The 119924-nt window shown below is 61.3% G+C and overlaps 10 protein-coding genes across 19 annotated transcripts; 3 read left to right on the top strand and 7 right to left on the bottom strand.

Annotated features, from left to right (window-relative positions):
• Window positions 1-2686: 2686 nt before the first annotated feature.
• UBE2S (ubiquitin conjugating enzyme E2 S) lies at window positions 2687-6647 on the bottom strand. The gene is made up of 4 exons (XM_036306722.1): window positions 6437-6647; window positions 5685-5832; window positions 4205-4395; window positions 2687-3144 (listed from the first exon to the last, which is right to left on the bottom strand). The coding sequence occupies exons 1-4, from the start codon at window positions 6437-6439 to the stop codon at window positions 2815-2817; spliced, it is 672 nt and encodes a 223-aa protein (XP_036162615.1). The 5' UTR covers window positions 6440-6647; the 3' UTR covers window positions 2687-2814.
• A 7734-nt stretch (window positions 6648-14381) lies between these two features.
• Window positions 14382-28407, bottom strand: SHISA7 (shisa family member 7). 2 transcript variants are annotated; one of them, XM_036306635.1, is made up of 6 exons: window positions 28055-28407; window positions 23529-24250; window positions 21744-21898; window positions 20459-20524; window positions 19717-19866; window positions 14382-17462 (listed from the first exon to the last, which is right to left on the bottom strand). In XM_036306635.1, exons 1-6 carry the CDS (start codon window positions 28388-28390, stop codon window positions 16831-16833), a joined length of 2061 nt encoding a protein of 686 aa, XP_036162528.1. In that variant the 5' UTR covers window positions 28391-28407; the 3' UTR covers window positions 14382-16830. The 2 variants fall into 2 exon arrangements, with proteins under 2 accessions (XP_036162528.1, XP_036162527.1); XM_036306634.1 differs by having other exon boundaries at window positions 23505-24250.
• A 46-nt stretch (window positions 28408-28453) lies between these two features.
• ISOC2 (isochorismatase domain containing 2) lies at window positions 28454-35656 on the bottom strand. Of its 4 annotated transcripts, none has more exons than XM_036306693.1 (7): window positions 35449-35563; window positions 33817-33947; window positions 32389-32526; window positions 31552-31761; window positions 31151-31221; window positions 30945-31029; window positions 28454-28782 (listed from the first exon to the last, which is right to left on the bottom strand). In XM_036306693.1, the coding sequence occupies exons 3-7, from the start codon at window positions 32521-32523 to the stop codon at window positions 28702-28704; spliced, it is 582 nt and encodes a 193-aa protein (XP_036162586.1). In that variant the 5' UTR covers window positions 32524-32526; window positions 33817-33947; window positions 35449-35563; the 3' UTR covers window positions 28454-28701. The 4 variants fall into 4 exon arrangements, with proteins under 4 accessions (XP_036162586.1, XP_036162589.1, XP_036162588.1 ...); XM_036306696.1 differs by having other exon boundaries at window positions 28459-28782; window positions 30912-31029; window positions 35558-35601; XM_036306695.1 differs by lacking the exon at window positions 33817-33947 and having other exon boundaries at window positions 28459-28782; window positions 30912-31029; window positions 35449-35587.
• A 2057-nt stretch (window positions 35657-37713) lies between these two features.
• On the bottom strand, window positions 37714-41248 carry LOC118655110 (uncharacterized protein C19orf85-like). The gene is made up of 3 exons (XM_036306550.1): window positions 41076-41248; window positions 37857-38293; window positions 37714-37823 (listed from the first exon to the last, which is right to left on the bottom strand). The coding sequence occupies exons 1-3, from the start codon at window positions 41246-41248 to the stop codon at window positions 37714-37716; spliced, it is 720 nt and encodes a 239-aa protein (XP_036162443.1).
• A 5564-nt stretch (window positions 41249-46812) lies between these two features.
• On the top strand, window positions 46813-53582 carry ZNF628 (zinc finger protein 628; the record flags this gene model as incomplete). The annotated part of the gene is made up of 2 exons (XM_036306552.1): window positions 46813-47020; window positions 50262-53582. Coding segments are annotated over 2 exons (3414 nt in total), but the record flags the coding sequence as incomplete, so codon positions are not given.
• NAT14 (N-acetyltransferase 14 (putative)) lies at window positions 46925-56350 on the top strand. 3 transcript variants are annotated; one of them, XM_036306727.1, is made up of 3 exons: window positions 46925-47020; window positions 54596-54700; window positions 55308-56350. In XM_036306727.1, exons 2-3 carry the CDS (start codon window positions 54629-54631, stop codon window positions 55854-55856), a joined length of 621 nt encoding a protein of 206 aa, XP_036162620.1. In that variant the 5' UTR covers window positions 46925-47020; window positions 54596-54628; the 3' UTR covers window positions 55857-56350. The 3 variants fall into 3 exon arrangements, with proteins under 3 accessions (XP_036162620.1, XP_036162618.1, XP_036162619.1); XM_036306725.1 differs by lacking the exon at window positions 46925-47020 and adding an exon at window positions 53873-54019; XM_036306726.1 differs by lacking the exon at window positions 46925-47020 and adding an exon at window positions 54249-54305.
• A 917-nt stretch (window positions 56351-57267) lies between these two features.
• Window positions 57268-74961, top strand: SSC5D (scavenger receptor cysteine rich family member with 5 domains). Of its 2 annotated transcripts, XM_036306621.1 has the most exons (14): window positions 57268-57450; window positions 57945-57971; window positions 58298-58606; window positions 58725-58844; window positions 59019-59132; window positions 59586-59894; window positions 60954-61271; window positions 61850-62026; window positions 62883-63200; window positions 63790-64323; window positions 64397-64711; window positions 64797-64964; window positions 69336-69500; window positions 73259-74961. In XM_036306621.1, the coding sequence occupies exons 1-14, from the start codon at window positions 57426-57428 to the stop codon at window positions 74836-74838; spliced, it is 4479 nt and encodes a 1492-aa protein (XP_036162514.1). In that variant the 5' UTR covers window positions 57268-57425; the 3' UTR covers window positions 74839-74961. The 2 variants fall into 2 exon arrangements, with proteins under 2 accessions (XP_036162514.1, XP_036162515.1); XM_036306622.1 differs by lacking the exon at window positions 64397-64711.
• A 7780-nt stretch (window positions 74962-82741) lies between these two features.
• Window positions 82742-88690, bottom strand: SBK2 (SH3 domain binding kinase family member 2). 3 transcript variants are annotated; one of them, XM_036306683.1, is made up of 4 exons: window positions 88540-88690; window positions 87259-87519; window positions 84933-85135; window positions 82742-84039 (listed from the first exon to the last, which is right to left on the bottom strand). In XM_036306683.1, the coding sequence occupies exons 2-4, from the start codon at window positions 87515-87517 to the stop codon at window positions 83443-83445; spliced, it is 1059 nt and encodes a 352-aa protein (XP_036162576.1). In that variant the 5' UTR covers window positions 87518-87519; window positions 88540-88690; the 3' UTR covers window positions 82742-83442. The 3 variants fall into 3 exon arrangements, with proteins under 3 accessions (XP_036162576.1, XP_036162578.1, XP_036162577.1); XM_036306685.1 differs by having other exon boundaries at window positions 83443-84039; window positions 88596-88685; XM_036306684.1 differs by having other exon boundaries at window positions 83443-84039; window positions 88561-88675.
• A 2218-nt stretch (window positions 88691-90908) lies between these two features.
• On the bottom strand, window positions 90909-96140 carry SBK3 (SH3 domain binding kinase family member 3). The gene is made up of 4 exons (XM_036306678.1): window positions 95697-96140; window positions 94952-95102; window positions 94505-94707; window positions 90909-91855 (listed from the first exon to the last, which is right to left on the bottom strand). The coding sequence occupies exons 1-4, from the start codon at window positions 95760-95762 to the stop codon at window positions 91157-91159; spliced, it is 1119 nt and encodes a 372-aa protein (XP_036162571.1). The 5' UTR covers window positions 95763-96140; the 3' UTR covers window positions 90909-91156.
• A 20238-nt stretch (window positions 96141-116378) lies between these two features.
• ZNF579 (zinc finger protein 579) lies at window positions 116379-119554 on the bottom strand. The gene is made up of 2 exons (XM_036306647.1): window positions 119454-119554; window positions 116379-118496 (listed from the first exon to the last, which is right to left on the bottom strand). Exon 2 carries the CDS (start codon window positions 118492-118494, stop codon window positions 116785-116787), a length of 1710 nt encoding a protein of 569 aa, XP_036162540.1. The 5' UTR covers window positions 118495-118496; window positions 119454-119554; the 3' UTR covers window positions 116379-116784.
• Between the last annotated feature and the right edge of the window lie 370 nt (window positions 119555-119924).

A 119924-nucleotide genomic window follows, 5' to 3' on the forward strand; every position in this document is an offset into this window, starting at 1 on the left:
AATCGAACCTGGGACCCTTCAGTCTGCAGGCTGAAGCTCTTTATCTATTGAACCAAACTGGTTAGGGCAGAACTACCTTTTTTTGTTTGTTTCGTTCATCCTCACCCGAGAATATTTTTCCATTGATTTTTAGGGAGAGTGGAAGAGAGGGAAAGACAGAGAGAAACACATCGACTGGTTGCCTCCTGCACGCACCCGACCAGGGAGGAGCCTGCAACCAAGGTACGTGCCCTTGACCGGAATTGAACCTGGGATCCGTTGAACCGCAGGCTGACACTCTATCCATGAGCCAACCCGGTTAGGGCTGGTTGATTCTTGTATGTCCCTCAACTGGAGATTACCCCAACCCTGGGGTATTGGGACGATGCTCTAACCAACTGAGCCTGGGCTAGAAGAACATATATTTAAATTTGCTGCCCGTCCAGTGTAGCTCAGTGGTTGAGTGTCGACTTATGAACCAGGTCATAGTTCAATTCCCCGTCATTGCACATGCCTAGGTTGCAGGAGGCAGCTGATTAATGATTCTCTCTCACTGATGTTTCTATGTCCCTCTCCCTTCCTTTCTGAAGTAAAAATATATTTTTAAAAATATAATCAAAATATATTTAAAAGAAGTTTGCTCACATTAGCTTGAGTTTATCCAGAAAAATATACAAGCAGGTTATAACATTGGTTGTCCTGATTAAGAGTACTGGGTGTTGGGAAGAAAGGACTGGAGAGAGAGCCTTTTAAAAAAAAAATATGTATTTTTAAAAAATATTTTATTGATTTTTTTACAGAGAGGAAGGGAGAGGGATAGAGAGTTAGAAACATTGATGAGAAACATCGATCAGCTGCCTCATGCACACACCCCACTGGGGATGTGCCCGCAACCAACGTACATGCCCTTGACCGGAATCGAACACGGGACCCTTGAGTCCGCAGGCCGATGCTCTATCCACTGAGCCAAACCGGTTAGGGCTAAATATGTATTTTTATTTATTTCAGAGAGGAAGGGAGAGGGAGAGAGCGAAATATCAATGATGAGAATCATAGATCGTCTGCCTCCTGCACGCCCCCTACTGGGGATCTAGCCCGCAACCCTGGGCATATGCTCTTTACCAGAATCGTAAAATCCACAGGCCCATGCTCTATATCCACCAAGCCAAACTGGCTAGGGCAAGGGAGCCATTTCTTAGTAGAAACCTTGCCCTTAGAATTAAAAATTCTTTGCTTTTTTTATTTTAGGGAGGGAGGGAGGGAGGAGAGAAACATCGATGTGAGAAACATCGATTGGTTACCTCCTGTATGTGCCCCCACCAAGGGTCAAGCCCACAACCTATCTATGTGCCCTTACCCACAGCCTTCCACTGCTGGGAGCCATGCTCCAAGCAAGGGAACCATACTGGCCAGGGCTATCTTTGCCTTAAGAAAAGACATCCCTATGTATATACTGGGAATCGAACCCTGACCTCCTGGTTCATAAGTTGACACTCAACCACTGGACCATACTGGGACAGGCTATAGTTGAGTTTTGACAAATTTGTGCATCCATGGGACCATCATAACAAGACTTGGAATAGTGCTGGCTGGTTTCGCTCAGTGGATAGAGTGGTGGCCTGGGGACTGAAGGGTCCCAGGTTTGAGTGATGTTTCTATCTCTCCCCTCTTCTCTGAAATTAAAAAAATATATATTTTTAAAGAAGACTTGCAATATGCTCACCAACCCCCCAAAAACTTTCCCATGCCCCTGATTTGAACCTCCCTGATCCCAGACTGCCAGTAATCTGCTTTCAGCCATAAGTGATTAGTTTGGCCTGTTCTAGAATTTCATACGAATAGGATTGAATGTTTTACACTTTTCAGCCCGTTAATAGTTTTTTTTTTAATATATATTTTATTGATTTTTTACAGAGAGGAAGGGAGAGGGACAGAGAGTTAGAAACATCAATGAGAGAAACACCGATCAGCTGCCTCCTGCACATCCCCCACTGGGGATGTGCCCACAACCGAGGTACATGCCCTTGACTGGAATCTAACCTGGGACTCTTCAGTCCGCAGGCCGACGCTCTATCCACTGAGCCAAACCGGTTTCGGCCCGTTAATAGTTTTGAGACTCATCCATGTTTTCTGTATCAATACTTTGCTGAGTGAGATTGCATTGTATGAATTCACAATTCCTTCTCTCATTCAACTATTGAACATTTGGGTCATTTCCAGTTTTTTCATTTTATGAGTTTTTTTAAAATCCTCACCCAAGGGTGTTTTTAAAATTGATTTTAGAGAAAGGGAAGAGGAAAACTCAGATCAGCCGTCTCCTGTATGCCCTGACTGGGGATGGAACCTGCAACTTTCAGTGCATGGGATGGTGTTCATATCAACTGAGCCACCTGGCCAGGGATTATGATAATTTTTGACCCTGTGCCAACCAAACGATGGATAATGGACAAGGAACTGAGGCAGGGCCGGCAGAAAGCTCCCATGCCCTCCCCTCCCCTGGAGAGGGGCAGAACCTTAAATATTGGGTTCCTGCAGTCACGTCATCGCCTGGTTAATTCAGAGCAGGCCTCATCAGCCGAGACCAGAGGTGGCCCCAGAGCTCCATGAGGGGCCCCGTGCGGTGGGACTGCGTGTGGACCTGAGGGGGGGAGGCCAGCTGCTCTGAGCCCCGGCAGAGGCTGGTCTGGGCACTAAGAGGCACCATAGCTGCTTGCTTTTCCAACTTTATTTAGAAAAACAAATCCGGGTCCCAGTGCCCCCCTCCCCCACCCCAGCCATAACTTAAATAACTTAGAGACAGAGTTGAGGGTCGGGCAGGTGTGGAGGAAGCACCCACTACAGCCGCCGCAGAGCCCGCTTCTTGTCCGTCTTCTTCTTGGCCGCCAGCTTCTTGTCCCGCTCGCCTGCGTGCTTCTTGGCCATGGGCCCCTCAGCCCCGCCCGGGCCCCCAGGGGCCGCGGGGTCGGTGGAGGAGGCCGAGGCTGCACTGGCCGGGGAGCGGCTGGCCTCGGGCCTCCCGCCGCTGGGCCCACCGGCTCCCCCGTGGATCTCCGTGAGCAGGCGGGCGCGGGCCGCGTACTCCTCGTAGTTCTCCAAGAGCAGGCGGCCCGCCTCCTCGTTGAGGGCGGACTCGGGGTTGGGGTGGATCAGCAGGCACTTGATGGTCTGTGGGGAGAGAGCCCAGGGTCAGGGGGGCCAGACGCCAAAACGCCGGTGATTGAGGAAGGGGCTTCCCCAACCTGAGTGATGGGGACAGTTCAGGACCCACACCTGGACCTGTTGGACTCAAGCTTTTACAAAATCATAGAAAGGTGGCTGAACCAGAGCTGTCACTGGGTGAGCAGGAACCCCAAGTGCAGTGAGACTCGGGCTGGGCAGCACCACACCCGACAGGCACCAGGATGTACGGGGCCCCTCCACCTCCTCTAAAAGGGAGCAGATGCCCTGTCCTGTCTGGCCTGCCACGGGGCCAGCACCTGGCCCAGCAGTCATCAGTGCCACAAGCAGGCCCCCAGGCCTGACCCTCATCTGACCACTGCGCCCCAAGCCTGAGGCCCTGGTGGCTGCCTCCAGCCAAGCCTGACCCTGCAGGCACCACGCCCTGGGGTCACCAGTGTCCCCTGGCAGCCAGCACTGACACCAGGGAGGAGGGAAGGGCTGGAGGTCTGTTTACCTTGGAGCTCACTCCTCCCCCAAGCCCTGCAGGAACCCAACTCCCTGTCCTCCCAACCACCTGCCCCAGGGGCTCATTAAATTCATTTTCAAATTCTTAGGCTTGAGGGGTAGGGAGGCAGCAGGCCTGCGAGGCCCTGGGAGCAGGGTGCAGTCCAGGGCGCCTCCATCTTGGCCTGCCTCTCGCTGCCCGCCCCCCCACACTCCATGATTACACATGTCCCCAGAGGGGCACCCCTGGCTGAGAAAGGATGTTCGGTGAGAACATTCTGGAATGACAGGTGACTGCACAAACTTTGTGGCTACTGAACAGCCAGCCAACTGTGCCCTGCAGAACAGTCACATCTCGTCCCTCACCACCACCGTTCGCCGCGGAGTGCCCGGGGCCTGAACACCCTGTACCGCGTCCGCAGTGTCCTGGGCCCACCAGGCAGGGCCACCGCCTCACTTTTCCAGAAAAGCTGGAACCTGGGTTTCCCCCGTGGGCCCCCACTACCAGAGCTGACTTCAGAGGAGAAGCCACGCTCGGCCATCACGGGCGCCCGCGACTCACCAGCAGCACGTGCCGGATGCCCAGCTCAGCCGTCCAGTCCCTCTTGAGCACGTTGACGCAGATCTCGCCGTTGGCGCCCACGTTCGGGTGGAAGATCTTGGTCAGGAAGTAGCCCTTGGGCGGGGAGGCAGGAAAGTCCTTCCCCAGCAGGAGTTTCATTCGGAACAGGCCTCCGGCGTACGGGGTCCCCTCTGTGTGTGGGGAGGGGGCCGGGTCAGGGGGCACAGGACTCCCAGCACCCGCAAACCCCCAAAGCCCTGTCTCCACCTTCTGGCTGTAATGCAAGTCCCCTGCCGCCTCCTCCAGACTGGGGAGCTGGACGGGCTAGGCTTCCCAGGGTCCGCAGGCACCCTTGTGCGTTAGCCCCTGACCGTGGCCCCACTGGCATCACCCCAAGTGCTGGTCTGCACCCTGGACACCTCTCCTCTCCCAGGTGAAGCCCCAGCCCCACTCCCTTCCCAAGAGGCAGCGACACACCCACTTATGCTCCTAGGAAAACATCTACCTGGAAGCCCTGAGGGCAAGTGACAGACAAGGCTCTCGGCCTCGCACTTGACCAGCCAAAAAGCCGTGGGTGTTGGAGACCCAGGGCCTTCCTGTGCCCAGTCCCAACATCTGACCCCTCCACACCGGGCAGCTCGCCTCCAGGGCCACCCACTGTCCCCACCACCGGGTGCCCGCAGTGGTCGCCCGCCTCCAGCTTCTACCCCCCCCCCCCCCTGGGCTGGTCACAGTGAGCTCTGCAGGGACCGTCACACCTGCTTCACACCCACCAACAGCTTCCTCTCCGAAGAATCCCTACAGAAGCCCTAAAAGGTCTGCTCCCTAAACGCTTCGCGGGTTCTTCTTTGCTTCTAGGAAGTGCCCACTGCCCCCCACTCATGAAGCACAGCAGGGACCACCTCCACTGTGGCCCCCGTCCCCCACCCCCATCCCCGGTCCCCACTCCCGACTGGGCGCTTCACCACCTTCTTGCAGTGCCTCAGCTTCCCCTGTGGAAGTTAGTAACAGAAAGGCAGTGCACCCGAAACACCGAGGCAGGTCTGCACGATGGACCATTACATGCACCACCCGATACTACTGTGATCTCCCCACGCCTGTCCCTGACCTGGACAGCAGCACGGAATCAGGCCCCAGCCAAGCCCACCCTCCAGACTGTGCTGCTGGCTCACCCCCGGGGTAGCCTCTTGCCACCCCCTGAAGGTCCCAGGGAGCCTTGCCTGCCAGCCTTGCCCCTCCCCAGGTAAGGCCCCCCTTGAATGCGCCCGTGGCCACCAGGCCGTCCCCCCGGCTTACAGAAGAGCACACGGTTACCTGTCACCTGTGATGCTCTGCCCTGCAGAGGAAGAGGCCTGCCTGTCCGTCTGCCCTTAGGGTCCCAGCAGCTGGCAGAGTCCAGTGCATATTGGGAGCTTCCTACCCTTGTCCCACAGGAGAAAAGTCTGCAAGCGCGCCCCTCCCTGCTCCATCCCACACTCACCAGGGCCCTCGATGGTGACCTGCAGGTCCGTGAGGTCCTCTTCGTTGGGAAAGACCTTGATGCCATCGGGAGGGTCCGTGGTCAGCGTCGTCACCTCCTTGTACACCAGGCGGATGATGTGGGGGGGCAGGTTCTCCACGTTGGAGTTCTGGGCGCAGAGAGGAGGAGGTGAGAGTCCGGCAGAACCGGGCCGTGCAGGATGCTGTCCCAGGCTGTCAACCACCCCGGGCTCGCAGGCCCCCTCCTGGGGTGCTGCACCCGGCCGCCCCAGACGAGCGCCCTCCGCAGACGAGGCCGGTTCTCCGAGGGGGGTGGCGGGTGGCTCCATGCCCCCCAGGAGCCCCCGAAGCCCGTCCGTTGCCCCGCACGGGCCGCCAATGATTCCGGATTAAGCCGAGGCCTATCCTGTCCCCCTTCCCCCCCTAATCTTGGTAAAATAGCCCTGCAAACTCAGGATCGGGCCTGGAGACGGCAGCGGAGCGTCCTTGCTCCCAGAATACCCACGGACGGGCCACAAAGCCCGGACAGATGCCCCCCATCGCCCCACGGCTCAGCCGGGCCTTCCATCCAAGGAACCTGCGGGCCGCCCCGGCTCCTGCCCCACCTACAGGGAGGCCTGTGGGCACATCCCCGGCCCAGGACCCCCAGGCAGGCCCTCCTACCCCCAGGCCGCCCGCGAAGGGCTCCCGAGACCCCGCCTCCTCCTCCAGGGGGCCTCCCACCGCCCCTCCGGGCCTGGCCGCGGAGCTCACCATGACTGCGACCGGCCGGGGGCGGGTCCCCCCGGCCCCCTTCCTGCGTTCTCTGGGCCGCCGGCCGGGGCGGGGGGCCCAACTGCTGCCGCTGCGGCCCTAGCGAGGCCCCGGCGGCTCCTCTCCGCTCCCCGCCGCCTCCGACGCCGCCGCGCACTTCGCCCGCAGGTACGCTCGCCCCAGGTGCCGGCCGCACTGAACCGGCCGCGCGCGCAGCCGCCCTTTTATAGCAGCCCGAGGCGACGCCCCCTCGCGGCCCCGGTGGGCGGGGACTCGGCCCGTGACGTCAGCACGCACGGTCCTCGGCGTTAGGCGCGCTCGCCCCCTTTCCGTAAGTTTAGAGCGGAAGCGGGAGACGTTGGGGAGAGGGCCCGGAGCGGACCGGCCAACTGGGATGCGGGGGGTCGGAATGGGGACCCCCAGGATATAGAGGAAACGAAAAGGGGTAGAAGAGGGGAAAAGAACGCGAGAGGTGACGCGACCGCTGATTGGCCCGTTTGAATGCGACGCCGCCAGGGCCGGCGTACGCACGCACGCCCTTACGCTCCGGAGATTGCGCACGCGACTAACGGTCGGCCGGGGTTTCCGGGCAGGGCGAGGGCAGGCGGTTCTCCGGGGGTTTTAAACAGATGATGGACAGTGCTCTGGCCAATAGGAACGAGCAATCCTGGGATGGCGTCACGAGGCTCACACCGGCCAATTCTCGTAGGGAAAGGCGGTGCCAGGGGGGCGGGGAGGTTGGAGAGCGACCAATGAGGCCCTGCCTAGCACGGACCAAGCCGTTTTTTTTTTATATATGCAAATGAGATGCGCGCAGGGGCCGCCTGCGCCGCCGCCGCCTCAGCCCGCGGAGGGGGTGGGCGCTGGGATCGATCTACATCCTTCCCGGAGGCGCCATTTTGTGCTGGGGATGACCTGTGACCTGTGTCGCGTGTTGTGGAGACCAGTCAGGGCGGCCTCAAAGCCTTGGAAGCCTGTCCTTCCGGTGTGTGACCCCTGACCCTGGCCAGGCCTCAGTCACGCACAACGCCAGGGCTCAGTTACCCCACGTGGGAAACGTGCCGAAACGTGATGCTGAAGGAAGCGGCAGCGTTCCCCGGCCTCGGAGGGCACGGCCGCCCGCCTCCGGGTCTGCACCAGGACTCGCCTTCCCTGCCCCGGAAGTGGACGCGCAGTTGCCGGGACCGGGGAGCACCTCCAGGCCTCAGCGGTGGAAAAGGGGGACCTGTGCTGACGCGGGGAGACGAGGCCCAAGTGGCTTCACTGGTTCATCAGAACATGGCGGCCGGGTGCCCACGCCAGGGCCTCTCAGCGCAGCAAAGCCCGGCTGAAGAGACCAATGGCGACCAGATTCCGGACAAGGAGGCAGGAAGGCCCAGAGCCACCCCGCGAGGTGCAGTCAGAAGCTGGCGGCTCGGCAGGGCCCACGTCCCCCACCTGCGGGGCCCAGGCCCCTCGGGCCCATGGAACAGACACGGACACTGAGGAGCTGCCAGTGACCAGCCCACCCACCCCGCCCCAGTCAGGCCTGGGCAGAGGCGGTAGCTCGCAAATGCCACCACGGTCACAGGATGGGGATGAGGACAGTGGCTGCGGCCTTGGCTGGCATTGCTCAGTGGTTAGAGAGGCCGCCCATGCATGGAAGGGCCGTGGGTGCCATTCCCGCCAAGGGCAGGCATCTAGGTTGCAGGTCAGACCTGTGTGAGGAGGATGTGTCTCACATCAATGTTTCTATCTCAACCCCCCTCTCTGACAAGCAATGGGAAAAATATCCTCAGGTGAAGATTACAACAAAAATAATCTATAATAATAAAAGCATAATATGCAAATCGGCCGAATGACTGAACAGCAGAACAACCGTCCAGACGACCTTACGGGGGACCACGCTATGACACGCACTGGCACCAGCCCAGCCAAGGCAGGTGCTATGCAATTGGTCGGGGGCCCTGCCATCGCCCCAGGATGGTCCTGCAGGGGGAGGCTCAGGGCAGCCCCGATAGGCCCTGATGGCCGGCCAGGCCTAGGGACCCTACCCGAGGGGTCCGAGATTGTGAGAGGGCGCAGGCCGAGCTGAAGGACCCTCCCACCCCCGTGCACGTATTTCGTGCACCAGGCCTCTAGTAATAATAATAATAGACTGTATGCTTGCCATGTGCCAAGTCTCTTCTAATTCCCTGGCGTGCTTGATCTGTAGCATCCTGTCAGGCACGTTTTTTATGATTCCCCTCTGGACATCTGCATTCATTCAAAAAAAGTTTTCTTTTTTTAATATATTAATTTTAAAAATATATTTTTTTAATTTATTTTTTTATTGATTTCAGAGAAGAAGGGAGAGGGAGAGATAGGAACATCAATGAGAGAACTGGTCGACTGCCTTCTGCACGCCCCGCACCAGGGATGGAGCCTGCAGCACGGGCATGTGCCCTGACCGGGAATCGAGCCGCAACCTCCTGGTTCCTAGAACGATGCTCACCGACTGAGCCACGCTGGCAGGGCGATACACTTTTTGTGAGCACCTGTCGGATGCTGTGGGGATATGGCAGAGAGTCAGTGAAGCTGCATCATGGCGAGGGAGCCAGGCAGTGAGCGAGTAGGAACATACCGTCATGTGGGCGAGTGGTAAGGACTGAAGGATGATAGGGTCGGGGGATGGGGAGGGGGGGCAGGGGGGCGCCATTTGAGCTTGGCCAGGCAGAGAAGGCCTCTCTGAGAAAGGCCTTGTGGGCTACAGGAAGGTCTATGGGGAGAGCATTTTGACGAGAGGGCCCAGCAGGTGCAACAGCCCCGGGAGGGGATCCTGCCTGGTGTGTTTGGGGGCAACACCGCGAAGCCAGCGAGGCAGGGTCAGAGGGAGCTGGGCGGGTGCAGGGCCCCGAGGCCTGAGAGGGGAGGGGCAGCAGCAGTGAAGGTCACGTGCCTGGGCTGCGGTGAGCAGTATGTCCTTCTCTTCCAAGCGCTGGGGAGCCATGACGGTGTGACGCCACCTGACTTTCAGGCGGGAACAGAAGCCAGTGATGTGAGAGAGCAATTTGGTGAGGGACCTGGCCAGTGTGGCTCAGTAGTTCAGCATCGACCTAGGAACCAGGAACTCATAGTTTGACCGGGAGGTCAGGGCACATGTCTGGGTTTCCAGCTCAATCCCCACTGGGGTGTGTGCAGAAGGCAGCCAATGAATGATTCTCTTTCATCATTGATGTTTCTCTCTCTCCCTTCCTCTATGAAATCAATTTTAAAGTATTTTAAAAAAACAACACAGTAAGGCCCTGGCTGGTAGCTCGGTTGATTAGAGTGCTGTCTGGATGCACCAAGGTTTCGGGTTTGATCCCCGGTCAGGGCACATGCAAGAATCAACCAAAGAATGCATTTATAAGTGGAACAACAAATTGAGCTCTCTTTAAAAAATAAAAGGTAAGTGTTGGGAGAGCTGGAACCCGCACACACAGCTGGAACCCGCACACACAGCTGGTTTGAAAAGAGCCTGCGGGTTCCTCAAATGGCTAACAGAGTCACCGCCTGGTCCGGCAGTCCCGCCGGCAGGGGTGCGTCCTGGAGAGATGAGCTAAGGGGGGTGGGCACGCAGGGCCAGGCTCTGCAGGCCAAGGGGGAGCTCACCGGAGCCCCAGGGAGCCAGGGCGGGGTTCTGACCCGGAGGCGTGAGTGGCTGTGCTGCTCACAGTGAGACCCCAGCCCTGGCTGCCGGGCCCAGCCTGGACCGGGGGCCCAGGGGAGGCAGTTGGTTGAGGCTTAGGCTGTGCTGGTGGCCATGGTGGCTGGAGAGGAGGGGGGGCGTCTGGGAGCTGCTCCGTGGTGGGCCTTCTGAGTGCGTTTGGGGGACTGGAATTGACCGGGGTGGGGCGAGATGGGGAGGGGAAGGGGGCGGAATATCAGCGACTCACAGTCTTACTTTTGTGCAATGAAACCCAATTAATTGCCCCAGCGGCTGGAATGCTAGCTTCAGAAATTAATCTTCACTTCTGTTCATCTGTGTGAAATTACAAAGGGGAAGGCCCGCCCCCGTCACTGAAGAGCCAGAAGGGAGAGGGGGAGTTTGGGCTCCAGTCCTCCTCGGCCCTCAGCCCGCGCCCCTCAGGTGCCCGCCCCCCGGAGCATCTGGACAGTTGCACAGGCTCCTTGGCCCGCATCCCCACATGCTGCCTCCGTGCGTGCCGATGAGCAGCTGAGCTGCTCCCAGGACTGCGCCCAGCTTTCCAGCATCCGCTCCCCGCCTTCCCGCCAGCCCGGGTGCGGCTGGAGGCTGGCAGCACGGAGAGCGTTGGTCTCCTGCACAGCTGTGAGCTTTCCCAGAGGAGAGATTCCTAGAAGTGGAATCGGGATCAGAGAGTCTGTGGTTCTGTGAGCAGCCCTTGGCAGGGTTCTGCCGATTTGCATAGCCTGCCACGGGCGCCCACGGCCTCAGAGGGTCAGTGTAAGCCTGGGACCGTCCCAGGGAGAGAAGGGATGACGTCAAAAGATGTTCATTATGATCAGAATTGAAGCAGGGTCGGGGGGCTGGGGACGCTGGGGGAGAGGATTGTAGCTGGGCGGCCAGGGTGGGCCGTCATCAGGTAGGAGGCATGAATCAAGATATAAAGGAAGCCAGTGGTTGAGCGTCAGCCTGTGACCAGGAGGTCAAAGTTCAGTTCCCGGTCAGGCCACATGCCAGGGTTGTGGGCTGGATCCCCAGTAGGGGGCGTGCAGGAGGCAGCCGAACAATGATTCTCTCTCATCATTGATGCTTCTCTTTCTCCCTTCCTCTCTGAAATCAATAAAATATATATATGTTTTAAAGTGGAATAACAAATTGATGTTTTTTTTCTTTCTCCCTCTCTCTAAAAAAACCAAAAACTGATGTTATAAAAAATATATATAATGTTTAAAAAGAAGTGGAGCCCTGTCCGGCTGGTGTGGCTCAGTGGTTGAGCATCGACCTATGAACCAGGCGATCACAGTTTGAGTCTAGGTCTGGGCACATGCCTGGGTTTGGGGCTGGATCCTCAGTAGTGGGAGTGCAGAAGGCAGCTGATTGGTGTTTGTCTCATTGATGTTTCTGTCTATCCCTCTCCCTTCCTCCCTCTCTAAAAATCAACAAAAACATTTTTGAAAAGGTAAAGCAAAAATTCAGAACTGCAAAATATTTTTAAAATAAAATGAATCCTCCCCTCCCCTCCCCTCCCCTCCCCTCCCCTCCCCTCCCCTCCCTTCCCTTCCCCTCCCCTCCCCTCCCCTCCCCTCCCCTCCCCTCCCCTCCCCTCCCCTCCCCTCCCCTCCCCTCCCCTCCCCTCCCCTCTCCCCGTTTCTGGCTCTCTGGAGAACCCTGAATGATACACAGTAAAATCGACTATTTGGGAAGCAAACATTTGCTAGAGAGGAAGGTTTTTGTTTGATTGCTTTTGTTAATCCCCACCTGAGTATATCTTTTCCATTGATTTTTTTTTATTATTGATTTCAGAGAGGAATGGAGAGGTAGAGATAGAAACATCAATGATGAGAGAGAATCATTGCTCAGCTGCCTCCTGCACGCCTCCCACTGGGGATCAAGTCCACAGTTCAGGCCTGTGCCCTTGACCGGAATCGAACCTGGGACCCTTCAGTCTGCAGGCTGACACTATCCACTGAGCCAGACGGGCTAGGGCTCCGTTAATTTTTTTTAGAGAGAGTGGAAGGGAGGGAGAAACATAAATGCAAGACACACACATTGATTGGTTGCCTCCCGTGTGAGCCCCAGATCCCCATCCAGGTCAGGGTGGAACCCACAACCCAGGTACTCGCCCTGCCCTTGACCTGGAATGGAACCTGAGCCCCTTCAGTGCGGGGCCGGCGCTCTAACCACTGACCCACCGGCCAGGGTGCCGAAATGCACTGCACACACAAGCCACACGCGGCAGGCTCTGATGCAAGGCGGCAGGCTGCAGGTTACACACACACACTCGGATGCCCACCCCCCACCTGGGCCGCACAGGGGATCCCCGGGAACCTTAAACACGCAGGTGGAAACCCAAACCTTCCCAACAGACACTGTGAGCCTGGGAATCAGGAAAACATCTGTTTATTCCAAAAATACCAACTTGCAGCGCAGCCGGCTGTCCTCACCAAGGAACTGGGCGGGGGAGGCCGGTGCCGGTTGGGGGGGGGGGTCGAGGGGGCGGGGAGGCAGAGCTGGGGAGGGTCTTCTGGTCCAGGGCTGTGTATCTTCCTGTCTCTGCACCGCCCCCCACCGCCCACGGTCGGGAGGGCGGGGTGCGTGTGCGTGTGGGTGCGCGTGTGTGCATGGGAGCGTGGGAAGACTCAGACGGTGAGGCCCCGGCTCCAGAGGCTTGGGGGGATTTGGCGGGACTCGCCCACTTCCTCGCCTCCTCGGACCTCTCCTCACTATGGCTTATTTGAGATAAGAGGCCAAAGCCCCATTGTTGGGGCGAAATAACTGGAGTCCAGAAGAGAGCAAGTCGAGGGGGGCATACAAAAGCTGGAGGGCCGAGACCCCCAGTGAGGGGGCTGGCGAAAGCCGAGGGCTCGGTGGGGGTGGTGAGCAGAGGGGCAGCTCCGGGAGGGGCAAGGGCTCAAGCTGGCTCTTTTGGGGGGAAGTCACAGTCTGCTCAGGGCCCTGGGCATGGGCGGGCCCTGGAGGGACAGGGGGGTCCGCGGGAGCAGCTGTAAGCATGGCGTTGAAAACTGGCGCTGGGCCTAGGGAGGTGGGGTACCGCTCCCCGTGTTCCCTCAGTGTTTGTGGGAGCCAAAAACTGAGTAGGTGCCAGTATTGGGGGCAAGGGGAGACAGAAGGAGGGAACGACCCAGAGGAGGGAAAATAGCCCCTCCCAGCTTGCCCTGGGGGCTGGGGAGGGGACGTGTAGCCCTTTAAGAGTAGGGGAATGGCTGCTCCCCCACAGCATGGCTATGTACAAAGAAAATTGGGGGCAAATTGTGCATTGGGTGTTGGTAAGTCCCCGAAAGCCCTGGGGGCTGTCCGGGGTGCGTGGGGGAGATGAAGGAGAGGACGCCGCTTCTCCAATTGGGATGATGAGCGCGCCCCCCACAGATGGCCTTGGTGTGGGCAACGGCATGGCATGGCCGTCCAGCTGGGCCTGCCCAGGCTCAGGCCGGCAGAGGACGTCACTGAAGGCCCCGGGGAAGTTAGCAGCTGTCGCCCAGCCCACAGGAGTCTCTGAGGGGGGTGTGGCCCACGCCAGCGGAGTGCTGCTTCCGGTGGAGGACAGGTAAGGGGCTGGGCAAGGGGCAGTGATGTTACCCAAGGGCCGGGAAGCTCACCCCCTCTGGTGAGAAGAGGCCTCCGTGTTGACCCTGACAATGAGTTACCAGGAGGGGCCTGGATGTCCTCACCAGAAGGGTAATGGGGCACGGGGGGGGGGGGGCAGTCAAGGCCAAGTCTGGAGTGAGGCAGTGACATCAAGAAGGGCCAGAGTGGGGACGGTGTCATCGGAGGGGGTCCCTACCCTATTCTTGAGGCAATGGCAGAATGGCAGAATTGTGCCTGATTCCCTATAGGAACAGCGGTAGGTGCCACGTGACCCAGAAAACAATTGAAATACAGCTGTTGCAGTTCTCGACTCCCAAGATGAGGGATCCTGGAAGACGATCCAAGGGTGAAGTGCATCCTGGTAAATGATGACACCAGTGGGGGTCCTGGGTCCTGGGAGATGATGTCACGGTTGTGGTGGATCCTGGGAGATGATGTCAGGGTTGTGGTGGATCCTGGGAGATGATGTCACGGTTGTGGTGGATCCTGGGAGATGATGTCAGGGTTGTGGTGGATCCTGGGAGATGATGTCAGGGTTGTGGTGGATCCTGGGAGATGATGCCATGGCTGTGGTGGATCCTGGGAGATGATGGTATGGCTGTGGTGGATCCTGGGAGATGATGGTATGGCTGTGGTGGATCCTGGGAGATGATGCCATGGCTGTGGTGGATCCTGGAGATGATGCATGCTGTGGTGGATCCTGGGAGATGATGCCATGGCTGTGGTGGATCCTGGGAGATGATGGCATGGCTGTGGTGGATCCTGGGAGATGATGGTATGGCTGTGGTGGATCCTGGGAGATGATGTCATGGCTGTGGTGGATCCTGGGAGATGATGGGATGGCTGTGGTGGATCCTGGGAGATGATGCCATGGCTGTGGTGGATCCTGGGAGATGATGGCATGGCTGTGGTGGGTCCTGGGAGATGATGGTATGGCTGTGGTGGATCCTGGGAGATGATGCCATGGCTGTGGTGGGTCCTGGGAGATGATGGCATGGCTGTGGTGGATGCTGGGAGATGATGGCATGGTTGTGGTGGATCCTGGGAGATGATGTCAGGGTTGTGGTGGATCCTGGGAAGTGATGACACCATTGGGCTTTCTGGATCCTGGGAAAGGGTGTCATGATTATGGTGGATCCCAGTAAATGATGACACCATGGTTGAAATGGGTCCTGGGAGATGACACTATTGGGGTTCATGGGTCCTGGGACACTCCTGACTCTCACGGTGCTGTGGGGGTGACACCATGACTGCAGTGTATCCTGGGAGGTGGTGACACCATGGCTAGGGTGGGTTCTGGGGCATGAGGACATCATGGTTGATGTGGATCCTGCAAGTTGGTGACACCACAACTATGGGGACTAGCGGGTCTTGGGAGAGGATGCTGCCGTCAGCCACAGTGGGTTCTGGAAGGCAGTGACGTCACTGGTCATGGTGAACTCTTGGAGGTGACGACCCCAGCAGCCGTGGAGAATCCGCGGGGATGATGACACAGTGGTTGTGGAGACTCATGGAAGATGGTGACACCACTGGCCATGGGCAAGCTGTGGGGAAGGTGACCCTACACGGTCATGGTAAATCCTGGAAGAGGATGATACCATAGGTGTGGTGCATCCTGGGAGACGAAGAGACCATAGGTCACAGGGAATGATGTCATCATCAGGCATGGTGCGCACTGGACCCCAGGCGCAATGCCATCATGAGTGGGGGAGTCCTGTGGTGCGATGATGTCATTAGTAAGATAAGTAGCAGGCACCCCCACCCGCCCCGGCCCCAGCAGGAGGCCAGGACCTGTTGACAGAAGCCATGATGTCTCTAGGGTGGCAGAGAGAGTGACACAGGCCTTTGGGACACCTCTGAGTCTCCGGACTCCAAGAGGCTGGGGGCCAGAGGAGCCTCCTGGAGAACAGAAGCCAGCCTGGGGGCGCCGGCCTCCGGGAGTCACGCAGGAGGTGACAGCACTGCACAAGGCCGGGACCCCAGCCCAGCCTCCCTTTAGCGGGAGTGTCTGGTGGGGACCCCGCAGCGCATGTCACTGGGGCCCGGGGAGGTCACGGTGGGACAGGGCAGAGACTGGTGACACCATCACAAGTGATGACCCTCCAGAACGGGCAGTGTCTCTGGTGATGACATCATCGCATTGGCACCGGCCTCAGGCGGGAGTGGGGGTCCTCACTGCAAACCGCCTGTAGACAGACCATCACCTCCGGGGAGACCGCTAGCTGGGCAGCCTCCCCAGCGACCGCAGGCCCCTGGTGACGTCTCAGGACAGGGCCCTTTCTCCCGGACTCCGGGCACGCCCTGCCTTCTCGTGACGTGGCGGCAGCAGTGGCCCCTCAGAGCCCGCGGGGTCTGGTGGTGACCACCGAAGGGCTCTCAGCTCTGGTGACGGACCCCCTGGGAGAGGCACGGTCCCTCAGATGATGTCATCGGGCAAGGCACCTTCTCTGGTGATAGCATCACAGGAAGGAGGCGGAGTCCCTGTGATGATGTCGCGGAAAGGAGGCCTTCTGTCGAGGGAGGACACACTTGGCGAGGCTTCCCCCGCAGCGCGTCCCAGCAACATGGCTTTGTCTGCAGGGATGACATCGTGGACAGAGGCCTCTTCTCTGGAGGAAGGGATTTTCCTGCGGACGATGGTGTCAAAAGAGGCCTTTGGGTGCCAGAGATGATGTCATAAGGGCGAGACTTGTCTCTGAATTGACATCACAGGAAGGAATCGTTGTCTCCAGGGATGACGCCATAGGACAAGACATTGTCTCTGCCAGGACATCACAAGAAGGAAGTCTGTGATGACATCAGGAATATGGCCTCTAGCGATGACCTCGGGGCGGGCCTCTTCCCCTGTGATGGCCTCCTGGGAAGGTTTGGCCTGGGCCAGTGACGACCTCACCGGCAAGCCTCTTCCTCCGTGATGACGTCATGGGAAGGAGGTCTTGCCTCAAACAGTGACATAGGAGGAGGGATCTCATCTGTGACATTCTAGGCCTGGTCTCCATGACGGGTTCATTCAAAGCAGTGTCATCAGAGGCAGCCGCCAGGGCCGCAGGCGGATCTGGTCCGGGCCCCTGGGGTGTGTCGGGGGATCCGGGCCGAGGGGGGAGGGGAGGGCCCCCGCCAGGCCTCACCCCGCCCGCCGGCCTCAGACAGTCACCTCGTTCTTGCTGGCCGTGCGCAGGTGCTGCGGCAGGTGGTGGCCGGGGATGAACTGCAGCTGCTCCAGGGTGCCCTGGCGCTGGAAGGGCGGCCGGCCGGCCAGCGCGCCCCCGCCGCCCGCGTCCGCCAGCCAGGCGGGCTGCGCCGCGTGCAGGTGGTGGTGGTGCGCGTGCAGGCCGGGCGGCGGCAGCCCGTGCAGCGGCGTGGGGGGGCCCCCGGGCCCCAGCAGCAGGTTGGAGTGCGAGGCGGCCAGGCCGGCGCGGGCGGCGGGCTCGGGGGGCAGCCCGGGGCTGCGCGGGGGCGACAGCAGGTGCTCGCGGCTCTGGCGCAGGGCCTCGGGCGACGACAGCAGCAGGTGCTCCTGCGACACCAGGCGCGCGCGCGGCAGCGTGAACTCGTAGCGCGAGCGGCCGCCGTCGCCCAGCAGGTGCTCCTGGGACATGACCCGCCGCGGGTGGGGCGCGGGCGCCAGGCCCAGCTCCTCGGCGCCGCCCCAGCCGTCCAGGCGGTAGCCGCCGCCGGTGCCCGGCCGCCGCAGCGTGTGCAGGGGCAGCGTCCCGCGGGGCACCTCCCCCAGGTGCCAGCGCTTCAGGTACGCCTCGTCCAGGTCCTTCTCGGCTGGGAGGCGGGAGAAGGGAAGGGGCCGAGGTCAGCCCAGCCCGCCCGGCGCCTCCCCTCCCTCCCCTGGCTTCCCTCCATCCTACCCGCGCTGCGCCCCCACCCCACCCCCACCCCCACCCCCGCGGGGACCCTCGGCATCACTCGGGTCATTAGCCAGGGCAGGGGCGCAACTGAATCAGAACAACCCGCTAGCGATGTGGCCAAAGCACAGACTCCCCGGCCCCCCTCCCATGCGGGGCGGGCAGATATGGGGACTTTTATTTTGCCTCCCAGTAGCTCTTTCTGGAGCAGAACGCAACTCCTGCTTCGGAGGGGGCACTTCCCCTCCCTCCCATCGTGTAGCGGTGCTTTCTGAGAAGTCAATTTTTTTTCTTTCTGTGAAGTCAATTTTATGGGTAGTGACCAACATTTTGAAAAATGAAATAGCGCCCTGGACAGGGAGCTCAGTGGTTAGAGCTTTGGCCAGCCCCCAGTTGAGGTGCCTGTGGGAGACAACCAATGGATGTGTCTCTCTCACACCAATGTTTCTCTCTCCCCCCTCCCGTCCACTCTATCTGAAAATCAACGGGAAAAAAACCCCTCACTCCGAGGGCGAGGACTGAGAAGCAGAGAAAATGCTATTCACCAGCAGGCACCCCCCATCAAAAGCGAGCGAGGGTGAGTGCTGGCTCATATGTTTTTTCAGTTGTGTGTGTGTTACTGAAATGTTAACGGATGAAGTGACATAAACCCTGAGACTTGCTTTAAAATGATCCACGGAAAGATGGGATGGAAGGAGGATAGGATAACCAAGTGTTGCTCATTGTTCAAGTTGGATGATGGGAACATGGAGGTTCACTTGACAGTCTTCTCTCCTCTTGGGTATGTTTGAAATGTTCTTGTATAAAGAGAATGTTAAGCCCTAGCGGGTGTGGCTCAGTGGATAGAGTGTCACGGCCTGTGGACTGAAGGGTCCTGGGTTCGATTTTGGTCAAGGGCACATGCCTGGGTTTTGGGCTCAGTCCCCAGTGTGGGGCATGCAGGAGGCAGCCAATTGGTGCCTCTCTCTCATCATTGATGTTTCTGCCTCTCTTTCCCTCTCCCTTCCACTCTGAGATCAATAAAAATTTATTAATAAATAAAGAGAATTTTAATAAAAAGTTATTTGAGCCAGAGGATACATCTAGAAGCAAGATCTCAACAGATTGAGATAAATTCTTCCAAAAATGTTCTTAATAACAAGTTCCAACAGTTTCCTGTATTTAAAAATGTGCAAATATACATGCATCTCATGGGCCATAATGTTAAAAGCATTTCTTACTTGGCTCTCAGTTTAAAATGTTTGAAAGGGTGGGCCACTGAGCCAGAAATATCCAGTAGAGTCTCAATGAATAGATCAGGGATGAGTGTGTGACATTATTTGGGCTGATGGGACCCACGCCTGGGATTGTTGCTGGAATCATTGGAGACTTTTTTTTTTAATCCTCACCCGAGGATATTTTTCCATTGATTTTTTAAGAGAGAGTGGAAGAGAGAGGGAAAGACAGAGAGAAACATCCATGTGAGAGAAACACATCGAATGGTTGCCTCCTGCACAAGCCCAGACCAGGGCCCAGGCCAGAGGAGCCTGCAACCAAGGTACGTGGCCTTGACTGGAATCGAACCCAGGACCCTTCGCTCTATCCACTGAGCCACACCGGCTGGGGCTGGAGGGGACTCTTTTCTGCTGGTTGAATGGCAACCTGGAAATTCTCAGGTCCCTGTTTGCAGCCATGGGGAGATATCTGTCTGAAAATGAAGCCAGCCCCCTGTTTAGCAGAGCTGAGAGATGTAGAATCCTGGAGGCAGCTCCTGAGCACCTGGATCCAGCCACACCTGAAGCTCCCGGCCCATTCTCAAGCTCACTTAGTTACGTGTGTGTGTGTGTGTGTGTGTGTGTGTGTGTGTGTGTGTGTGTGTGTGTGTATGTGTATGAGAGAGAGAGAGAGAGAGAGAGAGAGAGAGAGAGAGAGAGAGAGAGAGAGAATATGCATGAGTCTTATTTCTGTTCATTGAAAATGCAAGTCCTGATAAATACAGTAGACCCGGGGGGGGGGGGGGTACACCAGGAATTTGCATTTTAAAAACCACCCCAGGTGATTCTGATACAAATGTGCTTCCGGAACAAACTTGTAGGGGGAAGCGCTAAATAAGCCCTTAGAAAGCTGTTGGGCCACTGTCCGCGGTCCTGAACCTGGGCCCTGGCCCTGACCCCGCCGTTCCCGGGACTCACCCAGCCTCTTGAGGGAGGAGTAGCGGTTGAGCTCGGATTTCACAGCAGCCTCGTAGGACGGGGGCAGATGCGAGAGGTTGTGGAAAGACCGAGAGCAGGACAGCGTGGAGTAATGCAAGTTGGGGCTGGGAGGTGGGGCGGCCCTCCAGTCTGGGGCAGAGAGCACAGCTGGGGTCAGTCCAGCCCCTCCTCCTTCAGCCCCAGGAGTCCAGCCCCCACCCCTCCTCCCTCAGACCCAGAAACCCAGGCCCCCAGCCCCAGGAGCCCAGCCCCCACCCCTCCTCCCTCAGACCCAGGAACCCAGGCCCCCAGCCCCTCCTCCCTCAGACCCAGGAGCCCAGCTCTCAGCCCCTTAGGGAGTTATATATCTGGGATCCAAGCCCCTCAGAGCTCCCGCTGTCCAGGCTGTCTCTGCCGGCGCCAGGAGACAGGTTCTTTGCTGGGGAAGGAGGAACATCACAGGAGGAGGGGCAACGGGCCCTGGCTCAGCACCCGCTGTGTGCCCTGTCCCGGGGGGGCGGGGGGGCAGGGGGGTAGACTCCTGCATCTCCCACCAACTCGGGTGGGACAGAGACGGCCACTTCCGGTGTCCAAGTGGGAAGCGGAGGTTCGCTCGGTTACCGGGCTGGACGTGAGGACAGGCTCAGGGGGCCTCCCACCTGCTCTGCCCCGGCCCCCCCTGGGGTGCTCTCAGGAGCGGAGGAGAGGGGCCCTGTGTCCCCTGCCCGGCCCTGGCGCATACCCAGCGTGGTGGCGTGGTGCTTGGGGCTGTTGACGTTGAGGTGCAGGTAGTTGTGGTGCAGGTTATCTGTGGGGACCAAGCAGGGAGGTGGCATCACCGCCATCGCCCACTCCCAGCGGGCACTGCTGTGCCCAGCTCTGGCCCCGCCTGCCTCCTGGATCTCAGCCGGGACCTTCCTCGCCCTCCTGGATCATCACACCAGCCTTCTGGCCCTGGCCAGCCATGTCCAAGGTCAGCCCCACCACGGGACCCCTACACCCCACCTGCCCCTCCGCTGCCCGGCACTCTTCCCACATCTCCGCACCACCCACCCGGGACAGTCACCACCCACCCCTCCTCTCAGGCCGCCCTTCTCTCTGGCGCCTGCCTGAGTCCTCTCAGGCCCACCACAGGGCCTTTGCACCTGCTGTTCTCTCTGCCTTGAAACCCTGCCTCCCTTCCTTTGCCTGCAGAACTCCTACTCATCCCACAAGATCCAGCTGAATGTCTCTTATTACTGCTCCTCAGACCCAGCTCAGGCCTGGACCGTCCTCCCAGCCTCTCCCCTCCACAGAACAGAGCTCCCCCCACTTCTGACTTTGCTCTAAACTCCTCTGTGGCTACCCATGGCCCTCAGCGACCCTTATGACCGCTCAGCAGATGGACTGGTTGACCGGTAGTTAAGACACACACTGACCACCCAGGGGGCAGACGTGCAATGCAGGAGCTGCCCCCTGGTGGTCAGTGCGCTCCCACAGCCAACCTCCGGAGGTCCCTCCCGGCCAGGCCAAGGGACCCTGTCCATGCACAAATTCGTGCACCGGGCCTCTAGCATAAGAACAGCAGCAGCTCACATTGACACAGCGCGTGTTCTGAGCCAGGCACGGCTCTGAGACCCTCACAACAGCCCTACAGGGAGCGCTGTGTGCTCCTCATCTTGTGGGTGAGGCACGGGCTTCCCAGGTCACACAGAAGCAGAGCCAGCATGCCAACCCCAGTGGTCTGCTCCCTTCTCACCGCCCCCCCCCCCCCCAATTCTAATTCAACAGTTAGGCGCCTCCTGGTGTGTTGTCAGCTGTCGGGTGGTCTGACGTGGAGTTTGTCCAGCTCCGGCTGAGTGTCTAAATCTAAGTCACCTTGGTGTCCATGCGCCCACCCAGGGTGTCCACAGGAGGCAGGGTGGCGGTTCTCACTGCCCCTCTCATCTTGGAGGCTGTGGCTGGGGGCGGGGCCAGCCGGATGGGGCGGGGCCACAGGGATGGGGGCGTGGTCAGAGGCCCCGCCACAGCTCCCAGGTCCCACTCACCGAGATTGGAGGGCTTCATGGTGTTGTAGAGGTTCTTGGGTGTCCTCGGGGCCATACTGTCAGGACCCCCGACCCCCGGGGTCAAGGAGCTGCTCCGTGCCCGGTCCGGGCGGGTCCCGGGTCCCGCCTGATGCCTCAGGATGTCCACCAGAGCCCTAAGGGGGTGCAGAGGGGCGGTCAGGGGCCTGAGGTCGGGGGCGCGGGAGGGGGGACCCGGCTTCTTTCCCCTCCCTGTCCTCACCTTTGGGGGCATCTGTCAACTGGCCTCTGGCCACGCCCCTCGCTAAGGGCACTCTGAGCTCTGCCCGCCCAGAGGTTCCTGGGACCACACTTCCTGCCTGAGGCCCCTCCCCATCGATGGGGACCCGCCCACGTCTCCGTCCCGTGGCCCCGCCCCGCCGCGGCCTGGGAGCTCAATCCTGTTTCTTCTGCAGCTTCCCCAGGGGATAAAGGGTGCCCCATTCACCCAGCTCTGCAGACCCCAAATCTTAGAACCACCCTGGGGTTCTCTTTCCCTCACGTTCCTCAGCAAGTTTGCAGATTCGACCTGCAAAGTGGCTCCCACATGGGTCTACTTCTCACCACCTCCGCTGTTCCCAGCTCTCTCTCTCTCTCTCTCTCTCTCTCTCTCTCTCTCTCTCTCGCCCGGACCCTTGCTAGAGTCTCCTGACTGGTCTCCTGCTTCCGCCCTTGTCCTGTGCAGCCTCGTCTCCCCGCACAGCCTGAGCTCAGGGCCCTCGGTGGCTCCCCCATCACCCCGGAATTAACCTGGCCCCCACCTACTTCTCTCCACCTCCTCTCAGCTCTGCCGGCTCCTATGCTGTCCTGCAACCACCACCCCAGGGCCTTTGCACGTGCTGTTCCCTCTGTCTGGGATGCTCCTTTCCTACAAGTCTGCTCGGAGCCGCCTTTCCCGGCCAGGTCTTATAAAACACCCCCGCCCCCCCAAACCCAACCCCTCATTCTGCTTTATTTAGTTACCAGTCTCTAGATTCCAGTGGTTCTCAACCTTCCTCATGCCGCGACCCTTTAATACAGCTCCTCATGTGGTGGTGACCCCCAACCATAAAATTATTTTCATTGCTACTTCATAACTGTAGTTTTGCTACTCTTATGAATCCTAATGTAAATATCTGATATGCAGGATGTATTTTCATTGTTACAAACTGAACATAATGAGAGCATAGTGATTAATCACAAAAACAATATGTAATTATATATGTGTTTTCCGGTGGTCTTAGGCGACCCCTGTGAAAGGGTTGTTCGACCCCCAAAGGGGTCGCGACCCACAGGTTGAGAACCGCTGCTCTAGAAGGATATTGCATATGTGTTTGCTTGCTCACTGTCTCGGGCACTAAATTTTATGACAACGGTAGCCAGCGTTTACTGAGGGCTTTCCGTGTGCCAGGCCTCGACGTGAATCAACCCAGTTCATCTTCATTACAGTCCGAATGGGTGGGGAGCATTGATTAGCCCCATTGTGCAGACGAGGAAACTGAGGCACGGACGGGTTAAGCAAATTGCCCGGCGCCACACAGCCCACTGGCAGCAGGCCTGGGGTGGGGAGCCAGGCTTACCCATCGGATATCGTTCACTCTTGTATCCCCAGGTCCTGGCCCGCAGAAAGCGCTCAAGAAACATTTGTTGAATGAATGAGGCGTGAGCCTCCCTCACGCCTGGGCCTCTGACCACGCCCCCACCCGCAGCCCCGCCCCCCATGGCTCCACCTGCCATTGCCCAGGCCCCGCCCCAGGCTCCTACCCTTCTGCCGGATCTCGCACACACCTGGGCACGTTGATATCCCGGTGCGCCCTGGGCGCACGGGACGCCTTGCTGAAGGCCACTTTGGCTCCGACGCCCACGGCCAGGGCGAAGCTGATGACCCCGCACACGACGTAGGCCGTGCTGCCCCCGGGGCCCTCGCCCCCACGCATCCCGTTGCCCCCTGCCCGGCCCCCTTCCAGCCACCCGGCCTGGCCGGGCCCGGGGCCCCCGCCCGCACCCCCGGCGCCCCCGGCGCCCCCGCCCATGGGCGGCGGCGTGGTGGCCCAGCGCGGCGTGTCGTAGTTGGAGCAGGAGGCCTGCGCCAGGCGCATGTGGCGGTGCTCGCAGCAGAAGCGGTAGTGGCAGGTGCCGCAGCAGAAGCGGTAGGAGCCGGTGCTGCAGTTGAAGGTGGCGTCGTACTGGCCCATGACGTCGTAGTAGCCGTGGCAGAGCTCGGCCGGAGGGGGCGCCCGCGCCGCCGCGCCCGCGGGGCTCGTCCTCGTGCCATTGGCGCCCGCGCCCGCCGCGCCCCCGCCGCCCGTCAAGGCCCCGGTCAGGCGCCGCAGGTGCGCCAGCAGGGCCGGCAGCGGGCCCGGGGGCTCGGCGCTCGTGGCGTTGGACGGGCGCGCCCTGGCCTGGCCGGCGGCGGAGGCCAGGAGCAGGAGGGTCCCGAGGAGCAGGAGGGCCGGCATGGGGTGCGCAGGAGGCTGGACGGGGCCGCCAGGCTGAGCGGAGAACCGAGGCTGGAGCGGAGGGCGGGAGAGAGAGGTCCAAGGTGGGCAAGTATGGAGACGGGTGGCCAGAAAGGATGAGGAAGGAGCGCGAGGGGAGGTTGACAGAAAGGATGAGTGGAGGGGAGAGGCATGGGCCCAAGGTTGGGGGACCCACCGGGCAGTGGAGGTGAGGCGCACCGGGCAGTGGAGGTGGGGCAGCGGTGAACAGAATGATAAATGATAAGGGTGGATGGAAAGGATCCACGGGAGTGATGGATGGGAGAAAAGATTGGGAAGGAGGCATCAGACGGTGGGAAGAAACAGGACGGATATGACGGGAGTGAGTGATGGCGAGTAAGAGGGCAGATGGGGTGAGAGAGAGGAGGGGGGAGGTTGAGGGGGAGGGGATGAGGGAGACAGGAGAGAGAGGTGTGGGTGGGGGAGGCGGGGGAGAGAGAGAGATTGCAGTTGAGAAGCTGAGTTTGTAGACCAGCAGGTGGGGAGAGGGGGTGGGTTCTTGGGTGGGTGCCGCTGGCCTACGGGGCCTGCTGTTCAGCCTCCGCTAGGCGCCCTGACGGGCAAGATGTCTCCAGGCACCGCCAGATGTCACGGGCACAGCTGTCCCCGCGGAGAACCACTGGCTTAGACCCCCGTGGTCCCCAGTCGCCCCGCACGCTTGGTTCTTTCTCTTATCTGGATCTAATAATCAAGGGATGTCAGTGCGTGTGCGTGTGTGTCTTCCTCTCTCTCTCTCTCTCTCTCTCTCTCACACACACACACACACACACACACTTCAAACGAGACACCAGCGTCCCAACAGGTCCCTCATTTGCCTGAGCCCCACGGCGCCCAAGCAGTGGGCACGGCGTGGAGCTCGGGCCTCAGGGTTCACCACCCACAGGACGCAGAGGACTTAATCCCACGCAGAGGAGCCCTCCCAGCAGCGCCACGTGCACACAGCAGCGTGGGTCCTCCACTGGCTGAGGGCTGCCGCCTGTGGTTGGGTGAGGGTGAGGGTGCAGGTGAGGGTGTGTGCAAGGGGCTGGCTGGAGCCCAGAGGGGCTCCCCTCCCTCAGGTGTGCCGATTGGGCTGAGAGCATCGGGGACGGAGCATCCTTTTCAGGCTCAGGCAAGGCTGCCATCTACCTGCCCCACCACAGCCGCGGGGGAGCCGCATGGGGCGGGGCAAATGCCTCACCTGTAGGGAGGCTCGGGAAGGGCAGCAGTGCCTGCTCCGGCCCCCTGCTGTGCCCCGCCCCCTGGCTCCATGGACACACATTCCCCCTCTGCTGACAGCATCCCCCACTGCACATCGGTGCACACACTCAGGGGACACAGCTCCAGGCCACTGACAACTCTGGGGGGGGGGGGAGCGGGGAGCAGCAACACAGCCCCTCAAACCCAGACACCCCCCTACACACACACACACACACACACACACACAGCCTCATGCCTCCCAATGCGACGCAGGGCAGCACCTACTGGTGAGAAGGGGACACGCACCCAGGGGCAGACAGAGTGGCCCATCAGACCCAGGATACAGGGGACCCAGTCTGTCCCTTAGCTCACACAACCAACTCACACACACAGCGTCCCAGACACAACCTGCAAGGACACCCGTGCAGCCGCCTCCCCACACACCCAGCCCCACGTGGACACAGCCCCCAGCACGCAAGACCCGGACACAACTCAGACACAACCATGACACACTGGGGCCATGCACAGCTCAGGAACACGGGCAAGGACCAGCCCAAGCCAGCTACACACGGATGGACACGCAACCACACACATCACAGCCCCAAGTCATGCAAGCTTGTGGTGCACACACACGTGTGCACACACACCCTCACCCAGTGGAGGAGGTTTTGGAAGCAGGCATGTGACACCCCCGCACACACACAGCTGCACCCCTGCCCCCACCCCTGCTCACTCACACACACTTTTCTCCTCCACAGGTGGAGAGGAGGGGGGGCCCCCAGCCCCATCTCCCCACTCCCTGCACCGTGCATGCCCAGCGGCTCAGGGCCAGAGGTCTGCTGGCCCCCCCCCCCCCCCGGCCCTAAGAGACACAGATGGATGGACAGAGATTAGGGGAGCCAGCTGGAGGATAGGGGTGTCCCCCAGCAGGCCCCACTGGTCCTCGCGCTCCTGGAAACCCCCCTCCTCCTCCTGCAACCCTGCACTGCACTTTGCCCCAACCTCTGGCCCCTCCCCCTCCTGCCCCTGCCGGCTGGAGGTGGGAGTCAGGGCTGGGGGGGAAAGGGGGGCAGGTGAGTTGGCTGGGAGGAGCCTGGAGGCAGTGATTAGAGATGAAGCAGGATGGGGAGGACAGGGAGAAGGACGGGAGGGGGGGGGGGGGCAGAGGCCCAGAGAAAAAGTGCGCCCCGGCCCTGGGGAGCTGGGCGCTGGAGGGGTCTGCAGGGGCAGCGGGGGGGGGGGGGGTGCTGAGGAAGAGTCGGGGCAGGCGGACGAAGCACAAGGGGTCCGCAAGCCGAGGGGGGGGGGGCTGGTTTGGGGCTGGGAGGTGGGAAGCTGCCAAGAGGAGGCGGACCGGCAGGTGGGGGAAGTGGAGGGGTCCTGGGGGAGTGTCGGGGGGGGGATCCGGCTTGCCGCCCCCACTTCCCCCACTCCCACCCCCTGCGGCCGCCGGGAGGCGGGGACTGAGGGAGAGACGTGAACTCCGAAGCACACAGCACTCCGGCGGCCCAGACCCCGTCCCTGCGGCCCCCGGGTCCCTAGGCCCTCGGGTGGCCGTGCCCCCCGGTCCATCCTCCTCGCGGGGCGGCCTCTGGTCTCTAAGGGGAGGTGCCCTGGGTCTTGGTGTCTCTGCGGGTGTCTAGACGCGTCTCCTCGCCCGCATCTCTGCGTCTGTCTCCGTCCCGCGGCTGCGCCTCTCGCCGCCCCTTCCCCGAGTCTCGGTTTTCTGGCCGCCGGCATCCCCCGCCCGCTGCTCCCTCCCGTCCGTCTTTCTGTCCCGTCTGTGTCTCCAGGTCCGCACACGCCCATCGCTGTGCCTCTCTGATCCCACGTCCGTCTCTCTCCCAGGTTTGTTGTCTACAGAGCTCTGTCCCTGTGCATGTCTCTGTGTCCGACCCCCGGACCCCCAATCTCGCTCCCGGTCCCCCTACTCTCTCTCGGCTGAGTTTGGAGGAGCGGGTAGGGGGGCGCTGCAGAGCAAGCTGTGTTCCTAGCGCAAAATAGACTCCTGTTGCCATGGCGACGCGAGCGCGGCCTCCCGGACGCGAAGCTTCTGCCTGCGGGGTGAGGAGGGGGGGACACCTGGATGCGGAAGGCGGGGGCCAGGGGCGCCAACGCCGGGTCCCAGGGGCTCCCGGAGGAAGGAGCTGGGACTCCTAGGTCCCTGGGGAGAGGGTTGCTGGGTGTTCTGATGCGCGCTCCCAGCCTTCTGCGGGGGGGCGGGGGGTCTGGGGTTCGGGGTTGGTGGGCTCTGGTTGCCCAGTGGGGGCGGACTGACTGTGAGCTCTGATGCCTGGATTCTTGGGGGACTCAGAGGTTGCCTTCTTAGGTCCCCAAGGTTGGGGGTGGATGGGGAACAAGGACTGCGAGTCTCAAGGGGTCGAGGGGCCTTGATGGGGGGGCGGTATTGGGGGGGATCAGTAGAATCCCGACTCCCACATTTCTAAGAGCTGCAGAATTCTGGGAGCCCCCATGTGGATCCCCTGCCCGCTGCGTCTTAGGGCGCAGGGACCACTCAGATAAAGGTGTCCGTCCTTCTTCCCATCCATTCATCCGCATGCCAGTCTCTTCCTTCCTCCCGTCCCCACGACCCCGTGCCTCAGTTTCCCCCTCCGCACCGGGTGCGGTCGCGCTCACCTCACTTTCCGATGCGGGACCCTTGGGGATTCTGGGGTGGCGGCGGCGTGGGGGGCCGGCCGGGGGAGGCAGCGCGAGCGCGTGTCTGCAGCCGCCGGGCTGGGCGTGCGCGCTGGCGGGGGGGCGGCTGGCGGCGCGCGGGCGACCCTGCCGGCACTTCTTTCCCGAGCAGCTGTGATGGGGCCAGCCCTCGCCTTTTCCTGGCGCCCGCTGGCAGCTGAGAAGAGGCACCTCCCCCTCTCCACCTGCTGGGGACCCTTCTCCCCGCCGCCCGCAGCCCCCCGTCGCCCCTGGGGCACCCCCCAGACCCAAGAATGGTTCGGTCCACAGCCACATCGGTGTTTATTCCGCGAGCCCAGGTCCCACACAGTCCCTGACACTCCTTCCCCCGCCCCTTCCCAACCCTTGAAGGGGCCCGGGGCCGAGCCCCGCCCCCAGCTCAGCCCAGCCAACGGCCATCGGCTGCCAGGAGCTCATTTGCATTTCCGGGAGCTGCCGCCCAATAGCAAGGCAGCACCCGCCTCCCCTCCCGAGGGGCGGCGCTCCCGGTGGACTGCACCACTCTAGGGACCCAAGGACGGGGAAAGCGCTTCCCCCCAGGCCGGTGACAGGCAGGAGGGAGGTCTCCCCGCGGGGCCGAGCGGGGTTCAGCGGAGGAGGGGGTTCTGGCCTTGGAAGAGGCCGAGCAGCCCGCTGTCCGGGGCGGGCTCCTTGATGATCTTCTGGATCTGCAGAGGGAGGAGGGCGTCAGGGAGGACCCGGGGTCCCCATTTGCGGGGCAGACCGGAGGGGCACTGCTCCCTCAGCTCCTTTGCCCTCTTGGCAGCAAATGGCCACGCCTACCGCTCCCTCTCCTCAGGACTTTTCCCGGGGCCTCGCCCTCACTGCCCACCCGCCCCCACTGCCCACCCGCCCTCACTGCCCACCCGCCCTCACTGCCCGCCCGCCCTCACTGCCCACCCGGGTTAGCTCCGATCACCGGCCATTCGCCTGCTTTGCTGGCCTGGGCTGCTAAGAGTGATGGGCTTAGCTCTGACCGGTGTGGCTCAGTGGCTAGAGCCTCGGCCTGCAGACTCAAGGGTCCCAGGTTCGATTCTGGTCAAGGGCATGTACCTTGGTTGTGGAGACATCCCCAATAGGGAGTGTGCAGGAGGCAGCTGATGGATGTTTCTCTCTCATCGATTTTCAAACTCTCTATCCCTCTCCCTTCCTCTCTGTAAAAAATCAATAAAATATATTAAAAAAAAAAAAAAAAAAGAATGATGGACTTGACCCCAGCTGGTGTGGCTCAATGGATAGAGCACCAGGCGGCGGACAGAAGGGTCCTGGGTTCGAGTCCAGTCAAGGGCATGTACCTCAGTTACAGGCTCTATCCCCGGAGCATGTGCAGGAGGCAACCAATCACTGTGTCGCTCTCACATTGAGATTTCTCTCTGTCTCTGCCCCTTCCTTCCATTCTCTCTAAAAATCAATGGACAAATATCCTTTGCTTGGGATTAACAGAAAGAGTGATGGGCTTTGTCCTGGGGCGTGTCTATACTTTCTTCTTCTCTCCCAACTCCCAACTCCAGTCGGCACCTTGCCCCTCCACTCCAGGCTCATTTATCCACCTGCCTCTTGGATGCTGGCTGCCCCCTGACCTCTCTAACTCTCGGTTCAGCCCTTCCCCTTCGGTAGGTACCAGCCTGGAGCCCCTCTCTGGGTGCCTTCTCCCAAAGCCCCACCTTGCACCCACCAGTGAGCCCCAATAGCCTGCAGAAAGCAAACAAAAATACACAGAGCCCGCATCCTCACCGCCTCCATGTTGGTGTCCCTGGGTCCTGACACCCCCCGCCCCCTACTGCGACTCCCTTGTCCGAGTCCCCGTGGCTGCCCTCGCTAAAATCCCAAGGCCTTGAGGTCACGGCCTGGCTCCCCCGGCCTCCCCTCCTCCACACTCGCCAGCACTCAGGGCCTGATACAGTCCCTGGAATGAGGCAAGTCCAGGTCCCCCCCCCCCCCCCCAGCCAGGCCTTTGCCCCAGCTAGTCCTTCTGCCAGGAGCACTTTCTGGATGACTGGCTGCCCCTCCCCGGGCAGGTCTCCACTTCAAGGCCTCCGCCCCCCCGCCCCCAAGGGCCGCCCTGCTGCTTACTGTCTTGTTTCTCACGCTCTCTGCATGTCCCCTTCCCACTCCAGGCCACAGTGTGTAACGGGTTACTGACTGGCTTTTGCTGTTGCCCCAGGACTTGTCCCAGTGGCTGGCACACAGTAGGTGCTCAATAAAGGCTCAGCAGAACGAAGAGAGGAAAGGGCAGCGCTCCGAGGGCCAGGAATGTCAAATCTGGGCATGTCCTGCGCTCCTGCAGGCCAAGGGTGGGCACAGGGGGAGCCACCTGGTCAGGCCTGCGTGCCGGGGAAGCCACTGGGGGTGGGCGCGGGGGCTGGACCTGCGAGCCAGTGACCGGAGGAGGGGAGCAGTGGAGGGTCCCAGGGCCCCACCTCCAGGGCCCCTGCTGGACGGTTCTTTCCTGTGTCTGCCTGGCGCCCTCCAGGCCTCAGTCACCTCCTCCCAGGTTTCCTAGACCACCCTGTGCAAGCCCCTCGCTGCCTTCTCCCTCCCTCTCCCTCTCCCTTTCTCCTCCCCCCCTCTCTCTCCTTCTCTCTCTCTCCCCAGTCCTCACTGCCCACCAGCAGCAGCTTCTCTTATTGATTTATGGTTGACGGGGTGTTTCCCCACGAGAACTGAACCCCTCTGGAGGCGGCAGCCTTCTGTGTTCCAGGATGCGTATGTTCCCGGATGTATTCCGAAAAGACGTGGTGGGCGCCGAGGAGACATTTGCCAGGTGCATGGAAGGTGGGGGACTGGGAGCCAGTACCTCCTTGAACTGGGGGTGCGCGGAGTCACCCACCAGTTGCAGAATGAGGCCTTCGCTGGTGGAGAGGAAGGCGCCGCTCTGTCGCATCCGGGCAAGTGCCACCAGGCGGTCCACCTGGCTGCAGGGGAAGAGGGGGTGTCAGCCCTGCGGCCCGACCCCCGGGCCCCTGGCAAACGGGGCTCTTCCTGGGAGCCCCGTCCACACCCCACGTGCAGCCACCCCTCGGGGGACCCCCTCACCTGCGGGAGGAGCAGGCGTCCACCACCACGTGGACCTGCAGCCCCCGATCCAGGAGGTCCAGGGTTGTGTTCTGGGGGCAGAGAGAGGTCAGGGCCAACCCCAGCCAGGAACGGGGGTCCCGGGTGGGGGACTGGAATACTGGGATGGGATGAGGGAGCCAGAGCAGGGCAGAAACCTCCCCAACCCCGACAATGGGGTCCTAGAGCAGCATGGGCGCCCCAGGGGAGAGGAGTCCTCCTGAGTGAGGATCACGTCTCAGCTCAGGAGGGGTCAGGGTTCAGGGGTCAGGAAAGATGTCAGGCCGGGAGCATGGAGGGTTCAGGGCGGGCACAGGCTGTCCCTTTGAGGATGGGGAGGTTTCAGATGAGCGGGGTTCCTGGGGGGCGGCTGGGGGTCTCACCAGGATGCAGGCCTGAGTCTCGATGCCGCAGAGCAGCACAGAGCGCAGCTGCGGCCGCGCGTCCAGCTCCTGCCGCGCCACGGGCACCATGCTGAAGCAGGTCTTGGGCAGGGGCTGCAGGCCCGCCGCCCCCAGCTCGGGCACCGTGGGGCCCAGGCCCTGCGGGTACTGCTCCGTCAGCACAGTTGGCACCTCCAGCAGTCGGGCCACCTGTGCCCGGAGGGGGGACAAAGGCCTGACCTGAGGGAGGGGCTGGATCCCCTGGTCTGAGGGAGGGGAGGGCTGGATCCCTGGTCTGAGGGAGGGGAGGGCTGGATCCCTGGTCTGAGGGAGGAGGGGGCTGGAGCCCTGGTCTGAGGGAGGAGGGAGCTGGATCCCTGGTCTGAGGGAGGAGGGGGCTGGAGCCCTGGTCTGAGGGAGGAGGGGGCTGGAGCCCTGGTCTGAGGGAGGAGGGGGCTGGAGCCCTGGTCTGAGGGAGGAGGGGCCTGGAGGCCAGGTCTGAGGGAGGAGGGGGCTGGATCTCCTGGTCTGAGGGCAGAGGCAGCTGGACCCTGGTCTGGAGGAGGGGAGGGCTGGATCCCAGGTCTGAGGGAGGAGGGAGCTGGATCCCTGGACTGAGGGAGGAGGGGGCTGGATCCCAAGTCTGAGGGAGGAGGGGGCTGGAGCCCAGTCTGAGGGAGGAGGGGGCTGGAGGTCAGGTCTGAGGGAGGAGGGGGCTGGAGCCCGGTCTGAGGGAGGAGGGGCCTGGAGGCCAGGTCTGAGGGAGGAGGGGGCTGGAGGCCAGGTCTGAGGGAGGAGGGGGCTGGATCCCAGGTCTGAGGGAGGAGGGACCAGTACCTTGAGCATGCGGGCGGCCACAGAGACGATCTGGGGGAAGTAGGCGACATGGCGGAACTTCTCCTGCATGTCACACAGGAAGAGGATGGACGACCCAGGGAGGACCCGGCCCAGGCTGGGCTTTGCAGCCGCCATGTTCTGAGGGAGGGCAGGGGGGGCAGCGGCCGGGGTCAGGCGGGGGGTGGTTTCTCTGCCCGCCCCGGGTCCCTGCACCTAGACCTTGCACCCAATCCCGCTCTCCACCCGCAGTTCGCACCTGCTGCTCCCAGGTCTGGAACACGCTTTTTTATTGTTTAAAATATTTTTACTGATTTCACAGAGGAAGGGAGAGGGAGAGAGACAGACAGAAGCATCAATGATGAGAGAACATGGATCGGCTGCCTCCTGCACGCCCCACACGGGGGATCGAGCCTGCAACCCGGGCCTGTGCCCTGACCGGGAATCGAATCGTGACCTCCTGGGTCCTAGGTCGACGCTCAACCACTGAGCCAGGTCGATTGGGCCACTTGCTTTTTAACGTGTGTGTCCTCTTCAGCCAGGCGGTCACGTTCCCACTCCCGGGAAGTCTCCTCAGACCCTGTCCATCCCCGAGATCCCAGACTCGCTCCCCCGGAGCCCTGGGCAGCCTCCTGCCCTTTGGGCGGGTGTGAGGGTGTCTGCATCCCCATTACCGACTGTGCCACCAGACCTCAGGCTCCAAGGGTGGCCCTCACCCGTCCCTGCGCCCACTGCCGGGAGCACAGGGGGCGGGATGTGATTCTGAGGGAGAAGAGCGGGGCCTCCTGGGCTGCCCCCTCCCTCCTCGAGACCCGGTGGGCAGAGGGGCGGTGCTCTGGGAGCCTTCCGGGCAGCTCCCCACCGGCGCTGGCCTCGGAAACTCAGCTCCCCCAGGTGTGAACAGCCAGCTGAACTCCTCCCGGGTCTTGGAAAGCAAGGCCGGTGTGGCTCAGTGATTGAACGTCAACCTACGAACCAGGAGGTCCCGGTTCGATTCCCAATCAGGGCACATGAGTGGGCTGGGGGCTCGCTCCCCAGAGGGCAGGAGGCAGCCGATCCATGATTCTCTCGAATCGCTGATGTCTCTCTCCCTCTCCCTTCCTCTCTGAAGTCCATAAAAATATATTTTAATAAAACAAGCAGTAAAAGGGTGCAAATGGCAGATCTGATGCCATGTGAGTTTTATCTCAAGAAAACACAGTGGGATGGAGACGCCCTCCAAAACCAACCACAGCCAGTTCACGAATGGCACAGTCACAGCCGTGCCCGGTGCTGGGGTGCCCAGGGAACCTGGCCAGTCCTGGGGGTCGGGAAGGGGCTCCGAGGGAGTGAACAGAGAAAGGGAACAATCTTTCTGCAAAGACAAAGCTGACCCTGGGACCCCCCCCCAGCCTCAGGGCCTCCCCAACACCAGGGACCACCGCACCCCGCCTGGCCTCGGCCCACGCGGCTCCCTCCACTCCGAGTCGCTCTAACCGTCCGAGATGAGGGTACGGTTATGTAAGCTATGGCACATCCACGCTGTGGGGTTCTGAGCAGCCAGGACAGATGACAAGGAAGCTCTTTAAGTAACAAGAGGAAAGGTGTTCAAAGATGGTAACGGGGCGGGAGTGGGGGGGGCGCAGAACAGCCTGTACACCGATGCTCCCATTTGTGTCCCCAAAAAAGAAGGGGAAAGGTATGTGTCCCGCTGCTATCTATAGCGGCTCCCGGCAGGCAGGAGGCAGCAGGGACTGGGGGGGGGTGGGGGGAATGGGGGGACAGGTCACCGAGGGACAGTGTGGGCCTGATTCTCGCTGCGCTGAGCTGTCCCTTTTGAGTGCTGGACAGTGTGTAACAGGTTGTGCAGCCGGGAAAGAATAAATCGGCCCAGGAAGAGACCCACATAGAGTGAGAACTCGGCCAAACCTGCCCGTGGCGTTAAAGTTAGGATGATGCTCGGGGCGGGCAGTGGCCGAGGGGTACGGGGCTGGGGGGGGGGCCTCCCGGGGGGTGGGGGGTGCTGGACTTGTCAATCTGGCGACTGTACACCAGCGCGCTCACTCTGCGTGAAGTGACCTCAGCTGTGTGTCTGTGACTTGGCCATTGCCGTGCGTTATGTGGTGCGCTTCCATTTAAAGCCGTTAGAGCAGCGGTTCTCAACCTTCCTCAAGCCGCAACCCTTTCATACAGTTCCTCATGTTGGGGTGACCCCCGATTTCATTGTTACAAATGGAACATAGTGAAAGCCTAGTGATTCATCACAAAGACAATATGGAATTATACATGTGTTTTCCGATGGTCTTAGGCGACCCCTGTGAAAGGGTCATTCGACCCCCAAAGGGGTCGCGACCCACAGGTTGAGAACCGCTGCTTTAGACAGCATGTAAAATAAAATGGGGGGGGGGGAAATAAAGTAAAATAAAATAAAATGGGGAGACCCCGCTGGCTGCTGGGGGGCTGGACTGGAGGCCGAGGCCCGGGAGGAAACTGGGGCTGGGACCCCGGGGGGCAAGCGTGAGGGGAGACGTCACCCCGGTTTCTGACCCACGGCTGGCAGGGCCTGCGGATTAAATTGGGGACCTGGACAGGGAGACCGGTATGGGGGAGAAGATGAAAAATTGGGGGAGGGTGTGTGTGTGTGTGTGAATGTGGGGAGATCGGAGCTGGAGGCAGATCTGGGGGTGCCGCGGGGGTGGGATGGGACGGTCCAGAACGGACCTCTGCGTCGGGGGCGCCCAAGGCTAGAAGAGGCGGGGCGGCCCGAGGAGGGGCAGCAACTTAGGGGGGCAGGTGGGGGGCTGCTTAGATCCCCGCGAGCCCTCGGGGGACCCCCGCCCTGCAGGCGGACTTCCGGGCTGGGTGACTGGGGCAAGTGTCACGCTCTGTCTGCACCTCCGTTTCCTTCGCGGAGAAAGGGGGTCCACCCACCCACTCGGCGGGGACCAGGGGAAACGTGTCCCGGGACGCGGAGGGCGGGGCGGCCCGCGGAGGGTCCGAGAGCCCGAGCAGCCCGCGGGGCAGGAGGCCTCCCCGGCCGCGCGCCCTGGGCAGGGGGCGTCCGGGCTCAGCCCCGGTTCCCACCTGCGAGGAGGCGGGAAGCGCGGTCTCCCGCGGGCCGGGCGGGCGTCCCCGGAGGCGCTGGGTTCGAGCCCGGCCCGCCGCCCTCCGCAGGTGGGTCCGGGTCACTCACCTTCCAGCGCCCGGACTTGCGCCGCCAGGGCCTCCCCCCGGCGCCCAGCCCGCTCACCATTTGGCAGGGTCGCGTCACGTGGCCCAGCCCCGCGGCATCGCGTCCCGCCCCCTCTGGCCCAGCCGCCCAATCGGCGCTCTCCGAGCTCTGCCCGCGCCCCCGCGCCTGCCCAATCTGCAGGCGCCGCTGGTTTTCAGTTCTAAAAGCGTGATTGGTCCACGCTGAGGGGCGGGGAGCCAGCACCTGACCAATAGGTGGCTATCTAGGGCGTGAGTGGCGGGCGCGGGGCGGAGCAGCGCGCGGAGGGTGGAGAAGGCGGACTCCAGCTGGAAGGTGGGTGTTGGCTGCCGCTCGCTACATTCCGGACCCCGAGGCTGGGAGAGGAGTGGGGGGGCCCTGCCCAGGGGAGGGAGGGCCTGGGACTCCAACCCCCGAATTCTTGTCTGGACAGAAACTTACAGCGACCCAAGCACTTTCCAGGAAAAGGGTAAAGGCGCGATGAAGCCTGGAGCTGAAGATCCTCCCCACCCCTGGCCGGTGGCTCAGTGGTTAGAGCCTTGGTCCCAGCACTGAAGGGTTTCCCGTTCGACTCCAGGTCAAGAGAATGTATCTAGGTTGCAGGCTCGATCCCCGGCCCCTATCGTGGCACGTGGGGGAGGCTACCAGTCTCCCAGCGGTTCTCAACCTGTGGGTTGAGAGGTGGAACGACCCTTTCACAGGGGTCGCCTAAGACCATCGGAAAACATAATATAATTACATATTGTTTTTGTGATGAATCACTACGCTTTCATTATGTTCAATTTGTAACAATGAAATCGGGGGTCACCACAACGTGAGGAACTGTATTAAAGGGTCGCCGCGTTAGGAAGGTTGAGAACCACTGCGCCTAACCAGTCTCTCTCACATGATTGTTCCTCTCTCTCCCTCTCCCTTCTTCCTCCCCCCTTTCCACTCTAAAAGCAATGGAAAAAATACCCTCAGGTGAGGATTAAAAAACAAACAAAAAAGATCCTCCCCACCCCTCTCCCCCTCAATCTGTGTTCTCCGAAGCCTCAGTCTCCCCATCTGTACAGTACCTGCCTCCTAGGGTGGTGGTCACAGTATGTAGACTGTTTGCTTGGAAATGGGGTTGAGAGGGACAGAGAGAGAACTTCCCTTCATTCTTGGAATGAAATCCAAATGACTCCTAGTTCATGGCTGCCTCTGTCAACCTCTCCCACCTCCCCTCTCCCCGCCTCGCCCCCTGCTCGCTTAGCTCCAGCCACGCTGGCCCCACTGCTGTTCCCCAAGGCTCTACCCCAGGGCCTTTGCATGTGCTGTTCCCTCTGCCTGGAACCCCAGACCTTCGCATGGCCAGCTTCTTCTTTGTCTTTCAAGGCTTTCCCTGACCACCCGGTGTCAGATACCGTTCAGTAAGGTCGAAGTTCTATCCTCTTCAGAGCACTGATTCCAACCTGAAATTGGAAATTAATCTCACGCTTAAAGATGTATGCATAGCCCTAGCTGGTTTGGCTCAGTGGATAGAGCAGACTGAAGGGTCCTGGGTTCGATTCTGGTCACATGCCTGGGCTGTGGGCTCGATCCCCAGTAGGGAGCATGTAGGAGGCAGCCGATCAGTGGTTTTCTCTCATCATTGATGTTTCTATATATATCTCTCTCCTCCCTTCCTCTCTGACATTAATTAAAAAAATACATTTTTAAAAAGTATGCATGTTTTCATTTTTTTGTCAGCCCCCCGATCTGCCTCCCCCGAGACGTGAACGCCACAAACGCAGAGACCTGCTTATTTTATTCACTGCTGAATCCCCGGCACATAGGAGGTGCTCAATGCATCTCTGCGAATAAATGAGATGAGCCCAGACATCAGGCAGAGATGAGCCAGGGCGACAGGGGGCTGCGGTGAGGACTTGGGGAGCCGGGGCTGGGTAGGAAGAAGGGCGAAGGTGGAGGGCAGGGAGAGCAGGAGGGGGCCTGCCTGGAAGAGGCAGAGGTGAGGCCCAGGCCTCAGCTGGGGGTCTGGCCTTGGGCCATTTCCCCAGAAGTTGCCAGGAGAGGAGTGGGAGGGTGGGGGGCTCCTGGCTGAGGGTGGGGGCTCCAGAGCTGTCATGGGGGTGCCTCTGGCTGGTCCAGGGCCTGAGCTGGGCTGTGGCTGGGCGTCATGGGAAGCAGGCCCCCCAGCCCTCGGGGACCCCCTGAGAATGGTGAGCACAAGGCGTCACCTCCCACCTGCCCACCCAGGCGCCCTCGGGGGCCAGGAGCTGGGCCCCTGCCCCCAGGCCAGGCAGGGGGAGGGGGTCACAGGGAGGCAGGGGCAGGCGCAGGGGGTCGCAGGAAGGCAGGGGCAGGCGCAGGGGGTCGCAGGGAGGCAGAGGCAGGCGCAGGCGCAGGGGGTCGCAGGGTTGCAGGGGCAGGCGCAGGGGGTCGCAGGGTTGCAGGGCCTGCCTGGGGTCTGGCTGGCCCTCTGCGTGGTGGGAAAGGTCTGCGGGCACCGAGGGCGGCTCCGGGGAGAGTGCGATGCTCCGGATGAGGTCCAGGCTGGAGGCCTCCAGCGCGGCCAGGCTCAGGCGGGGGCCAGCCCGGGGCGCCTCGGTGGGGGCCACCGCGCGGGCCACGCCCAGGAAGGGGGATGGAGGCGGCGGGGGCGGGCTCCGGGGCGCCGGTCTCCGGGGAGGCGCCTCCTGGGACAGGATGGACAGGGCCAGGCGCTGGGTGGCAGCCTCAATCCTGGCAAACTGCCTGCGGAGAGAGGGGGGCAGCGGCTAGGCCAGCGCAGCGGAGGGAGCCCAGGAGCGGGGGGGTCCCTGCTCGCCCCGTCCTTCTCCTCCCGGTGCTGCCTCCCTGCCCCGGGTCCCTTCTCTGGGTCGGGCAGTTCCAGATGTGGGAGCCCGTGGGGAGGGGAGCTCTGAGCAGCGCGGGGTGCGGAGTGCACAGGGCAGCGTGTCTCCTCCAGCACCGGGGCCTGCGCGCTTTGCACATTTAGATGTGCGGTGAGCAGGGTCCAACAGGTAAAAGCAAACAATGGCACCCAGGCCGGTGGTGCAGTGGTTAGAGCATCAGCAAGGGCATTACCTCCGTGTCAGGCTCAACCCTTGGCCCCGGCAGGGATGCGCGCGGGAGGCAACCAATCAATGTGCGTGGAGAGCGGCTACAGCGGCGGTTCTCAACCTCGGCTGCACATGGGAATCCCCTGGGAATCTTTTTAAAAATCCTGATTTCTGGGCCTCATCCTCCAGAAATTCTGTTTCTCTGTTACTAATGGTGTGGCCCCACCCCATAAACAAAGAAACAGAATTTCCGGAGGATGAGGCCCAGAGATCAGGATTTTATTTATTTATTTATTTTTTAAATATATTTTATTGATTTTTTACAGAGAGGAAGGGAGAGAGAGAGTCAGAAACATCGATGAGAGAGAAACATCGATCAGCTGCCTCCTGCACATCTCCTACTGGGGATGTGCCCGCAACCAGGGTACATGCCCTTGACCGGAATCGAACCTGGACCCTTCAGTCCGAAGGCTGACACTCCATCCACTGAGCCAAACCGGTTTCGGCCAGAAATCGGGATTTTAAAAAGATTCCTCCCAGGGGATTCTCATGTGCAGCCAAGGTTGAGAACCACTGGGCTACAGGGTTTGGACAGGTCCAAGCCTCGGGCTGATGAGAGGGCACAGTCCTCTCATTTCCACGTGCAAGTCCCAGCTTGGAGGGCAGGGCCCTCCCAGCACAGCGATAGCCAACAGCTGTGGCTGTGAGCTTGAACCTGTGGTCCGAACCCGTGGCCCCACGTGCCTGAGTGATGTGGGCTCGATAGAGTTCAGGTGCATGTAACTGAGTGGGATTGAAACCCAGGAGAATGTTGTAAACATCTTGGTCACGCCCTTGCTTTGCCTCCTGGGATCTACTATGAAATAAAGACGAGGACAGCGTCCCACCCAGACCCAGCCTTTTTCTCTGTCTGTCTTTTCTAATCCTTCACCGCCCCCTCTCAGGCTCCCCCTTGGCCGTGCTGGCGCCGCACAAATGCGTCTCTCCCCCTCCCTTCCACTCTCTCTAGAAACGGATGGGGAAAATCCTCACTCCTCCAGCGATTTTTTTCTAAAAAAAAAAAAAAAAAAAAAAAGTTTTGCCCTAACCGGTGTGGCTCAGTGGATAGAGCGCCGGCCTGCGGACTGAAGGGTCCCGGGTTCGATTCCGGTCAAGGGCATGTACCTCGGTTGCGGGCACATCCCCAGTAGGGGGCGTGCAGGAGGCAGCTGATCGATGTTTCTCTCTCATCGATGTTTCTAACTATCTCTCTCCCTTCCTTTCTGTCAAAAATCAATAAAAAATATTTTTTAAAAAGTAAAAATGCCTTGAGACAGTGCCTTTAAAAAGTCATTTCAGCCAAAACCGGTTTGGCTCAGTGGATGGAGCGTCGGCCTGCGGACTGAGAGGTCCCGGGTTCGATTCCGGTCAAGGGCATGTACCTGGGTTGCAGGCATATCCCCAGTGGGAGATGTGCGGGAGGCGGCTGATCGATGTTTCTCTCTCATCGATGTTTCTAACTCTCTATCTCTCTCCCTTCTTCTCTGTAAAAAATCAATAAAATATATTAAAAAAAAAAAAAAGTCATTTCAGCCCGGCCAGTGTGGCTCAGTGGTTGAGCATCGACTTATGAACCAGGAGGTCACAGTTGGATTCCCGGTCAGGACACAGGCCTGGGTTGCAGGCCTGGTCCCCAGTGTGGGGCGTGCAGGAGGCAGCCGTCCATGATTCTCTCTCATCATTGATGTTTCTCTCTCCCTCTCCCTTCCTCTCTGAAATCAATAAACAATATATGTAAAAACATAAAAATGGAACCCAAACGCACATCACTTAAAAGGAGCCGTTTCAGGGCGCACAGTCCAATGGCATTCACGCCTCTGCGAGCTGTGCACCCGCCACCTCTAATGAGTCCCGGAGCTGTTCATCCCCCGAAAGCAAGCCCCGTCCCCACCAGCAAGCGCTGCGCCCCCTCCCGGCCCTGCCAGCGCCCATCTGCTTCCTGCGGCTGTGGGTCCGCCCGCTCTTGTTTGCAGGTTCGTCCACATGGGAGCCTCGCGCCCATCATCCACCCGCTGCTCCCGCTCTGGACACGCTCCCATGAAGGCAGGGAGTTTGCTCTGCTGTGTTCCCTGCTGGGTCTCTGGGGCTGGGCACACAGTTGGTGCCCAATAAATGCATGAGCCCGGCCGGCCTGGCTCAGTGATGGAGTATGGACAGGAGTTAGGAGGTCAGGGTCCGATTCCTGGTCAGGGCACAGGCCCAGCTTGCGGGCTCCATCCCCAGGGGGGGTGTGCAGGAGGCGGCCGATCCATGAGTCTCTCTCATCATGGATGTTTCTGTCTCTCTCTCTCTCCCTCTCTCCCTTCCTCTCTAAAATCAATAAAAATATAAATAAATTCATGAGTGTTGATTGCACCCAGCCCCAGGGGCCACTTCTCTCCCCAGACTCAGGGCCCCAGCCCCTCCCCGCCCCCCCCCCCCCCCGGCCCCCTCACCTGCAGATCTGATTGTGCAGGAACCGCCTGTGGTTGGGCCTCCTCTTGGGGGGCCGGGTCCGCCGGGGGTGCAGGGCGCGCAGCATGTGGGCGGCCGCCCCGCTCACAAAGGCACACAGCTCCCGGGGGCTGGGCTCCGAAACTCCAGGGGCTGTGGGGGCCCCGGGGTGCATGGCCTGGGTGATCTGGGGGTGACTGTCCACTGTGTCCCTGTGGATCAGAAAGCACCCCCAAACCTGTGAGGAGGGGGGGCAGCCAGGGCTTGGGCTCGGGCTGCGGAGGACTGGCAGGGGTGGCCTGGGGAGGGGCCGTGGACCGGACAGGAGGGGGTGGGGGGGTGGGGCCCAGGCAATGAGGACGGGGCGTCCCTCCTGTGCCCTCCTGGTCCCTGTGTCCTGGGAGCTGGACCCGAGGTTTGAGGGGCAGTAGGTGGGGGGCTGATATAGGAAGGCCGGGGCTGAGCCGGGAGGGGGTGTCCCGTGCGCCCCCATGGGCCCAATTAGCACATAGCTGGCCCTGGGATATGGGCAGGTGGCGTGGGTGGGCGCAGAGCACGGCGCCTGGAGATGCCAATTAAGGTGACAAAGGGCTCGCTTGGCGGGATGCAAGGCCAGGAGCCGAGTCAACCGCAGCGGTTAGCGTTGAGGGCCCTTAATTGGAGGAGGGAGGGTGGGAGGCTGGGGTGCAGGCGGGGAGGGAGAGGGTGGGAGGCTGGGGTGCAGGCTGGGAGGGAGGGGTGGGAGGCTGGGGTACAGGCTGGGAGGAGGGAGGGTGGGAGGCTGGGGTGCAGGCTGGGAGGGAGGGGGTGGGAGGCTGGGGTGCAGGCTGGGAGGGAGGGGGTGGGAGGCTGGGGTGCAGGCTGGGAGGGAGGGGGTGGGAGGCTGGGGTGCAGGCTGGGAGGGAGGGGGTGGGAGGGGTAGGAGGCTGGGGTGCAGGCTGGGAGGGAGAGGGTGGGAGGGGTAGGAGGCTGGGGTGCAGGGTAGGAGGGGGGTGGGAGGCTGGGGTGCAGGCTGGGAGGGTGTGGGAGGTTGGGGTGCAGGCTGGGGGAAGGGGGCGGTGGGAGGCTCAGGGCCAGTGTTTGGGGAGGCATAGAGTGGCTGGGGCTGGCAGGAGGTGGGGCTGGCAGGAGGTGGGGCTGCCCCCCCCCCCACCCGCGCTAGAATAATAGTGGCGTCCTCATTAAAAAAACAACAACAAAGCCAACAGCATACCTTTATTGGCATCAGAGGGGAAGGGAGAGGGAGGGAGAGAATCATCAGTGATGAGAGAGAATCATGGATCGCTGCCTCCTGCACGCCCCACACCGGGGACCAGGCTTGCAACCCGGGCAGGTGCCCTGATGGAGAATCGAACCTTGACCCCCTGGTTCATAGGTCGCCGCTCAACCACTGAGCCACCCGGCCGGGCGGGAATGGGTCCTCTTGTCTCTGGGCGGGCGGCCCAGTGTGGGGCGGGCGGGCGGCCGTCCGCTGTTGCTCTGAGAGGGGTCAGGGGTGTGAGCCCGTGGCTGCTGTAGCGCCCCTGGGGGCTCGGCGCACGCTCCCTCCCTCTCCGTTCTCAGGTCAGGAGCCCAGGGTGGGTCTCAGGGCTGACATCCAGGTGTTTTTCGGAGGCGCCCAGGGGAGACCGCGTGCCCTTGCTTCTTCCGGCTTCTAGAGGCGCCCCCTTCCATGGCTCATGGCCCTTCCTGCACCTTTTTTGTTTTAATCTATTTTTATTGATTTCAGAGAGGAAGGTAGAGGGAGAGAGAGAGAGAAACATCAGTGATGAGAGAAGCACTGATCGGCTGCCTCTGCACGCCCCCACGGGGACCGAGCCTGAACCCAGGCATGTGGGCCTCGCCGTGGGCTTCCCTGTCCCTCTGACCCAGCTCTCACCATCGTCGGCTTCCGAGCCCTTCTCAACGCCTGCTTCGCGTTTCTGTTCCTCTCTCCCTGTGCGTGCGTCTCTGTCTCCTTTTCAGGCAGGTGGGGTGTGTGTGTGTGTGTGTGTGTGTGTGTGTGTGTGGTGTCTGCATGTATGTGGTGTGTGCATGGTGTGTGTGTGTGTGTGTGTGTGTGTGTGTGGTGTCTGCATGTATGTGGTGTGTGCATGGTGTGTGTGTCTGTATTTCTGTGTGTGTCTGTGTGTGTGTGTGGGGGGGTGTTGTGTGTCTGTGTGTGTATGGTGTGTGGTGTGTGGTGTATGGTGTGTGTGGTCCTACTGGTCTCAGGCCCAGAAGGGAAGGTCCGGTTCCCTTGGCAATGGGCTGGGGGAGTGGACTGGTCTCTGGAGGACGGGTGGTCAAGCCCTGGGGACAGGCAAGGGGTGGACCCCCGGGGCTCAGGGGGGGCTCCCATCCACCAGTAGGAGCCAAGGGCAACATCCGCTGGGCAGCTCCGTGCCCTGCCCGGCCTGGCCTGGAACACGCCCAGGACCCCGGAGCTGCAGGCCTTGACCTGCCTGGGACGCCCTGCCAGGGGGGCGCCAACACCCCGGCTGGCGCTGGGGGGCCCCTCTCCTACCTGGGGTAGTGAAGGATCACCACCGCTGGGCGGCCCCGCCTGGTGTCTGTGCACCTGCCCTTGCGGGTGGTGGGAGGTATTCCCAGGCTCCTTCCCGCGTACCAGTCATTCAACCAACATTCACAGAGCACCTCCTGTGTGTGGAGGCTGAGGGTGCAGCCCTGAGCAGAAGTCCCAGCATTCCCTGGGAGGGAGTCCTCGCACAAGAAAATCCCAGCTGGGGATGGGCTGTGGAGGGGCTAAGACTGCACACAGTAGGTCGGCGGGTGGATGGGGGAGGGGTGCTGCTTCAGGTAGAAAAGCCCTCTCTGAGGAAGTGTCCATTGTCCTGCAAGCAGAGCAGGAGAGGTGGCAGCCAGGAGCCCCCCAGAGGGCAGAGGGCATGGTGGGTGCAAAGGTCCTGAGGCAGCCTTGACTGGAGTGAGAGACGAAGCCATGCAAAAAGGTGAGGGTAGAGAAGTGAACAGGGGCCAGACCCATAGGGCTTTGTAGACCAGGTAGGAGTTGGGTTATGAGGGCCAGAGTGAAGGGGAGCCGTGGGGGTGTGGGGCAGAGATAGTGGCCCAGAGAGGGCCCTGCCCCCGGCCTCCTTTATAGGCCTCCCTGCACCTGGGATGGGAGACCCCACCCCTCCATCCCCTTCCAATCTGGGGAGGGGGAAGCCCAGGTGTCAGGACCAGCCGGACGCCCAGACCAGGCTTGTCCCTCCCGCCTCCACCCTGCTTCTCTGCCGCGTCTCTCGCCCGGTCCCAGACAGACTTCGTTTTGTAAAAACGTACAGATGGCAGATTCCTGTTGTCCCCAACGCAGAACGCAGAGGGGCCAGCCCTGTCGGATTTGTTTCCCATCTTTTCTTCCCAAACAGAATGCCGCTGTGTTTGGAGCTAAGGTCTTTAAAGAGGCAGTTAAGCCCTAGCCAGTTTGGCTCAGTGGATAGAGTGTCAGTCTGGGAACTGAAAGGTCCCAGGTTCGATTCCAGGTCAGGAGGGCACATGCCCGGGTTGTGGGCTCGATCCCCAGTGGGGGACTTGCAGGAGGCAGCCAATCCATGATTCTCTCTCATCATTGATGTTTCTTTATCTCTCTCCCTCTTCCTTCCTCTCTGAAATCAATAAAAATATATTTAATAAAATAAAATAAAGAGGCAGTTAAGGGGAAATGAGGTTGTTAGGGTGGGACCTGGTCCAGTCTGCCTGGCATCCTTATAATATAAGAAGAGATTAGAGACCTGCCCGGCACTGCTCAGTGGGCTCAGTGGTCAGAGCATCAGCCGGGCACCCAAGGGTCTCGGGTTTGATTCCTGGTCAAGGGCACGCACCTGGGTTGCAGGTGTGATCTCGCCCCCCGTCAGGGCCCATGCAGGAGGCAACCCTTGGAGCTGGTCTGTCCCAAAAGCTGGGACACATCGCCTGTGCAGTGCAGGGCTGGCTGGTAGACCTGGCCTAGCAAGGGCCTAACGAGGGCCTAATGAGGGCAGGTGCTGAGGCCCTGCCTCTCCTGCCTACCCCATGACACCAGGCTGGGCTCCGTTCATACTACAGGGTCCCGGTGGGGTGGCCCGAGGCAAGGGGTGGGTGTGGGCCCTGTACCTCTGGGGAGAGGCCCGAGGCCACAGCCCACTGAGCAGCACATTCCACATCCACAGGGGCTGTGGGCTCCTCCCTCCATCTGGAAGCCAAGGGTAGGGGCGCGGGGCCTGGTGCGTTTGGCAGCCCCAGATGTCGGTGGGGTCAGACCCCAGGGGCCAGTGGTCTAGCTCCGGGCTCCTCCCCTGGTGCCGGCCTCTCCCCTTCACCCTCAGGAGCTCAGGTGTCCCTCCCAGGGCCTCCAGCAGCTCCCTCCTGGCGGGGGAGGTAGGAGCGGAAGGGAAAGGAAAGGAAGGTCTGGGCTGAGCTGCAGCCAAGGGTTTTACGGACACGAATCCACGGAGGCTTGGGAAGGCCACGCGGGAACAGGTCCAGATCCGCTCACGTGGGGACCGAGTTGCAGCCGGCCCGGGGCCTCGGGGAAGGTGAAGGAGGCTGGGAAAATGCATCCATGCAGCAGGGTACCGCGGCTTCTGCTCGGGCCCTGGCTGGTCGTCGAGGACACTCGGGTGGCAGAGACAGAGGAGTCCCCCTGAGCATGTGAGGGGACCCCCACCTGGCATCGTAGCAGCGGAGAAGGGATGGGCTAGGGGTAGGAGGGCCTTCGGGTCTAAGGGACAGCGAGTGGCGGGGCCCTCTGGCTGAGGGGAAGGCCGGGGAGCAGTGGCTGTCATCAGGGGCCACACGGCCACGGCTGGTGACAGCTGTCAGGTGTGAGACAGGGGCCCTGACGGGTGTGGCTCAGTGGATAGAGCGTCGGCCTGTGGACTGAAGGGTCCCGGGTTCGATTCCGGTCAAGGGCATGTACCTTGGTTGCGGGCACATCCCTGGTGGGGCGTGTGCAGGAGGCAGCTGATCGATGTTTCTCTCTCATCGATGTTTCTAACTCTCTATCCCTCTCCCCTCCTCTTTGTAAAAAATAAATAAATAAATAAATCTATAAAATATATTTAAAAACATAAACAAAAAACAATTATGTAATTATATGTGTTTTCCGATGGTCTTAGGCGACCCCTGTGAAAAGGTCGTTCGACTCCCAAAGGGGCCGCGGCCCACAGGTTGAGAACCGCCGCCCTGTTGCCTGACCCGCAGAAAAGTCCGTGTGGCTGGAAGCCGTGGCCGGCGGGGGGGCCGAGCGGGGAAAGCAGGGCGAAGGCTGGGACTCGGACCCGGAGCCTGGGCAACCCCTGCTCTGCAGGGCGCGGGTTCCCGCACAACCGCACGCGCGTCCACAGCAGGAGGCCGGAACCTTGAACTCGCGTGACCCCCGCGGGCGGCAATCCCTGCGCTGGACTCAGGTCCCGGAAAGGGAGCCCCAGGGCCTGGGTGTGGCGACCAGGCCACGAGTGACCACACCCCCGGGGGGGGGGGCGAGGCCTGCCCGATCCACACCGCGGAGGAGGGTCTCCGTCCCAGAGAGAAGGAGTCAATACTGATAAAGGAGGGCGTCTCATGCTGCACCCAGACCTTGCTTGTCCCGGCCTTGGGCTGACCCCCCACAACCACTGCCAAGACGCCTCGGTCGGGCTCGGAGAGGAACTACAACTCCCAGGATGCCTCGCGCTCTGGAAGCCCGGAGAAGCGCCGCCGAGGCCAGAAGCCAATGGGAGGGGCGAGGATGAGGCTTCGGTGCACGTGGCGTCGTGACGCACCGACGGCGACGTCGGGGTTTGTGTGCGCGAGCGGCCGCCGATAAAGGTTGGGTGCCTCGCGCCGGGGGCCGTTGGGAGGGCGCGCGCCCCCGCCCCCCTCCCCGGCCCCCACTCCTGCACAGCCGCCGCCGGGGCTCCGCCTTCCCGTCGGCCCCCGCGGGAGGTCTCTGGGTCTCCGCTCGTTCCCCGGGTCCGGACCGCAGGTGAGAGACCGGAGGGGTGGGGTGGGGGGAGGGACCGGAGGGCGGAGACGTTGGGGAAGCGGCGAGCGTGAAACCGGAAGGGATGCTTTAAAGGGAAGGGCGCTACTTCACCTCCGACTTTTATCGGCACGGCCGGCTCCGCCCTCTTAAAGGGCAAGGGGCCGCTTTTAAAGGGGGCGGGGCAGATCCTTAGCTTCCTGCTTTCACCACCCCTCCTCTCCCCCCAAGAAAGGATTATCAAAGGCCGGTGACAGTGGCGCAGACATTTACAGAAAAAGCTTGTGCATCCAGGTGGCTCCAAAGCAGCCCCTAGTTTTGCTCAACAAAGATGGAGATTGCGGTGCAGTAGGAGCACCCTCTTAAAGGGGAAGTCGGGCGTGGTCCGGCCTTTTGCAAGGGGCGCTCTTTATTGGATAAGATAGGTCTCGGCCCTTCCCGAGCTGGATGCCTCTCGTTTAAGGCAGGCCGGGCCTTCTGAGCGGCATGTGCAACTGTCCCTTAAAAGGACGCGCATAGCCGAAACCGGTTTAGCTCAGTGGATAGAGCGTCGGCCTGCGGACTGAAAGGTCACAGGTTCGATACCGGTCAGGGGCATGTACCTGGGTTGCGGGCGCATCCCCGGTAGATGTGCAGGAGGCAGCTCATCGATGTTTCTCTCTCATCGATGTTTCTAGTTCTCTATCTCTCTCCCTTCCTCTCTGTAAAAAATCAATAAAATAAAAAAAGGACGCGCATACGTTTAATTTTATTTTTTTAATATATTTTTATTGATTTCAGAGAGGGAGGGAGAGAGAGAGAGAGACATCAACGATGAGAGAGAATCATTGATCGGCTGCCTCCTGTACGCCCCCTACGGGGGATCGAGCCTGCAACCCGGCATGTGCCCTTGACCGGAATCGAACCCTGGACCCTTCAGTCCTCAGGCCGAGGCTCTATCCACTGAGCCAACCAGCTAGGGCCACGCGATTACATTTTAAAGGAGCCGCTCATCTGTTTAAAGGGAATTTAATGGCCTGTCCAAAGGGGACGCCCGGACTTTGTTCAGTCAGAATACTGAGTTCTCACTCTGTGCTGGGAGTTATTCTAGATGCTGGGTCGCAGCAGCGAATAAGATGCTGCCAGGGTCTAGTGGGCAGGGGACAGGGGTGCTGCTAAACACCCTACAGTGCACAGTATAACCCCCCCCCCCCCACACACACACACACTGGAGCGGCCCCAGGCCACAACAGTGCTGAGGCTGGGAAACCCTGATTATAAAGCCGGTGAGAAGGGGATAAATGCTGTGCAGAAAGCAAGAAGGCCGGTGGAGGTGGGCAGGAGGCCTGCTCGCCAGGTCCGAGGTGGGAAGCTGTGGGTATTGACAGCAGGTTCGAGTTGCTTTGCTGCAAAGGGGTGGAGAGAAACGAGGCTGTAGCTGGAGGGAGAGGTGGTTGAAGGTTTGTTGTTGTTTTTAATCCTCACTCCAGGATATTTTTCCATTGGTTTTTAGGGAGAGTGGAAGAGAGAGGGAAAGACAGAGAGAAACACATCAATTAGTTGCCTTCTGCCCGCCCCTGACCAGGTCCTGGGCCGGGGAGGAGCCTGCAACCAAGTACGTGCCCTTGACTAGAATCGAACCCGGATCCTTTGATCTGCAGGCCAATGCTCTATCCACTGAGCCAGGCGAGGGCTGAAGGGTTTTTTTTCTTTTTTTAAACAAAACAAAGCATATTTGTATTGATTTCAGAGAGGAAGGGAGAGTTAGAAACATCAATGATGAGAGAGAATCACCGATCATTTGTCCTCCGGACGCCCCCCCACTGGCAATTGAGCCTGCAACCCCGGGCATGTGCCCTGACTGGGAATCGAACTGTGACCTCCTGGTTCATAGGTTGATGCCCAACTGTTTAGCCACACAAGCTGGGCAAGGGGTGAAGGTTTTAAAAGATGAGAGACAGCCTGGCCAGTGTGGCTCAGTGTTTGAGCATCCACCTATGAACCAGGGGTCACGGTTGGATTCCAGGTCAGGGCACATGCTAGGTTTCAGACTTGATCTCTAGTTGGGGGGAGGGGGACATGCAGGAGGCAGCCGATCGATAATTCTCTCCCATCATTGATGTTTCTATCCCTCTCTCTGAAATCAGTACAAATATCTAGTTTTGAAAAAGATGAGGGACAGCTGTGGTGACACTGATGGGAGGGCCCAGGCCATGAGGAACTTTGCTGTAGGTGGGGATTCAGGGTCGCTGGGCCGAGGCAAGTGGGGGGAGCAGATAGTGAGGTTTTCCCAGCCTCAGCCCCTCTGGCATTGGACCCCAGCACTCCGCCGTGGGTCCCGGCCCGGCCACTGTGGGGTGCACTGCAGCATCCTTGGGCTCCCCCTCTAGCTGCTAGGAGCGCCTGTCCCTCCGGTCAACACCCACAACCAGACCCGTCTCCAGGCACTGCCCATGTCCCCTGGGCCAGGCCCTGTGGAGGGGTCTCAGTCGCCCCACTGAGAACCCTCAGTGCCTGCTTAGAGCGTGGGAACGTCTCTCCCGATTGCTTTCCTTTTCCCAATGCCGAGGCCCATGGCAGGGTCCCCTGGTGAGAGCAGGAGGGGAACGGAGAGGTTTGACGGGGAGAGAAACGTGCAGGTGTCAGCTGGGGGGCGAATGGACCCGAGGGATGCAGACTAGCAGTCCCCGCGGGTGGGGAGGAGCCCAGCAGTCCAAGGGCATGATTGCAAGGAACCCGCAGCCCTTATGCTGGGAAAGGGGCAGGGAGGCCTCGGGTGGGGCGGAGGCACAGAGCCTGCAGGGCAGTGGATGGGAGAGCTCGTGGGGTTGAGGGAATTTGTGGCCGGGCACCACCAGGGCGTGTGCTGAGCGGGGGGCGGTGGTGGAGAGGGGGGAGCGCACAGGGGCCTCAGCTGCAGCAGAGGTGTTGAGGGCCCTGCAGTGTTGGGGGCGGTGGGAAAGGAGTCCTTTCAGGGAGAAGGACCAACGGTCTGAAGCCAGGGTGCTGGGGAGACCCTGGCCTGTAAGGACACTGAGCACAGCCCTGCAGGCCATCCGGAGATGGCTGACCTCAGGCTGGGGACCCCCTGGTCCCACTCTGCCGGAAGTTGAGCACCGGAAGTCTTGCTTCCTGGGGCAGACGCGGAGGGGGGCCCTGGGTGGGAGGTGCCCTGCCTCTGAGCGGGCAGCACAGGTTGGAGTGGAGAGGATGCCGGGTGGAGGGGCACCGCCCTCCCCTGATCCAGAATCCCCCCCCCCCCCAGGTGTGATGGTCGGCTCCCACGCTGACATGGCGCCGGCCTCCACCGCCGAGGGCACCGGGGAGAAGCCGGGCCCCGCCGCCCCGGCCGCGGCCGCCCAGTACGAGTGTGGGGAGTGCGGCAAGTCCTTCCGCTGGTCCTCGCGGCTCCTGCACCACCAGCGCACGCACACGGGCGAGCGGCCCTACAAGTGCCCCGACTGCCCCAAGGCCTTCAAGGGCTCGTCAGCCCTGCTCTACCACCAGCGGGGCCACACGGGCGAGCGGCCCTACCAGTGCCCCGACTGCCCCAAGGCCTTCAAGCGCTCGTCGCTGCTGCAGATCCACCGCAGCGTGCACACGGGCCTGCGCGCCTTCACCTGCGGCCAGTGCGGCCTGGCCTTCAAGTGGTCGTCGCACTACCAGTACCACCTGCGCCAGCACACGGGCGAGCGGCCCTACCCGTGCCCCGACTGCCCCAAGGCCTTCAAGAACTCGTCCAGCCTGCGGCGCCACCGCCACGTGCACACGGGCGAGCGGCCCTACTCCTGCGGCGTCTGCGGCAAGAGCTTCACCCAGAGCACCAACCTGCGGCAGCACCAGCGCGTGCACACGGGCGAGCGGCCCTTCCGCTGCCCGCTGTGCCCCAAGACCTTCACGCACTCCTCCAACCTGCAGCTGCACCAGCGCACCCACGGGGCCGCCCCCGCCGCCGCGCCCGCGCCCCCACCGGCCAAGGTCTTCCCGGACGCCTACCTGCAGCCGCCCCTGCAGGCGCCCAGCCCGCCCGCGCCCCCGCCGCCCGCGCCCCCGCCCGTGGTGCCCGAGCTCTTCCTGGCCGCGGCCGAAACCACGGTGGAGCTGGTGTACCGCTGCGACGGCTGCGAGCTGGGCTTCGGCAGCGAGGACCTGCTGCTGGAGCACCAGCCCTGCCCGGGGCCCGATGCGGCGCCCGCGCCCCCCGACGCACCCCCAGAGACGCCCAAGGCGGTCCCATCGGCCGCAGCCCCGCAACCGCAGCCCCCTCCCGCTGCCGCCGCCCCCAGCTTCGCCTGCCTGCCCTGTGGGAAGTCCTTCCGGACCGTGGCCGGGCTCTCCCGCCACCAGCACAGCCACGGGGCGGCGGGCGGGCAAGCGTTCCGCTGCGGCAGCTGCGACGGCGCCTTCCCGCAGCTGGCCAGCCTCCTGGCGCACCAGCAGTGCCACGTGGAGGAGGCGGCGGCGGGGCGCCCGCCCCCCCAGGCCGAGGCCGCCGAGGTCACCTGCCCGCAGGAGCCGCTGGCCCCTGCCGCGCCCGCCCCGCAGCCCCCCGCCCCGGCGCCGGCGCCCGCGTCCGCCTCCGCGTCCACCGAGCGGCCCTACAAGTGTGCCGAGTGCGGCAAGGCCTTCAAGGGCTCCTCGGGGCTGCGCTACCACCTCCGGGACCACACGGGCGAGCGGCCCTACCAGTGTGGCGAGTGCGGCAAGGCCTTCAAGCGCTCCTCGCTGCTGGCCATCCACCAGCGCGTGCACACGGGCCTGCGCGCCTTCACCTGCGGCCAGTGCGGCCTCACCTTCAAGTGGTCCTCGCACTACCAGTACCACCTGCGGCTGCACACGGGGGAGCGGCCGTACGCGTGCGGGGAGTGCGGCAAGGCCTTCCGCAACACCTCGTGCCTGCGGCGCCACCGCCACGTGCACACGGGCGAGCGGCCACACTCCTGCGGCGTCTGCGGCAAGAGCTTCGCGCAGACCTCCAACCTGCGGCAGCACCAGCGCGTGCACACGGGCGAGCGGCCCTTCCGCTGCCCGCTGTGCCCCAAGACCTTCACGCACTCCTCCAACCTGCTGCTGCACCAGCGCACCCACTCGGCCGAGCGCCCCTTCTCCTGCCCCATCTGCAGCCGCAGCTTCGTCATGGCCGCCTACCTGCAGCGGCACCTGAGGACGCACGCCCCGGCCACCCCTGCCGCCCCCGCCGCCGGCCCCCCAGCCCCTGCCCCTCTGGCTGCCGCTCCAGCCCCACCGGCCACCCAAGATGTCCACGTGCTCCCCCACCTCCAGGCCACACTCTCCCTAGAGGTGGCAGGGGGCCCGGGGCAGGCCCCGACCCTGGGCCCAGCAGCCCCCAACTCCCAGACGTTCCTCCTGGTGCAGACCGCCCAGGGCCTGCAGCTCATCCCCAGCAGCGTGCAGCCCCCCACGCCCCCGCCCCCACCCCCACCCCCCAAGCTCATTCTGTTGCCCTCCTCCAGTACGGGGGCTGGGGGTGGCCAGGCACGGCAGGGCCTGCGGGCAGTGGGCAAGGCCGGGCAGGGGCCTGGAGTAGTCTGGCTGCCCGGCCCTGGGGGGCTGGGGGTGCAGGGAGGGGGCAACGTGGGGGCTAACGGGGCAGGGCAGAGCCTCCTCATCCTGCAGAACGTGGGCGGTGGGGAGGGCGGGCCGCCGGAAGTGAGTGGGGTCCAGCTCCAGCCCCTGCGGCCAGCCCCGGAAGTGACCACCGTCCAGCTCCAGCCGGCCCCGGAAGTCACCACTGTCCAGCTCCAGCCGGCCCAGGAGGTGACCACGGTGCAGCTCCAGCCGGCCCAGGAGGTGACCACGGTGCAGCTCCAGCCGGCCCAGGAGGTGACCACGGTGCAGCTCCAGCCGGCACAGGAGGTGACCACGGTGCAGCTGCAGCCAGTGGCGGGCCAGCTGCCTAATCCCAGTGGTGGAGCCGTGACCACGGAGGCCCCCAACCTGCTGGTGGTCCAGAGTGGGGCAGCCGAGGACTTGCTGGCGGGCCCGGGGCCCGGGGACCCGGGTGAGGGCGAGGCCGCGGCGGGTGTGGTGCAGGACGTGCTCTTTGAGACGCTGCAGACTGACGAGGGCTTGCAGAGCGTCCTGGTGCTGAGCGGGGCGGACGGCGAGCAGACCCAGCTGTGTGTGCAGGAGGTGGAGACCCTCCCCTCGGGGCTGGCCGAGCCGCCGGCTCCCGGGCCTCCGGGCCAGAAACTGCTCATCATCCGCAGCGCCCCGGCCGCGGAGCTGCTGGAGAACAGCGGCGTGGGGGGCGGGGCGACCACGCTGCAGCTGCTGGCCCCGCCGCCCAGCCCGGCCTCGGCCCCCGCCGGCATGCCCGCGGCTCCCGCCTCCCAGATGCTACAGGTGGTCCCCTCGGGAGCCGCGCCGGGGGGCATGGCCGCGCAGGGCCTACCCTCCATCCAGATCGTCCAGACTCTGCCCGCGGTCCAGCTGGTGCACACATTTTAAGTAGAACCACTGGCCCTCTTCCCGCCTCTCACACCGACCCGTCACGCTGCCTGGGCTGGGCCGGGGCAGGAGAGCCGCGGCCGGGCTTGCTAATAAAGACCAGCGTCTCCTCGCCTGCGCTTTGTTTTATTGGGGGGGGGGGGGGTATGTCACGGCCAGAGCCACCGCCTGGGAGCCCGGAGGCGCATCTCCTGCATGCCGCTCGCAGGTGACTTGCGAGCTCTGTTTACCCTTAAAAGGCTGCAGTGTCCCTAGAATGGGGGAGGGTGGGCGGGCTCTAGAATGCGGGTCCGCCTGTCCGTCACCCACACCTCCCCTCTCTGAGCAGCGGGTGGAAGATGCTTGTCCCGAAGGGCACTGAGCACGGAGGGCGGGGACGGAGGGCCCTAGGGTGGGCGAGTTTGGGAGCCAGTGAGCTCGGGAGGGTGACGCAGCCCGTCGGGCTAGAGCCCAGGGACCAATGAGCATCGATCCACTCCCTCCAGCGCCCCGACACCACGCGCAGGTTGCTTAGCAACCCGGGAGAGAGCGTGCGAACCCCCTCCACGGCCGGTAAGTGCCGCTCCCCGCCGGTGTCCGCCCCCATCGCCCTACGGGTCCCCGTTCTCCATCGCTCCTTCTCCCCGACCCCATCCCGGCGGAGGCTGTGCGCCCGGCCTTAGCCCTTGCGCTGCTCGCAAGCGCCGGGGAGCTTGGCAACAGTTGCTAAGGCCTTTAGGTACTGCTCCGCCCCCAACGTGAGCGAGTCTGACGTCACTTCCGCCAGCGACCCCCCCCCTTCTCGACCCTGCACCCCTACACCTTAAAGGATCAGAGCGACTCGCGGGGGTGTTTGCAGGTCCTCGTCCTGCGGCGACTGGGGAGGGGCACTGGGGCGCGGGGAGCGCGGTCCCCGCCCGCTGCCGGGGCGAGGACCCCCCGCAGGGCAGCCCCGCAGCCCAGGAGGGAGCCCCGTGTTGGCGTCCACGTGGCGTGTCATTTGGGGGGAGATCGCTGAGCACCACGACCTCTGGGTGGGGGGGTGCAGGATGCCAGGAGATCGGACCTCGCTTGGGGGTCCCCCGAGCGTCCTCATCGGGGGCGCTTGGGGACCAGAGGGCCTTCCTGATGCTGACTTGTTCTCACCAGGTGCGCGCCTGCTCCCCGGGGCGCGGGGCTGCCATGGCCCCCAGCCACCTGTCGGTGCGGGAGATGAGGGAGGATGAGAAGGCGCTGGTGCTGGAGATGCTGAAGGTGAGGGCGGCTGAGCCCCAGCCCCAGCCCCGGAGAGGCGGGGAGGCGCACTCCTCCCGAGGCGCTTCTGGCGCCTCCCTTCCCTCGGGGTCCGAAGATTTTCACACCCGGACTCTGGGGGACTCCGCCTACCACCCCACACTCTTCAGACCAGTCGCAGGGGCCTCAACCCTGTAATCCCCGCTCCTCTCCTCTGTGGCGTCTGGAGCAAGCGCAGTTTCTGGCCCCGGGGCAGGCCCCCGTCCAGTTGTCCTGTTCTGGCCTCGGCCTTCCCAGTGCCTCCTGCTTGTCCCTCCCCTGAAGTGGATGTCCCCAGAGCTCCCAGCTCATCCCCTCGCTCACTCACACCAAGCCCAGTGTGCCAGGTGTGGTGCTGGTGGGTGCCTAGAGCAGGTGGTCCTACTGTGTGCGTGACCACCTACTGTGCGCGGGCTCCTCTGCCCGTCCCTCTGCCACAGGGCCCCCCCACACGCCTTCCTTTCCCCTTTGGGCCCCCCGCCAGGTCCCTCGTGGCCAGGGCCCCCCTCTCCTAGTCCCCGGTGTCCACAGGGGCCCTGGTGTCATGGAAGGCCAGGCCCCTGGCTCTGACTACCCCTCCCCCCCACAGGCTGGTGTGAAGGACACGGAGAACCGAGTGGCCCTGCACGCCCTGACACGGCCGCCCACCCTGCTGCTCCTGGCGGCGGCCAGCAGCGGCCTGCGCTTCGTCCTGGCCTCCTTTGCTCTGGCCCTCCTCCTGCCTGTGCTCCTGGCCGTGGTGGCCCTGAAGCTGGGCCTGCGGGCCCGGTGGGGCTCGCTGCCTCCGCCGGGCGGCCTAGGGGGGCCCTGGGTGGCAGTGCGGGGCTCAGGGGATGTGTGCGGGGTCCTGGCCCTGGCTCCCGGCTCCCACACTGGGGACGGGGCCCGGGTCACCCGCCTCTCCGTCTCCCGCTGGCACCGCCGCCAAGGTGTGGGCAGGCGGCTGCTGGCCTTTGCAGAGTCCCGGGCACGTGCCTGGGCAGGGGACGTGGGGGAGCCCCGAGCCCGCCTTGTGGTCCCCGTGGCTGTGGCAGCCTGGGGCGTGGCAGGGATGCTGGAGGGCTGTGGCTACCAGGCAGAGGGGGGCTGGGGCTGCATGGGCTACACACTGGTGAGGGAGTTCAGCAAGGACCTGTGACTCCAACCTGAGCACCTACTGTGTGCGTGACCACCTACTGTGCGCGGGCACATCCCCATCCTCCCTGTGCGAATCCCCAGCCCACCCAGGGCTCAGGGACTCAGGCCTGCCGAGGCTGAGACACGCCAGCCACTGCAGGCTGAGGCCCATGTGTGGTGTGTGAACTTCTCAGGGAGGGCGGCCTGCCCCGCCTCCGGCCTCCCTCTGCGCTGAGAGACCTCTGTCTCTAGCTGCAGGTCTGCACCTCCCGAGCTCCTGCCTGGCCTGGGAGCGACTCCCTCCCAGGAGGAGAGGGGGCTGAACAAGTTTGACGCCCAAGGGTTAGGACTCGGGACAAGGGCCCCCCACATAGGGCCGAGGCCCCTGCGAACCGGGTGGGTTTGATGCCTGTGCATGAAGGGGGTGAGTCTGGAGCCAGGCGCTGAGCGGAGCCTTGTAGGGGAGCTGTCTCCTGGAGAGGCCGCGAGGAGGAGGAGGAGGAGGAGGAGGAGAAGGAGGAGGAGGAGGAGGGGGGGGGGGAGGTGGACACAGTGCAGCCCGGCGCCCCCCCACGCCCCCCCCCCCCCCGGGGAAGGTGGGAGCCCAGGGCCGCCAGACCCATCTGGTTTTTTACACCCGGTTGTTAATAAAGCCTGAAACCGCTGCGGCCGGCTCCCTCTCTCTGATGCCTTTTCCAGTCTGTCTCCGCACCCCCTTCCGTCTGGCTCCTCCTTCCTCTGAGTTGACATTAATTGTCGGCGGGGGTGCTGGCCTGGGAGAAGGGGAGGTGATGAGCTCACAGCGGCCCGCTCCTAGCCAGCCGGCTGACTCACGCTCCCCATTACCCAAGTTTTCCGCCTCCCGCCGCCTGCTGCGGGGCGTGAGTGTGTGTGAGTGCGGCCGCCTCCCCGCCCAGGCCTCGACCTTCCTCTGTCTGCCACCCACCACCCTGCTCCCCTGGACGGGGGGACATAGAGGCTCCACCGCTTCCCCCTGCGATGGGGGCTGTGCATCCCGGCGGAGTGGGGAGGGTGTCTCAGGCTCCTCTCCCGGCTCAGGAAGTCCCTCCTGGTGTCTGGCTGGAAGCCCTCTTGCTGTTGAACCGTGACTCCCAAGCCCAGCAAACCCCTGTGAATCCAGCCTCCAGCCCCTCCGCCAGGGTCCCCCCACGCTTCCCTGGCTGGAGAGGAGAGCAGGCAGACGGGTGGGCGCCCTGCCCACGCGGCCTCCACGTGCGCCCCGTCTGTCCGTCCGTCCCTTCCCTGCAGCCAGCCGGCCCCTGATCATCCCTGCGCCCTCCCGGGAGCTGGCGGCTGTGTGGGTGTTTGCAGCTGGACACCCTCCCTCCCGCCCCGCAACCCCCCTCCTCCCCAGGCCGCGGCCACGGCCAGCCCCCTCCCCGCCCCCTCCTGTCCCCTGCTGCCTCCTCGGCAGCCTCTTGCTCCTGGCAAAGCATCCGGCTCCTGCCTGCTCCTCCCGGGTCCAGGGCGCCTCCGCGGGCGCGTCCCCGTCCCGTCCTCCCGTGGCCGCGGCCCTCCCCTCGCTGCTCCCACCCCCTCGCACCCCATCCCTGCCCCGGACTCTGCAGACATGAGGGTCTTGGCCTGCCTCCTGGGTGAGTGACCCCCTCCTCCTCGGGGACTCAGGGGCCTGGGCCCCGCCCTCTGACCCCTGAGCTCATCACTGGAGGGACTCAGACTTCCGGGGCCCATTCCTGGTGCCCAGGGATGCAGGACACGTGCCTCCCTGCCTGACCTCCAGGGACCCAGCCTTCTGCGCCCCCAGTCCCACCGTCTGAGGAGCCCCAGGGACCTGCTTGCCTCCCATCACGCCCCCAGCAGCCCTGACCCTTGTGGGGGTGTACCCACCATTCGACCTTTAGCCGGGTCTCTGGGGAGCACAGGGCCTGGTCCCCAGCCCTGACCTGTGGCGTCTGGGCCCCGCCTTGGCCCAGAGTCCTGTGCGGGAGGTTGTTGGTTCAGAGGTGTGTGTGTGTGCATGTGTGTGTCTGTGTGTGTGTGTCTGTGTGTGTGTGTGGCCAGGGCCCTGTGCTGAGAGAGGACCCTGGGCCTGCCCCTCACTGTGTCGCGCCCTCACCCTCCCTTCCAGCGGCTCTGATGGGGATCCAGGCGGTTGGTAAGTGCTCCCCCCCTCCTGGCCTTGCCCAGCTCCAAGCCCACACCATTCCTGGCCTTGCCCTCCCACGGGATCCTGCCCCCGCCCCCCGCCTCCCCCCCCCCCCCCCCGCATCCGGCTGTGACCTCAGGCCCTTTCCCCTCAGAACTACCCAGACACCCATCACCCGCCACCCACTTGCAACAGGGACCAGGGTCTCACCCTGCTCTCCTGGGCCCCAGGAATGGGGGTCCCCACAGCAGCCAGGCGCTGGCCTGCAGCCCCACCCTGAGCACAGCCCGGCCCCAGAGCCCCCCGGAGATCACAGCCTCTCCTCCGCCCCCCAGAGCGGCTGCGCCTGGCCGACGGCCCCCACGGGTGCGCGGGCCGCCTGGAGGTGTGGCACGGCGGGCGCTGGGGGACCGTGTGCGACGACGGCTGGGACCTGCGGGACGCGGCGGTGGCCTGCCGCGAGCTGGGGTGCGGGGCCGCGCTGGCCGCCCCCCCGGGTGCCTTCTTCGGGGAGGGCGCCGGGCCCGTGTGGCTGAGCGAGCTGGCCTGCCGGGGTGGCGAGGGGCAGCTGGGCCTGTGCCCACACCGGGGCTGGAAGGCCCATGTCTGCTCCCACGAGGAGGACGCGGGGGTCGTCTGCGCAGGTGAGGACCCCAAGTCCTCAGCCCCGTAACTCGAGGGGCCGGGGCTCTCCCTCCAGAACCCAGGGGCCTGCCCGGCCTCTCTGGGGCCAGCCCCCCATAGACCCACGGCTCTCCGCAGGTCAGCGTGTGGCCAACTCCAGGGACACGGATGGCCCCCCTTTGATCCTGGTTGGGGACCCCTGGCCGGGGCTGCCCGGGGAGCTGGGCCCCAGCTCTGAGGAGCCCCCAGTGACACACGGTGAGCCGCCCGCCCTCACCTGCTTCTGCTCAGCCAGGGGAGGGGCCTTCCTGGACGGCCCTGGGGACAGACAGATGCCCGGGCCTCCCCAACCCCCGGAGGGCCCCTCACAGCCCCCAGGCAGGAGGAGAGGGGAGTGGCTTCTGACCTCCCTCCCTCCTGTCTCCCTCCCAGCCCCCCGCCTGGCTGGGACCCCCCAGAGCAGCTCCCGGAGGAAGAGCCCCCGGCCGCCCAAGCAGGCCAAGTCCACCAGGGCCCCGCTGCTGACGTCCGGAGCCCCCCGCCAGGGTGAGTCCCTGCAGACCCAGATGGGGGGCAGGTGTCCTGCTAACCTGCGGCCTCGAGCCCTGGCCGGTGGGACCCAGGGGTGGGCATGATCCCGTGACCCCAGGGGTTGCCAGTTGGATTCCCGCTCAGGGCACATGACTGGGTTGCGGCTGGATGGTACAGGAGGCAGCCAATCCATGTTGCTGTCTCTTTCCCTCTCTCTTCCCCTTTTTCTAAAATTCAATTTAAAAAACTGCTAAAAGCAAACAATCAAAAAACCTGTGGCCCTCAGGACTCAGAGTCAGGCCCGGCCCCCTACTGACCCGATCAAGGCCCCCAGGTGTCTGCTCCTGGCACCCAGGCCCCCCCATCAGATTCCCACTCTCCCTTGCAGCCTGGCTGTGAGGGGGGGTTGGGGGGTCTCAGACCAGCACCCTCCTGGCTGCCTCACCCAGGCCCCTGTCTGTCCCCCAGAGCGGCTGCGCCTGGCCTCGGGCCCCCACGGGTGCGCCGGCCGCCTGGAGGTGTGGCACGGGGGTCGCTGGGGGACGGTGTGCGACGACGGCTGGGACCTGCGCGACGCGGCGGTGGCCTGCCGGGAGCTGGGCTGTGGGGGGGCGCTGGCCGCCCCTGGGGGGGCCAGATTCGGCCCCGGCTCAGGGCCCGTGTGGATGGACGACGTGGGCTGCGGAGGGGGAGAGCAAGCCCTGCGGGACTGTCCCCGTAGCCCCTGGGGCCGGAGCAACTGTGACCACAGCGAGGACGCGGGGCTGGTCTGCACAGGTGCGTCCGCGGCCGGGAGCCTGGGTTCTCCCACCCCCACCCCCCAGGTCTCCCCTTGTCTGGTGCATTGTGGATGGCGGGGATGGTGGGGACCAAGGCCAGCTGGACAGGCCTGGACACAGGGTCGGGGGCTGGCGGATGAGAGGTCCCTCCACCTGCCCAGGGTGGGAAACAGGGGGCCCCGGGGGAGGTGAGTCGAGGCTTCAGCTATGCTGTCGGGGAGAAGCAGGCTACAGGTGCCTTAACACCTCCAATTCTCAGACGCTGCAAGGAGCGCCTGCCCATAGGAGGGGCGGCAGGCAGGCGTTCTCTGCCCTGGAGCACTGAGTGGGGGTGACGCCCCCCCATATTTTTTATATATTTTATTGATTTTAGAGAAGAAGGGAGAGGGAGAGGGAGATAGAAACATCAATGATGAGAGAGAATCATTGATTGGCTGCCTCCTGCACACCCCTTACTGGGGATCAAGCCCGCAACCCAGGCATGTGCCCTTGGCTGGAATCGAACCTGGGACCCTTCAGTCTGAAGGCCGATGCTCTATCCATTGAGCCAAACCAGCTAGCCCCCCCGCCCCCCCATATTGGCAGGTAGGGATGAACTGCGCCCCCCAGTGGCGTGCAGCTCTAACCCCAACATAAATGCTCCCTAGAACCAGAGGTTACTGTCTGGACCAGCCCTTAGTTCTCAGTGAGAAGGGGGCGGAGTGGGGGGGGGGGGCAGGATTGCCCCAGCGCCAGCCCCAGGGCCATCAGCCGGGTCTGCAGGCATCTTTGCTTTACAGCTGTGCGTGCCCCGCACCTGGGCGCCAGGGCTGCTGGGCAGATGTGCTGGAGGGGGCCCAGGCTGCGCCCTCAGACGGGGATGGCCCCCAGCGGTGGGGGGTGGGAGCCGGGCCCGGGAGGCCCGGGAGGAGAATGGTGTGGCCGGGCCAGCCTCCCGCGCCCCGCTGGGCAGGCAGGGGCGGGGGCTGGACGCTCAGCGAGGGACCTCCCGGCTCCGTGGAGCCTTTTCCTCGGGTCCAGCCTCACGGTTCGTCTCTGTTGTCTCTCCCGCGTCCAGGCCCCGCCCCGCGGCTGCGCCTGGCCGACGGCCCCCACGGGTGCGCGGGCCGCCTGGAGGTGTGGCACGGCGGGCGCTGGGGCTCCGTGTGCGACGACGCCTGGGACCTGCGCGACGCGGCGGTGGCCTGCCGCGAGCTGGGCTGCGGGGGGGCGCTGGCCGCCCCCGGGGGCGCCTTCTTCGGGGAGGGCGCCGGGCCCATCCTCCTGGACGATCTGCGGTGCCGGGGGAACGAGACGGCGCTGCGCTTCTGCGCGTCCAGGCCCTGGGGCCAGCACGACTGTCACCACCGGGAGGACGCGGGGGCCGTGTGCGACGGTGAGGGGCTCCCGCGGGTGCAGGGCACCACGTGGGGGGCTGCGTGTTTCCCTCGGGACCCCCTGCCCCTACTTCCTCGGTTCACACTTCCTACCGGCCTGGTCCCACCGGTGAAACCGCATCACCCTGGGTGGCCTGTGGCGGGGCGGGGCCATGCGGAGGGGCGGGGCCTTCTGTGGAGGGCGGGGCCTGTGGCGGAGGGGGCGGGGCGGAGCTGTGGTGGAGAGGGGGCCCTGCGGTGGAGGGGCGGGGCCATGTGGCGGAGGGGCGGGGCCTGCGTCGGAGAAGGGCGGGGTCTGCGGTGGAGGAGGGCGGGGCCTGTGGCGGAGGAGCTGGACCGTAGGTGGGGCCGGGGCCTTGGTGGAGGGGCGTGGCCTGTGGTGGAGAAGGGCGGGGTCTGCGGTGGAGGAGGGCGGGGCCTGTGGCGGAGGGGCTGGACCGTAGGTGGGGCCGGGGCCTTGGTGGAGGGGCGTGGCCTGTGGTGGAGAAGGGCGGGGTCTGCGGTGGAGGGGGCGGAGCGCGGGCAGCATGGGGGAGGTGGTGACCCCTCCTCCCCGCCCCGCCCCCGCCCCGCCCAGGTATGCCTCTCGCCTACGTCCCTCCCACCGCCTCAGCTGCGGGCAGCAACAACACCAAGTCCAGGGCCGCCTCTTCCAGGCGCCCGACCCCCACGGCGCGCCCAGCCTCGAGGACCGCAGACATCTCCCCGCCGCTGGCCTCCCCCACGGCCCCTTGGGAGCCTGGGCCGGAAGCTGGTGAGTCGGTTCTGCTCCCCAAAACCGGGTCTTAGCTTCTGTTTGCTCCGACCCCCGGCCCCTGGGCCGCAGTGCCTTCCCCTCTGCTCAGAGGCCGTCTCAGGAGGCAGGGAGGAGGGGTAGGTGCCAGGCCTGGTGCGCAGAGGCCTCGCCGCATTACGGCCCTGCGGTCCGGTCTTGAAATGCACGATGCTTCCTGAAGACCGCCTCCTGCTCACAGATCCTGGGAGGACTGGGTCAACCATGGCTCTAGGCATTATCATTATTAATTTTATTGATTTTTAGAGAGAGATATAGAAACATCAATGATGAGAGAATCATAGATCGGCTGCCTCCTGCACGCCCCCTACTGGGGATCAGCCTGCAACCCGGGCATGTGCCCTTGACCAGAATTGAACCCGGGACCCTTCAGTCCGCAGGCCCGACGCTGTATCTGCTGAGCCACACCGGCCAGGACTCCTTCCTTTTTCATGGCTGCGTAATATTCCACGGCACCCATGGGCCGGGTTTTGTGTGTCCATTTACCCGTGGGTGGGATTTTGGGGCTTCCCCAGCCTCTGGCTTTGTGAATAGAGCTGCTGTGGACCTCTGCGTTCCGGGGTCTGTTTGAAAACCACACTCCCCTGTGGGGTGGGTCCCTAGGAGTGGGATGTCTGGCTCCCCTGGTGATTCTGCGTTGAGCTCCCCAGGAACCACACACTGCCTGGCCCTTGGTCTCTGTGCCAGTGCCGATGGCACAGCACGGGCTCCGGAAATGCTTGCTGCCCAGAGGAAGGATGGAGGGAGGGTGGGGGGAGGAGTGCACAGAGAGCAGAGGCCTTCTCAACCCTAATTCTCTGGGTCTCTCCCGCCCCAGGCTCCCCACAGCTGCGGCTGGTGGCCGGGCCCAGCAGGTGCTCAGGCCGGCTGGAGGTGTGGCATGCCGGGCACTGGGGCACCGTGTGCGACGACAGCTGGGACCCGCGGGACTCTGCTGTGGTCTGCCGGGAGCTGGGCTGCGGCGGGGCTCGGCAGCCGGACCCCTCTGCAGGCCGCTTCGGCTGGGGCTCCGGCCCCATCTGGCTGGATGACGTGGCGTGTGTGGGGACCGAGGCGTCGCTCCTTGATTGCCCTGCCGCTCCCTGGGGGAAGCACAACTGCGCTCACAATGAGGACGTTGGCGTCATGTGCACTGGTAAGGAGCCCTTGCCAGCCATCGGCTCCCGGAGGGCTTCCTGGAGGAGGGAGCAGGAACTAGCATCCACACTAATGGCCATGGAGCACCTGCCTCCTGTGCCCACGCCCTGGGCTGGGTGTTTTCCCACCCGTGACTGCATTCACACCTCACAGTAAGGCCGGGTTGGAGGGTGCTATGTCTGGTTTACGGATGAAGATTCTGAAGCACAGAGTGGTTGAGTAACTAGCCCAAGGTCACACAGCAACCAAGTGGCAGAGTTGTCTGAGCCACGGAGGTCTCCCACACAGAGCGAGCTTCGTCCTCCCCAAGATGAGAGGAAGGGGACGTAGGGGCACGGATATAGGGAGAGAAGCCAGAGGAAGGGTCGAGGCAGGAAACTCTCTCCCTCTCCCTTCCTCTCTGAAATCAATACAAATATATTTTTTAAAAACAATGAAAAGGAAAATAAGAGAATGAATGGATGAATGAATGAATGGGAGCCTGGTGACTGACTGGGGAGGGGAGAGGAGAGGAAGGGAGGGGCATGGCCGGACAACCTTGGCACCTCGAGGTCTGCCACCCCCCCGTCTTCCCTTCTTCCTTCCAGGGACCCCCGGCCTGGACTCCATCACAGACCCCTTCAGCTGGAGCTGGCTCCCCGGCCTGGGCAGAGACCCAGACGCCTGGCTCCCGGGGGAGCCGGCCACCAAGCCCCCCGCAGGGCTGAGCCCCAGTGCCCCCGAGAGAACCACCCAGGCCCCCGGGAGGATGCCCAAGAGCACCAAGAAGTGGGTGACCAAGCACCCAAAGAGGCCGGCCACTCCGGCCCCCGGGACGCCGACCACTAGACACTCCAGGGGCCCGGGCACGCGGGGCCCCCCTGAACTGACCTCCCGGACCACCGCAGCCCTGACCACCGAGGCCCCCCGCAAGCTGACCTCACATACCAGCACAACGCCGCCCCCCCGAACCCTCTGGGAGCGAACCTCTGAGACTGTGACAATGACGACCACTCAAGATCCCAGAGAGGTAACCTCTCTGTCCCCGGTGGAGCCATCAGCCAAGACCCCAGCGGAAGGCCCTTCAGAGTCATCCAAAGACCCAGCCCCCTCCCCCACCGGGGGCTCCCCCGGGGGATCAGGTGAGTGGAGGGCACGTGAAGGGGCGAGGCTGACCCCAGGTGACCCCTCCTGACCCGGGGCCTCCCACTGCAGGCCCCTTCCGGGTTCGTCTGGCCGATGGGCCTAACCGGTGTGCCGGCCGGCTGGAGGTGTGGCACGCTGGACTCTGGGGGACAGTGTGCGATGACAAGTGGGACCTGCGGGACAGCACCGTGGCCTGCGGGGAGCTGGGCTGTGGACGCGTCCGGCCCCGCGTGGGCAAAACCCACTACGGTCCCGGGACCGGGCCCATCTGGCTGGACGACGTGGGCTGCAAAGGGACGGAGGCCTCGCTGAGCGACTGCCCCGCGGGGCCCTGGGGACAGCACAACTGCGGCCACGAGGAGGACGTAGTGCTGACCTGCACTGGTACTGGGGCGGCGGGCGCCCCGGGAGACTCTGCAGGGGGACCTCCGAGGCCGGACAGGGCCAGACCTCTCCGATTTCTCCCAAGGCCACGCCGACGAGGAGGACTACCCTGCCTGGACCTGGGACCCCACCTCCGGAGAGGACCTGGCCCAGGGCACCCCCGCTGCAGGGGCGCCTGGACACACTGCCTCCTGGGGCAGCACCCGGAGCCCTGGGGTCCCCTCCCCAGAGATGAGGCGCCTCCCGGGCCCAGGTGAGGAGCATGGCCAGCGGCGGCGGGGCCTCCATGCACCCCCTGCAGGGGTTCCACAAAGACCCTCTTGCTGAGTTGGCCTGGGTCGCAGGGTCGCAGACATCTGGGCATGCTTCCTGGGCTCCAGGGACCCTAAAACCCTCCCCCCCGCCCCCCCCCCCCCGTCCCACTCTCCTCCAGAGCCTGGGAGAGGGGACCCTGTGCCCACGTGATCATCCCAACCTTGGCTCCCTCAAACCCCTTATCCAAGTGCATGCTGTGCTCGGGGTGGGGCTGTGGCTCAGAGGCGGGGGGACACCTGCATGGAGGGTCTGTCCCCAGCCTGACCCCTGCCCTGGCCAGCAGGGCCCCCCGCCTCCCGGTCTCTCGCCCTCCATCTCTGCGGCTGCACATCTCTCCGCCTCCCGCTCATTTTGTCCCCGGTCGCCCGCCTCGCACCCTCCCCGTCCCTCGCAGGTGGCTTCTTCCCCGGTTCCGGAGGACCACGCCCCTCGGGCCTTTCCCGCCTTTCCCACCAGCCCAGCACGCATGCGCACACTGCAGCCCGGCGCCAGAGGGGCGGGGCGGAGGATAGAGGGGTGGGAGGAGCTAGCGTCCATCGGCCTCGTGTCTTCTGACGTCACCGGCGCGCTGCGCCTCTGATTGGCCGGCTGGCCACGCCCGCGGCAATAAAAGCCGGGGCGCAGGGCGCTGTGGCCCCGCGGCGTGGCTGTGGGTGTCGGGGGTGCAGTTGTGTCGGGGAGAGGGGAAGAGGAGCAGGCCCTGGAGGCTCTGCCATTTGTGCGGGGAGGAGAGCGGGGCAAGTCGTGAATTAGGGTGTATATTGTCCAGTTTCTGGAGGTGCTGCTGCGCGGTGCAGTGTGGCCTGGATTGCAGGCCCTTTGTTCTCTGCCTCCTTATCCCACGGCGCCCCCTCGTGGCGGAGACGGCCAGGTGCTGGGCGCGTGCAGCTGCGCAGGAGGCCGGTCCTGGCGGGCGGGCGGGAGTCCCTTTCCCTCCTGGAGGGAGAAGGCAGCGCTGAGCGCAGATCCGTGCAGAGCTGCACCCCGCGCAGGGAAACCCCGGACAGTCCCACCTGCGAGCTGAGGAACGGGGAGACTGGTGGGAGGGGCGGGGCGGTGTGGGGTGGCGAGTGGGAGGGACAGCTGACATGAATTCCAGCCTCACTAGGTGATCTTGAAAGGTGACTCCAGCTGAACCCCCATGAGTTGGGTTGCAGAGCTCACGTGTGTGTGTGTGTGTGTGTGTGTGTGTGTGTGTGTGTGAGAGAGAGAGAGATCTGGGGGACCTCCAGACCCCTAGCCAGTGAGCAGGGTGACCTTGAAAAATAGGACTCTGCGTCTTTGGGCCTCAGTTTCTGCTTCTGAAAGAAGCAGCTCCGGGGTCCCCGTGGGGAGTCCAGGAGAGCTCGCTGACTCCGGGGCATGCCGGTTCCCGCAACGGGGTGTCGTAGCTCCTGTCCTGACGCCCAGGTTTCAGGTGGGGGGACACAGCGAGGCTCAGAGAAGGTAAACTTGAACTCAGGCACCACGCTTGGGATCCAGTTTGTTTTTTAAAAATACTAGAGGCCAACCCTAGCCGGTTTGGCTCAGTGGATAGAGCCTCGGCCCGCAGACTGAAGGGTCCCGGGTTCGATTCCAGTCAAGGGCATGTACCTTGGTTGCGGGCACATCCCCGGGGGGCGGGTGTGTGTGTGTGCAGGAGGCAGCTGATGGATGTTTCACTCTCATCGACGTTTCTAACTCTCTACCCTCTCCCTTCCTCTCTGTAAAAAGTCAATAAAATATATTAAAAAAAATATTAGAGGCCTGATGCACGACATTTGTGCAAGAGTAGGCCTTCCTTCCCCCGGCTGCCGGCACCAGCTTCCCTCACAGCCCCAGCTTTGTCCGGAAGGACGTCCAGTCTAATTAGCATATTATGCTTTCATTATTATAGATTTTTATTGATTGCAGAGACGAAGGGAGAGGAAGAGAGAGATGGAAACATCAGTGATGAGAGAGAATTACTGATCAGCTGCCTCCTGCACGCCCCACACCGGGGATGGAGCCCGTAACCTGGGCATGTGCGCTGACCGGGAATCCAACCGTGACCTCCTGGTTCACAGGTCCAGGTGTAACCATTGAGCCACGCTGGCCGGACTTGAGATCATTTTAAACGATTTCACACGCATTTAGCTCCTTGGACTGGGAAAGATTACCGAATCACTGAAGTAATTACACACGTGAGCTCTGCGGTCCAACTCACGGGGTTCAGCTGTGGCTCCCCCGGGATTAGAACTTGGGGGGGGGACCCCAGGTCCCAAGCCAGTGAGCAAACTGTGTGTGAAATTGTGGAAAACCGCAAGCCACTGGTTGTTAGTGATTTACTATAAGTGAGCAACAGCTGCGGGTGCCGGGAGGGTGATGGTTTAGCTGGGCAATCAGGGGAACCTCACGCTGGATGGAGATGTAGGGTTTGCACCGTGGACACCGGCAGGGAGGGCGCTCCCAGGGGAGCAGAGGCGGCAGCTGGACGGCGGCCCTGCCGGCCCAGGACGCTGTCCTCTCCCCCAGACGCAGCTCGGCCTGTGTTTCGCTGGTTGGTGCCTGTGGCTGGGGCACACCCCCCCCCCCCCCCCCCCCCGCATAGTGGCTGCACACAGCGCCAGCTCATTCTGTGGGTCTGTGGGTCGGAGGCCCCGAGCCTCGCGGGGCTGCATCCCTGTGGGGGCTCCGGGGAGACGGCTCCCTTGCCTCCTCTGGCGTCCGGAAGCCACTGCACGCCTTGGGCCATGACCCTTCCTCTGTCCACGACTTGCCTCTCTGTCTGGCCCTCCTTCTGTCTTCACGTCTTCCTCTGTCACTACAGCTGGGGGAGTTCTCCAGGTTTAAGGCTGTGTGTGATTACATGGGGTCCACTTGGTTACTATTATTATTATTTTGGGGGGTTAATCCTCACCCGAGGATATTTTCCATTGATCTTTTTTTTAGAGAGAGTGGAAGGGAGGGGGACACCCAGCTCTCCATCCTGGGAGGACCCAGCTCTCCATTCAGGGAGGACACCCAGCTCTCCATCCTGGGGGACACCCAGCTCTCCATCCTGGGGGACTCAGCTCTCCATCCTGGGGGGACCCAGCTCTCCATCCTGGGGGACCCAACTCTCCATCCTGGGGGACACCCAGCTCTCCATCCTGGGGGGACCCAGCTCTCCATCCTGGGGGGACCCAGCTCCCATCCTGGGGGACACCCAGCTCTCCATCCTGGGGGGACCCAGCTCTCCATCCTGGGGGGACACCCAGCTCTCCATCCTGGGAGGACCCAGCTCTCCATCCTGGGGGGACCCAGCTCTCCATCCAGGGGGGGACCCAGCTCTCCATCCTGGGGGGACCCAGCTCTCCATCCTGGGGGACACCCAGCTCTCCATCCTGGGGGACACCCAGCTCTCCATCCTGGGGGGACTCAGCTCTCCATCCTGGGGGGACCCAGCTCTCCATCCTGGGGGACACCCAGCTCTCCATCCAGGGGGGACCCAGCTCTCCATCCTGGTGGGACCCAGCTCTCCATCCTGGGGGGACACCCAGCTCTCCATCCAGGGGGGGACACCCAGCTCTCCATCCAGGGGGGGACACCCAGCTCTCCATCCAGGGGGGACCCAGCTCTCCATCCGGGGGGGGACCCAGCTCTCCATCCTGGGGGGACTCAGCTCTCCATCCAGGGGGGACCCAGCTCTCCATCCTGGGGGGACCCAGCTCTCCATCCTGGGGGGGACCCAGCTCTCCATCCAGGGGGGACCCAGCTCTCCATCCTGGGGGGGACCCAGCTCTCCGTCCTGGGGGGGACCCAGCTCTCCATCCTGGGGGGGGACCCAGCTCTCCATCCTGGGGGGGGGACCCAGCTCTCCATCCTGGGGGGGACCCAGCTCTCCGTCCTGGGGGGACCCAGCTCTCCATCCTGGGGGGACCCAGCTCTCCATCCTGGGGGGGACCCAGCTCTCCATCCAGGGGGGGACCCAGCTCTCCATCCTGGGGGGGACCCAGCTCTCCATCCAGGGGGGATACCCAGCTCTCCATCCTGGTGGGACCCAGCTCTCCATCCAGGGGGGACCCAGCTCTCCATCCAGGGGGGATACCCAGCTCTCCATCCTGGTGGGACCCAGCTCTCCATCCTGGGGGGGACCCAGCTCTCCATCCTGGGGGGGACTCAGCTCTCCATCCAGGGGGGATACCCAGCTCTCCATCCAGGGGGGACCCAGCTCTCCATCCTGGGGGGGACCCAGCTCTCCATCCAGGGGGGACCCAGCTCTCCATCCTGGGGGGGACCCAGCTCTCCATCCTGGGGGGGACCCAGCTCTCCATCCAGGGGGGATACCCAGCTCTCCATATCTCCCCAGGCGGTGATGATGGTTCCGAGCCTTCCTGGAAAAGGGGCACGCCTTCAGGAGGGGCCGTGGCCACGGGGACCCCCACCATGGGCGCGCCCAGACCCACTCTTACCACCGGCACCACCAGGAGCCCAGGTGAACCCCCTCCAGCTCCAAGGGTTCGTGGAGACGCAGGTGAGGCCCGTGGCTGGGGCGAGGGGACAAAGACACTTGTGTGGTGGGGTAGGGAGATGGACCCCAAATTCCCCAGTGGAGCCCCAACCTTACCCCAGAAAGACCCGGCAGAAATGTATCCCGAAATAAGGGGCTGCTGCCTACACCAGGTCCTCACCTGGCAGCGATGGGCACTCTCGACGATGGTTTGGATTGTCATAACTTGGAGCCTCATGGGGGGGTGGGGGGCGCAGGGATGTTGTCACACAACCACAGTCACAGGGCAGCCCCCCACCGAGACTCATCCCATCCCAAATGTCAGTGATCTGAGGTTCAGAAACCCTAACCTATACTGTGCAAGTCACTCGGACAAATCAGTAAGAAAACGGTGGGCTCAGTGGTTGAGGGTCAGCCTATGAACCAGGAGGTCATGGTTCGATTCCCAGTCAAGGGCACATGCCGGGGTTGCAGGCTGGATCCCCATTAGGGGGCGTGCAGGAGGCAGCCGATCAATGATTCTTATCATTGATGTTTCCGTCTCTCTCTCCCTCTCCCTTCTCTGAAATCAAGAAAAAATATATTTGAAAAAAACACACACATATGTTTAAGGACGTATGTTAAGTACATTCTGGAGGTACCTATGGGAGAAGGTGAGAGGGATGGAGACTGGGGACAAAGAGGAGAAAGATAAGACAAGAAGAGACAGTGTAGGGGCTGTTGGTGACAACATACAGAGGCGGAGGACCACTTGGCTCTCTGCACCCTGGGTCTGAGAAACGAGACATCAGTAAGACCGCTCTGGTCCTGGCGGTGGCTCAGCTGGTCGGAGCAGCATCCTATGCACCAAAGAGGTTTCGGGTTCGATTCCCGGTCAGGGCACACGCCCAGGTCTCGGGTGCAATCCCCTGGATGGGGCAGGTACCTGAGGCAAGCGATTGATGTTTCTCTCACCTGGATGTTTCTCTCCCTCTCCCTCTCCCTAAAATCAATAACCACATGTCCTTGGGTGAGGATTTTTTTTTTTTTAATCAGTATCACTTTAGGCATCTGAGCCCTGACAGTATCTCAGTAAGCTGGGATTCTCAAAGTAATTAAAAACGATGACAACGTATTGAGCGATATGCTATCTATCAGGCACTGTTCTAAGTACGTGGTATGTTCTACTCCTTTAATCCTCGTCACACCCACATGGGCGCTGTGATGGAGGGGCTGTAATGATGCCCATTGCACAGGTGGGAGAAACTGAGGCACAGACGTCAGGCCTCTGATGGTATTGTTAATCACAAGAGGGCGTGTTCCGTGCTAGGCATCGTGCTAAGCGCTCTGTACACACAGTCTCCCCGAATCCTAATGACAGTTCTATGTGGAAGGTTCGAGGACCATCCATGGTGTCTAGATGGGGAAGAAATGAAGTCAAGGCAGTTATGTAGCGCGCCCACCGTCACCCAGCAGGGAAGCGAGGAGCTGGGGTTTACACCCAGACGGCCTGGCTGAAGGCCGAGTCCCCACCCCCCGCTCCCCTGCTTCTCACCCCTGCAGATGCGGGCGGGGCGCCTGGGATGCCCAGAGCAAGCGTGTCAAACTCACAGGCTCCCTCGGGCCGAATAAACAAGGTATAAGTGGATGTGGCCGCAAAAAAACAAAAGCTTCCATTTTCATGGAAACGTAGGTTTATGTCGATAGAGACATGCTGAATGCAAAGGGCTGAAATAAATGAGTCGTCGTTAACGTAAAATAATAGAACATTTTAATAAAAATTAATTTTTTTCTTGAACACGACTTACCAGACACGGAAGAACTGCACAAATTCATAAGCGTCACGCAGATAAACCTATTTTTCTTGTTCTCTGAAAGCGAAATAGTTCCTGTTGCGCACACCCAACAAGTCAGTCCTAGACTAAGGACGTGGCCATCGGCTGCTAGAATATTCGCTGCTGGTATTAGTGGAGAGACATGGTGCCCTGTAAGGCACGTAAGGGAAATGAATGCAACACAATTATAGTCATCAGTCATTAGCGGACGTTGTAGTTCGTTGTTAATAATTATGTATAACAGGATATTGTAAACATTAAGTTACGAAATGTTTATTGAAACGTTTCTGACATACCGTTCTATTGGCCGGGCCGCAAAAATATTCGCCGTGGGCCGCGAGTTTGACACGCTTGCGCTAAGCTTCCAGCACAGGTGGTGATTCACACTTAACTGAATCAAAAGTGTGAAAAAGGAAACTGCGTCTCTGAGTGGGACGAGGCGCATGCGAAGGGCTCAGTAACCACACGGACCACACGGGACCACACGGGACCACAGAGCACCCCCATCACTAGAAAGTGATACTTAATGGCCTTGGCTCTGAGTACAAAGGACCTGGGTTCAAACCTTGTCCCTGCAACATGCAAACTCTGTGTGTGTGTGTGTGTGAGACTTTGGGCAAGTTACTTACCTTCCTGGCCTGACTTCCCTCATCTGGAAAAAAGGGTTAACTTTTTCAAAATAGTTTATTCATGTTTAGAGAGAGAGAGGAAGGGAGAGGGAGAGAGAGGAAGAGACAAACATCGATGTGAGAGCGAAACCTCCACCAGCTGCCTCCTGCACGCCCCCTACAGGGGGTTAAGCCTGAAACCCTGGCCTGCGCCCTGACGGGGAATCGAACCAGCAACCTTTCTGAGGGAGCAGGGCTGACGCCCAACCTGGACCAGGATGAGGCTTCTAATCGGGTCCTACCTTTAGGGGGCGCCCAAACTCGCAGTGATCAGGATCAATAAAATCTTCATACAATAGTTTCAAAAGTCAAAATCAATGGGAAAATAAGCCACAGCCAACGAAATATCAGCATTTTAAATAAAGACAGGTTCCCATCGACCTCACCGGGCTCCCCCTAGTCTCGGCTCCGCCAGGTCTTGTCTTGGGTTGAAATGTTGAGGTTTTGTTCATCGTGGATGTTTCCATTAATTTTTTAAAAATATATTTTATTGAATTTTTACAAAGAGGAAGGGAGAGGGATAGAGAGTTAGAAACATGGATGAGAGAGAAACATCCATCAGCTGCCTCCTGTACGCCCCCTACTGGGGATGTGCCCGCAACCAAGGTACATGCCCTTGACCAGAATCAAACCTGGGACCCTTCAGTCCGCAGGCCGACGTTCTATCCACTGAGCCACACCGGTTAGGGCTTTCGCATTAATTTTTATTGTTTTAAATTCGGCACAAACACATGTACCTTGATTACTGAGATGACTCTTCTGAACCTCCTGCACCACCCCTCCTGCTTCTGCACCTAAAGGCACCTCTCACACCCTCCCCCTTACCCCCTGTCTCCCCCCTGCCCTCCGCCCCCGCCATCCTGCCCATACCCTCCACACCCCCACGTTCCCCAACTTTCCCGGATTCCGCTTTTTCTTGCATGCTCCCACACCCCTTTCATCCCCCCACCATCCTGCATCCCCCAGTTTCTGCCCCCTCCCGCATCTCATCCCCCCACCCCATCCTCCCCACCTCCCACCCCTCCATTCCCCCACCCCTTCATTCCCCCTTCCACCTCCCATCTCCCCCACTTCCCCACCCCCGCCTCCCACCTTCTCACCCCCCCTGCACCCTCCTGCAGTGAAGGCCGCCAGGTGGCGCTTGGCGACAGGGGCGGGGGAAGGGGGAGCAAGAGGGCGGGGTGAATCTGCCGGAGACCGATGACGTCACGCGGCTCTGCGCCTTCCGATTGGCCGTCCGATCCCTGGCCGTGGGGTGGGCGGGGCAGACTGACCTCACTGTCCATCTCTCCTCCTCCAGGTTCTGGGAAGAAACCCGGGCCCGAGCACCGGCTGCGGCTCACGGCGGCCAGGACGGCGCCCCCCGCCCCTTCCCCGGGCCCCCCAGTGGCCTCCCAGGCGGCGCCGCAGCTCACCCCCCGCGCAGCGTCACCGTCCACGGAGGCGACCTCGCCCCCCGCGGACACTCGGCCGCCCAGCCCAGACCCCGCCTCCTGGGAGAGCGCTGACCTCACCTCGACCCCCGGCCTGCCTGTGTCCACCCTGGAGGCCACCGTGGGTGCAGCGCTGACCCCTGAGCCTTCTCCCACCCCGCCGCCCACCTCGCCCAAAGAACTGACCTCTGACCCCTCTGCACCAGCTGCTGCGACTGGCCTTTCCCCCACCTCGGAGCTGACCCCCGGATCTGGCACCCCACCAGGCCCGGACACAACTCTGTACCCCGACACAGTCCCAGAACCTTCGGGATCCCCAGGCCACTCCACAAGCCCTCCCCCCACCACCCCTCCCTCCACCACGACCTCTCACCCCCCCATGACCCTTAGCACGACCACTACCCCTCACCCCATCACGATCCCTCACCCCACCACGACCCCTCACCCCATCACGATCCCTCACCCCACCACAACCCCTCACCCCACCACAACCCCGCAACCAGCCACAGCTGCTCACCCGGCCACAACCCCTTTCCCCACCAGGACCCCTCACCTCCCCACGACCTCTCACCCCACCACAACCGCTCAACCCACATCAACCCCTAATCCCATCACAATCCCTTACCCTGTCACTGCCCCTCACCCCGCCACGACCCCTCACCCCACCACGACCCCTCACCCTATGACCACTCCTCACCCCGCCTTGGCTCCTGGCCCTACCTCAGCCCCTGTGTTCACCACTAAGTCCCTTATAACTTCCCTGGAGACAGAACTCCCCTTCCCCACTCCCACACCGACAGCCAAGCCCAGCCTGCACCCCCAGTGGACCTTCACGGGGGCCCCTCTTCCCTCCCCATCCCATGTGTCGAGCCTAGAGCCCTCTCCAGACTCAGAGTCCAGCCCCTCCAGCCCCTCTCCAGCCCCAAGCACGGACGCCCCATGCACGGAGGACTTCAAGCCACCCAGCAGCCAGAGCCACGGACTAACCCCTCCACCTCCTCAGACCCCGCACGCAGCCCCTGACCCCACTGTGAGGCCGGACCTCCGCCTGCCCCCCACGGCCCACCCCGTAGAGCAACCTCCTCCTGACAATCTCACCCCGGGGCCAGTCCCCGGCCAGAGCCCAGGCCCCCTTGGCCCCTGCGCGACCCCGGTGCCACCTGTCAGGGTCATGGCTTGCGAGCCGCCTGCCCTGCTGGAGCTGGTGGCTGCCGTGAGGGACGTGGGCAGCCAGCTGCAGGGGCTGACCCAGGCCCTGGAGCGGGACCGGCGGGAGCGCCAAGCCCTGGGACTGGGGCTGACCCAGCTGGTGGAGGCTGCCCAGGGCCTGGGGCAGCTGAGCGAGGTTGTGAAGAGACTGGCAGAGGTCGCCTGGCCCCCCAGCACACCTGCCCCAACCACCACCCCCCCAGAGGAGGAGGAGAGGCCTCTCCGGGGAGACGTGTGACCCTCTCTGGGACCTGAGGGGCGTGAGACCTTCCCAACCAAAACAGGAAAACCAAAGTATCAAATTAAAGACCAGACGTGGGTGACGTTTCTGGGGGACTAGAGGAACCCCGGAGAGACGGAGTCACAAGGCTGATCAGTTTGTGAATAGCACGGGTGCCGTGCAAGGCGGTGAGGGGGTGGCAATCATGGTGATGGGCGTGATGATGGTGGTTCTGACGGGGAAGACGATGCTAGTGAGACTGATGGTGACTCTGACGGGGAAGACGATGCTAGTGAGACTGATGGTGATTCTGACGGGGAAGACGATGCTAGTGAGACTGATGGTGATTCTGACGGGGAAGACGATGCTAGTGAGACTGATGGTGATTCTGACGGGGAAGACGATGCTAGTGAGACTGATGGTGACTCTGACGGGGAAGACGATGCTAGTGAGACTGATGGTGATTCTGACGGGGAAGACGATGCTAGTGAGACTGATGGTGATGATGATGGAGATGATGATGGTGATGAAGATGGTTATCATGGTGATGATGGTGGGGATGATGACAATGATGATCACAGTGATGGTGGTGGAGATAATGATGGTGGTGATGGTGATGATCATATGATGGTGGTGGAGATAATGATGGCGATGAAGATGATCATGGTGATGGTGGTGGTGATGGTGATGTAGATAATGATGGTGGGGATGGTGATGAAGATGATTATCATAGTGATGATGGAGATGATGATCATGGTGGTGGAGGTGATGATGACAATGATGATGACAATGATGACCATGGTGATGGTGGTGGCACAGATGAAGATGGTGATGGTGATGGTGGTGATGATGGTGATGATTGCTGCTGATGATGGTGATGAAGATGATTATCATGGTGATGATGGTGGTGATGATGGAGATGATGATGATAATGATGACCATGGTGATGATGACGGTGATGGTGTTGATGGTGGTGGAGATGATTGTTGTGGTGATGATGGTGGCGATGATGATGATCATGGGGATGGTGATGATGATAATGGAGAGATGGTGATGGTGATGGTGTTGATGGTGGTGGAGATGATTGCAGTGGTGATGATGGTGGTGATGGCGACGATGATGATCATGGGGATGGTGGCGATGATGGTGTGGAGATGATTGCAGTGGTGATGATGGTGGTGATGGCGACGATGATGATCATGGGGATGGTGGCGATGATGGTGTGGAGATGATTGTAGTGGTGATGATGGTGGTGATGGCGACGATGATGATCATGGTGATGGTGTTGATGGTGGTGGAGATGATTGCAGTGGTGATGATGGTGTGGAGATGATTGTAGTGGTGACGATGGTGGTGATGGCGATGATGATGATCATGGGGATGGTGGCGATGATGGTGTGGAGATGATTGTAGTGGTGACGATGGTGGCGATGATGGTCTTGAAGATGATCATGATGGTGATGGCCATGATGAGAACAGTGATGTTGATGGAGATGGTCATGACGTGATAACAGTGCTGACAAAGCCCCCCGAGGGCAGACATCCTCTCTTATTTACGGATATAAACAAGGGAGCCGGCCACAGACTGCACACCTTGCGAGGGTCTGTTGAATGCATGAGTGCATCAGTTACAACAATGACTGATGCCCGTCGGACACCTCCCATGGCTCTGTGTTCAGGACTTTGCTTGTGTGATCTTTCTTTTTACAGAGGGAGGAAGAGAGAGAGAGAAACGGTGAGATACATCATCGGTTGCCTCATGTACACACCCCGATGGGGGATTGAACCTGCAACCTAGGCACATGCCCTGACGGGGAATCGCACCCACGCCTTCTGGCGCACGGGACGCCGCTCCAAGCATCGGGGCCCAGGCGTGTGAGGTCACCTCACCTTCACGATCACACACTGTTCCCGCGGCTCAGCAGAGAGGCGTGAACGTGGGAGAAGGTGCCTGAGTGCCTGGGCTCGAGTCCTCCTGGGTGTGAACCTCAGCCGGTTGCTCAACCTCTGGGTCGGCGCCTCCCCCGGTGTACCAGGGGGTGACCTCGGGTTCCTGTGACGGGGAGGTGATGAGTGGATGCGAGTGTGAGAGCCCTCAGCTCAGGGCTGGCGCTGGGTGCGTGCTCATCATGTGATGGTATCGCCGTATTTACCCCCATGTCGCAGCTCAGGTCACGGGGAACGTGGGTACCCAGGCTGGTCTGACTCAGGGCCGTCGCTCGTAAGATAGCCGGCGCCCAAGGTCAGCTCCCCAGGGTTCAAGGCCACGTTCTGGCCCTGCTCCTGTGTGCCTGACGCAGCCTGTGCCCTCAGTCCCTCCGTCCTCCGACAGCCCTTCGAAGGAGGGAGGGACTCGGTCCCCACTTCAGGAGGCAACAGAGAGGGTGAGCTCCTGCCTCAGGCCACACAGCAGAGCGGGAGCTCAGCCCCAAGGGCAGGGGTCCTCAAACTTTTTAAACGGGGGCCAGTTCACTGTCCCTCAGACCGTTGGAGGGCCGGACTATCGTTTAAAAAAAAAACAACTATGAACAAATTCCTATGCACACTGCACAGATCTTATTTTGAAGTAAAAAAACAAAACGGGAACAAATACAATCTTTGTATTTGCATGTGGCCCGCGGGCCATAGTTTGAGGACCCCTGCCCAAGGGCGTGAATTCCCTGCTGGGACTCTGGCCTGGGTTTCCAGGGATGGACTTCCCAGCCATCCCCTCTCTGGGTGGCCCCTGGCCCTCCCCGGACCTCAGCTCAGTGTCCTGGTCCCCGGCTTGGGAGGCCCCCACCCCTGGCCCGGCTCCCACAGCCTCAGGCAGCAACCTGTGGCCTGTTTCTCCACTCGCCGCCGGTCCGAGCCTGGCTCACAGGTCTTGGAAGGTCAGGGAGCTGGCGCCCCTGTAGCCCTGCAAAGGCCAACGGGGTCCAGTTACACGCTGGGGGGGGGGGGCACTGTCTGGGGGTCCTGATAGATGGACTGTCCGCCCCGCCAACAGGCGAAGGAGCACGCAGTGGGTTCCTGTTTCCCGGGCCTCACTAAGCCCTGAGACTTAAATAACTGCTGACCTGCAGGCCGGGGGGCCGCTCCTGCCCGCGTTCCCCTCGCCCTCCTGGGTCCTCAGGGCTTCCAGGATGCAGCCCAGCTGGGGAACTAAAGGTCTCCTTTCCTGTCTCCGGGGGAGCCGGCGAGCCCTGGCTCCTGGTCACCCCAGACGGCCCCGCCCGGGGGGATGCGGGCTCCAGGCCCCTCTCCAGGAGCCGGGGTCGCCGAGGCTGGTGGGCACTCAGGCCCCAGGTCCCCCGCCCCTGGCACCCTCTGCCCGCCCCGAGGAGCGGCGCTCAATTAGCCGGTCACTCTATCCCTGCTTGGCCAGGCGGCTAAGCCCGAACATCTGGCCCCCGGGCCCGCGGCCAGGCTGGTCGCCAGCCCCCACTGCTGCTGGCTCTGACCCGGACACCTCCCACGGGACAGCTGAGCCCGGCCGTGCCCGCCAGCTCGCAACAAGCTGAGAACAGTAGCCGCGCAGGCCCCGCGAGCCGTGGGCAGATGCAGAGAAGGCACCCAGGAGCAGAGGGCGTGCCCCTCACCGGAGACCCAGAGCCACGGCGGGCGACCTGACCTCCCCACAGGAAAGCCCGAAGAGCCCTGGCTGGTGTGGCCCAGTGGATAGAGCACCGGCCTGAGGATGGAAGGGTCCCAGGTTCGATTCCGGTCAAGGGCACAGCCCCAGGTTGCGAACTTGATCCCCAGTGTGGGGGCGTGCAGGAGGCAGCCGATCCATGATTCTCTCATCATTGATGTTTCTCTCTCTCTCTCCCTCCCTCTCTGAAGTAAGAAAACCCTGAAGAATCAGGTGGACCCGAGGCCCATGTCACTGACAGTTGAGCTAAGACGTGGGCCCAGAGCTCCGCACCGTGTTCTCCCAGCTCCCTGCGCCCAAGGGCAACCCGGCGGCCAGGAGCGAGGGCCTCCCAGACCCACTGGGTCAGGCGTTGCCTGTGAACAACGTGGGTGGGCAGTCGCGGGGGCTGCTGATGTCACTCGCGTGACCGCACCACGCTGCACCCTGTGAGCTGCCGGCAAAGAGAGTGTCTACAGGGGCCCGCCCTCCGGTTCCCCCCAAACCCTCCCCCGCAAGCAGGGGCTGCTGCGGGTTTGGCATCGCCTGATGTTCTGGCTTTTGATTTTGTGTTTTGTATGAAGCCTAGGCCCGTGTGCGCTGGTGGCCGGGTTCCTGGCCTCCGCCCTCTGGCAGGTGCCCGGTCCGCGATCCCCACGCCCTTGAGGATCAGCCAGCGACAGCTGCGCTCAACAACAAATATTTATGTACATATGGAGAGAGACAGAGACGGAGAGAGACGGAGGAGACGGAGGAGACGGAGAGGGGAGAAGGGAAACACTTTTTATCTTTTATTTTTTTAAATACATTTTTATTGATTTCAGAGAGGAAGGGAGAGGGAGAGAGAGAGAAACATTGATGTGAGAGAAACCCATCAATTGTTTGCCTCTAGACATTGAACCTGAAATCCAGGTACGTGCCCTTAATCGGGAATCCAACCTGAAACCCTTTCGTGCACAGGCCGACTCTCCGACGCTCTAACCGCTGATCCACACCAGCCGGGGCCTACAATTCAGTGTTGTTTTTTTTAAACCCTTGACCAGAATCGAACCTGGGACCCTGCAGTCCGCAGGCTGACGCTCTATCCACCAAGCCAAACCGGCCAGGGCCAATTCAGTGGTTTTTAATATCTTCTGAGAATTGTGCAACATTCATCACAATTTAATTTTATAACTTCTCCACCCCATCACCATCCCTATCACCACCCCCAAAGAGAAAACCTGTACCCATTAGCCATCGCTCCCCATCTCCCCTTCCCTCCTCCATTTCCCCCTCCACCCCCACCCTCACCCCGCCTCAGTCACTAATCTCTCCCTATGGATTTGCCTGTTCTGGACCTTTCACATACATAAGTGGGGTCCTGCAACAGACTGTCTCCTGTGACTGGCTTCTTCCATTTCGAGGTTCGTCCGTGCTGCAGCGCATGGCAGGGCTTCCTTTTCATGGGGGAGTACTGTTCCATTGCTCGGGGGGGACCCCACTTTGTGTACCCACCCATTTATTGATGGGCATTTGGGTTGTTTCCAATGTTCGGCTACTGTGAATAATGAGAACGTTCACGTGGATGTACGTTTTCGTTTCCGGTGGGCAGGCGCCTAGGAGCGGAATTGCTGGGCCACATGGGAACTGTGTCCTGCGTGCAGGGGCAGTGACGCTGTCTTCCCCAGCGGCTGCCCTGTTTCCCACTCCACCAGCTTGTTCACGTCCTCGCCAACATGCACCATCGTCTGCCTTTCTCCCCTTACAGCTTAAAAAAAAATTTCCCCATCACCATTTATGCCCTCTATGCCCTTCTGCCTCCACACATACCCCCCTCCCCCCCTCCCCCCCGGACTCCATCGTTGGCCTTTTGGTGATGACCCTTCAGTGGGTCTGAAGGCTTCGCAGCCCCATTCTCTGACTTTTTTTTTTTTTTAATATATTTTATTGATTTTTTACAGAGAGGAAGGGAGAGAGAGAGAGAGTCAGAAACATCGATGAGAGAGAAACATGGATCAGCCGCCTCCTGCACATCCCCCACCAGGGATGTGCCCGCAACCCAGGTACATGCCCTTGACCGGAATCAAACCTGGGACCCTTCAGTCCGCAGGCCGACGCTCCATCCACTGAGCCACACCGGCTTCAGTCCCATTCTCTGTCTTCATTTAGGTGCCCCCATCCAGTCTCCTCCAAGGGCGGTGTGACCACCTCACCAACACACAGACACATGCTTACACGACTCGCACGCACGTGTGCCCACACGCACTCCTCAGTTACACTCATACTCCCACCCACATGCTCACACTCACTCTCACATTCTCACACACAAATGCACACGCGCGCTCACACTCATAGCCTCCCATTCACACCCTCACACGCTCGCATTCTCATATGCACACGTGCACGCTCACTCACACTTACACACTCACCCTCTCATACGCTCACACACAAATGCACACTCAGGCTCATACTCTCACTTCCACACTCACCGCAGACTCACACTGTCACACAAACACGCGAACACACTTGTGGTAACACACACTCGTACTCACACTCCCAGCCTCCCCACCCCCGCACAGGGCCCCTTCACCCACTGATGGCAACAGGACGTCCCTGCCATTTAAGAGCTAAGGCCATGCCCAGCCGGCGTGGCTCAGTGGTTGAGCATCGGCCTCTGAACCAGGAGGTCACGGTTTGAATCCCGGCCAGGGCACATGCCCGGGCTGTGGGCTCGATCCCCAGTGTGGGGCGTGCAGGAGGCAGCCGATCCATGATTCTCTCTCATCAGGATGTTTCTCTCCCTCTTCCTTCCTCTCTGAAATCAATATATATATATATATATATATATATATATTTTTTTTTTAAATAGCTGAGCCCTGGACAGGAGCCAGCCCGGGGTCAAGTCCCATCTCTGCCCTGCCCTTCCGCAGGCACAGGTGGGCATCATGGCAGCACTGGGCTGTCACTGTGTGTCCCCCCCCCCCCCCTCGGGGCTCAGGCTTGGAGACTCTGCTTCCTGGGCACTAAGTATTACAATCAGTGTCAGGTGTCACTTAATCAACGAATATTTAATTAGCATTGCACCCCCTCCCCCCCAGGTCTCTCCTGGGCATCTCTGTCCTCCCCTGCCCCTGGGCCATCCCAGTCATTGTCACCTCCCAGTTAAGCCTCAGCTGCTGCTCCCAATTAACACCGTCTGCAGCCACCTCTGCCCCCTGCCCTCTGCACTCGTTCCGCCCAGCCGCACCCGCTTCAGAGGCGCCTCTGGCTCTTGGGGACACATTCTTGGCCCAATTGCTCAGGCTATTTCGGATCTATTTCAGATTCACGGATAAGGCGGCAGGAGGCCCCGATCATGCTCTTCCGCAATGCACCCCCCAGGACCCCTCCTCCAGGAAGCTCACCGGGGTTGCCCGGGACAGGGGCTTGTGTCCCCAGTCCTCGGAATTGAACCTGGATTCAAAGGGCCCTTGGGGTCACTCACTCCACCCATGTTGTCCCCCCCCCCTCGCCCCATGATGCCTCGTGGGCACAGCAGGGGCACTGGGCGTGTGGACGGGCCAGGAGAGAGTGACACCGGATCCAGCTCTAGTTGTAGCCTCGCGCTGGGCTGGCGGCCAAGGAGGGCGCGGAGAGGAAGACAGAGTGTTTGCAAACAGGGCGGCTGCCAAGGGGGCTGGTGCGAGGGGAGGTGTGAAGGGGCAGGGGCCCAGCTGGTGACTGGCGGTGGCGCCTGCCCGCTGACCCCCCCCCCCCCCCCCAGCACACAGGCGCTCAAGGCCTCGGGGACACAGGGATCTCATGGCCACAGAGTGAACGCACCACAGCTTCCATGCTGGCCCCTCTCGCTTGCTCACACACACGCACACGCACACACAGGCTCAGGGGCTGGTGCACACGCAGGTTCACGGGAATACACGCTCCAGCCCACTCCCACTCCTGTCGTGACAGCGGACACCTAGGAGCTCCCGGTAACCCGTCTCCTTGCACACACAGGCGGGCAGGAACAGGCCCACGGAGCCGGGCCCACACCCGCACCCAGAGCCAGTTCACACACACCCAGCTGTGGGCGCTTGCCCTTCACCCATCTGTCTGCCTGTCTTTCTCTTTCTGTCTTTTTCTTTCTCTTTTGTCTATGTCTGCATCTATCTTTCTCTTTCTCTTTCTGTCTCTGCATCTGTCTTTCTCTTTCTCTTTCTGTCTCTGTCTATCTGTCTCCCTTCCCCTCTCTCCCTGCTGCACATGTTCTCTCCTGTTCGAACACACACACACACACACGTGCAGTGTCCTCCACTCCCCTGAGCTGACAGACCAACAGCCTCACGGAGCCCAGGGGCCAGGTGGACTTTATTTGCAGGGAGGGACTGGGGTGCAAGGAGAAGGCGCTTCACCAAGAGGGCGCCCCCCAGCACAGGGAGGAGGGGAGGGGCCCAGGAGTGAGGGAGACCCAGGGGGAGCAGCGTGTGAGGGAGGACAGGCCAGGGCATAGCCACAGGGGTCCCCTCACTCCACAGGCCTCTGCCCCCTGCTCCGGCCAGGGTGGCCCGGCCGCAGCTGCCTGGGACCCACGGAGCACAGGACAGGCCGGGGCCCGCCTCCAGCAGCTCAGGCCCCAGCAGGGCGCAGCGCAACTGGGCAGCTGGCGGGGACTGGGTGTCACAGAGCACAGGGGGGTGGTGATGCCAGGCTGGGGCCCCCTGCAGTGCTGCCTGGGAGGGTGGGGGGCGGTGCGGCCCCAGGACCCAGATGGAAGCATTTCAGGTCCCCAGGAGGTGAGGGGAGGAGCCAAGGGCACCGCAGGCAGAGGAGGCAGCAAGTGCAAAGGCCCTGGGGTCGATGGAGGCAGGTGTGCACACACACAGGGAGCCCGGAGAGCCCGCAGGACAAGGCAGGGAGGTGGAGGACAGAACCGGCCGGTGATGAGACAGACGCAGAGAGGCAGAGGGGCAGCCAAAAGCCACCACAGGAGCCCCAGGATGTGGGACCGGGTGTCCCCGCGTCTCCGGGGCAAGTGGGGGCCAGGCTGCCCCTCACTCTCCGCCCCCCTCCTCCCCTTCCCCCAGCGCCTCCGCCTCCGCCTCCCCCTCCCGCTGCCTCCAGGACCGGCCCAGGTAGCGGTGCACGGAGCTCACCGGACTCCGCTTCCGGGGCTGGGGGTCCAGCAGCCCCCACAGCAGGGCGTCGGCGGCGGGCGCCAGGCCCACCCAGGGCTGCGGCCGGTCGGCGGGCTGGCCCGAGGCCTGCCAGGCCAGGAAGTCCTCGAAGAAGGGGTCGGCCTCGGCCCGGGGCTGGTCCCAGGGGAAGTAGCCGGTGAGCAGGCAGAAGAGCAGGACGCCCAGCGCCCAGGCGTCCAGCGCGGGCTGGATGGGCAGCCCGTCGGGCAGCGGCGGCGGCGCGCACAGCTCGGGCGCCGTGTAGGGCAGCGGCGGCCCGCGCAGGCGGAGCAGCGTCCCGCGGGGCCGCGTGTGGCCGAAGTCGGCGAGCTGCACCCGCCGGCAGTCGGGGTCGCGCACCAGCACGTTCTCGGGCTTGACGTCCCGGTACACGAGGCCGCGCGCGTGGATGTGGTCCAGGGCCGAGGCCAGCTGCGCCGCGCAGCGCTGGGCCGCGGGCTGCGGGAGCCCCACCTGCGGGCACGCAGCAAGGTCAGGGGCGAGGTCAGGGTCAGAGGCGGGGGCGGGGTCAGAGGCAGGAGCAGGGGCGGGGTCAGGGTCAGAGGCGGGGGCGGGGTCAGGACAGGGGCGGGGGCGGGGTCAGAGGCAGGAGCAGGGGCGGGGTCAAGGTCAGAGGCAGGAGCAGGGGCGGGGTCAGAGGCAGGGGCGGGGTCAGCAGGGGCAGGGGCGGGGTCAGAGGGAGGAGCAGGGGCGGGGTCAGAGGCAGGGGCGGGGTCAGCAGGGGCAGGGGCGGGGTCAGAGGGAGGAGCAGGGGCGGGGTCAGGACGGGGCGGGGGCGGGGTCAGAGGCAGGAGTAGGGGCGGGGTCAGAGGCAGGGGCGGGGTCAGGGGCGGGGGCGGGGTCAGGACAGGGGCGGGGGCGGGGGCGGGGTCAGAGGCAGGAGCAGGGGCGGGGTCAGAGGCAGGAGCAGGGGTCGGGGCGGGCGCACGGCGGGGTCAGGCTGCAGTCCCTCCCACAGAGGGAAGGGGACCCGGGAGATTCAGCTTCTCTCCCCCTCTCCCCAGGGAGCAGGCCCAGGAGAATCAAGAGTCTCAATTAGGTGAGCCCCTGTGGGACCCCACGAGCCCCTGTGTGACCCCATGAGCCCCCGTGTGACCCCATGAGCCCCAGTGTGACCCCATGAGCCCGTGTGTGACCCCATGAGCCCGTGTGACCGCGTGAGGATCGGTGAGGGCTGCGAATCTGAGGGTGTAGGGGTGGCTCTGTGGGTCACGGAGCCCCAGGAGGACTAGCCGTTCCATGAGACCCGGGGCCGGCCAGGGGCCTGGGCGGGGGGGAGGGAAGGGGGGGCGGTGGAGGCAGTAGCCGCGGGTCCCCCAGGCGCGCAGGGAGCTGCTGGCGCCCACCTTGGGCTGGATGAGGCGGATGAGGTCGCCGTGCAGCACGGGCTCCATCAGGAAGCTGTAGGAGTCGGCGGACTCGATGCCGATGCCGTAGGCGGCCACCACGGCCGGATGCGCGCCCAGCGACAGGCCCACGCAGAACTCGTACAGGAAGCCCCGCAGGGACGTGGAGGCCTTGGGCAGCTGCTTCAGGGCCAGGGGCGTGCCTGGGGCGAGGGCGGAAGGAGGGCGCGGTGGGGTGGGCCCCGCAGCTGGGAGTCCCTTCCTTCTACCACCTCCACCGGCTCCGTCCCGCCTCCCAGCCAAGCCCACCCGAACACACACATGGCCACCGGGCAGTAATAACATGACAGCATTGCCCTGGCCCGTGTTGCTCAGTGGATAGAGCCTCAGCCTGCAGACTGAGGGTGCCGGGTTCGATTCCGATCAAGGGTACATGCCCGGCTTGCGGGCTGGATCCCCGGGGAGGGACGTGCAGGAGGCAGCAAATCCACGGTTCTCTCTCATCACTGATGTTTCTCTCTCTCTCCCTCTCCCTTCCTCTCTGAAATCAGTAAAAACGTATTTTAAAAAATGCAACAGCATTCTGGGGGGTTCCGCTCTGCTCTCCTCAAGTCTGCGGACTTGGAGCCCACGAAGGGACTCCACGAAAACTGAACTCAGAACCTTTGGGGGCCCGGGGGGGGGTCCCCCCCAGAAGCTGGGTGCTGGGCCTCAGATCCCACTAAGGCAGCGGTTCTCAACCTGTGGGTCGCGACCCCTTTGGGGGTCAAACGACCCTTTCACAGGGGTCGCCTAAGACCATCGGAAAACACATATATAATTACATATTGTTTTTGTGATTAATCACTATGCTTTCATTACGTTCAATTTGTTACAATTGAAAATACATCCTGCATATCAGATATTTACATGACGATTCATCACAGTAGCAACATTACAGTTATGAAGTAATGATTTTATGGTTGGGGGTCACCACCACATGAGGAACTGTATTAGAGGGTCGCGGCATTAGGAAGGTTGAGAACCACTGCACTAAGGAATTTCCAGGAATTCCATCCTCCTGGGAGCGGCCCCACGTCCCTAGAACGTGAGCCCTCCGGGACCGCATTCCTTTCTCTCCCATTTTACAGCCGCCACCTGCCAGGCCCAGCGCCCATCTGGAGCTGCCCGGGCCCAGAAGGTCCCGCCTCCCCCATGCGGCTGCCCCTCCCTCCCTCCCCAGCTGCATGCCGCCCCAGCGCCTCCTGTGCCGCTGATCCCGTCCATCTGGGCGCACCGAGCTTTGAGAGTGCGCCCAGGACAGCGACACTCCGTCCCCAGCCCCGCCCGGCCCAGGCGGCCCCCAGGGACATTCAGACACAGACACACACAGAGGGCCGGCCACGGAGGACACAGGCCCAGGAGGGACAGCCGAGCTGACACCGTGACCCCGGACTCCCAGCCCCCAGGAGTGGGTGAGAAGACAGGGTGTCCCAAGGAAATAATACACACCGCCCTGGCCCGTGCTGCTCAGTGGATAGAGCGCCGGCCTGTGGACTGAAGGGTCCCTCCCGGGTTCGATTCTGGTCAAGGGCACCTGCCCGGGTTGTGGGCTCGATCCCCAGTAGGGGGCGTGCAGGAGGCAGCCATCCATGATTCTCTCTCATCATTGATGTTTCTCTCTCCCTCTCCCTTCCTCTCTGAAGAAGAAGAAAAAAGGCAGCGTTTATTAACATACACCTCATTGTCAAGACTGAGCTGGCAGCCGTTAATGTGTGACGACATCTTGCGGACATTTCTTTGGGACGCCCTGCCCCTGGTCCTGGGTGTGGCAGCCCCAGGACTCCCTCCTTGAAGGGGAGGCTCACAGACTCCTGCCTGGGTCCCCTGCACCACCCGGATGGGCCCAGCCCCCAGGGGAGCTCCGAGGGGGAGTCCTGACTGACATGGATTCTGAGCTCCATCCACAGTGTCCTGCTCCGTGGGGAGGACGGTGTGTGTGCGCGTGTGCGTGCATGTGTGTGTCTGCTCAGTGTCCGCACACTGAGCAGAAAGACACCAGATTGCTGGGTGCCTGGCACACGGCCTGGCTCCGAACCATCCCCACGGTGACCGATAAGCTGGCTGCATGCTGGGCCCCAAGGGGGCACCTCTCTGCACCCCGTTGTCCTGGCAACCACAGCACTGCCAGGCTCACAGCGGACTTCCCGACAGCGCACACAGCCTGGAGGGCACGGGAACCTTGATTCAGGTCTGCAGGCTCCACAGCCAGCTGGCCGCCCCTGGGCCTGGCCGCCCCCAACCCTGCCCCCCGCCCCCGCCCCCGCCTCTGTCCCCAGGCCCCTACCTTTCTGTCGGTGGGTGACCAGCAGGACCCGGCCGAAGCGGCCCTGGCCCAGGGGACGCACTTCCTGGTACAGCTCCTCCACCTCCGCTCGGACCAGGGTCTGGGCGCTCAGGGTCATCATGTCCTCCAGGGCCAAGGCCGCCTCCTGGCCCTGCCGCAGCTCCTCCAGCGTGAGGCCCCCCAGGTCGTCCGCGGCCTCAGCTCCGTTCTCGGGGGTCCCCGCCTCCACCTGCTCCTCATCGGACTGTTTCCCGGGCATGTCTGCGGCCAGAGCACCAGGCTGACCCAGGGCCAGACCAGGGTCCGAGGGAGGAGGAGCTGGGGGCCTGGGCTCCTGGGTCTGATGGAGGAGGGGCTGGGGGCCTGGACTCCTGGGTCTGAGGGAGGAGGGGCTGGGGGGCTGGACTCCTGGGTCTGAGGGAGGAGGAAGGCTGGGGCCTGGACTCCTGGGTCTGAGGGAGGAGGAGGGCTGGGGGCCTGGGCTCCTGGGTCTGAGGGAGGAGGGTCGGGCACTTTGGTGACTCAGTCTCCCTCATCAGTAAAGGCATTGAGGAGCCAGAAAGTAGTTGAGAGTTGGGGTGAGGTCAAGTCTAAGATCACAGGTGTCCCTCGCCCCCGCCCCCACAGTCACCCAGTGGCCCACGGGTGAAAGATGAACCAGATAACTCGAGACACCCCCATGTTGTTTCCAAAGCAAACAGATTGGGCCCTGGGGGTGGGTGAGCAGCTTCAGGCTCCTAAGCACAAACAGGTGTTCTCTGTCCCTGCGGGCCGGCGGGGCACGGGGCCCCAGATGCGAGGCAGGACCTGGGAGCAGCCCCAGGCCCCCAGCCTCCTCCCTCAGACCCAGGAGCCCAGGCCCCCAGCCCCTCCTCCCTCAGACCCAGGAGCCCAAGCCCCCAGCCTCCTCCCTCAGACCCAGGAGTCCAGGCCCCCAGCCTCCTCCCTCAGACCCAGGAGTCCAGGCCCCCAGCCTCCTCCCTCAGACCCAGGAGCCCAGGCCCCCAGCTCCTCCTCCCTCAGACCCAGGAGCCCAGGCCCCCAGCCCCTCCTCCCTCAGACCCAGGAGCCCAGGCCCCCAGCCTCCTCCCTCAGACCCTGCAGTCAGGGTCCCGGTCCATCTCTCCTGGAACCTATACAACTCACACGTCTTGGGATCCCCAGACTCTGGCCCTAACCCTCAACCACTCCACAACCCTAAGGTCCAGTCCTGCTCTCCTTTGGGATCCGGGACCCGGGACTCTGGCCACCTGCCCGGCTTCACTCTCAGGTGCCACCCACCTCAGGCCTTTCAACTCTTGCCTCCTGCTGACCCGGGTCCCGACTCCGGACCTCACCTTCTCCAAGGCTGGCCTGACCCTTGGGCTGCCCGCTGTGGTCAGTGTCCAGCACTTAGAGCCCAGGCCAGCGGAGGCCTGCCCAGGAGCGAGGCCCCGCCCCCACATAGGGTCCTAAGCCCCGCCCATGGCCCCGCCCCCTCCATCCCACTAGGGATGGAGCGCCCTCGTGTGTTGACTCCCAGAACTGGCTGTGGAGGAACAAATGTCCCACACCCAGACCCCCAGCTCCTCCTCCCTCAGACCCAGGAGTCCAGGCCCCAGCCTCCTCCCTGGGACCCAGGATCGGGACCACCTGTAGAGGGTGAGGTCATTTCTCTGTGGATCCCCTGCCCTCACCCCAGCTGCCCATCAGCGGGGCAGACGCAAGTGTCGGGTGAGGGTGTCCCCGGGACAAGACACTGGGGTCCTGTGGGAGAGGATGAGACAACGGATTCCAGACCGATGCGGTGAGGGATGAGCTCAGACTTGGGACCGAGGGGCAGCAGGTGGTGGACAACTGGGAAGAGGGGCCGGCGGGGAGGGCGTCGCCCTGGGGAGAAGCCGGCGGGGACCCGGGTCTCACTCAGCGAGGAAGCCGGATGCCTGGGCCAGGCACCCAGCCCTCAGGTCGCCGGCCAGAGGACAGGTGTGAACACAATGCTTTTATTTTTTATTTTTTAAAATGTATTTTATTGATTTTTTACAGAGAGGAAGGGAGAGGGATAGAGAGTTAGAAACATCGATGAGAGAGAAACATCCATCAGCTGCCTCTTGCACACCCCCCAATGGGGATGTGCCCACAACCCAGGTACATGCCCTTGGCCGGAATCGAACCCGGGACCCTTCAGTCCGCAGGCCGATGCTCCATCCACTGAGCCACACCGGTCAGGGCCGAACGCAATGCTTTCAGAATAAACTTTTGTTCCAGAATGTTAGATTTGGGGGACAGTTGCAAAGATGGTGCTGAGCGCTCCTGGGTCCCCTCACCCAGGGCCTCCCCGCTCAGCTCAGTGTCTCCCGGCCGATGGCCCACGGTGCACGACGCCCCATGTTTCCCCCAACAACCCCCTTCTGCCCCAGGGGTCAACCCAGGACACCACGTTGCTGTGCAAAGTGAACCCACTCTTTTTTTTTTTAAATCTATTTTTATTGATTTCAGTGAGGAAGGGAAAGAGAGAAGCATCAGTGATGAGAGAGCATCATGGATCGGCTGCCTCCTGCACGCCCCACACTGGGATTCGAGCCCGCAACCCGGGCCTGCGCCCTGACCGGAATCGAACCCTGACCTCCTGGTTCCTAGGTCAACACTCAACCACTGAGCCACACCGGCCGGGCTGACCTCAGGCAGGACAGAGTCCCCCAGCCCCCCTGCCTGACCCTGAGCCACGACCACTCGATCTGATCCAGTCCGTGGGGCCAAGAGGGCGGAGGCGGGGGCATCTGGGCGACTCCCAGGGAGGACACAGGAAGCCCTGTGCGCGCCTGCGTGTGCGTGCACGTGAGTTCCTGCGTGCACGTGCGCCTGCGCCTGCGTGCACGTGTGTGCGTGGTGCGTGCGCCTGCGTGCACGTGTGTGCGTGGTGCGTGCGCCTGCGTGCACGTGTGTGCGTGGTGCGTGCGCCTGCGTGCGTGCACAGATACAGGTCCTCGGGGCCTGCGTGGCTCCCTCAGGGTCAGGAGCCCAGGGACACGGAGAGGCGGCGCAGGCTGCGGTTCCCAGTGGCGTCGGGTCCTGAAAGCCCAGGTTTGGTGCCGGGGTCGGTGGGAGCCGTGCGAGGTTTTAGAGGAGAGGAGCGCCCGCACAGGAAGGCCACGTCCCCACATCCGGCGAGGCCCACAGTGCGGATGCGGATCCACAGGGGGAGCAGCGCCTTCCTCCATGGAGACGCCATCAGGGCAGAAGGAAGAGGAGGGGAGGGAGCTCGAGGGAGGAGGGGCTGGGGGCCTGGACCCCCGGGTCTGAGGGAGGAGGGGCTGGACCCCGGGTCTGAGGGAGGAGGGGCTGGGGGCCTGGACTCCTGGGTCTGAGGGAGGAGGGGCTGGACCCCCGGGTCTGAGGGAGGAGGGCTGGGGGCCTGGACCCCTGGGTCTGAGGGAGGAGGGGCTGGGGCCTGGACTCCTGGGTCTGAGGGAGGAGGGGCTGGGGGCCTGGACTCCTGGTTCAGAGGGAGGAGGGACTGGGGGCCTGGACTCCTGGTTCAGAGGGAGGAGGGACTGGGGGCCTGGACTCCTGGTTCAGAGGGAGGAGGGACTGGGGGCCTGGGCTCCTGGGTCTGAGGGAGGAGGGGCTGGGGGCCTGGGCTCCTGGGTCTGAGGGAGGAGGGACTGGGGGCCTGGACTCCTGGGTCTGAGGGAGGAGGGGCTGGGGGCCTGGGCTCCTGGGTCTGAGGGAGGAGGGGCTGGGGGCCTGGGCTCCTGGGTCCTCGTGTGGGGAGGGGGAGGGGGTAGTGCGGCCACATCCGGCCTCCGGAAGGGAGAGACCTGATGGGCCGCGTCTGTCCTTCGGGAGCAGCTGTCTCTCCATCCAGGTGGCCGTGGAGGCTGCGGGAGGGGCCTCTGGCTCGGGCCCGGCCACCTGCTCAGTCACCTGGTCCGGGAGTTCCCCCATCTGTCCCCACCCTCACGCTGCCCGGGTCCCCCTCCTCCTCCTCCTCTGTCCACTCCTCCAAGCTGGATCCCTCCTCTTCCTCCTCCCCATCCTCCCCAGAGATGCTCCCCGAGCCCCCAGGCCCCCCACTGTCCCCCTCCAGCCCCCAGTCGTCCCCCAGGAAGTTCAGGACCGCCAGTGGGGGGCTCCTGGTCTCGGGGTCCAGGTCCAGCAGGCCCTGGAGCAGAGCCAGAGCCGGGGGCGCAAACCGGTCCCAGGGGCGGGGCGGTCGAGGCGGCTGGGGCCGGGTGGTCAGCCAGCCGGCAAAGGCCTCGAACTGGGGGTCCGGGGCCAGCGCCACGTCCCAGGGGAAGCAGGCCGTGGCGGCGCAGAAGAGGAGCACCCCCAGGCCCCAGGAGTCCAGGGATGGCCGCAGGGGCAGGGTGTCGGGGGGCAGCAGAAGGCAGAGCTCGGGCGGGGCGGAGGGCAGCGGCCCCGGGGGCGCCGGGGTCGGACTGCCCTCCGGCCGGGTCAGGCCCAGGTCCCCGAGGGCCACGCGGCTGCAGGCGGCGTCGAAGACCAGCACGTTGTCCGGCTTCACGTCGGCGTGCACCAGCCCCCGGCTGTGGAGGAAGTCCAGGGCCCCGGCCAGCTGGGCCATCACCCGCTTCACCAGCAGCTCGGGGAGGCCCTGGGGTCAAGGGGAGAGGGTGAAGGTCAGGGGGCCTTGGTTCCTTCATTTTTTTTTTTAATCCTCACCCGAGGATATTTTTCTATTGATTTTTAGAGAGAGTGGGAGAGAGAGGGAAAGACAGAGAGAAACATCGATGTGAGAGAAACACATCGATTGGTTGCCTCCTGCATGAGTCCAGACCAGGGCCCGGGCTGGGGAGGAGCCTGCAACCGACATACGTGCCCTTGACCAGAATCAAACGCAGGACCCTTCCGTCTGCAGGCTGACGCTCTATCCCAGTGATGGCAAACCTATGACACGCGTGTCAGAGGTGACATGCAAACTCATTTTTTTGGTTGATTTTTCTTTGTTAAATGGCATTTAAATATCCTATATAATAAAAGCCTAATATGCAAATTTCCCCCTTGACTGGGAGTTTGACCAGGAGTTCAACTGTTTGCCATGATGTGCACTGATCATCGGGGGTGGCACAGAACATGGCAGATATTGGCAATGCAGTGCTGACAGTGGGCAGCAGTGGAGGCCCTGCCGGGCCCAATGGGCCCCCAATGAGAGCAGGACCACGGTGGGATGGTAGAGCAGGTGAGCGGGCAGCATCAGGCCAATGAGGGTGCCAGTGGGGGCCCGAATGCTCTGCTGATCACTGCACAGATGGTGACCAGTGGCAGCTCTGACACTCCCATTACAGAGAAAGGGCAAATAGCAATATTAAAATATTTCTTTTAATTATTTTCCTTTCAATGTGCACGAATCTGTGCACCAGGCAACTAGTATAAAATAAGTATCAAAAATATACATCTTTGTTTTACTATGGTTACAAATATCAAAAAATTTCTATATGTGACACGGCACCAGAGTTAAGTTAGGGTTTTTCAAAATGCTGACACGCCGAGCTCAAAAGGTTCGCCATCACTGGTCTATCCACTGAGCCAAACTGGCTAAGGCTGGTTCCTTCTGTATTTGGCTCCTTGGGGTTCAAGAATCCAGAACCCCAGACCAGTGGCTACCTCTGGTGTCCCCATAACCTCCCCCCAACACCTTCTCCAGATCATCTTCAACCCCAGCGAGCACCCCCTTCTGTACGGCCATAGACCAAACCCCACATTGAACCGGGAGCTCTTTTAGCTTCCACCAAACGTGCCCCTAACCCTAACACCCGAAACCATCCCTTCCATTTCTTATTCACCTCCTCTGAACGGACTACTCAGATCTCCAGTGAGAACACAAGCCCCACACTCAATTCTGTCCTTAGTCCCATGCTAATTTAGGTCCCATCTCCAACTCAGACCTTGCTCCAAATGTCCACAGTGCCCTTCCTCAGTCAATTGATAAATCCATCCACCCAGCTAGCCAGGCAGCTGGCCAGCAACCCATCTGTCAAACCACTTTTCCACCCAACAGTCTATTCTGCAGTGTTTTCATTCAATGTCCATCCCACCAGACAGTTAGCAATCCAATAATTTATGCAGTTATTTAATATCCAAAATCCATCTCTTCTTTTTTTCATGTACCTCTCCTTCCTTCTACCCACTCTTCCTTCTTGTCTTTCTTCCTCCCGTCCTTCCATATACAATTCCTTCTTTCAGTCCTTCCACCCTTCCTTCCATCCGTCCATCCATCCACCCATCTTCCTTCCATCCACCCACACATCCTTCCTTCCATCCATTCATCCACCCTTCCTATCTTCCTTCCTTCCTTCCTCCCTCCCTCCCTCCCTTCCTTCCTTCCTTCCTTCCTTCCTTCCTTCCTTCCTTCCTTCCTTCCTTCCTTCCTTCCTTCCATCCATCCATCCATCCTTCCACCTACCCTTCCATCCTTCTATCCATTCTTCCATCTTCCTTCCATTCACCCTTCCTTCTTCCCTTCCTTCCACCCTTCCTTCCACCCTTCCTCTCCTCCCATCTACCCTTCCTTCCTTCCTTCCTTCCACGTTTTCTTCTTGCCTTCCTTTCTTCTACTCATCAATTACCCACCCTTCCTGCCTTCCTTCTTTCCATCCATCCATCCATCCATCCATCCATCCATTTATCCATCCTTCCTATCACCCATCCTTTCTTCTTTCCTTCCTTCCTTCCCTCCCTCCTTCTGTTTATTCCAACCCTATCTCAAATCTAAAGCCAATTCCCAAAAAGATGGTCCCACCTTAACCATCATGCTCAAGTCCCCCTAGAATCTCATGGATTCGATCTTTGTAGAGGAAACCTCGATACAGCTCATCTTGGACTCAATCTATAAGCATATCCTCTGCCTCACGCTCCAACCCCATCCATGCTCTTCTCCACACGCATTACCAGTCTATAACAGCTCTAAACTCAGCCCACCCGCTCCACGCATGCCCACACTCCCGATCTCAGTGCTCACCGGTATCCCAGCTCTGTCTCCATCCCCACCGCCGTCATCAGACCTAATCCGCCCTCCGTCCCGACCCCACCTCCCTGCCCCTCCAGGCTTGTGTTTGGATGAATTAGGGTTGGGGTCCGACAAGAAATTGCATTGAGAATTAGGAATCAGGAGGTCGTTTGGGGCCTTTGGGGGGAGCTAAGATGGGCACTGATTTGGGACTCAGGGTTGGAGATAGCAGTGGGCTTTGGGACAAAGTGGCACCTGAGATGAGCAGTCCCAGCCTTTGTCCCCTGCCTGCCTCACCCGCTCTTGCAGCAGCCCGCTGAGATCCCCGTAGGGCGCGTACTCCTGGGTGAAGGCGAAGTGCCGGGGGGTCTGCAGGGGTCCCGCCAGGGTCTGGAGCAAGCCCGGGTGTGAGGAGACGCAGCGGCCCACGCAGAACTCCCTCAGGAAGGTGGATCTCGGGACCGAGTCCCGACGCAGGAGCTTCAGAGCCACAGCCGGACCTGCCGGGGAGAAGGGGCAGAAGGGGACTCAGGGCGCGCCCACCTGGCTGTGTGGTCTCAGGCAAGTTCCTTACCCTCTCTGGGTGGGCTCTGTTCCTCAGAAGATCACAGAGCTCTTAACATCTGGGGAGCCCTGATTGAGAAGGGTCCCACCTGCTCTCCCCGGGATGTCCCCTGTCTCGGGGGCTTCTGAGAACCCTCCTACGGGGAGTCCCAGAGGCTGCCTTCCGGTGGCCGAACTCACCCCCTTGGCGGGGCCGGGCGAGGAGCACTTTGCCGTAGGAGCCCGAGCCAAGCTTTCGGATGAGGCGATACTGGGCCCGCAGATTCCTCACTGGGGTCACCCTGGTGGCTGTCAGCTCCACAAGCCGCTGGAGGGCCGTGGCTGTGTCCTCCTGCCGGTGAGGGACACAGTGGGGAGGGGTGAGCCTGGGACCCACTGAGAGCGCGAGAGGAGGTTGGTGGCCAGCCCCAGGGCTGATGTGGGGGGTCAGGGGATGGGGTCACTGGCCCCAGAAAGGAGGATGAGTCAGGGTGACTCACCAGGCCTCAGGACACCTGTTTTTGTGTCCTGGCAAGGTTAAGGGTGATTGTCTCAGAGACCCCACCCACGGCCAACTGTGGGAGCCCCAAGAAGCCCCCAGCTTCGACTGGGGCTGCATCTTCACCCTCACAACACGCCCCCCCTTCCACTCCACCATCTCTCTCTCTCTCCATCCTCCTCTCTCTCCATCCTCCTCTCTCCCTGTGCTCCCCATTCTTGGCTCCTGAGCGCCTTCCTCTGGGGCCTCGGTCTTGCTGTGTGTCCTTGGGTTTGTATTATTCTGAGTCTCTGATGTTTCTCTGTTTCCCAGGCTCTTCTGTTTCCTTCTCCGTCCCTCTTGCCTGCCTTCTGCCCCTGCCCCTGCTCTCTCTGACTGTTTCTCTCTGCATCTACCTCTTTGTCTCTCTGTCTCTCTCTCTCTTCTTCCCTTGTTTCCATCTCTCACCTCTGGGTCCCCATCCTCCTGGTTCTCGGGGTCCCTGAGCTCCATCTTGGGGTTGCCTGGTGTCATCAGGCCCTTGGGCTGCCCCTCGTCTAGGTTCCTCGAAAGGCGACCGGCCCACTCAACCCACTGCGTGGTCTGGGAGCTCGTCTGAAGGGCTCCGGCCCGGTCTCCCCCTGCGCCTGAGCCCACAGATTCCTCTGAGCTCGCTCTCTACCTCACCCCTCTCCCCTCTTTTAGCCTCCGGGTGTCTGTGGGTCCTGCTCTGTTGACGTCTTTCACTCCTTCTCACCTCTTCTTCCCCTCCCTCACCTCCACACCACCCTCCTGTCTGTCCGGCCCGGGTCCCAGGTCTCGGGTCTCTGGGGTAGGACTCCCTGTCCTGTCTCTGCTGGTCCCTGGCCCCTCTCTCTCGTCCCCGCGCTGTCTCCACTGCTGTCGCCACCGTCTGCGACAGGACGGCCCCCACTCCACTCGGCCCTCCCTCTCTCTGTTTCTCTGGTTTCCCCTCAAGCCGGCTTCCCCGGAGCCGCCTCTCCTGGGAGTCTCGTCTCCCTCCTCCTGTCTTTGTTCCTGACTCTCTCTCTCTCCCTCTGAGTCTTTTGTCCCTCCCTTTTCCTGGGCCTGGGACAGGGGTGTGTGTGACAGCCCGGAGACATCCCGTCCCCCCTCACACCCCTCCCTCACCCCCTCTGACCTGCGGCCCCCCCTCCCTCCCCCTTCCAAACTTAGACCAGCCTGGAGTCTGGGCTCTAGTCCCAGGACAGAGGGGACAAAACACATTGTGAACCCCCGGAGGCCAGGCCTGAGGCTGCGGGAACAGGGGAGACAAACCCCCCCACAGGCCTAACCCGGGGCGCATAGCATAGAGCTCTGTGCATTTGGGTCCCTCTGTGCCTGGCAGTGCTGGCTCCGGAGCCAGGGAGAGCATTCCCAAGGCCCAGCTTCCAGCCTCCTCCCTCAGACCCAGGAGCCCAGGCCCCCAGCCCCTCCTCCCTCAGACCCGGGAGCCCAGGCCCCCAGTCCCTCCTCCCTCAGACCCAGGAGTCCAGGCCCCCAGCCCCTCCTCCCTCAGACCCAGGAGTCAGACCCAGGAGCCCAGGCCCCCAGCCCCTCCTCCCTCAGACCCAGGAGCCCAGGCCCCCAGCCCCTCCTCCCTCAGACCCAGGAGTCCAGGCCCCCAGCCCCTCCTCCCTCAGACCCAGGAGTCCAGGCCCCCAGCCCTCCTCCCTCAGACCCAGGAGCCCAGGCCCCCAGCCCCTCCTCCCTCAGACCCAGGAGTCCAGGCCCCCAGCCCCTCCTCCCTCAGACCCAGGAGTCCAGGCCCCCAGCCTCTCCTCCCTCAGACCCAGGGGTCCAGGCCCCCAGCTCCTCCTCCCTCAGACCCAGGAGTCCAGGCCCCCAGCCCCTCCTCCCTCAGACCCAGGAGCCCAGGCCCCCAGCCCCTCCTCCCTCAGACCCAGGAGCCCAGGCCCCCAGCCCCTCCTCCCTCAGACCCAGGGGTCCAGGCCCCCAGCCCCTCCTCCCTCAGACCCAGGAGCCCAGGCCCCCAGCCCCTCCTCCCTCAGACCCAGGAGCCCAGGCCCCCAGCCCCTCCTCCCTCAGACCCAGGAACCCTCAGCTCAGAGATGGGTGGGGAAGGGCCTTCTCCCACACCCTCAGCACCTGCTCTGAGCCTGGCTTAGGGGTGCGGTGGGGGGCGTTGCTTTACAGGGATCCTCCCAGCCACCCGATAAAAGTGGAGATTTATCCCCAGTTTGCAGAGCAGGAAACTGAGGTTCCGAGACACAGATGGCCTTCCGAAGGCCAGAGGGGCAGAGGTGTCAGCGGGCCGGGCCGGGGGCCAGGCTGACTCACGGCGCTGTCGCCCGCAGGCATCGGTTTTCACGCTACTACAGCTGCTATTAATAAAGACAGCAACAGCCTCGCCCCCGCTCTGGAAGGATCCCCGGAAACCAGCGCGGTGTTGCCCCTGGGGGAGGGGGGCTGTGAGAGGGAGAAGTTCCTTTGCTCTTTGACCTTTGGGAGGTTTGACTGTGCAAAGCTGCCAACATACAGAAAAGTCAAAAGGGCCGCAATGAACACCCTCAGGCCGGTAACCAGACTTCGCCAGCGAGACTTTGCGCCATCCTCACCTTATCTGGTTTCTGGGGTGGGGGTGGGGGTGGGATGAAGTATTTTAAAGTCAACGACAGCCTGTGGCAAAATTGGGGGCTGAAAGGACACGCTGCCTGATGTTTGCTTTAAAATGCTCCGGCGGGTCCTGCCTGGGTCGCCCAGTGGGTAGATCGCTGGCCTGTGGACTAAAGAGTTCTGGGTTTGATTCCGGCCAAGGGCACGTACCAGGGTTGCAGGCTCGATCCCTAGTAGGGGGCGTGCAGGAGGCAGCCGATCAATGATTCTCTGTCATCATCGATGTTTCTAACTCTCCTGTCCTCTCTGAAATCAATAACAAATATATATTTTTATTTTTTTAAAAATATATTTTATTGATTTTTTACAGAGAGGAAGGGCGAGGGATAGAGAGTTAGAAACGTTGATGAGAGAGGAACACCGATCAGCTGCCTCCTCCACACTCCCCACTGGGGATGTGCCCGCAACCCAGGTTCATGCCCTTGACCGGAATCGAACCCAGGACCCTCCAGTCTGCAGGCCGACGCTCTATCCACTGAGCCAAACCGGTTTTGGCAAATACATATATTTTTAAAAAGCTCAAAGTGATTGCCGTGACTCAGTGGTTGAGCATCAACCTCTGAACTAGGGGGTCACGGTTTGATTCCCGGTCAGGACACATGCCGGATTGGGGGCTGGATCCCCAGTGGTGGTGGTGGTGGGGGGAGGGCGTGCAGGAGGCAGCTGATGGATGATTCTCATCATTGATGTTTCTTTCTCTCTCCCCCTCCTTTTTACTCCCTCTAAAAATAAACAAACAATGAAATAATGTGATGATGTGGATTGCAGGCCCAGGCTCTTTTTTTTTTTTTTTTTTTTTAATTCATTCAGGACCTCCTAGGACCGGTCCTCCCTGCAAAGGGTAGAATGAGGGTTCCCACTTTAGGGGTGGGGACACTGAGGTGCAGCAGCCCGCAGCGGAGGCAGAGCCGGGATCCTAGGAGGCTCTGGGGTCCGGGGCTGGCCCCTGCCCCCTGCCCCCTGCCCCCCGCCCCCTGCCGGGGCAGCTGTGAGGCAGACCCAGTGCCTGCCCTCCGGGGGCTGAGTTCCTCCCTGGGGGCTTGGGCCGCCGGGTGCGGGGGCTGCAGAGCTCCGAGGTCAGGCTGCAGGCCCGCACCTGGGTCTGCCCAGCGCGCCCAGCGCACACCCACGCGCAGGCTCCCGCTGATCCCCGGAGCTTTGCACGTCCCCATTTAGCAACGCCACTGCCACTTGCGGGGTCACCCGGAGTGACCTGGAGGGGGGGAGACGGGGGGAGGCTGCAGTCCGGGCCCAGCGTGGACACACCCCTCACTACAGCTGGCCGCCTGCCTCCCGCCTCGCCTCCGCCCCGTGCCTCCTGCCGCCAGCGGGAGGCCGCCTCCTGTGACCCCTCCGCCTGTCCCGCTGGCCAAGTGAGCGCTCCCTGCGGGCCTCGGTTCCTCCTGACGGATCGGATCGGGGCAGCCCCTACCCAGAGCACGCCTGTTAAAGAAGCAGGCGCATTTTTAATGCCAATAGAAATAAAGAAGGAAAACCTCACAATGGAAGACATACCTCGCTTTATTGCGCTTCACAGGTTGGTGCAATTCTTTTTTCTCCCAGTTGAAGGCAAGACCTTCCAGTAGCAAAAAGCACAATTGTTTGGCCCTGGCTGGTTTGGCTCAGTGGATAGAGCGTCGGCCTGCGGACTGAAGGGTCCTTGGGTTCGATTCCGGGTTGCGGGCTCCATACCCAGTAGGGGGCGTGCAGGAGGCAGCCGATCAATGGTTTTCTCATCATTGATGTTTCTAGTTCTCTCTCCCTCTCCCTTTCTCTCTAAAATCAATAAAAATGTATTTTAGGGGACTCTTTCCCCCTCCCCTTACTGGTTCTTCAATAAATTTTCACCTTTGCTAAAAATATATACATATATATATTTAATAGGGTGGGAGGTATGAGATCAACCAAAGGACTTGTGTGCATGCATTTGAGCATGACCAATGGACACAGACACTAGGGCAGTGATGGCGAACCTTCTGAGCTCAGTGTGTCAGCATTTTGAAAAACCCTAACTTAACTCTGGTGCCGTGTCACATATAGAAATTTTTTGATATTTGCAACCATAGTAAAACAAAGACTTATATTTTTGATATTTATTTTATATATTTAAATGCCATTTAACAAAGAAAAATCAACCAAAAAAATGAGTCATAGGTTCGCCATCACTGCACTAGGGGGTGAGGGCATGTGCTGGGGCGTGGGAGTGTCAGGGAGAGGTCCGTGGGGAAAAAGGAGACCGATGCCATACTTTCAGCAATAAAGAATTAAAGAAGCCGAAACCGGTTTGGCTCAGTGGATGGAGTGTTGGCCTGCGGACTGAAAGGTCCCGGGTTCGGTTCCAGTCAAGGGCATGTACCTGGGTTGTGGGCACTTCCCCAGTGGGGGATGTGCAGGAGGCAGCTGATCGATGTTTCTCTCTCATCGATGTTTCTGGCTCTCTATCTCTCTCTTCCTCTCTGTAAAAAATCAATAAAATATATTTTAAAAAAAAGAATTAAAAAAAATACATATTCTAGAGGCCCGGTGCACAAATTCGTGCACAGGTAGGGTCCAGCCGGCCCTGGCCCTGATCGAGGTTGGGGGGGCTGATCAGGGCGGGGCTGTCCAGGGGGAGGGGCCGAGGGAGGTTGGCCGGCTGCAGTCCATGTCATAGCGACCAGTCGCTTGGCTTTTATATATATTGATATTTACAAAAATAAAAAATGCCTTTGCTACCTACGCATAAGCCCCTAACCCCTATGGAGCATCGCCTTGCGTGTCGTTCAATGTATAAGCAGGATCACGTCTGTGACGGGAGGGAGAGGGAGAGAGAGAAACATCCATGATGAGAGAGAAACATTGATCGGCTGCCTTCGTCCTCATTAGGTCAACACTGTGTCTTCCACTGTGACATGGAGTCCGAGTTCCCTCCACGCAAAGACGCACCGTTCTTCATGGATTCGTACTTGTTGGGACGGTCATTTTCTTTTTCTCCCACATCCTGCTCTTACCAGCCGGCTGTTCGGCTCCTGTGGACTTGTGCTAAGTCAGTGGTGCTCAACCTTCCTCACGCCGCGACCCTTTCATACAGCTCCTCGTGTTGTGGGGACCCCCAACCATAAAATTATTTCCGTTGCTACTTCATCACTGTCATGTTGCTACTGTGATGAATCGTCATGTAAATATCTGATATGCGGGATGTATTTTCATGGTTACAAATTGAACATAATGAAAGCATCGTGATTCATCACAAAAACAATATGGAATTCTATATGTGTTTTCCGATGGTCTTAGGCGACCCCTGTGAAAGGGTCGTTCGGCCCCCAAAGGGGTCGCGACCCCCAGGTTGAGAACCGCTGTGCTAAGTGGATGCTGCCTGGGGGGCGTTGGCCCCGCGGGAATTCCTGGCAGGAGGAGGGAATGCGGCCTCCCGATCCCGCCCCCAGCTCTCCGCGGGGCTCCCTCTGGCCTGGACCTCTTATTTTTCCTGCTTGAGTTCCTCCGTCCCTCCGTCCCTCCGTCCCTCCGCCCCTCCGTCCCTCTGAGGATGGGAAGAAAGAGAGAGCCGCTCCCAGGCCGGCTCTCCAGCCCTGGCCACGTGGCCCGCCCTAATTGAGACGTGAGCACAAAATAGACCGGGGATTTTAACAACTTAGCACGAAAAAGGGAAGGTCAGCCACTGCCCGCAGGGACCGTGTATTAATTACATGCGGACACCGTGTTTCGGACGCGCAGAGGAGCTCCGTCCCCGCGGACTCCCTGTCCGAACACCCCAGAACGCTGACGGGCTGCCCCCAAAGCTGCGATCGCAGCACCGGGGGGGAACCGGTGGGTTTTTAAAAAGATATTTTACTGATCTCAGAGAGGGAGACGGAGAGAAACATCAGTGATGAGAGAGAATCATGGATTGGCTGCCTCCTGCACGCTCCCCACTGGGGATGGAGCCTGCAACCCGCTGGGAGTCAAACCGTGACCTCCTGGTTCATAGGTCGACGCTCAACCACTGAGCCACACAGGCCGGGCACACAAGTCCCCGTCCAGGAGGAAGGAGACAGGACCCTGCCTCGTTTCCACTGTCCCCCTGACCGAGTGGCCCTTTGCAGCCTGGGTAGCACCAGGAGTTGTCCTTTGTTTAGATCAGCGGTTCTCAACCTGTGGGTCGCGACCCCTTTGGCGGTCGAACGACCCTTTCACAGGGGTCGCCTACGACCCTCCTGCAGATCAGATATTTACAGACGATTCATCACAGTAGCAACATGACAGTGATGAAGCAGCAACGAAAATAATTCTATGGTTGGGGGTCACCACAAGAGGAACTGTATTGAAAGGGCCAGAAGGCTGAGAACCACTGGTTTCGGTGGTTTTGTGCTTTACTTTTTCTTTTAAAGATTTTTTATTGACTTTTAGAGAGAGAGGAAGGGAGAGGGAGAGAGAGAAACATCCATGATGAGAGCGAAACATCAATCGGCTGCCTCCTGCACGCCCCACGCTGGGGATGGAGCCCACAACCCGGGCAGGTGCCCTGACTGGGAATCAAACTGTGACCTCCTGGTTCCTAGGTCAGCGCTCAGCCACTGAGCCCCGCCGGCCGGGCTGAAGGCCTCTTTCTGACAGATGCTTGTCCCTCACCTTCTCTGGAGCCTCCCGGGACGGAGTCCGTGCTCCCCTGGCCTGGCCTGGCGCCCATGCTGAGCTGGCTCCTGCCTCCCCGCCCGTCTCCCCCGACACCCCGGCCACCCGAGGGCCTCCCAGCGGGCACAGGGCACCCGCCCCGTCCTCAGGAAAGGTGTGCGCAACAGTGAGCCGGATGGGCGGCCCAGCGAGGGCGAGCTAATGGCCTCTAAATCCCGCGCGATTAAGGGTAATGACGGTGCGTGTTCCCTGACTCCGTGTTCCCGCCCGCGCTAATCCCGCAGCAGCCCTATTCTTAGCCCCGTTTTATAGCCGAGGAAAGGGACACCCGTGGAGATTCAATCTCTCGGTTGTGTCCCCATGTGGGTCGCCGGCAGGGCTGGGACCTAAACCCCAAGGGGTGGCGTCCCCGCTTCACACCCCCAGAAGTGTGCAGGTGCATGCAGATGTGTGCAGATGTGTGAGGTGTGTAGGCATGTGCACGTATGTGCAGACGTGTGTGCAGATGTGTGCACATATTGCAGGCGTGTGCAGGCCAGGAGCCGGGACTGATACATGTCCAGGTTGCTGACGGCTCTGGTTTCCCTTCCAACTCAACACACCGTTCCTGGGGCCTGAGCTGGGGGGAGAGCCGGCCGCTGCCCGGGGAGGGATGGGGGGGTGCGGGAAGGGGCAGGGACACGGAGCAGGCGAACCTTAGGCAGGGTGCTCCCTGCTCTAACGGGTGACAAGGGGGGGCCGGAGGCGGCCCTGGGAAGTCCTGAAGGGACAGAGGCTGCAGGGGAAGAGGCCAGTCATAGGTGGGGGTCAAATAAAAAGGAACCTTAGTGCCCTGACCGGTGTTGCTCAGTGGGTAGAGCGCTTTGCCCGCAGGCTGAAGCGTCCCGGGTTCCATTCCGGTCAAGGGCATGTATCTCGGTTGTGGGCTCGACCCCTCATTCAGGGAGCAGGCAGGAGGATCAACATTTCTAACTCTCCATCCCTCTCCCTTCCTCTCCGTAAAATCAATAAAAAAAAATATATTTTTTAAAAAGGAAAGGAATGTAGCCGGCGTGGCTCCGTGGCTGAGCGTCAACCTATGAACCAGGAGGTCAGGGTTCGATTCCCGGTCAGGGCACAGGCCCAGGTTGCAGGCTCCGTCCCCAGTGGGGGGCGTGCAGGAGGCAGCCGATCCATGATTCTCTCATTATTGATCTTTCTCTCTCTCCTTCTCCCTTCCTCTCTGAAATCAATAAACAAACAAACAAACAAAAACCACAAAAGAAAAGGGACTTTTGCTAAATAACTGTAAGCGCCATCTGCTCCCTAGGGTCGCGTTGCACGTTCTACGGCAGAGAGAACTGAACCAGCTGCCCCCACCTTCCCAGGCGACCCTCAGACACAGGAGGCCAGGGGGCAGTGCCAGGGGGTGCGGTGTGTGTGTGTGTGTGTGTGTATGTGTGTTGCGGGGGGGGGGGGTGGCGTTTCTTTCCGAGGTGATGGGAACAGTCGAGGTGACGGTCACACAGCTCTGTGGCCGCACCAGAAGCCACTGAGTGGCTACAGGGGCAAGCTGTGTGGCTGTGGCATTAGATCCCCACCCCGCTATCAAAACCCCCGCCGCTGGAGGGAGGCCACAGGGAGGGGCACAGACTGGATGCCCATTTTAACACCCGCCCCCGCTTGGAACACAGCTATTTTCAGTAACAGTCCTGGAATAATCTTCAACCTGGTTGTTGTTGTTAATCCTCACCCGAGGCTATTTTCCCATTGGTTTTTAGGGGGAGTGGGAGAGAGAGGGAGAGACAGAGAGAAACACATGGATTGGTTGCCTTCTGCAGGCACCCCGGCCAGGGCCCGGGCTGGGGAGGAGCCTGCAACCGAGGTACGTGCCCTTGACGGGAATCGCACCCGGGACCCTTTGGTCTGCAGGCCAACTCTCTATCCACTGAGCCAAACTGACTAGGGCTCATTTTTTTCTTTTGTAATGTTTTTATTGATTTTTAGAGAGAGGGGAAGGGAAAGGGAGAGAGAAAAACATTGATGGGCTGCCTCCTGCATGCCCCCTGCTGGGGATCCAGCCCACAACCCAGGAAGGTGCCCTTGACTGGAATCAAACTGTGCAGGGGAGGATGCTCAACCAATGAGCCACACTGGCCGGGTGGCATCCCTTTCTTTATTTGCATTTTTAATTTTTTTTAAAGTAATAAATGTTATTCTTTTTTAAAAAATGTATTTTTTGATATTTTACAGAGAGGAAGGGAGAGGGATAGAGAGTTAGAAACATCCATGAGAGAGAAACATCGATCAGCTGCCTCCTGCACCTCCTACTGGGGATGTGCCGGCAACCAAGGTACATGCCCTTGACCGGAATCGAACATGAGACCCTTCAGTCCGCAGGCCGACGCTCTATCCACTGAGCCAAACCGGTCAGGGCTAAATGTTATTCGTTAGAGTAGTTTTAGGTTCAGAGCAAAATTAAGAGGAGGGTACAAAGATTTCCTGTGCACCCTAGACCAGTGGTCCCCAACTTTTTCTGGCCACGCCCTACCTAAGCATCTCCAACATCCTGATGCCCTCCCCCCCACAGTGACATATGGTTCTTATTATTCAAAAAGTGAACTCCTGCCCTAGCCGGTTTGGCTCGGTGGATAGAGCGTCGGCCTGCGGACTCAAGAGTCCCGGGTTCGATTCCGGTCAAGGGCATGTACCTGGGTTGCGGGCACATCCCCAGTGGGGAGATGTGCAGGAGGCAGCTGATCGATGTTTCTAACTCTCTATCCCTCTCCCTTCCTCTCTGTAAAAAATCAATAAAACTTATTAAAAAAAAATTTTTTTTTAAAGTGAACTCCTGCCCTAGCTGGTTTGGTTCAGTGGATAGAGTGTCGACCTGCAGACGGAAGGGTCCCAGGTTCGATTCCGGTCAAGGGCACATGCCTGGGTTGTGAGCTTGATCTCCAGTGGGGGGTGTGCAGGGGGCAGCTGATCAATGATTCTCTCCCATCATTGATGTTTCTCTCTCTCCCTCCCTCTCCCTCTCTGACATCAATAAAAATATATTTTTAAAAATAACGTCAAAAAGTAAACTGTTCCTAGGGAGGAAGCCTAAACGGCCATGAACTTGGTCTAAACAAGCTTCTAAAGCAGATGGCTCCCACAAAAGAGAAAAACAAAAGAACGAAAGGACAATGGCAGTCCTGAGGAAGACGTCACTAAGAAATTGTTTTAAAAATAAAAATATGCCCTAACTGGTTTGGCTCAGTGGATAGAGCGTCGGCCTGCGGACTGAAGAGTCCTGGGTTCGATTCCGGCCAGGGGCACATGTCCAGGTTGCAGGCTCCATCCCCAGTAGGGGGCGTGCAGGAGGCAGCCGATCAGTGATTCTCTCTCATCACTGATGCTTCTATCTCCCTCTCCCTCTTCCTCCCTCCCTGAAATCAATAATAATAATAACAATAATAATAATAATATAAAGTGATAGGAATTAATAGCAAATAAAGTTTCAAAGCACAGACTAGAGGACTGAAATGCATAAATATGTCACCTTATAGACTGTCTATGAGGGCCCCAGAACCAAAAGAAATGCCAAAATTCCCTGTTGATAGCTCATTCTCAAATCGCCCTCCTTACAAATCACATTTGCCCCCGCCCCTCCCTCCCCCGGGCGTGTGCCCCACGCTGGGAACCACTGCCCTACACAGTCCCTGTTTGGCACTGGGGTTCCCTCTCGGTGTCGTCCTGCCCGTGGGTGTGAACTGGGCCTTAAGCCAGCGGTCGCCAACCCTTCGGGCCTCATGGGCCAGCAGCGGTCCGCGGCCCACCGCCTGGCGACCGCTGGGCCAGTGCTCAGTGACATGTGCCCACCGTCACAGTGCCACCCAGAGCGGTGTCAGGGCCCTGGAGCTCCCCGGGCCCCACCTGTTCCCCCCCCCCGCCCCCATCCCTGGCACCTCCGCCGCAGCAGCTGGAGGCCGCACCCCTTCATGAGCTCACGGTTCCTGTGAGTCAGGAGCCCCGCAGGCCGGACCGGGGTCCCCTCGGGGATAAACTGCGAAGCTCCGATTCCTCCCTCGCGGCTGTCGGCCCAGATCCGGTGTCCGCTCCGTTGTCAGAGCGCCTGCCTTTCTCGCCGTGTGGTGTCCCCCGAGCCCCCCACCCCAGCCCCGCTTCAAACCCAGCCGGGGGGACTCTCCCTCCCCGTAAGCCCCCCTCACACTTCCAGGCTCTCTCTCTCCCCAGGTTTAAGGAGTCGCCTGCTTAGGCCAGGCCCACCCAAGGTCAGCTCCGTGGCCCAGAGTCACCTGGCTCATGACCTTTAGACAGAAGGACTGGGAGAAGGCGTGCATGCACCGGGGACAGGGGCTGGGGGTGTCTTAGAATTCTGCCTGTGGCCGGGGGTCGATGGAGATGAAATGTGGGAGAAGGGAGGGGGCAGGGAGGGCCTCCTGAGGGGCATTCATTAGTTTTATTGATTTCAGAGAGGACGGGACAGGGAGAGAGAGAGGAGCATCAACGATGAGAGAGAACATGGATCGTCCGCCTCCTGCACGCCCCACCCTGGGGATGGAGCCCGCAACCCGGGCCTGTGCCCTGACCGGGAATCGAACTGCGACCTCCAGGTTCATAGGTGGACGCTCAACCCCTGAGGCCCGCTGGCGGGGCCTGCGGGGCAGGTGAGGGAGGCCTGCAGGGGAGAGCCGGAGGGTCATTCCAGGCAAAGCCAGTCGCCGTCCAAGGCCAGGAGAGGGGCGTGGGTGGTGCTGGGCCGACAGCTGCTGTGCAGGTGGACCGGCTAATGCCTGCGACGTGCCTGGCACGGGCAATGGGCGCGATGATGAAGGGCAGCTACGACAGTCGCCCATTAGAGACGTCTGGGGGCAGCCAGCTCGCCCCCCTCCCCGGGCCCTCCCGCTCCAGTGACCTTGGGTGGGTCATTTCCTTCTTTCTGGCTCCACATCTGGTCACATCAACACCCCCCCCCCCACATCCCTGCTCGAGTCAGAAGAGCTGGTTAGGAGGGGGCACAGCTCGGCCCAGGCCTGGAGGTGGGAAGGGAGGGCGGCTGGGCCCGGGCGGCTGGCTGAGTGGCAGCAAGTATTTACGGAGCTCAAGCCCGTGCCAGGCACGGTGCTGGGTGTGGCGAGATAAGGAGGCCCAGGACTTGGTCTCGGAGGCTGAATTCCCAACCACCCTCTCGGGAGGCCGGGAGCAGGGGGGCTGGCGCTGTGGGCCTGGAGCCCGGGAGGAAGAGCGCGGCTCTGCAAGGGGTGTCCGTGGGCAGGCGGCCGCCCCTGGGGGCCTCAGAGCCCCTCTCACATGGAGGCTGGGCACCCAACCGGCGTGGCTCAGTGGTTCAGCGTCGACCTATGAACCAGGAGGTCACAGTTCGATTCCCGGTCTGGGCACATGTCGGGGTTGTGGGCTCGATCCCCAGGGTGGGCGTGCAGGAGGCAGCCGATCCATGATTCTCTCTCATCATTGATGTTTCTCTCTCTCTCCCTCTCCCTTCCTCTCTGAGATCAATAAAAATACATTTTAATAAAATGACAGGCTCTGGCCAGGTAGCTCAGTTAGTTAGAGCATGGCCTCATTACGCCAAGGTTGTGGGTTCAATCCCGGTCAGGGCACAGACAAGAAAGAATCAACCAATGAGTGCATAGATAAGTAGGACAACAAACTGGTGTCTCTCTCTCTCTCTCTCTCTCTCTCCCCCCCTCCCCCCTTCTTCTCTCTATCTCAAATCAATCAATAAAAAAATTAAAATAAATAGCATTGTATCGAACCATATATTTATATGAAATGTATATTTATATATATGAAATAAGTAATGTCCTATTGGACTATAATATATTTATATAAAAGTAATAACATCACATTGGATTATAATATACTTATATGAAATTAATAGCATTCCCTTGGACTATTATATATTTATATAAAATAAATAGCATCGTATGGGCTATAATATATACCTCTATGATGTAAATGGTCATGTTGGACTAATATATTCCTATAAAATTAATAACATTGTATTGGACTCTAAAATATATTTATACGAAACAACATCGTATTTGACCATGTGCCGAAATAGGCAATAAATACCGCTGAGTCCCTACAGATACAAATAAATGATTGGGTAAATAAATAAACGGGCAGGAGGAAAAGGGACAGAAAATTTCAAAAAAGAAGTGGGTTCAGGAGATGGCTCCCGGGGGGACGGAGCTCAGGTCCCTGCCCCCACCCTCCAGCCCCCAGGGGAGCTAGTTTAGTGACTGATTTACAGCGAGTGGGGCTGGGACGGGGGCGGGCCCTTTCCGGGGAGAAACCTGCAAGCACCTGTCAGTCCGCCGGATGCCCAGGTTACCCACCAGGTGCCCAGGTCACCAGCAGGACCAGCCCTGGGGAGGCGGGGAGCGCGTGTTCTTGCTCCCGGCCGCCTCCCCCTGGCCGAGGTCACCGTGAGCCCAGGCGAGTCTGAGACGGACCCGAGTAGACCTCCCGGCTTGTGCTGTGGGGCCGCATCCCGGAGACAGCGGTTCTCAACCTGGGGGTCGCGACCCCTTTGGCGGTCGAAAGACCTTTTCACAGGGGTCGCCTAAGACCATCGGAAAACATATATAATTACCTATTGTTTTTGTGATTCATCACTATGCTTTCATTATGTTCAATTTGTGACAATGAAAATACATCCTGCATATCAGATATTTACATAACGGTTCATCACAGTAGCAACATGACAGTGATGAAGCAGCAACGCAAATAATGTTATGGTTGGGGGTCACCACAACATGAGGAACTGTATGAAAGGGCCAGAAGGTTGAGAACCGCTGCCGGAGCAGAACACCCGCGTCAGGGGAGGTGGGTGAAATCCAAGCCCAGGATGGCGCGTGGGGGTAGCCCTCTGCCCGGCTGGTTTCTTGGTTTGGCCGGGGGGGTGGGGGGGTGGGGGGGGAGGGGGCGGGGGCATGTAACGGAGACGGTAACGTCAGGGGGGCCCTGGTGAGGGGTTCGCGGGACATCGGGGAGACCGTTGGAACCTCTTTATCAATCCCAGTGACTCTAAAAGGAAGGGGTCAAAGGGCCTGGCCGGGCGGCTCAGTGGGTTAGACGCCCTCCCCGCCCGCCAAGGCTGTGGGCTCGATCCCCGGTCAGGGCACGTGCAACGTTCAATCAGTGGATTCAGGGGACAACAAGCTAGCATCCCTTTCTCTTTCTCTCTCTCAAATGAATACGCTTTATTTTTATTGTCTAAAGTTTTACATATGTCTCCTTTTCCCCCAATTGACCACCCTCCCAGGCATTCCCACCCCAGGCAAGGAGGCCCCCCCCACCAGTGTCTGTGTTCATTGTTATGCTATTAGTAAGTTGTTTCTTTCTTTTTTTAATATATTTTACTGATTTTTTACAGAGAAGAAGGGAGAGGGATAGAGAGTTAGAAACATCGATGAGAGAAATCGATCAGCTGCCTCCTGCACACCCCCCACTGGGGATGTGCCCGCAACCAGGGTACATGCCCTTGACCGGAATCGAACCCGGGACCCTTGAGTCTGCAGGTCGACGCTCTATCCACTGAGCCAAACCGGTTACGGCAAAGTTGTTTCTTTTTAAAGCAGTGGTTCTAAACCTTGGCTGCACATTAGAATCACCTGGGAATCTTTTTTAAAAATATATATTTTATTGATTTTTTACGGAGAGGAGGGGAGAGGGATAGAGAGTTAGAAACATTGATGAGAGAGAAACATCGACCAGCTGCCTCCTGCACACCCCCTACTGGGGATGTGCCCGCAACCAAGGTACATGCCCTTGACCCAGGATCCTTTGGTCCGCGGGCTGAAGCTCTATCCACTGAACCACACCAGCCAGGGCCCGAAGTAACTCATTTAATCCAAGAGGCTCAATGGATGGCGGTGGCTACAGGGCAGGTGGCTTCTGAGCTGGAGCCCTCAGTTTGCCCCTCCGGTAAATGGGGCCATTGTCAGATGCCCTCCCTCAACGGGTCCTGCGCTTGGGATGCTGAACGGGTGTCTGGCCGTGGTGGGTGCGCACTCACTGGGGGCCCACATTTGCATGTGGCCATAGGGAGCCACTGAAGAGTCTGGGGGGGAAGGTGGCTTTGAGGTCACGAAAGCATAACCCCCCCCCCACCCATCTCCCCAGCGCCCCAGGCGAAGCTATGGCTTCCTGAGGATCTAGCCTGTGGGAGACCCCTCAGTTGGCACCCCTCGCTTCTTTGCCCGGATTTTATTATTTCCCATCTCCTCTGCTGGTCTGGCAGCTCCCGGTGAGGGTGGGGGTGGGGGGTGCCCAGCTGGTCTTACTCCCACTGCCCCCAACTTCCTCCCTGGGTGAGGATGACAGGGCCGCACGTGCTGAGCGCTCGCTGCGTGCCGGGCTTGGCTCCAAGAGCTCAGCGGGATTCTGAGCGGCTCCCCGTGACCACCCCCCTCCCCGATCTCCTCCACCATCTTCCCGCTTCCCTCCTTGCCTGCCACTCCCAGCAGGGACGCCTTCCCTCCCGGAGCCTGGAGACAGGGCTGCTCTCGCCCTCTCCCGCCGGCCTGACGGCCGCCCCAGCGGACAATGTCCAGGGAGAGCCGTCGAAGGCGCTGGGGGAGGCAGGTGTCTGTGCACAGGAGGAATGAGAAGGGGTTTCAGGAAGACTGGCTTGGACACAACCTTCTCCTCTGCACTCCTAGGACCTGAAACAATCTCTCTCTCTCTCTCTCTCTCACACACACACACACACACACACACACATATATACACACACACACACATACACACACACACACACACACACCACCGCCCGACCGGCCGGTGTGGCTCAATGGTTGAGCATAGTAGACCAATGAACCGGGAGGTCACAGTTGGATTCCCGGTCAGGGCACCTGCCTGGGTTGCAGGCTCCATCCCCCCAGTAGGGGGCGGGCAGGAGGCAGCCAATCGAGGATGTTTCTCTTTCATCAATGTTTCTATCTCTCCATCCCTCTCCCTTCCTCTCTCTCTAAAAATCAACCAAAACATAGAATAAAAATAAATTTTAAAAAACCCACCCAGCCCTGGCTACGTAGCTCAGCAGCTTAGAGCATCACCCCGATCCGCCAGGGTTGCAGGTTCGATCCCCGGTCAGGGCACACACAAGAATCAACCAATGAATGCAGCGATACTTGGAACCACACATTTCTCTCTCTCTCTCTCAAATCAATCAATAAAAAAATTAAAAAATAAACACTAAGAGGATTTGTAGAAAATGACCGTCTCCACCCCCAATCGCTTTCTTTCTCTAACACACGGAGCCCGCCCCCCTCATGGCCATCGCCCAGGCTGTTCCCGCCCCGCCTCCCCTCTACATTCAAGTCAGAAATGGACCTCAGCAAGCCCCGCCCTCCGCGTGTTTGTCCTCACCGAGCCCTGCAGCCCTTATTGATACCCGAGGCTGGACTGCCAATTGGTCGTCATCTCAGGCAGCCTTGTCCTGGATGACAGAACGTTCTGGACCCGTGCTGTCCAACAGAGTGGCCACCGGCCACAGGGGGCCACTGGCGCTTGCAATAATGTGGCTGAGGAACTTTCCTCTTATTCCCTTTTATTTTAAACTCGTTACCCTACATTTGAATGGAGACAGCTGCCTGTGGCTCTTGGCTACACCGCCTTGGACAGAGATCTAGGCTCCTGGCTCCACCCTGGCCGGGTGGCTCAGGTGGTGAGAGCATCATCCTGACACACCAAGGTTGCAGGTTCAATCCCCAGTCAGGGCACAGGCAAGAGTCAATCAATGAATGCATCAGTATGTGGAATAACGGGATCTCTCTCTCTCTCTCTCTCTCTCTCTCTCTCTCAAGTGAATCAATAAAAAGTTTTTTAAAATTAGAATTCCAGCCCTGGCCAGTGTGGTTCCGTTGGTGGAAAGGGTGCCAGTTCAATTTCTGGTGAGGGCACATGCCCAGGCTTCAAGCTCCCTCCCAGGCAGGGTGCATGTGGGAGGCAGCCAATTGATGTTTCTCTCCCAAATCAATAAAAAGGTATTTTAAAAATAATGTCAGAAGTCCCTGGCATTCCTAGGGTGCTGGCCTGCACTGGCCCCCTTTCCCAAGAGGAGCAGCCTGGTGGTGACAACTCTGGTTTGGGAAAGAATAGCCTGAGCCTTAAGGTCCAAGGGACTCTTGAAAATGGGACTGAATCTAATGACAGTTTTGCAGACATCGCTACCCTGGTGAAAGGTATTCACCTTCCACAGGTCTTAACTTCCTTGGGTCACCTTGATCAGCCCCAAGGATCGAAGGTGTTCAAAACCAAAGACACCAGTGGCCTCAAGTTGCACGAGGTGCAGAAAAAATCAAGTGTCAGAAAGACTCGTGCTGATCAAGGCGCGAAGAACAAACAGAAAGCCTCTGAGCCTATCGGTGATGCTCCCAAGGCCAAGATCAAGCCCGAGAGCCCAGACTGTGTGTCTGTGGGAGAAGTGGTTCTTTGCAATGCTGCAGCCAGTGGCACGGCTCCTGCAAACCTGGCCAAGCATTCTAACAGCAAACCTCAGAAAGCTGCAGTCAGCAGGACCAGCAAAACTTCCCGGAAGCCGGTCCATCCTTGCTGCTTGACACAGTCGCTGCAGGGAAGAAACATCTGCACAGCAAATGTTTCAAGGGACCTGGCATCTATGGCATACTGTTCTTAATATGTTTGCTCCCCTTCTTGGAGCTATGTGTTTTAACCAAGGTCACCTCTCCAAGAAAGGTTGTTTCCCCAGGTAGGGATTTTTCCCTGAAGTTAGGGAGGGAACAAAACCCCTTAACTAAGTGCCAGGCGGGTACTTAATCACTTTAACTACAAACAATCCCGCTTAAGCTACATAATCTTTACTTCCCGGAATGAAGATAAGAAACGCCCTAACCTTTGGAATAGAAATTGATAGGATTAAAATCAACTGGTATAAATACAGATGTAACAAGACAATAAAACACAGAACTTGGCTGGAATCCTGGCTAGAGAACCTGGCTAGGCTGCTGATCAACCGAACGCTGTCTCTGTGTCATTCCTTCTTCCCCGACTCCGTCCACACCTTTGGGAACCCCTGGGCCTGCTGGGGTTGCACCCCAACAAAAACTAAGAGTCTTGGGCTGGAAAAAAACAAAAGAAATAAAGAAAACTATTCCAAGAGAGCTGAGGAGAGGAAGCAGTCAGGGAACAAAGTCAAGGCATGCCGGAAGCCGGTCCATCCTTGCTGCTTAACACAGTCGCTGCAGGGAAGAAACATCTGCACAGCAAATGTTTCAAGGGACCTGGCGTCTATGGCATACTGTTCTTAATATGTTTGCTCCCCTTCTTAGCGCTATGTGTTTCAACCAAGGTCACCTCTCCGAGAAAGGTTGTTTCCCCAGGTGAGGATTTTTCCCTGGAGTTAGCGTTAACCGGACTAAAGAAGAGAATGAATCAGTAAATCCCCCTAGTGTTACTAATACCATGTACTACTTACGAAGAACTTGGACTAAGACTGTTGGCAATAAATTTGGGACTTGTTGGGTCCACATCCCCAGGGGACTGCCCACCAGGGAAAGCACCAAAGCCTATACCCCTGGAGACCCACCGACACAGGGCCGTCCCAGGGAAGGCAAGCATCGAGGCTGGGAGGCCATAACCTTTACTGGGTAGGATAATCTCCTTCAGTCACTTTCTTGTAGCTTAGCAGTAGAGCAGTGGAGTAGCCCTTATAATGGAACACAGAGATTAACCTAGACAGGATTAAACTCAACAGAACTAGATTAACAAACGCCCTAACCTTTGGAATAGAATGGATAGGATTAAACACAACAGAACTAGATTAAGAAACGCCCTAACCTTTGGAATAGAATGAATAGGATTAAACTCAACAGAATTAGATTAACAAACACCCTAGCCTTTGGAATAGAATGAATAGGATTAAAATCAACTGGTATAAATACAGATGTAACAGGATAATAAAGACAGAACCTGGCTGGAGAGAACTTGGCTGGAGAGGCTGGCTGAAGAACCTGGCTAGGATGCTGATCAACTAAACGCTGTCTCCATGTCACTTCTTGTTCACCGAGTCTGTCCACACCTTTGTGAACCCCCGGAACGGCTAGGCTTGGACCCCAACGGAGGCAGAAGAGAAGCTAGACCTTCCCAAGATGATGAAGAGAAAGAAAAGTCCTCCTGAGCTGCCACAAGAGGCCTTCAAAAGGCCTCGCAGTGGCCTGCGTGCGCGCTTGGTGGAGGGTCCGCAAGTGTTCTATGCACTGGGCAAGAGGAGCGGTGAGCAACCTGACCCGTCTTCCTCGAGGGCCCTGGTAAACTCAAGCAACCCCAAAGGCCCCCAGGCACGCCCAGTTTTCAAACCATGGCTGGATACTCGCCCCCGCCCCCGTGAGGGCAAAGGTTCAGTGAAAAGTCAAGTCCAACCCCAAAAACCAGATGGAAGTTCAGGCCAAGGGTCTCCACCTCCATCCCAGGACAAGCTTCCTTCTCCCGGGAAGGTCAAGTTGGTGCCATCGGGTTTTCCACGCATGGACAACAAGCCTCCGGCTAGACCCGTGCCTCGCAGGCCACAATCTCGGGCATCACGTTGGCCTGCCGTGACCAACCCTGCCAAGCCTGCTGCAGTCACTGCAACCGTGTCAACCCCTGTATGTTTGGCAGGTCCTGGCAGCTCAGCTCAGCCAATGTCGGCCAACTCAGCCGGACCAAGTTTCAACAACCCTGCCCGGCCTAGTGTCCCTCGGCCTCCTGCTTCTAGGCCTGGGCCCTACACAACATCATCTTGTGCTTCCCGGAAGCGGGAGCCTGTTCACTCTGCTGTGAGCCAGCCCCGGACCCCGCCCAGGCCTCACAACCACTATCCACTCCAGCATTTCACCCGCCAACCAATTCTATGGAGGACACCTGAGGTTCTGGGGCCAGTAATGTCAACACCCATCTCAAATGAGCAGAGACTAGAACGAGAGGCCATGAAGAGGAAGGCTCAACTAGAGCGTGAGAATGCTGCCAGATTGGGGCGATGTCGTCAGCACTTCACTGAAAGAGAAGAAGCAATGGAGCTTGCTTGGCACTTTGGCTGTGTGATGTAGGAGATGCTGGGAGTGCTGGTGCCACTTTGGGTACCCGCTGTTTTTCCATAGATAGGTAGATCCATAGATAGGTAGATCCATAGATACGTAGATCCATAGATAGGTAGATCCATAGATACGTAGATCCATAGATAGGTAGATCCATAGATAGATAATAGGTAGATAATAGATAGATAGATATGAATTTCAGAATATTGATATATTTTATAACTTAATGCCCGCCCTAACTGGTTTGGCTCAGTGGATAGAGCTTTGGCCTGCGGACTGAAGGGTCCCAGGTTCGATTCCGGTCAAGGGCATGTAGCTTGGTTGCGGGCACATCCCCAGTAGGGAGTGTGCAGGAGGCAGCTGGTCAATGTTTCTCTCCCATCGATGTTTCTAACTCTCTATCCCTCTCCCTTCCTCTCTGTAAAAAATCAATAAAATATAAATAAAAAACTGAATAAATTAGCAAAAACACACAAAAATACACCCCAAAAAACACACACATTCCAGCTCCTCTGAGGGTCGTGGCTTCGTCTGGGCATCCTCAGAGCTCAGCACTGGGCCTGCCGTTTGCTGACCGACAGCACGTGCTGCCTTCCAGCGGGGGGGGGGGGGGGGGGGGGGGGGCGGGGGGGGGCGGGGGCGGGCGGGCGCGGCAAGGAGCTCCCCGAAGCTCCCCACGGATGATGGTAACTCTTTTCCCACTCCTCCTGCGTCTTCTTTGGCCAAACTCTGCATCCTGCCCGCGGGGAACCCGCGTTCACAGACTGTGGGCCGGACCCTGGCTCACCCAGACCCTCCCCCGCTCCCCCCTCCACAGACAGCCTCACTCTCCTTCACGAACTCACATTTATTCACAGACACACAGAGGGACAGGGGCGGACCTCTGCTCACTGGGGACCCCCAAGGCCTGGCAGTTCCAAAGAGGCGACGTGTCCAGTGTGTACAAACAGGGCAGCGGGCGGGGGTCCCCCAGTCTCCATCCTTCTGGCCAGTGTCCTGCCCCCCTCCCTTTCCAAGGGGCCCTGCCTCCGTTGAGCTGGGTGAGCAGTTCCCAACCGGCAAAGGGGACCTGGGGGGGCGGGTGAGGGCGAGGGAGGGGCGCGCGAGGCCCCCCCTTAGTGTCAGGGCTGCGAGGGGCGGTGGGCAGGTGGAGGAGGGACCCCCCTCCTTCAACTTCTCTCCTCCATATTGCAAACCGGGGGCCGGCTGGAGGGGCGGGGGCGAGGGCGCGGCGAGGGTCAGGAGGCCAGGCCGCCCAGGCCCCGCAGGTGCGCTTTGCTGTCAGTCTCGTCCTCCTCCATTTCGAAGGCGGAGTGGTCTTGGCTGTCGAAGCAGGAGGCGCTGAGGAAGACAGGGGGGGCCGGCGGCGACCGGGGCGGGCTCCCCGGGGAGGGCGGCTCCTCCTTGATGCGTGCGAGGGCCAGGGGCAGCCCTTCCTCGCCGGGCCCGGCGGGCGCGGGCGGCGGGGGCGACGGCGGGGCCTGGGCCTGCAGCGCCTGCAGCGCGGCCGCCCTCTCCAGCTCGGCGCGGTGGCAGCGCTGGTGGCGCAGGAGGCTGTAGGCGCGCGAGAAGCGGCGCGGGCAGTGCGGGCAGGGGTGCGGGGCCGGGCCCCCCGCGTGCACCTGCGCGTGGCGCGCCAGGTCGGCCAGGCGCTTGAACTCGCGCTGGCAGCGCACGCACTGGAAGGGGCGCGCCCCCGAGTGGGTGACCCCGTGCTGCCGCAGGTGCGCGCGGCGCCGGAAGCCCTTGCCGCACTCGGGGCACCAGAAGCGGGGTTCCCCCGCCGGCGGCCGGGCGGGGGCCGGGTCCCCCCCGTTCTGCCCGCCTTCTCCCCCCTCCGGCCCGGCCCCCTCGCCGCCCTCGGGCCCCTTCCCCGAGTTCCGGCCGCCCGAGGCCCTGTCGTCCTTGCGGGCCGCCGAGGGCAGCGGGGCCAGCAGGCTGAGCGCGCCGTGCACGCGGCGGTGCTGGCGGAGGTAGGAGGCGAGGCGGAAGGCCAGGCCGCAGTCCGGGCACACGAAGGGGCGGTCGGTGGAGTGGACCAGCCGGTGGCGGGACAGCGACCAGGGCCGGGCGAAGGCCTTGAGGCAGATGGGGCACTGGTGGCGCTTGGGGCGCGGCGGCGGCCCGCCCTCGCCCTCCTGCTCGCCCTCGGGGCGCAGGCACGGGTGCGCCTTCAGCTCGCCCTTGGTGGCGAAGGCCTCGCGGCAGCGCAGGCACAACAGCGTCCAGTCGGCCTGGAGCAGCACCTGCTTCTCCTCCTGCCGCCCGGCCGCCAGCGCCAGCTCGGCCCGCAGCTCGGCCGCCCCGGCCTCCGTCTCCTCCGCCTCCGACTCCGGGGGATCGGCGCTGGCGGGGGCCACGGGCGCGGCCGGCTCCCCTGCGGCCCACGCGTCCGGCCACGCGGCCTCCTCCTCCTCCTCCTCCTCCTCCGGGGCGCCCGCGGCGGCGGGGCCGGGCTGCTCGGCGGCGGCGGCCTCATCGGCGCCGGCGGCGGCGGCGTCCTGCGGGGTCCGGCCGGCCCCGGCCTCCTTGGCCGCCCTCTCGGTGGCCAGCTCCACCTCGCCGCCCGCGTGCTCCTGGGCCAGGTGGCGCCGCAGCTGCGCGGGCTCCGGGAAGGTGCGGGGGCAGGCGGCGCAGCGCAGGGGCGGCTGCGGGCCGTGGCCGCGCAGGTGGCGGGCCAGGTGGGCGGGCCGGCGGAAGGCCTTGGGGCACAGCGGGCAGGCGTGGGGTCGGAGGCCCGAGTGGCTCAGCCAGTGGCGCGAGAGGTAGTAGGGGAAGCGGAAGAGGCGGCCGCAGGTGGGGCAGGGCAGGGGCGCCCGGGGGGCTCCAGTGGCTCCCCGGGCGCCCCGGCCTCGTCCTCGGCCTCGGCCCCGGCCACGGCCCCGGCCCCGACCCCGGCCACGGTGAGGTGGGCTGCCCTGGGCGGGTGGAGGGGGCTGCGGATCCATGCCTGTGGGAGAAAGGAGAGAGGTGGAGAGATTTGGGGGGGCGGGGGGGAAGACGTGAGAGAGAAGTAGAGACAGTGATGGAAGTGAAGGGGTCAGGTATTTAGCCGGAGGAAGGAGGAGAGAGCAACAGACCTGTGAGCCAGAGACAGAGGAGTCGAGATGGGGAGGCAGAGCAGGAGGAATAGGAGGGCAGGATGGGGAGCCCCGAGAGCAGGACACCCCACGGGGACAGAGATGGAGAGAAAACGAAGAGGTTTGGACAGATAGAGACCGTGCAAACAGGTCAGACCATGGGGGAGTCGGGGTAGGGAGAGTCAGGGAGACAGACACACAGACAGAACTGGAGACAGAAGGATACAAAGTCGGCGACTGCTATTTCCCTAGGGGCCCCGCCAAAGGAGCGGCTGGAGGGGCGGGGGTGGGGGGGGGGAGGCAGAGTCAGGAGGCCCCGGAAACGGGGTGTGTGCGCCCAGGTGCGGGGCTGGGAGCGGCGGGGGGAGGAGGAGAGCTCTTGGGTCTGAGCCCGGGGGGAGGGTGTTGGGGGCCTGACTCCTGGGACTGGGAGGTGGGGCTGGGGATGGGACCTGGGCTGCGGCGATGCCTGGAATGCAGCCTCCAAACCCCCCAGACGTGCGGGGCACGGGGTCCTGGGCCCCAGGGGCTGGGCGGGGAGGGAGGGAGGGGGCTGGGCTCCACCGACGAGGGAGAGGCAGGGGCTGGGGCGCAGCTGCCCGGATTCTCCAGGGAGGAGGAAGCCGAGGGCCAGGCGCCTGCACCCCGAGGGAGGCTGCCGGGGGTCCCTAGCCCCCCGCCCCCGGGGGTGGGGGCGATCTCCTGGCGGGGCCCAGCCTGCCGTCCCCGCAGGCATGATCTGCAGAATCGGGGCCCCGGAGGCGGCCGTGCAGATCCCTGAGCCGGGAGCCCGCACTGGGCCCGATCGCCGGGCGCCCCGCGCTTACCTCGGCCTCCTCGGCGCCTTTCTTCCTTCCCCGCGGCCGGCCGAGTGGACGGTGGTGGCGGGGAGGGAGGGCCCGAGCGTAGCGTGGAGGGGGGCGGGTGGAGGAGGCTGGGCTCGGTGTCACCGCCTAAGCCTTCCCCCCGGAAACCCGCCTTTCCTCCCAGCCTGGGAGAGGAAAGACTGGCTGGGGAGCCGGAAGCAGGAGGAGGAGGGGGACCCCGGGGGCGAGGAGGTGGGGAATGGGGGGGGGGCGGTTAGGGGGCCTGGCCTCTGGCCTCCCAGAGGGAGGAGCGCGCCGAGGGCCTGGGAGGCTGGGTCCAGCTCCTCTCCCCTCCAAACACATATTCATTCATTCCTTCAACAAACACACATTTATCGGGTCCGGTCTCTGCCAGGCTCTGGGCTGGGGGAGGGGGTGGCCGGGGGAGGAGATGAATGAAGTAGTGACAGGCTTCAGGGAAAGTAGGGACAC

This window comes from Myotis myotis, unplaced genomic scaffold (assembly GCF_014108235.1).
Source record: "Myotis myotis isolate mMyoMyo1 unplaced genomic scaffold, mMyoMyo1.p scaffold_m19_p_42, whole genome shotgun sequence".
Taxonomy (NCBI): domain Eukaryota; kingdom Metazoa; phylum Chordata; class Mammalia; order Chiroptera; family Vespertilionidae; genus Myotis; species Myotis myotis.

What these genes read in the sequence shown, in the direction of transcription:
- UBE2S (XM_036306722.1), bottom strand. An exon ending in GGTCACCATCGAGGGCCCTG is followed by an intron (nt 4,396 to 5,684) that starts GTGAGTGTGGGA and finishes CCCCACACACAG; the next exon opens with AGGGGACCCCGTACGCCGGA. An exon ending in GCATCCGGCACGTGCTGCTG is followed by an intron (nt 3,145 to 4,204) that starts GTGAGTCGCGGG and finishes CTCTCCCCACAG; the next exon opens with ACCATCAAGTGCCTGCTGAT.
- SHISA7 (XM_036306634.1), bottom strand. Translation starts at nt 28,390, where the DNA reads ATGTGGCTGTGGACCGAACCATTCTTGGGTCTGGGGGGTGCCCCAGGG. An exon ending in CATGAAGCCCTCCAATCTCG is followed by an intron (nt 20,525 to 21,743) that starts GTGAGTGGGACC and finishes TGGTCCCCACAG; the next exon opens with ATAACCTGCACCACAACTAC. An exon ending in GCACCACGCCACCACGCTGG is followed by an intron (nt 19,867 to 20,458) that starts GTATGCGCCAGG and finishes TCTCTGCCCCAG; the next exon opens with ACTGGAGGGCCGCCCCACCT.
- ISOC2 (XM_036306694.1), bottom strand. Translation starts at nt 35,617, where the DNA reads ATGGTGAGCGGGCTGGGCGCCGGGGGGAGGCCCTGGCGGCGCAAGTCC. An exon ending in TGGCCGCCCGCATGCTCAAG is followed by an intron (nt 31,762 to 32,388) that starts GTACTGGTCCCT and finishes CTCCGGGCACAG; the next exon opens with GTGGCCCGACTGCTGGAGGT. An exon ending in AGACTCAGGCCTGCATCCTG is followed by an intron (nt 31,222 to 31,551) that starts GTGAGACCCCCA and finishes CTCTGCCCCCAG; the next exon opens with AACACAACCCTGGACCTCCT.
- LOC118655110 (XM_036306550.1), bottom strand. Translation starts at nt 41,248, where the DNA reads ATGCACCCCGGGGCCCCCACAGCCCCTGGAGTTTCGGAGCCCAGCCCC. An exon ending in CTGCACAATCAGATCTGCAG is followed by an intron (nt 38,294 to 41,075) that starts GTGAGGGGGCCG and finishes CTCTCTCCGCAG; the next exon opens with GCAGTTTGCCAGGATTGAGG. An exon ending in GCGCCTGCCCCTGCCTCCCT is followed by an intron (nt 37,824 to 37,856) that starts GTGACCCCCTCC and finishes GCCTGGGGGCAG; the next exon opens with GGGCCCAGCTCCTGGCCCCC.
- NAT14 (XM_036306727.1), top strand. Translation starts at nt 54,629, where the DNA reads ATGGCCCCCAGCCACCTGTCGGTGCGGGAGATGAGGGAGGATGAGAAG. An exon ending in TGGTGCTGGAGATGCTGAAG is followed by an intron (nt 54,701 to 55,307) that starts GTGAGGGCGGCT and finishes TCCCCCCCACAG; the next exon opens with GCTGGTGTGAAGGACACGGA.
- SSC5D (XM_036306621.1), top strand. Translation starts at nt 57,426, where the DNA reads ATGAGGGTCTTGGCCTGCCTCCTGG. An exon ending in GGAGCCTGGGCCGGAAGCTG is followed by an intron (nt 62,027 to 62,882) that starts GTGAGTCGGTTC and finishes CTCCCGCCCCAG; the next exon opens with GCTCCCCACAGCTGCGGCTG. An exon ending in AAGGGTTCGTGGAGACGCAG is followed by an intron (nt 69,501 to 73,258) that starts GTGAGGCCCGTG and finishes CTCCTCCTCCAG; the next exon opens with GTTCTGGGAAGAAACCCGGG.
- SBK2 (XM_036306683.1), bottom strand. Translation starts at nt 87,517, where the DNA reads ATGCCCGGGAAACAGTCCGATGAGGAGCAGGTGGAGGCGGGGACCCCC. An exon ending in GGTCACCCACCGACAGAAAG is followed by an intron (nt 85,136 to 87,258) that starts GTAGGGGCCTGG and finishes CCCTCGCCCCAG; the next exon opens with GCACGCCCCTGGCCCTGAAG. An exon ending in TCCGCCTCATCCAGCCCAAG is followed by an intron (nt 84,040 to 84,932) that starts GTGGGCGCCAGC and finishes GCGTGCCCGCAG; the next exon opens with GTGGGGCTCCCGCAGCCCGC.
- SBK3 (XM_036306678.1), bottom strand. Translation starts at nt 95,762, where the DNA reads ATGACACCAGGCAACCCCAAGATGGAGCTCAGGGACCCCGAGAACCAG. An exon ending in AGGAGGATGGGGACCCAGAG is followed by an intron (nt 95,103 to 95,696) that starts GTGAGAGATGGA and finishes CCTCACCGGCAG; the next exon opens with GAGGACACAGCCACGGCCCT. An exon ending in GCGGGCTGCTGCAAGAGCGG is followed by an intron (nt 91,856 to 94,504) that starts GTGAGGCAGGCA and finishes CCTTGACCCCAG; the next exon opens with GGCCTCCCCGAGCTGCTGGT.
- ZNF579 (XM_036306647.1), bottom strand. Translation starts at nt 118,494, where the DNA reads ATGGATCCGCAGCCCCCTCCACCCGCCCAGGGCAGCCCACCTCACCGT.